At 42.6% G+C, this 144,179-nt stretch overlaps 1 protein-coding gene and 1 long non-coding RNA gene across 4 annotated transcripts; one reads left to right on the top strand and one right to left on the bottom strand.

Moving 5' to 3' along the window:
- Positions 1-22,756: 22,756 nt before the first annotated feature.
- BCL6 (BCL6 transcription repressor) lies at positions 22,757-47,222 on the bottom strand. 3 transcript variants are annotated; one of them, XM_019752096.3, is made up of 10 exons: positions 47,106-47,222; positions 36,542-36,580; positions 35,306-35,477; positions 33,043-33,264; positions 30,235-31,206; positions 29,499-29,683; positions 27,972-28,139; positions 26,802-26,932; positions 26,550-26,687; positions 22,757-23,968 (listed from the first exon to the last, which is right to left on the bottom strand). In XM_019752096.3, the coding sequence occupies exons 3-10, from the start codon at positions 35,464-35,466 to the stop codon at positions 23,825-23,827; spliced, it is 2,121 nt and encodes a 706-aa protein (XP_019607655.3). In that variant the 5' UTR covers positions 35,467-35,477; positions 36,542-36,580; positions 47,106-47,222; the 3' UTR covers positions 22,757-23,824. The 3 variants fall into 3 exon arrangements, with proteins under 3 accessions (XP_019607655.3, XP_019607653.3, XP_074185343.2); XM_019752094.3 differs by lacking the exon at positions 47,106-47,222 and adding an exon at positions 37,736-37,978; XM_074329242.2 differs by lacking the exon at positions 27,972-28,139.
- Positions 47,223-47,276: 54 nt separating this feature from the next.
- LOC141570993 (uncharacterized) lies at positions 47,277-91,286 on the top strand. The gene is made up of 3 exons (XR_012495413.2): positions 47,277-47,774; positions 76,074-76,241; positions 91,182-91,286. It is a non-coding gene; the product is annotated as an uncharacterized LOC141570993 (long non-coding RNA).
- Positions 91,287-144,179: the final 52,893 nt, after the last annotated feature.

Raw genomic sequence — 144,179 nt, forward strand, 5'->3', positions numbered from 1 at the left:
AAGGGCAGTTTCCAGTGTTGAGTTTCAGATTTGGCACTTGCCTCCAAGTGGTTTTGCCATGGGGTGAGGTCAGGGACAACACTATTGGATTTCCTCTGGGAATGGGGACCCTAGCTTTGTGCTAAACTCCTGAGAAAGGACAAAACTATGTCTTAGAGACTTTGACCAGGACTTTTAGAAGGGACCTTTTATTTTTAAAAATCTGATTTCTTCACCAAATCCTGCATCTCTTAACCTAACTCCTGACATTGAATTTAGAACATCTAAAGTTCAGAAATGAGAAATGAGTTGGCCAAGGCCTCAGGACTGGGTGCTTATGCCCCACTGGGGGAGCTTCCAGCAGTCAGCTACCAGCACAGCTCAGATGAGGGGACCCAGGAGTTCCCAGGAATGGAATGAATTGAAGAGCTTATGGCCCAGCCTAGAGGTATATGACAGGAGTGAATCTCTAAGAAATAGTGTTCCAGTGCACCCAGAACAAATGGTAAAGAAAAAAAAGAAAGATGGAAGGTGAGAATTATCAGGGTTTATCTGTCGTTTTTGCCCAAATGATGCAATTCCCTTACGTTTAGTATCAGGTTTAATTTAGAGTGGGAGCTCTCTAAGCATAGACCAATATAATTCAATTTACACAGCCCTGTTTTCTCTCAAGAAAAAAACAACAAAAAACCTGCTTGTGATGCAATCAATGAATACAGTTACTACTTCAATTTGCCGCAAATGTCACTAGGTTTCTCCAGAAGCCAAATTTAGAGCTCACAAAGATATAAATATGTACAGCTGTAGCCACATCACACGCTGGCAGTTTCATTATACAATGCTGCTATATTTTTAATCTAAGTAATATTTATTAAAATAAAGGAATGTGTATTTCTTTATAAAATAAAATACTATGCCCCTGCATTTTGCAAACAAAATTGACAAAGGGGAGGGGAATAAAAGAACCAGTCCCTCCTCCAATTTGGAATGTGGGTTAATAAATGCTTTTGTAAAATGTTCGTTACCTAAATGTTACTAATTGGAATAATACAGTGGGTGTCAATGTGGAGCCTAAAGTATAAAAGTAATGAAGTATTAGGGGGTGAGTAGATATCACTTAGGAGGTTTTGAAAACTATATGTACCCTTACCCCAGGGATGTCAACACCTGGTCTTCAGGGAGGTTATCCAGTATCGTCTCCACCCACCCTAGACCTGAGAAGAACCAGTCATTGTTACTGATGGGAATTTATTGTCCCACAGGCATCATGAGGCCAAAAAAGAAAGAGAAGAAAGAGAAAGAGGAGAAGGAGAAGCAGGAGGAGGAACAGGAGGATGAGGAAGAGGAGTAAGGTTGAATAAAACTGGGTTAGTGGTTCAGAATGTTTCTTAACTAAGAAAACAATCCCAGGGAAATGCAAACTCTGTCCTGTCTTCCCTTGTCTCCATAATTTAAAGAATGAAGGAAGGTGCTACAGTGCAAATCCTAGGTCCCTGGGAATCTTTGTCAAGAGCAGTTTGAAAGGCTTCTCATCCTCAGGCTGCAGTGCTGGAAGGCAGCCTGGTCCAAGCTCCAGGCTTTGGGTGGCGTATGACCACTGAGTCTGGGTATCTTCACATGGTCAGGATAGTTCACAGGTCTCAAACAGTGTGTGCTGTGAAACAACTTTCAGGGAACATTTTGTGCTGCTCTTTCATCAGTTGGCAGCAACCAGAACAACTGCAGGCAGGCAAGATTTTATTCCTGCTGGTATTCAAGGGTCCACAACATATGGGTTATGCTTCTGTATTAAGGGTGGCAACATCTACTGTCACTTTTTTTCAGGGCCTTATTATCTTAGGCAGAGATTTGGTGAAGGATTGTCACACTATTTGTAGGAAATACATAAGTAAAAAGAATGGGGTGGAAGCAGGGAGCACTCCCTGCAAGGAAAAAATAAAAAGGATGGGATTGAGTAAGTGAGTTAGTGGTTCAGGAAGGAAGAACATAAAATTCCCTGTTGAAAAGAAACAGTCAAGCTCGGAGGGTCTGGAGATGCTTGCACCAGATTGCAGCCTATGCAGACTTTTGTCTAAGAGGTAGAGGGTTCCATCAGAGTTCCTTAGCTATACCCAGAGAACCTGCCAGTTTCTGATGAGCCCAGGCTCAGCACAAATGCACAAGCATGACTTCTCTCAGAGACAATCCCAGGCAGAGCAAAAAGGAAGCATGGGAATGCTTATATCAGCTCTTCAAGCCTCCATTCTGAAATGACATGTGCCATTTCCCCTCACATTCCGTTAGCCAAAGCAAGTCACACAGCCAATGCTGCAATGGGGCAGGGAAATATATCTTGCTGGGGGCAGAGGACACTTTAGGGAGTGGCACCAAATATTTGGAAGAATAATAAAGTCCATCAGAGCACCCACCTGAACAATGGTCACCCTCCTTGCACAATGAAGCTACAAGGGTCCTATGGTGCAGGGTAGTCAGAAATTGAATTTTAATTCCTACTCTTTTGTAAACTTCTCTGTGACCTTAGTGAAAAAGACACCCACGGAGGAAGAGACCACATGTCCTAGATTCTACAGGAGATCTGTGTTTCAAGGCTACTGCCCTGATTTCTCTAAGAGTACATGTACTTAGCAGTCCATGGGAAACTGGGGTCAGTATATATGTTATGAACCTTAATCTAAACACTTGGGAATCCAGTTCTCAAGACCTAGAAAAATAGATTTACTAAATTCTCTTGCATAGTTGGGCAGAAAGACATATTTGCAAAAAAATAAAAATAAAAAAAGATAGCTAACAAAATAAAAGCGTGCACTTCAACACCGCAGCTTCTAACCACCACAAAGACTGTTCCAGAGGACACCATCCTTGAGGTTGACAGTGAAGATGCTACTCTGTCTAGTTCCAGAATTTGGAGGACAGGATTATAAGGACCAACCTTTCTGCTAACCACAGTTTTAAAAATTCTGCTTAAAATATTATTTATAAAAACATTAATGATATGACAAGAGGGTAAAGCACCATTAGGCCAAAATCTACATGAAGGTAGATGGGCAGAGTGCTGAAGCTGCTTTTACTCTGAAGGCAGTTGCCAAATGCAATGAAATAGAGCTGTCATATTTATCCTGCCATAGGACCCAGGACTACAGAAGACACAGCTCAGAATCTACCCAAGGCAGGAAGCATAATGTACAACCCTATGACAAGAGCTGCAACCATGAAGAGCCCTGCACTTTATGTGTGATGGTGAACAGGAAGTGCCAACTGCAGCCACCACGCTCAGAGAACTGCAAGGATGATTGCTTTGACAATGAGGAGGGAAGAGTATTGATTAGCTTCAGAACAAGATAAATATATATCTTTCAATGATATTGGAATAATTGCTAAATGAATAGGAACAGAGCATATATAACTTTCATATTAAGAGAAGAAGAAATAGTGTAATTATTAGACAACATATAATCCAAAAGAAAACAAGGAGAGAAAGATGACCAAAACACAGTGAGACAAATAGAAAACAAAAAAAATCAGATCATGGATATAAATCCAAACATATTAGCAAATTCATTAACTATAAACTATATGTCCAGTTAAAAGACAAAGATTGTCCCATTAAGTTAAAAAAAAAAAATCAAATTAAAACCTCAGTAGAATGTTGTCAGACACCCACCTAATTGGCAAGGATGAAAATGCCTGATCATGCCAAGGACTGAGTAAATGAAGCAACATGAACTCTCACGAGTTGGTGAAAATTTATATAAATACTTTGGGGAAAAATTTGTCATTGTCTTTCAAGGTTGAATATGCAAGAACCCTATGATCCTAGGTGTATATCCTAGAGAAACTCTTCCACATTTTCACCAGATTACATGAATGATAATGTTTGTAACATCACTGATTACAATGACCCAAATTACATTCCAGTCCTTTTCATTCCATTTCTATCACATTCTATTCCTCTTCATTCAATTCTTTAACTTTCCATTCCATTCCATTCTTTTTCATTTTTTTCCCCACAAATGTCTATTAGCATTATATATACACACACCCTGGAATACTACAGAGCAATAAAAATCATTTCTATGCACATTAACATGATAGAATCTTACAATGTTGAACAAAAGAAATACACACACACACACACACACACACACACACAAGTTAACAAATATAACAAATTAAAAACTTAAACTACATTGTTTTGGGAGATATAGATACAGATATATGACAAATGTAGTTTTTTTAAAAAAAAGAAAATCATGAATGGCAAGACAATAGTTTCTCTAGAATTAATAGGAGAGATCCAAGATGGCTAAGTGGATAAACACTGTGCCTGCATTCTTCCATGAGCACATTAAAATTACAACTAAATTAGAGAAAAATCAACCTGGAAAACCACCTAAAGTCTAGCCAAACAGAAGTTCTATAACTGAAAATATAAAGAAGCTGTCGCGACTGGTAGGAAGGGCAGAAACGCAGAATGGGCCCCACACCTGCGTGTGGCAGTTGAGAATGAGAAGGAATATTTTGGCCGCTTTCGTTCCCGACCAGAGTACTGGTGTTCAGAAGAGGAACCCCCACAACATTTGGCTTTCAAAAACAGTGGGGATTCTGACCATTTGGGTGGGCTGGAGGGCTGCGGGGAAACCCAGACATCCTCTTAAATGGCCCACGTATAGACTCACTCGCTCGCAGGCACTTACCTTGGGCTCCAGTGGAGGATGGTGACTCGGGGGAGCCTCAGAGACATACAGGGGGGCAGGCTGAGGAGTGTAGCTTAGGGGGGAAGACTGGAGGACAGTCGGCATTTTCCCGGAAAAGGATCCACCTTCTGTGTAGCCACCAGGTGGGCACCATCTTTCCTGTGTTGAGACCGCCCCTTCCAGGCAAATTTGAATCTGATTGGCTTAGAGAGCTCCACTGCTCTGCCCTGCTAACTCACTAGGACACCACCCCATCCAACTCATGCACTGCTGGAGGCAATTTCTCCTCAAGCAGCCAGTTCGGCCCAGCCATCCCCGCCTGCATTGCACTCTTTCTTAAAAAACTATTGGAGTCTGGCAGGCCCCAGACAGGCAGCGACTGACCTCGGTGTGCTCTGAGACTTTCGCGGAGTCACTATAGGCTCAGCACTGGCACCAAAAGAGAGTCTACATTAGCCTGGTGACCACAACTCTTCCCACTTTAGTGGCTCCCTGAGACCGTGCCTCACCCAACCCATATACCACACGAGGCTTTATCAGTGGCTGAACTTTAAGAGAGCTGGTAGGTGGCAGTAGGCCTGTGGGTGTCCTGGCTTCTTGCAGAGTTATGCCAGGCCCAGTGTTGGTGGCAGATGTCCTCAGTTCTCAGCATGGCCTCTCCCATGAACCTCCAGGTTTAGCACAGGCAGTGAACAACCACAGATTGCTTTGTAGCTCCTGCCAGGTAAGCCCCTGACAAGTCTCAGGCAGTGGCTGACCTGGGCCTGCACCAGAGTCCTCACCAGGACAGATAAAGAGCTTCCCAGACAAGAAAAAGCTAAAGGAGTTCATCACCACCAAAGCAGTATTACAAGGAATGTTAGAGGGTCTTCTTTAAGATGGAAAAAAAAAATCAAAATTATGAATAATAAAATGGCAATAACTGCATATTTATGAACTTCAATGTAAATGGATTAAATGCTCCAATCAAAAGATATAGGAGAGATGAATGCATAAGAAAACAAAACCCTTACACATGCTGCCTACAAGAGACTCACTTCAGATTGAAAGACACACACAGACAGAAAGTAAAGGGATGGAAAGAAATATTTCATGCAAATGGAAATGAAAAATATCTGGGGTAGCAATACTTATACCAGACAAAATAGACTTTAAAACAAAGGCTATAAGAAGAGACAATGAAGGACTCGGTAACTTAAGGCTACTTAGCTGAAGAAACCCACAATGTTACTTTGAGGGGACATGTGCATATATATGGAGGCAGCCTGGGTGTTTGTGATGGATGAATGGATAGAAAGTAGGTGGTACATAAATACAATGGAATATTGTTTGGTCATGGGAGAGAATATGTTCTTGCCATCTATGGCAGCATGGATGGGCCTGGAGGGTGTTGTGCTGAGTGGAGTATATCAGACAGAGAAAGACAGATGCAATGTGATTTTGCTTATATGTGGAATCTAAGAACAAAATTAACAAACAAAACAGAAACAAACTCATAGATACAGAAAGCATTTTGATGGTTGCCAGATGGGAGGCCAGATGGGGCGGGGGGGGCGGGGGGTGTGAGTGAAAGAAGGGGAAGAGGTTAATAAGCACAAATTGGTTGTTACAAAGTAGTTATGGTGATGTAGGGTATAGCATAAGTGATATAGTCAATAATATTGTAATAACTGTGTGTGGTGTCAGATGGGTACTAGATTTGTTGGGGTGATAGATGGGAGGGTGAAAAAGGTGAAGGGATTAAAAAGTACAAGTTGGTAGTTACAAAATAGTCATAGGATGTAAAGTAAAGCACAGGGAATATAGTCAATAATATGGTAATAACTATGTGTAGTGCCAGGTGGGTACCAGACTAGTCAGGGGGATCACTTTGTAAATGATATAAATGTCTAACCACTATGCTACCCACCTAAAATTAATATAAAATAATATTGAATGTCAATTGTAATTGATAAATTTAAAAAGGGAGACAAGGAGAAGGGGAATAAGAGGTTCAAATTTCCAGGTATAAAATAAATAAGTCATGGGGATGCAATATACAGCATAGGGAATATAGTCAATAAAATTATAATAACATAGTACAGTGTCAGATGGTTACTGGACTTCTCGTGGTGATCTCTTCTTTAGATATATAAATGTTGAATAACTATGGTATATCCCTGAAGCTAATATAGTGTTGTGTGTTAGCTATATTTTTAATAAAAATCTGAAAAATAAAGACAGTAGTTTCTCTGTGGGGAGGGAGAGAGATGCTTGTGATAAGGGATTATTACATATTATGGACGGGAGGGCTTCTGGGGGTTTGGTAAAGTGTTTTCCTAAGCTGGGTGCTTGTTATGCAAATTTTCAGTGTATAGTTATACTTACATGTTTTATGTATTCTTCTGTGTATATGTTATATTTTGCACTTTAAAACCAAATGGATATCTCCCCCGTCTGGGACAGACTCCCTTTCTCCCTTGCTCAAATGGCCCCAAAGTAGCAGCATCTAGCAATGGTACTTCTGAACATTTTCATTGAGATGGTCATGAAATTTAAAACTGAAAGAGACCTATAGAAATCATCATCTCTCTAACCTGAAAAAGGCATTAGTCAGATGAGCAGAGAGAGTCAAAGAAGGAAATCATGAGAGACAGTGCCTGGGAAATAGTATGCTTTTAGGAAATGTGCCAGGAACTTGAACACACCTCTTCTGTAGGACTTGCAATATTATCATTGCATTCCAATCCACAAGATTATCGTACTCATCTTTGTGTTTTCTCCAGTGACTAACAAAACCTCAAACACATAGTAGGTGCTCGGTAAAATCTTATTTAATGAATGAATAGTGGCGAGAGTTTACTGTGTATATCCTTTACAATTCATGTTAAATGTAAATTCCAATAACACAGGAACTATAGAATATGTCTCCACAAGTTCCATAGCATACGAATTTGCATAGTATACAAGTATAATAGAAGTTGTCACTTCCATTCAGTTCACAGCAACAAAGACTCATTTAGTATCCAGGACATACCATGGGGGACACATAAATATACAATCTGCCCACACAAGCAGGCAAACACCCCTCAAATGGTGGGATTGAAAGGGCACATTGACACTCATAGCTTCTTAGAATTAGGTTTACCATCGTAGTTTCTGAAGATTATTTTTCTTGGCACTATCTCTTACCACAGTGCCAGTTATCTGAAAGAGGGGGAAAACCCTGAATCCACCCAAACCACCCTTCAAGGATCATATCTAATTTTTAAATAGAATGTTTACTTCACTCAGACCTATCAAACACGTCAGCCATCATTTTAAGAAGTATCAGAGATCGTAATCTGTATGCTAGGGCTGCAGACCAATCCTGTGCTAAGGGTGATACTATGTGTAAACCCCTTCAGTAGATGAGCCTGAAAAGACATATTTTTGTTTTTAATCATGAGGTCACATTGATAGCTTCCAATAGTGTTTTAACACTACTTTGTTTCAAAACTATTTTTATGCCAACTGTAATTTCAGCCCTTTCTTCTTATAAAACAATGCTATAAATTGATTAAATGAATATAATTGTTGTCTCAATAAAAACGACATTCAAAATGACAATACTGCTATTAACTCTGACAGTAAAAAAACTAGATAATTAATAATTAGATTTATTGTTATTTTTTTTGTATGTCCCAGTCATTACATACACTCAAATCACTTTATCTCAAGTTATGAGCAATAAGTTATTCACGCACTGGTGACTTAATCACTTATAAGATATATTGTATACTTTAGTTTCATTGATTCACTCAGCATTCAATAAATATTTATTGAGTACTTGATATGTGTCTGGTTCTTTCTAGGTGTTGGACATAAAACAGTGCAAAACAGACAAAAATCCTTGCCGTCACAACGCTACATTCTCCTGGGGGCGATAAACAATAAAATAAATACTGTGGTAGATGCTAATAGAAAGTACATTTTAAAATATCAACAGGAAACTGACAGAGAATGTGTGGCTGGAGGGGGGTGCGGAAGGGTTGGAAAGAAAAGGCCTCAGATGAAAGTGACATTTGAGAAAAACATGAAAGAGAGGAAGAAGGGAGTTTATACAAACATGAGGAAAGGCATTCCAGTCAGGGCAGCAGCAAGTGCAAAGTCTCTGAGGCTGCTGGATCCAATTACCACACACGCGGTGGCTTAAAACAACAGAAATGTATTCTCTCACAGTTCTGGAGGCCAGAAGTCTGAAACTAGTAGCACGGGGCTAAACCGGGGTGTTGGCAGGGCCACACTCCCTCCAGAAGCCCTAGAGAAGATTCCATGTCTTGGTTTGTGGCCATATCCCTCTCATCTTCAAGGCCAGTGTCTTGGAATCTCTCTGCTCTGTCTCCACATCGACCTTCTCCTCTGTGTGTAGCGGAAGTTCCCTCTGCTTCCTTCTTAAATATGTGATTGCCTTTAGAACCCACTGGGTAATTCAGGAAAATCTCCCCATCTCAAGACTTTTAACTTAATCACATCTGCAAAGATCTCGTTTTGGTATATAAGGTGACATTCACAGGTTCCAGGCACTAGGATGTGACTATTTGTGGGGAGGGGGGCATTTTTCAGCCTACCACAGCCCTTCAGTGGGAGTGTAACTTATGTGTCCCAGGAACAGTGAGAAAGCCAGTGTGGCTGGTGCTGAGGAAGCCAGTTAGGAGAGGGGGAGGAGATGAAAAACTGCACACGAGGTGCGAGCCAGAGCTCACAGGGCCTGCTAGCTCATTTTGTATGCTGGTAAGAAGGTATGCAACAGCGGAGTAGCATTATGTAAGTTAAGTTTTAATTGAATCACTCCAGTGCCACATTACAAATAGACTGCAGGAAACACGTGAGGATGCAGGGGGGGAAAATAGGATGCTATTTCAGTATCAGAGAAGATTGTATTTTGGCCAGGGTGACAGCGTGATATGGTCAGACTCTGGTGATGTGGCCAAATTCTACATACTTTTTTAACAAGATGTACCAAAAGATTGAATGTGGGGAGAGAGAGACAGAGAGAGAGAGAGAGAGAGAGAGAGACAGAGACAGAGACAGAGACAGAGACAGAGAGAGAAAGAGAGGATGACCTCTAGGTGTTTGACCTGAGCACTTGAGTGGCCATTACCGAGGGAAGAAGAATGAGAAGCAGGTTGTGGGAAGATCAGGAGCACGGTTGGAAGACGTTAAAATTTGAGAAACCAAGCTGATACGTCAAATTGGTATTTAAATGTAGTTTAATTGTTTAATTTGTTGTGCTATAAAGGTGTCAGAATTTTTATCTGTAGCTTTTGCATGGCGATAGCTTTCAGTTGCTGGTTCTAATTTGGTAGCAGCATTTAGATACTGGAGGGTAGGGGAAGGTGCTTAGAAAATATAAGCAGCCCCATAGTGATGTCTGAGACTCTGTCACACTCCTTGTCTATAAGGCCTTAACACACGTTTATATGTTCAAGGTTTATCTACCTGAGTCCTTGGTGGATAAACCCCATCTGGTTTTCACTGTATATCATGAACAAAGACTTACAATATTGTTATTGAGAATCTTTCAGATGTAGCACCCAGAACTCTTGGTTTTAAATTTGGGGCAAACTACCACTGACTCAATATTACAGACCAAAGAAAATATAAAATGTGTGTTCTTAAAACACTCCTTGTTCGATGTATCCAACTCAGCCTCAAATTTACTAAAGCCTTTGTTTATCTTGTGTTAATATTACTTTTATATTTAGCTTTTATCCTTTGCAATACTAACAAGTTTTTCCTCTGAGCACACAATGTATTTGAATAAATATGTGTACCACACGTATTTAAAAGAACTTCCAGGAGGGGTGATGTGCAAATAAAACCTTGAAGAATCATGAAATGACAGCTAAACAAAGAAGTGGGGGTAAATGTATTCTAAGCAGGGGAAATCATCAGCAAAGACTTGGAGGATGAAATAATTGAGACTCATTCTTGAAACTCCGTATCATTTAACACAGGGGTGTCCAAACTTTTTCAACGTTTTTCACCAAGGGCCATATGTGGTAAAATACACAAACAGCCGGACCACTCACTCGAGGTGAAGTACGTATTGCCTCACCTGGTTTATTTAAGTAAACTAAACATATTTTTGGAATTTGCAGCCGGCCAATTAACAATGGATCGCGGGCTGCAGTTGGCCCGCGGGCCGCACTTTGGACACCCCTAATTTAACACATCTCCATCAGAGAAAAGTGTTAACAGTTAAGGCCTTAGAGATATGTGGGACCTGGATTGTGAAGGATTTTTAAATGTCACGCAAAGAGTTAAGATTTTCTCTTAGAAGGAATGTGGAATCACTGAATTTTTTTAAGCCTGAACTAAGTGATCAGATTTGCATATCAACAATGGGCCATTTTAGGAATGCTCTCTTTCCCTTTCCTCTTGAATTGGCTGGTGCTTAGCAATGGCTGGGCTGTTTCCAGGACACTCTAGCCTTGGGTTCTGATCCGTCTAGCATCTTGCAAATCCAGACCCCTCTGCAGGAGGTATGGGAAGAACCTTTGTAATCCAAAAGAACTCCACTGAGATCTCTGTCATACACTGCCAAGTAAGTACTGGATTAAGTATTATGAGAAAATAGAGAAATAGTTTACAATAGTTACAGTGGAAAGTAATTGATACTCAGAACTTAAATATTAAACGTTTCTAAATTGTCAATAAATGTTTTATATTGTCAATAAAGCTTCTATGGGACATTTTCACCAATGGAGTTTGATGAAATGGGTCCATTGATGCTTCTAAGTCTGCATTAGTACATCAGCATTTGTCAAATGAACACAGAGACCCATGGGATAGCTCTATCAAATTGCCTTACATCTCCTACCTGGTTTTTAAAAGATGGCTCAGGAGGATAGGAAAATCTTAACATGGATTTATGCTGGGAGGTGGGGGAGAAAATAATTTATACTAGAGAGTAAATTCTGTGATGATGAAGTAGACCCTACAGGTGCAAGAGATGTAAGAGTTACTTAATCTGTGTTGCTCCCTGCAAGGTAATTAAGCAAAATCCAAGGGGGTGAGGAAACCCTAAGATTTAGTCTCAAATGGTTTCAAGTCCATGGGGACCTATCAGTGGAAACTAGTCAGAGCACAACACCAAAGCCATGGGTAGCTGCAGTTTCCACACGGGAGAGTCTAGGTTGTTCTTTCAAGAGACTTTATATGATGCAAGAAATAGCAGAAGCTGCAATCCAGTGCTTGAGGCACCAGGAACTGGGCAAGGAAACAGCAGATTATTTCTTAAAAACTTGCTGGGAGGAAAATCCTAATAAACCTCAATTACAATAAAAGTTAATAGTGATAGAGTACTTACTTTGTATCACGAGAGATTCTAAGTACTCTACCTACATTAATTCATTTAAGCACACAGGAACTATGAGATCAATACTATAATTGTTAGCCCCATTTTACATATAAGGGAACTGAGGTACAAAAAGGTGAAATAATTTACTGGTGGTGACCTAGGTAACAAGTGACAGTTCCAGGATTTGGACCCAAACAGCCTGGGATCACCAACTACGTGAATTTGTCCACCAAGCTTTTTCTTAGACCCGGTTTTAAAAGTATAAACTCATTGTAAAGTTTGAAACCATACAAAACATATTAATGAACGAATGAAAGTTTCACTTTCTAGTCTACACTCTACCTCTCTCTGACCTTCATTTTTTTCTTTTGCTAAGTTTTTGGTAAAAATTTAGAATTTATTTGATTATAAAATGCACTTGATTAAAAATGGATCATAATGTTATATAGCATAGTCTCTACAATTATTTAAAATGTTATATAGCATAGGTATCTTTCCAGTTTGGTACATGATAATTAATGAGATACGGTCTTGTTTGTGAGCCTGTGTGAGCTCCTGAGCGCCCCCTGCTGAGGCCAGCACCAGCCCCCACAGAGCAACATCCCATGGAACCTGCGGCTGCTTACCGCACCTTGCGACTTCACCACAATACTGCCTCGGTGTGAAAATCACTGTCAAAAGCAGGAGGAAACTTGACTCAAAGTTGACAAATTGGTTAATTTGTAATGTGAGGCAATGCTTTGGCAACCACGATTCTCTCTAAATGTGACTCCAGTAAAAGAAAACTTTTGCAAATATTTCTGAGTTTTTGACTTGAGGGATTCCTGGAAGTCTAGGAAATATTCTCAGGCAATGTCAAGGGTCCACTCTGTTGACATAAAGCTCTTTATGGAGAGACAGAAGACCTAGGTTCTTGTGTCAAACTTGTAATAACCTGGATCAATCTCTTTCATTTCTCGAGCATCGATTCTCTATTTGCAAATTTCAAAAGTGCTGATGTCTATAGCCCTGTTCACTGCTGAGATGGTCGTGTTTAAAGGAACCGCAAAAAGCACAGTGGTCTCACTGACTCTAATACTAATAGCCATCCACTAGACTAACTGTTTCTACCCACCTCTATCCCTATTTTGGTTTATTTTTGTTTCCAGTGGCCCACAGCTTCTTCCAACTTTGTTGTACTTACAGATCCAAGGGAATGGAAACAGTGTCCACTGTGGGGTCTAGTTTTTAGTCCATTAGTAAACATTTATTTAAGACCCTCTTAATGCAGAGTGTCGGAGGAGGCTCTGAGGCTATTGGGATGATCAAAACATAGGCCCTGCCTTCCTGGACTCAGTCTGGGGAGCATAGTGTTGCCTTTGTTTAGAGCCTTGAAACAATCACACCTTCACGGAAGGACATCCTATCCGTGAACCCTCCGCTCTCTCTCTCACTGGAATAAACTCCTGCCCCCTTCTTCTCTGACCCACAAGCTTTTTAGAGGTAAAATTTTCTTAAATTTACAGACAAATGGAATTTTCCCAGTTTCCTTTTTATTATTGATTTTTAACTTGCATTGTCTTGAGAAAATGTGGGCAGTAGGATTCCAATCATTTGACATTTTCTGAGGCTACAGTTGTTCTTTCTTTATTATGCTTCTCTGTAGTTTTTAAACATTTATACCAAATCTATTTAGAGAGATAGTATAATACTATAATTGAAGCCTCAGACTCTAGAGCCAGATCAGAATTTTAATCTTAGCTGTGCCAGTTACAGGCTTCATAAAATTATACAGATGAAGAACAGATTAGTGGCGGCCAGGGGTTAGGAATGAAGGGAGGAGATGAGAATGACTATGAAGGGACAGCTTGAGGGAGCTTTATGGTGAGGGGACAGTTGTATCTCTTGATTGTAGTGGTGGCTCCATGAATCTACACACACACACACGCACATACACACAAACACACACACACACCCCCAAGTGCATGTGAAACTGGTGAAATCTGAGTAATCTGTGGATTATACCAACTGTGTCAATTTCCTGGCTTTGATATTGTGATATAGTTATGTAAGATGTTGCCAGTGGGGAAAATTGGGAGAAGGATACACGGGATCTCTCTGTACTATTTTTGTGACTTCCTATGAATCTGTAATTTAAAACTCAAAAGTTTTTTGAAAAGATCCTGGACCATTGTGAGTGTTCAATAAATGTTATTTAGTATTAATATTATCTTTGTCATGGCTATTTTCAAGTTTGTCTGCATTTAACATATATTAATTTTGAAATTAAATAGATGGCTCTAAATGTTATTTTTTCATTTTTCAATTACAGTTGATATTCAATATTATTGTATATTAGTTTCAGGTGTACAGCATAGTGGTTAGACATTTATATAATTCACAAAATTATCCCCCTGGTAAGTCTAGTACCCACCTGGCACTATACATAGTTATTACCATATTATTGACTATATTCCCTGTGCTGTACTTTACATCCCTGTGACTATTTTGTAACTACCAATTTGTTCTTCTTAAATCTCTTCATCTTTTTCACCCAGCTCCCCACTGTCAAAAGCAACTACTCCCTTCTGGCAACCATCAGTTTGTTCTCTGTAGCTACGAGTCTGTTTCTGTTTTGTTTGTTCATTTATTTTGTTCTTTAGATTCCATAGGTAAGTAAAATCAAATGATATTTGTCTTTCTCTGTCTAACTTATTTCACCTAGCATAATATCCTCTAGGTCCATCCGTATTGTCGTATGAATGCTATTTTTTTAAAAAAATATGCCTCAACAAAGTTACAAATTGTTAAACATATAGGAACTTAGAGCCCTCTGTGAACTGTTAAATAGGTTAGTTTTTGATAATGAGGGTCATTTTGCATGCCTCTTTTGAATTGTGACAATATCAGGAGGCATGTATGAGGAAACCCCAAATCCTAGGTCTGTGAATGATGGTCAAGTGGAAGCAGTAAACTCTGGAAACAATACCGTGTTTCCCCGAAAATAAAACCTAGCCGGACAATGAGCTCTAATGCGTCTTTTGGAGCAAAAATTAGTATAAGACCCAGTATTATATTATATTATATTATATTACATTACAGACATTATAAGACTAGTCTTATATACTATAATAAAATAAAACTGGGTCTCATATACTATAATGTAACGTAATGTAATATAATACCGGGTCTTATATTAATTTATATTAATTAATTATTAATTAATATTAATTAATATAACATATTAATTTTTGCTCCAAAAGACACATTAGAGCTGATTGTCTGGCTAGGTCTGATTTTGGGGGAAACAGGGTAGGTGATTAATTGCCTCAGCAATTAAAACTCTGTGGTCTTGATGAGTGATTTCTATTCCCAGGGCACTCCCAGTGAAAGCAATTGCCCTTCTGTCTCCTAGTTACTTAGGCTGGAAACACCAGTTTCACGGTTTCCAGAGGGGCTTTGGAAATCATCCTGTGTAGGCTTTTAATTTATAGTCAGAAGCTGAGGGCCAGGGAGAAGAAGCTTCTTGACCAAGGCCAGTGATCTTGAGTCAAGGACAGAGCTGTTTGTCCTGGATCTAACTGCAGTGAAGCCCGGGCCAGCTGGAATTGAATAATGCCACTCCCGCCCCACAAGTACCCAGGGTCATTGACCACAAACAGGAGAGGAAAGCTTAGCGGGCACCCCTCAGACTCTCAGCATTGAAGGGTGCCCAGGGTGTAGCCAGTCCATACCTGGTACCAGGTATCCAGAGCTCAGGGCGACACTGTGACATTAAAGGTGAGCTGCATGGCATGCCTTGGTGGCTTCCTCTCTATATTCAAAATGTGAATTTTGACCCAAGGAGAATTCCAGTTCTGAAATCCTAAACTGTCTTCATAGACTGCGTTGTACAGTTGAAGAGCCATGTGCTAGGGTGCATGAAAATGGGGGTACCTTTTTGTTCATTCATCCATCAACCCACAAAGGTACCCTGTGTGCTAGCTGAGCCCCTATTGTAGGTCAGAAGGTAAATGTTCCATTCTCAGCCCTGCCACTTACTGGCCATGTGCTCTTAGGCTCTCCTGTCTGAACCTCAGTTTTCTCATCTGCCAAGGGAGATTTTTACTTCCTTAACTGGCAAGATTGTGGTTAAGATTAAGTGAGCTCTTGGAAATGAAAGCCCCCAGTGATCTGTAACATTAGTTATACTTATTATCAGTGTTGTATCACAAGCCCTTGCCTCCCTCCAGGGTTCTATTAGGGATTGGCCTGTTTGGCCTGAGAATTGAGATATGACCCCGCTCTTCCCCAGGAGAAGTGCAAACCTGAAACTCGAAGGAATGACTTTCAGAGTGGAAATTTACACACCCAAGTAGGTCTTTGAAGGAGAGAGATTTTGGGGCCAGAGGACCTCACATCACATCCTATAAGGCCACCAGCCAATTCCGTTGGATGGCTTTGCTGAGATGAAGAAGAAGGTTATAGGAAGGGAACAGGCACAAATGCGTAAGAAGCCAACTAGAAAAAAATAGCACTGACCTGGTTTATACCTTCCTAGTTCCCTGGAACCAGAAAAAGCAGCTCCTGTAGCCGGCACTGCTTGGCCTACGCTGCCACCTTGTGGCTGTTTACTAGACTGCACTAGCAGAACTGGCTCTTATAAACTAGGAGGCGGAAGAGCTGTAAAACCAACTGGCACCTTAATCACACACTCTCTCATTCCATCATTCAACAAACCTGTGCAGCTGATCATGGTTTTCCGGGCTGAGGAAATTCATGGATGGCTGCTCTTGAAGAAGTTCCTGGGGTGGGGTGGTGGGGGGAGAGCAGGAGGGGGAAAGGACATGCTAAGATGAGGGGGTGGTATACACAAAGACATTGAAGTCTGGTATGTCTGGGAAACAATCCATTTCTCCACGTGACTGAAAGATGGGTAGCACCAGGTAGAAACAGCGGGAGAGGAGCAATAGTCCCACTATGAGGAAATGATGTGCGGGAAACCCCAAGCCAGGGTTGTGCTGGGAGCAAAAGAGAGGGACGCAACTGCCCCAGGAATGCAGCTCAATTCAGGGGTCCAGGGGCCATCGAATCCTACACGAAATGGCCCCAGACTTGTGTGATCATGCCCTTCTCTCTTGAGATTCATAGCAGACCTGTACTCCTGACCTCTTCCCATGTTCTAAACCAGTTTCTAAATAAGATGGACCTCAGAGATTCTCAAGCTTGAAACTGACCTGAGAGTCATTTAGTCCAACTCTCCCCCCCAAGTCAACATCGCTGCCGACTTATCATGTATCTTCAGCTTAATCACCTCAGGGATGAGCTCAGGCTCCCACCCAAAGCCCATTCTACCCTTAGACATCTGTTCGAAAATCCTTTATTCTATCCAGCTGAGCTCTGCCTTTCTATAATTCCTACCCATTGGTCCAAGTTTTGCTCCCCTTGGGTCACACCAAAGAAGTGATTAGATATATGAAGAAGGCAATCTGGAAATAGAAAATCATGGCAGTGTAAGGCAGTGATTTTAGTGAAAACGCTGGCTTAGGTATTTTGAGAGCTGTGCTTTTGTCCTTATTAGAATGTCTTTGCTTAATGTCACTTGGCTTTTTTTTTTTTTTTAATGTGTGATAAAGGGGTTGGATTAGATAAGTGATTCTCACCTCTGGCTGCACCTGAGTGTTACCTGGGAAACAGACAGTAGTAAATTTAAATGCTCCCTATGGCAGAGAACTGCTGGATTAAATCATCACTGGAGTAAGTACAAACACTCCATGACTTTTCAAAATATGAGTAACTATAATCATCTCCAGTTCTTGTTAAGAGGCTTTTATCAAAACTGTAATGGTCTGGTATATACATTATTTGGTGCTTTATGATCCACAGAAACCCACGTGAATCTAGACTTTTCTCCGTTTTGCGTAACCAAAGTGTTGCTCACTGAGCATAGTTACTTTGTCCCCTAGTGCTCTGCTGAGGTGAGACCCAACCATGATATGAAAGACACAGCTGGTTAGAGGGGAAAGGGGAAAATCACTGCAAGCCTTAGCCAACCGCCCTGGCCTCTTTCCATCTCGTTCTCCTCATCTGAGAACCAAGCAAAGCCCACCTGAGTGTGTTGTTGTGAAGGTGACTCAGACCAGAGGTGCAAAGCCCAGTGCCCAGCCTCCAAATCTTAATTCCCTTCACCTTTGGCAGCAGGGAGAAAGTACAAAATGGAGGTGAGGATGGTGCCACTTCTGAGAGCATATCACCAGCCACCTCTCACGGACAACTGTTGTCATGGGTTGAATTCTGTCCCCACAAATTCATATGTTGAAGTCCTAATCCCCACACCTCAGAATGTGACCTGATTTAGAAATCGGTCATTGCAGATATAATTAGTTAAGATGAGGTCCTGAGGGAGGCCCCTACTCCACTTTCATTGGTATCCATATACAAAGGGGGAAATTCAGACACAGAGATGTGCACACAGGGAGAACACCGTGTGAAGTTGAAGATGGGTATCAAGGTGATGCTTCTACAAGGTGCTGAGAGTTGCCAGCAGACCTTCAGAAGCTAGGAAGAAGACCGGAAATAAGATTCTCCCTCACAGCCCTCAGGAGAAACCAACCCGGCTGACACCTCGATCTGACTTCTAGCCTCTGGAGCTGTGAGATAATACATTTCTGTCGTCTGAGCCACTGTTCCTGGCTCTCTGTAACAGCAGCCTGAGAAAACTAAACCACCTCCAGAGATGGCTCCTACTGGTGACATCAAGTAGGGCTCTGTCCTGACAGAAGGAGGCACTGTAGTCCCATGGAAATGAGGGCAGCTGCTTGAAAGCCCTGAGAATGCTTCTGCATACCCCTCTCAAAGCCCCTGAAGCCTCAGGAATGTCATTTATGCTCTATATGTTATAACTCTTTGTGTTTCTTTCTGCTTTTACTTCCATATGTGTCCACTTTGTTTTCCCAGCTTGACTGCACACTCCTTGAAAGCTGGGGCAATGTTACAAGCCAAACTGGGAGTCAGGAGACCTGTCCGATAAAAATTCTCGGTGTGACCTTTTAAGCATGTTCCCTTTTCCCTCTAGCCTGGTTTCTTCACCTGTACAATAGGATCATAATCACTAAGGCCTCTCAAGTCATGATATTCTGTGATTCTGACTCTGAGCATGCCTGTTATTTAACCAACCTGCCTGCTTGATGTGCAAAAGGCAGGGGGACACCCAGGGAACGCATCTCTTAGATGTGCTGAGAAGCCAGTCACTGGGGCTGAATGAGTCAGACTCATTTAATAAGAGGCTAGACCCCAGAACTCAGGGGGTACTTTAGGGGGCTCTAAGCCCTTCCTAGATTTCAAGGCTTTGGTGCCTGTCTTTCCAGAAGACCACTTCCTTAGTAATCACTTAGGCTTTCTCCTCCTTTGTTGAAAGTATGTGGCCTCAGATACTGTTTCACTTGTGCCCACACAAAGCTGGGCTCCTGCATACCTTTGAGAAGCTGCCTGTCATTGCTTTGGGGCTTGGAGAAGCATTGTCTTTCCAAGGGGTTATCGTAGTTTGGGTAGACCACTTTTTGTGTCTTACCTCAGAAGGATCACAGCATGCCACAGCCTCCACTATTGCGGAACCTGGACCCTCTTTAAGAGTATCTAAGAGTCTTCCGAATGCAGATACCCCAGAGACCTGGGCACCTGTGTAAACTGTGCTGTTTTGTTCCAGGAAACAGACCAGACCAAGTATGGAGGGTGGTGTTGGAGTAGAGGCAGGGACCTTATTATGAAGTGGTTATAAGAAGGATGAAATCTTCTAGGAGTCTAAGACCAGAATCCCCCAATCAATGACGAGCTTCCTAGAACCTGATACTAGAAGTTCATTCTATTAGAGTGGTGCAAAAGTAATTATGGTTTAAAAGAATTGCAAAAGCCACAACTACTTTTGGACCAACCTAATAGTTCCAAGCCCCCTCCTCTGGGGCCCTCATTCCAGTGCCCTGCTCTTAACGTGACCCAGCTACTCTCCAAAGGTCAGTTTCTTTCTGCTTTTCTTCCCTATTCTAATTCTCTTAGTGTTTTCCAAAGATACCTCTGGTAGAACACAAAACAATTTCTAGAAGGCTTGTGAATGAACATTTTTATTTTGAATGCTACTTATGTTCACTTATATTTGAGGGAAATGTATCTAAAATGTACGTTGGTTTAAAGAAAAATAGTACATAAATATTCAAGGTATGATGTTTTGTGAAGCAAAATCATGAAAGAGGATCACAAATGACTGAAATCTGAGAAACACTGGGCTGCCTGGTTGTCTCCATATTTCACTACAAATTCCCAGGACACATAATCTTAGTGGCTCAATTCATTAGCATCCCCTATTTAGGCAGCACTTCCCATGCCTTACTTAATAGAATGCAGGCCTGCCTGTGGTTGGTTGCCCTTGGATCCAGTGTCCATCTTTAGACAAATCAGTGGTCAGGGAAGTAGGTCACATGATATGGAATATGGCTGCCCAAGTTCGAACTCCAGCAGGGGCTGAGGATAAAGCAGTTCCTTTTGGAACCCTGTCTGTTGGCAGGTGCAGTTTGATGTGTTCTTACGGGCTCCTGGTTCAATTGTAACTCCTGGGGCACTGCTATCCTGGAGTCTCTGAGGTGGACGTGTTGTCTCCAGTGCCATGTAACCGCTACTCTGAGGGGTGCTTGTGACAACTGGTCATTGACACAAAAGTGGTTTGAAAATCACTGCTTAATAAAATTACTACTATGAGTGACACAGATTGAAATGGGAATGCAGATTTCAAAGGGAATAGCTCATTTTTCCCAAGGGAAGAAAATGATTCAAGTTCTACCAAAGACCGGTTGTGTGAACTCAGATTAGTTGGCCACTTCTTAGCTGTGTAACCTTGGACAAGTCCCTGCCTCAGTTTCCTTATTTCTAAAATGGGAACATTTATATCTGTTCTTCCTTCCCCCGGGGTTAGGGGAAGGAGGAGGAGCCTGCTGCCACCCACTCTCTGCCCCAGGCAAGTTTCCTCCCGTCTCCTGCCTCGGTCCTTTCATGGACAGATGACAGATTGGAAGCAGGAGATCCTTATCATCCGCCATCCCTGCTAACTTCTAAGCGGCTCCGCTTGATTCTAACCACCCTCTCTTCTTTGGGTCTACCCTCCAACCACCACCCTGGTCCTGGGAAAACTTTCCTCTAAAAATCCCACATATAGACAAGAACCTCAGGTACCCCCTGCTTTATAAGTTATGTATTTGTGAAAAGTTGCATTCATGTCATGCTTTCGTAATAAAAATTCTATATTCCCTTTGCCCTAGCTTATCTGTTTAGAAATGTTTGCTTTTTACTTGTTATTGATCGCCAATTGGCTACAGTACTCAGTCTTTGATCTTCCCTTTTGTTTGAACTTGAACACCACCCACACTGTCTGCCTTGGCCCCCTAGTCTCTTTATTAAACAGTAATGATATATAAACAAACTCGGAGTCCCTCAGGGAGCAAAGGAACCCTGGGGCCAGCCTCCCTTGGGCCTGTGAATTATCATTCCTGAAGCCATCTGTTTTTTAAGTTCTTCTGCCAAGTTTCTATGGGAGCAGAGGGATCATTTTCTCCCTTTTCAAAGAGCAGGGTGAACTGAGGCCTCGAGCTGGCAAGTCCTTTAAAGTCATTTTCAAAGGAAACCTGAGCTGGAAAGCCATGCGGCCGGCAGAGGGTGGTGTGACTTTCTGAGGCTCTCTCTGGGGCTTTGGGTGGTCAGCTCCTGTAAGCTTCCCAGCACGTGCTCAGAGCCTACAGCAAAGGGACTATCAAGGGAAACCGCCTACCAGTGGCCTGGGGTCCAGGGAAGGCTCTGCTTCATGTCCCTGTCCCACCCCCACCCAGGAATGGGAAGGAGGGGGGAATATGGACTTTTTCCTCTGGGCCGGGAGCCAGGACCACACTGTCCTCACTGTTCTTAGGTCTCATCAATCAAACTTGATCCTTGGAGTTTTTTGAGGTAAAAAACTGAGTGCCAAAGTAAGCTAGATTGAACTTAGGTGTGAATCATGGAATCATAAGCGATCTAGTTAATCCAACCCCCTCACGGGCAGGTTGGGAAAGGGACCCAAAGGGTAAATGATTGTCCCCAGTCACACAGGAGGAGGTGGCTGACCTCCACCACAGAGTTCTTTGGACAAAGAACATTTCCGCAGGGAGGGAGATTTGCTTGGCTAGCAGCCATTTGTGAAGCTTCCGAATCCGTGGATGTCTGTCAACCACCCAGCAGATACTGAAAAGACAGCAAAGGCACCAAGGCAAGAAATGTATGACTGGGCCAGATGCCTTCATCCTGACCCCGGGAGTCCAGCAGAGAAAAATTGTTGATGAAGCCAGGAGGCAAATGATGAACCTTTTCATCACAGAATGGGCAAATTCTCCAAGGCCCAGAGGAAGAAAAAACTCACATGCATTTGTGTCAGACAGGATAGAACTGAAGTCATTAAAAGCTCAGCCTAGAGCTCTGAGTGAAAAAAAAAAAAAAAAACAGAAAGAGGGAACCAGCCAGAAATGGAGGTGAGAGGTCCATCCCAAATCCTCCACCGGAGCTCCTTATGACCAGAGTATGGAGTTTGCAGTCCATCCTGGTGCTGGGAGCCAAAGATGGGCCCCTGCCCAGCTACCAGGAGCAAGCCTCGGCCTTGGCCTTTCTGAGACTCCCCCAGCCAGCAGCTACTGCCCTCCATGAGCACTTCCCACTAGGTTAAGAGCAGAGGAAACCAGAGCCATTCAAGTCCCGATTCCAACACAAGGAAGGACCCCCAGAACAAGCTGACTTGACTTTTCAACATTTTATTCTTGTATTTGTACAGCTATATTTTACAACGCAGTAATGCAGTTTAGACACAGCCAAACCCTGTCTCCGGAGTAGTTATAACACAAGCATGACGCAGAATGTGATGGATGAGACAAACATTCCCAAAGAGAGCTTAGTTAGTGACAACTTCAAGTCCCTGTGTCTGCCTACACTTCAGAAAGGGATGGCACGCTCGTCCATCATTGAAAACTTCCATGAAAAAGGCACCGTAGGACACGTTGTATAGGTATATACAAACCGGAAACTAGAACAAAACTACACATTTTTCCTTCCGCAGCTTTTTTTGTTCTTTTTTTTTTAATACACACTTTGTAAATTGTAAACCTTCACTTGCAAAAAAATACAAATACACTGAGGCATTTTAGACAAAATATTTTCTTACTTATACAGATGCAATACTTAAAATATTCTCTTAAGTGCTCTTTCTCAATAAAGATTCTCAGATCCGTGTCTGCCTGCAGATACAAAATCGAGCCTTTAACACAGTTTTATATTTTTAATATATCTTTTTTAAGTTTATATATATTTATTTTATATATATATATATATATTTATATATTTACAACTCTGCCATATATTCCTTCACCTTTGGTTAAAAAAATTAAAGCCCTCTCTTTGATAACATACTGAAGTCTCTTCTTTTAAAAGAAAGCACATTTACATACAAAAGAAACATCTGTTCCCACAAGACATGTACATTCCTCATTTTGCAGACTAAGTCAAGTCAGAACTTTTGCATACTCCCCCACTTTGATATATAAAATGATTTTGCTTTTTGCTGACATGGTTCGCCTTACACATAGGAGAAGCAATATTATTTTCTTAATGTTTTACGGCAGTGGAGGAAGGGGAGCTGCCTTGGCTCCCAATCCCCACCCCCCTCCCCCCACCCCCCACGCCCAGCTATGATTTGCACTAGTGGATGAAAGAGGCACTACATCATGGGATGAACATTGTAAAGTGTTACAGTATCCTTTGGGTAGATTCTGAGAAGGGGCTCGAATAGACAGCATCAACACTCCATGCTTCAGCAGGCTTTGGGAAGCTCCGGGGGCAGGTCAGTGGCGGACACACGGTATTGCACCTTGGTGTTGGTGATGGCGCCGTGCTTCTGGCGCAAGTGAAGACGCAGCTGGCTTTTGTGACGGAAATGCAGGTTACACTTCTCGCACTGAAGGAAAACCAGAGGCAAACTGTTAAAGGTCATCAACCCAAGAAACGTGTCACTATTCTAAGACCCAGAGAAAGACATTCCCCCTGTGAGTGATTGGGCAGCTCTTCCTTCTGGATGGCCAGGCTAGGAGCCCATCCAAATCCCAGCTCCTACGAAGGGACCAGCATGCTTTGTACAAATGTCCCTCCCAGGCTCTCCATAGTGTTGCTCATGTTTTCCCCCGGCTTGAGCTGTATTTCCCGCCTTAACTCCACAAGTTCAAGTCTCATCCAAAAATGCAGTTCAGATGCAAACTCTGATTATCAAGGCTTCCTTGAATCTCTTCAGGAGGATGATAATCCCTCTTTCCTTTGAACCTCTGTAAGAGTTCTGGCCTTGTCTTATCAGTTGGGGAATGCTTTCAGGGTACTGACCACTGCTTAATAAATTTTAGCATCTTCCTAGTATCGAGTAGAATATGCCTCTGAGGCAATTATGCATTAAATCTAAACACATTTGGACAAATGGACTAGAACAATCTGAATTCATGAAAATTCTCGAGTCTAAGATACACTTTTAAAAATGCAGCTATAGTCCCTCTTAGAATGTACATCTTAGATAAGCTAACAAGGCATTTGCAAGTAGAGCTGTTTTCTCACTTTAATTCAATAAATGGATGGTAACAGTTTTAGTGGAAAAGTTACTAAAAAGTAAAATGGATGACTAAAGGTAATGGGGTACTCTATATGCAATCCTGAAACAGAAAAAGGGCAATTAGGTAAAAAACTAAGAATATTCCAATAAAGTATGGACTTTAGTTTATAATAACATGTCAGCGTGGGTTCATTCGCTGTGAAAGATGTTTAAAACAGGAAACTAGGTGCATATGGGATCTCTCTACCGCCTTTGCAACTTTAATATAAATTTAAGGCTATTCTCAAATAAAAGGTGTAATAAAATACGTTCATACAAAGAATATGTTTTAAAGTAAAAATGGAAATAAATTTACAAAAATTAAAACTAGAATGGGTGGTGACTAGAAAGAAGTCGGTCTCGGGAGACATGGGGCCCATCACACCCATGCCACCCACTGCTGTACGTCCCAAGTGCGTCATTTCTCTCTGGGCCTTGGCTTTCCCTTCGTAAGCAACTGAGCTGATATACTCTGCAGGTCACTCTTAACTCTGACATCTTGTGCATCTGGTCTTCTAGAGAATAATTATAATAGCACATATGTATTGCACCCTCACTATGTGCCAAGCACCACTCTGAACATTTTGCAAATTTGTTAGCTTAATACAACAACTCCATGAGGTAGGTCCTATTATCCGGCTCCTTTTACAGGTGAGTAAATTAAGGTACTGAGAGGATAACTAAGGTGCCCAAGAACAAACAGGAAGGAACAAGATATTCACTCAAGGACTGACAAACAAGCAAATGAAAATAACTACATTTTATAGGTGAACATTTATGATATGGGTTAATAACCACTCATTTATTCGTTTTTGTGCCCATCACTACCAGCATCATCCCTAAAAGTGGTTTCCACACTGTAAGCAAGGGGGACTCGCTTTTCAAATTAAATGGAAACTGGGAAGGTAAATGAGGCTCCAGTCCAGTTCTGCCCTGCGGTGCCACAGAACCTCAGTGACCGAAGGAGCACAATTTAAACACTGTTTATCTGTAGCATCGGGTCAGGGCTTGACCGCGGCCTCCAAAAGGGCCAGTATCAAAGTCAGAATAAGAACTCAGATAACTCAGTTGCCCGGCCAATATCTTCCCCTCTACAGCAGAGATCAGCAAGCTATTTCTTTAAAGAACCAGATAGTAAAATTTTAGCCTTTGTAAAATAGTTTATATTCTCTGACACAACTAAACTCTGTTATTATAACGTGAAAGCACCCACAGACAATACATAAAGAAGCATGGCTGGCTTCCAATAAAACTCTTAATTTAAATTTTATGTAATTTGTACATACCACAAAATATTATTCTTTGGGTTTTTTTTTTTAGGTATTTAAAAATATAAAAACCATTGTTAGCTCATGGAATGATGAAAAGTTAGCCCACAAGCCTTAGTTTACCAAGTCCCTGCTCTAGAACACTAGAATTCCACCCACTGATTATGGCCTCTTGCTGCTGGCCACCTGCTCCTTCTTGAAATGACCTCTTCTTTTTTTTCCCCTATATCACCACATGCTTCAGATTCTCCTCCTACTCCTATGACTGTTCCTTCTCAAACTCCTTAGCTCCTCTTAAGTAGACATCAAGCCCAGTATAGGAGTGTGTTGCAAGCACTCAATAAGTATTTGTGGAATGAATAAATGACTCCACAATCTATGTGTGCATAGTCCAGCCCTCCTTCCTAAGGCCCAGAGCACCTAGCCCAATATCCCCATTTTAAAGATGAGCAAACTGAGACCCAGGCCAAGGTCAAGCAGGGTGTCTTTGAAAATCAGACCCAAATCCAGGTCTTATGACAATTACTTTAGTGATCATCCCACTGTGTGCTTGAAATTGGAGCAAACAGTTCTGCTGCCCCACTCTCCCACCTCCCTGCCCCTCCCAGGTCAGCCAATAGCCACAAAGGTTTCCGTACATGGTAAGGTTTCTCTCCTGTGTGGATTCGCAGGTGGCTCTTCAGAGTCTGAAGGTGCCGGAAACGAGTGCCACAGATTTCACATGGATAGGGCTTCTCGCCAGTGTGGATGAGCACGTGGGCACGGAGGTGGGCCACCTGAATGGAAGAGCAAAGTGTGAGAGGCTCTGTCTGGGTGAACTGCAGACTCCCCGGCATCCACTCATCAGCATGCCAAGGTTGAGGGATCCTTTCCTCACGCCCCCTGCTCACCTGTACAAATCTGGCTCCACAGGTTTCGCATTTGTAGGGCTTCTCTCCAGAGTGAATTCGAGTGTGTGTTTTCAGGTTGGCTGGCCGGTTGAACTGGGCCCCACAGATGTTACAACGATAGGGTTTCTCACCTATTACAGAGAGAAAGTGGAAAAGTAAAGCCATATTTAATGGAGGTCACCATAGACCCTGGCCCTGGGATTTCAAAGCAAGCTGCCCTTCCTGGAGCCACTTCAACTTTCTTTCCCTTGGAAGATGTCAAAGAGAGCATCCAGGGCCCTGCCTCCTGGCCTGCCCCCCACCCCCCACATACACACATCAGCACTCTTTGATCACAGTCAAGAAGCATGGGGGAGTAGAAACAATGCCAAGCGTAGAACAGGGAGAGAGCAGGGTCTGCGGGACTTGGACAAGTCACCCTCCTTCTCTGGGCCTCAGTTTCCCTCTTTAGAACCTGAGGGGCAAATTTAGATGACCTGGGAAGGCTCTTCTAGCTCTTTGCTTAGATGAGACTGGTTGAATAGTCAACCCACTCACACGGGAGATATGATCAGGCCGCTCTGATTTCTCTTTTTTAGAACAAACATGCTTTTCCGCTTGTGGCAACTACAGCTGGATTCCATTTGCAACAGAGGTGGGGCCTGAGTTGGAGTAGATGCTCAGACAGAGGAAACCAATAGAAGGGCTGTGCCTTCCCTCATGGAAACTTTCTGGGATAAAGGACCCATTTAAAATACCAAGAGAGAGTCAACTTTGGACAACAATCAGGTTATTAGAAGCTACCTGGTAAAGGAATGTGAGTTGATAAGGAATAAGCCCTTAGAGGAAATCAAGAGGCTTTTAGTTTTTTTCTGGCTTTACAAAAACCAAATCTACCTTGCCTCTCTCAGCCTTAGTTTCTCCCCCTCTACAGTGGGATTAACACTTCTGACACCAGCATAGTTAGAGAAGCAGGACAGAGCATCTCAGGAAAGACAAAGGATACAGGGAGGGGACAAGTCACTAAGCAAGACATGACAGGGCTAGGCCCCTCATTCAGGCCAGGATGAAGCCTGCTCCCTGCCTCACCCCACCAGGTAGCAAGGCCCCACATTACTTTCCCTGGGATCCTCTCCCCTTTCTGATCCTGGTAACCCTGGCGAGTTCAGGTGAGGTGGGGCAGGGCCATACCCGTATGGACGGTCTTGTGGCTGGCGAGGTTGCCCTTGTAGCGGAAGGAGGCCTGGCAGCGGTCACACTTGTAGGGTTTGTCACTGTGGGTCTGCAGCGTGTGCCTCTTGAGTGAGGCCTCCTCAGAGAAGCGGCAGTCACACTCATTGCAGAAGAAGGCCCCATTCTCTGTCAGAGGGTGGGAGGGGACACCAGCATGAGCACGCGGAAGGGAGGTGGGGCTCCAAGGCCCCTCTCCTCTGTGGCTACCCCCAGCGCCCCTGCCCGCCCAACATTCACAGAAACCCAGGACACAGGGCCTATGGGGATTTTATTTTTCTTAGCATTTAGAGTCTCAGTCATGAAGGAGAAAGGAAACAGATTTGAATATTAAGGTGCAGAAGGGAAGCTCAAACCAGCAGGTACCCCTACGGCCTGCACACTCTTCCTTCTCTGGAGAGCACTGAGAACTGACGCTTCTTATCGGTTCACAGTTTTATTTGCATTCATACATAGGGGCCTTGGCAAGACCCTTCATGTCCCTGAGCCTCTGTCTGTGTCTCTATCTCCAAAATCAGGATAACAAACCCCTATCCTACCTACTTCACAGGACATGATCTAACACAAAGCATTATAGGAATGTAAGATATAAATCAAATTCAATGATACTTTGAAGTCACTGAAGGAGGATTAATGACAAACATGGTCACCCTTGCCCCGATCTGGATTTCATGTCTCCCAAACACTTCTGCAAGATTGGGAGACCAAAGATGATGGTGGGAGTAGAAACAGAGACCCAGAGAGAAGGAACCAGAGTGCAGAACAAAGGCAAATGGCCAGGGGGACAGGCAGGGACAGCCCCTACCCTCCCAACTACAGGTCAACAACCCTCTGCCAAACCTCTCTGTAAATAACTACATTTTTTGTTTATATATGTCATAGTGGCTCACCCTAATTCAGTATTACTGGGCTTTATTACTACAGCCAGAGCTACGGGAAGATGAAAACTTTTTCATCTCATAAACATCAGGGATGCCAATCACAGACTTTCCAGAAACTGCAATTTAATTATTCAGTTCAATAATCTAATTCAGCAAACATTCACTGAGGACCCCTCTGTTCTAGAGACTCACCAGGACCTATGGGAAATGCAGGAATGGATCAGTTCTGATGCTTCTTCTTACAGAATGGACAGCCTAGCAGGGTGAACTAACATTTGCACAGATCCCGCACCAGAATTTTGGGTCCAGAGGGGCTGAGAAAGCTCTGGAAGTTACAGCCAGCCCCACAAGCTACCTCTGCTGGAATGAAGCTGAAAATTCTATTTGGTTATTCTCTTTTACCCCAGATTAACTCTAATACACCATCCCCTGCTTTGTCAGCCAAAGCAGCCAACAATGGGGCAATTGGCTGGTGATTTTAAGTGCCAATGGATTTCCAATAGGGAGCTTCTCCCAATCAGTGATAACAACATAAGTGAAATGGAAGCACAAACCCCATGGAGCAGAGATGGAGGCCTGGCAAGGGGATGGAGGGGAAGGAACTCACCACAGCTGGAATCCGAGTACTCAGACTGGGTCTCTCCCATCTCCTCTGGGAACGTGGGGCCCGCGGTGTGGAGGCACATCTCCGCGTGCTGCGGGGACTGAGAGCCACAGGATGTGCACTTGGGGGGGTGCAGGTAGAGCGGCGAATGGCTCTCACTGCTGCTGCGAGGTGAGCCTGTCAGGGACCTGTGGGCGGGAGGAAAGCCTCAGCATCTGGAGCAGGGAGGAGCAGTCTGCCAGCCTCTATGCCACCCCCTCCTTCCTGTGCTCATGGAGCCCATTTGCCCCTATGGGGCCGGGGCTGCAGAGTTATCCTCAGGTCTACCCCCAACAGTACACACATAGAGATCACCGATGGGGTCAACTAGCCAAAACCCCACTCCCAGATCCAGTTTCTTTCATGCAGCATTGCACTCTACAGCCTTCCTCAGTCCACGGCAAGTATGAGGAGCCCCCTATCATACTAGGACAACGGGAGCTGCCTTTGGGATTCAGGGAATGCTTTTCTACCATAGACAGGAATTCTCTCTCTTGCTATGAAAAAATATACTGAAGCTTATTTAATATCCTTCCTTACTTAGGTCAATTCAATCATTAGGCACTTAACCCACACCTCTACTAAGCTCAGCATCTCAGGCAAAAAAAAGAACACAGTCCCTGCGTCCATCAAAAGAAATGACCTCAGGACACTGCCCAGGTAACCCCTGACCCCAGGTCTGGAATGCCTCTGAAATCACCTGTTGACGATGTTATTGAGCCGGCTGGCCTGTGGGATGGTAGAGTCCTCCCCGTTGGCGCTGAGCTTAGTTGGAGACTGGAGGTCAAGGTTCTCAGGCTCCATGGGTGGCTGGCAGGCTGGTGGGGCTGTGTAGGCTCGAGGGGAAAGGCGGCCCAGCTCGGCCTGCTCAGGCCCCTCTGGTTTGGCATTCTGGTTGAGGCTGTTGAGCACAATGAACTTGTATTTCTTCCAGTTGCAGGCTTTGGGGTCGGTGGGACTCTTGGCTGGAGGGGAGCCAGAGGTCTGGAGGATGCAGGCATTCTTGCTGCTACAGGACTCCGTGGGCGAGTTGGGCTGGCAGTCAGACTTCTGGGGGCTCTGTGGACTAACCAGACCCTTCCGGTTTAGAGGCGCATTGGGGGGCTCAAAATGCAGGGCAATCTCATCCTCCGAGGAAGGCCTCTCTTCTTCCTTGCTAGCCTTGTCACAGGTGAAGTATGGGGCATTCCGGGCCGAGGGGGCAGCAGGCTTGGGGCCCTCGGCCACACTGTAGTGCATGTCACTCCGTGTGTCCTCTGGTGCTGCCTCCTTGGGTGAGTAGATGTTGTTGTGGCACATACTGGGGGATATCTCCATGGCTGGCCGGCTGTACTCCCCAGGGATTGGCCTGGCACTGTCGCAGGAAAGAGCCCGCTCCTTAGGGAAGGGGTTGGCCACAGGCATCCGGGCATCCCGCAGCTCCTCATCGGAGAAGAGAAAGCTGCTGACGGGGAGGTGGCTGTACACGGGATAAGAGGCTGGTGGTGTGGAGAGGCCACTGTACAGGCCGGGGGCGAAGGCTCTGCTCTCACACCCGGGGGCGTTCCTCAGCGGCAGGTTGTTCTCTACCACCTCACGACCCCGATAGGCCATGATGTCTTGGGGCATGAGCATCCGACTGTTCAGGAACTCTTCACGGGGAGGCTTGATGGCAGGAACCATCTCTGCTTCACTGCAGGAAAAAAAAGAGAGAAGACACCGGCCGGCCTCCAAATTAGAACTATGAAACAGACAATCTTCTAGGGGACACTGATCTATGCAACCACAGTTGTGCTTGGGTCAGCTAGACATAGGAGATACGGTTCTGGAGCAGGGAAATACTTGTCGTTACAAGGCATTTATGTTAGAGGTCTAGCAATCTAGCCCACAGTTGGGAAACAAGGCCCAGAAAAGGAAGAGAGTTATCCGCACAGTCTGTGCCTGTTTAGACATGATCTTGTACATTTAAGTCATACATGTATATATAAAATATATATACATATATATGTGTGTGTATATATATAATGTATATATACACGCACATACATGTATATGTATATACAAATTCAAATATACATATATACACATACATATATATGTATACATACGTGTGTGTGTGTGTGTGTGTGTGTGTGAGTTTGAATCTGTAATTCTTTGGATTATTATAGAATGTAAAGCTTTCACAGCCCTTATCTCATTTCACTCACAAAATCCTGCATGGATGGGAAGTCAAGTATTATTGACTCCATTTTATACAAATGGAAACTGAGGCTCAGGGAGGGAAGAATTTATACAATGTTGGTGCCACATGTTCACAAACTGATGCCCTGTCACAGACAAACTGATGCCCTGTCAAAGAAAGGACTCGCCCTAAATGCTGACTGTAGTGGTGGGGAAGGGGACTTTGGAGAACAGGCAGCACTGCTAGTGCAGGAAGCCCTAACTCGGAAGCAGCCTGGCCCGGTTTCCAGCTGTGCCACCTAGCAGCTATGTGACTGGGAACAAGTTACTTAACCCCTCCGAGTATAGGGCCTGAGCCAGAGAAAGTACTCATAAATGATGCCAGTGATGATCTAGCCACCATTATCACCCACAGGAGACAAAGAGCTCTAGCTGCATATACTGGAAGGGACATTATGTGGGCGAAAAATAGGCCAACTCAACGTGATCACATTTAACAGAGCTAGGACCAATGAGTGACGGTTAATGGGGCCACTTTAACTTGCCATGAAAAGGAGCTATCTAACTGTCCAAGGTAGACATGGCTCCGGGAACACTGACTTACTGGCTCCTGGAGGTGTTCAAACAGAGAACGGAAAACCTTTTGTTTAAGAAGGGATGCAAGCACCCAGCGCGCAACTCAAGTGGTTTTAAAGAAGTCAAGCCCTGAGTTTCTGTTCCAGTTAGCAAAGCTCTTCACTTCTTTGGCTCTCAGATTCCTCACCTTTGAATGATGGTCATGTCTTACCAGTCCTTGAGTAGGGGGTTAGACCCAGTGAACTCAATTTAAGTCAATATATGTCCTCTCTAGTGGGAGCTGGGCGACATAAAAGATGAGTAAAGCAGCCCACAGTCTGGTAGAGGAACTAAGGCACATATGTAAATAGTTAAAATAGACGTCTAAAGGAGAACTAAAACATATATGCAAATAGATGAAATACAAGGAAGGTCTAAAGGACAGGCAGAAGGCTTTGGAACACAGAGGACGAGCTGAGGAAAGAGCTGTGTGATAATCATAACATCTGTAGAGGAGCTGGCATCAAGCTTGGCCTCGCAGAATGGGTTGGAGGAAAGGGCATATCAAGCGAATGGAAGAAAGCAAGAGGTGGGGATGCACAACACGTATCTGGATAGCAGTAAGGAGTCAAGTTGGCCTGCAGTGTAAGAGTTAAAAAGGGCAGAAGTGTGCAAAAATAGTGGAAATGTAGGTTGTGACCCATTATAGAGGGTTATTTTTTCTGTATGCATGCATTGTCGAGGGTTTCTGATTCCTTCCATTTCCAAGGCTTCCATCAGGGTGGCAGCTCACCTGGCCTTGATAAATTTCCGGCAAGTGTCCACAACATGCTCCATCTGCAGGTACATAGCTGTGGTCATCACGGCCATGATGTTGCCCTCCCGCAGATTGAGGCGAGATGTGTACATGAAGTCTAGGAGGATGCAGAACCCCTCCGGGTTGATCTCCGGATCCAGATTGATCACATTAAGGTTGCATTTCAACTGGTCTGTGAAGATGCTGTAGAATAAGCCACTGCAAAACGAACAAATGTCTCACTACAGTTGACATGTAGACTGTGTCATCATCAATTACAGTCAGCATCATGTACAGCCCCTCTTCTCTGGGCCTCGCTCCAGCACTTCCATGGCAATTAATAACAGCTGTCACTTACAAAGAGCTTACTAAATGCCAGTGAGTCATTAAGCACTTTACATACATTATCCTGTGTTCGTTACAACCTTGCAAGGTAGATTCTGTCATTCTCCCCTTTACAAATAGGGGAACTAACATCAGAGAGGTTAAGTGATTTTCTCAAAGTCCCAGAACCTTTTTTTTCCCTTTCAGTCTTAACTGTACAGATGACCAGAGTTAAATTTAGCACTCATTTGCAGTAACTATTTTAGTCTATATCTTTGGGATAAGCATTTCCCTTGTTGTTTCCTCCCATTATCCTTATTTTAAAAATCCTATTGTATTTTTTTTTTTAGAACCACATTGGGTATTGATGACAAATAAATAAAATGATGCCTACATCTACATTCTACTGATTTTCTCTAAAAGCCCATAGATGATCATAAGGTCAATATCCCTAGAAGACCCAAGTCCAACTCCATGGCATGCCTCCATGTTGTCTGGCAAAGGAAAGAGCAGTCAGTCAGAAGCTAGAATTCTGGGTTCGTTGTCATCTCAATTCTACTCTTTCTAAGCATGTTACCAGAAGTGAGCCCCACTTCACCCAGTAAGTAACCATGCAACACAGGGTAAGATACTTAACTTCTCTGGACCTTGGTTTCTTTATCTGCAAAGTATGAACAACAGTGTTGTGGGGGCGGAGCCCCAGAGAGTAGTTTCCAGGCTCTCGGCCTCACATAGACAGGTGCCTGGCTCAGGTAGTAAATGGCCAACTGTGATTGCATGGCCATCAGCTGTGGCTAGTTGGCCGTCAGCTGTAACCAGTGAGCCATTGGCCACTAATATAACTGCTGTGGCTACGAAGAGAGAAGGAGAAGAGAGAAAGAATGGGGGCTAGCAAGAAGATGGCGGCTGGGCTGGCAAGCGTGGATGGCGGTTTGTGGACAGTGTGGATCCAGCCTCCAGTGAGAGTATAGTGCCGCCAGAGAGAACATAGTGGTATGACTCCCCTACCTATGGCTCCGTGGGTGTTCCTTTTTGGCCTCACCATATCCTGCGTTCTTGTATGGGGAGCGGGAGCAGAGACCCTGCAGGCCTCCCTGCATGACAAATGGCGCAGCGAGCAGGGTCCCCTGCACGACAAGTGTCTACCTCACAGGGTTGTGGCAAGAATGAAAATGTAAAGGGTACAGAATGATGCCTGGTACATACTCAGCAATTGGTTAGCAGGAGCTATTACTTTTGGATCTCTATAAACCTTTGTTTTTTCCACTACTGAAAAACAGGTGCTGTTGTAGATGTTGAATACATTCTCTACTAGCAATAGAGATCCCTGCCTCTACATCGGCTCATCTATGAGTGTCTTCATTTTATCATCTATAAAATGGACATAATCATGCCATCCATAATGCAGGCCACTGTGAAGATCCAGGGAGATGATGTAATATGAAATTTCTCTGAACACTTAAAATCATTCATAAATATGAAGAAATAATAGCGGGCTCACTTTCATTAACTTTCATATATTCTGAAACACCCATGGTAATATAGCCACAGTATAAAATAAAATACAGTTACAGAACAAAAGAGCAAAAGATGTCAAACTAACTTGCTTAAAATATCTTAAAACTCTCTTTCACTTTTAAACTTTTCACTGGTGAACCGAAGTTATTCTCAATGTTTGTCCCAAAATATCCTTTCTTGACATAGTGTATGATTTCTTCTCCCTCTATTTCCACAGAACAGAAACTCTTTCTTCTCTAAAAGTGCATGCATTCATTCACTTTCTAGGATCCTACTCTGCCAGGACATATGCTGGAGGTCTGGAGACAAATGAGACGTGATCCCAAACGCAGCAAAAGGCCCACACGTTCCGCCTCGCTCACTGCCAGCGCCATCAGTCCCCTTGTATTTATCTATCTTTCCCTTCCAGACCCCTCACCTGCAGGCCATGAGGACTGTCTTATGGGCTCTAAACTGCTCACGGCTCACCACTATGACAACATCAGTCAAGATGTCACGGCTCCGGAGGCGATTAAGATTGAGAAGAACATCACTGGCATGGCGGGTGAATTGGATACAGCTGTCAGCCGGTGAGGCCATTTTGTCTTCACCTGAAAAAAGGAGTCAAAATCCTGTTAGTCCTCCAGAACCTGTTTCCTGCTTACCAGGAGTGCGAGAGCAGGTAGTTCAGCCTGTTACCACATGGAATGCAAACTGAGGTCCCTTGTGTTCGGTCTTTAAACGATTCATGGCCCATCTCTGGGCATTATTATTCATATCAATAAAATGGGGAGAATAAATTTTATCCAACAAGTTGAAATAGAAAGTCCTTTAGGGGAAAAGGGAGGGGAATGAATATTTGTTGAGTTTTTTCCCCACATACCAAATACTCTGCCAGCATTGAGGGGCAGTGAGTGTGTGACAAGGTAGAAAAACCAGGCTTTGAAGGTTAGCATGCTAGCTGTGACTTGGAGCAGACTGTTTAATGTTTCTGGGCTTTGGTTTCCCAAAATGGGAGTCGTACGTAATACCTATGTGGTTGTAACAGTTAAAGATGTCTCCCTGATCCATAGTATAGCTCCGAAATCATAGCTTTTCTCATCAGTACCTTGTTTCATTTTCCCAGTCACCATCTGTCTCTCCTATATTAGGCTTTAGAACTATCTCAGTGTACCTCGGGCACCTAGCATATTGTTGGTGCATACCGTGTTTCCCCAAAAATAAGACCTAGCCGGACCATCAGCTCTAATGCCTCTTTTGGAGCAGAGATTAATATAAGACCTGATATTGTATTATATTATATTATATATTATATTAGATCGGGTCTTATATGATATTAAAATAAGACTGGATCTTATATTAATGTTTGTTCCAAGAGACGCATTAGAGCCGATGGTCCGGCTAGGTTTTATTTTCAGGGAAACATGGTAGTAGGTGGCTACATTAATTTGAACTAAGAAATGAGCAAGAGAATGAATAATCGATCACACAACAGTGTTAAGATAGTCTAATGCAAGGGTAAAGGGTGAGGGGCTGGGAATGATGGAGAAAACATCGGCTATCCTTCATCTCATCTAATGAAAAGTGGCAAAGTTCACACAAACATTTGCATTGGCAAATTCAAAAGAAACATTTTGTCCACAAAATTTTAAAGCATATAATTCAATTTACTTACCCAATGCCTTGGTTCACAGTCCAAAATTTTGCTTAAAACCTGCAGGGAAGAGAAGAAAAGCAAACAGAAATTGATTTAATGAATTTAAGATTGTCCACTATAGTCTTATTTTAGGACACACGTGTTTAGTTTTACTTTGATAGCTGCAGCCTGCCAGCTGGTGTGGTTTTACCACAAGCTAGAAAACATTTTTCCAGCTCAGCTCTTAGGAAAACAACAGGCACCCAAAGCCATGCAATAATGCTTATACCCTGAGTACTGAGAATACTTTACATACATTAATTACATATACGTATACACATATATTTCCTTTCTCAAAGTGAAAAATGTATAGCATCCAAAAGCCCTTGAGTTTACAGGAAAGAAAAAATGTAAAGAAAAGAAAAAATTCAATATTAATGAGGATGATCCTTCAGGGGCCTAAAAACTCCAAACTTTTCAAAACCTGCTAAAATATTATCTTTCAAGTCTTTGAATGATTCCACAAGGCCAACAGGGTCAGTATCTTTATCCCAATTTCACTGGTGACAAAACTGAGACAGGGGTTCAAGTAGCTTGCTCAGGACAAACAGCCAGACAATACTTCCTGACTGTCTGAAACACAACTGAATACAGAAACTACAGAATACAACCTGAGATGGCATATCTATGCTTTTCTTAAGAATCTTTGACTTCTGTTTCAAAGTTTCCTCTTCCTTCCCTCCTGGGTCTAAGACCAGATATAGTGCCACTAACTTCCAAGTTTGTGCTTCCCTGTGCTGGTGAAAGATTTAATTGTGTGGTCTAGCTGAGAACTGGCCAGGGAACACTCATGAAACATGTACCCTCTCCAAATTGGTTTCTCTAAAACAAAATAATTTAAAGTACAGGTGTAAGACTCTCACTTATGGTTGTATGTGGGCTGCCAAACAAAACAATTATCTGAACTCTCTTCCCCGCCCCCTTTTAAAAAATCATAGTCCTTTAGAGCTATTTTCCAGGTAAAGGGGCCTGAGGCCAGGGAGGTCATGTTAGGCCACATAGATGGTGAGTGGCCCGGACCTAGGTCTTCTGGCTCAAATTCCTATCCCCTTTCCAAATCAGCCTACGTGCTGTAGAACATGCAAGAGAGCACCCTGATGTGGGTGAATCTCATTTTTAAGTTCCTTCCCCCACACAAAAATTTTGCCCCCATTCCAGGCTGCTGAGTCTTACCAAATGAGCACTCTAAAATGAGAGGTTTCCTTGAGTCTGTAACCAAACACTCTGACATTTCTCTGTGGTCCCAAGTGCCAGTCACTCAATCTCATCGGCTTCAAGGTTAGTTTGTGCATGTGAGTGAGTGGGGATAGGGGGAAGAAAATGGGGGAAGGGAGAGGACAGAAAAAGACGAAAGAACCTATTTACTCTTCTCCCCATCCTAACCCAAAATGGGCAAGAGAGATACGCTAAATTGGTGCTCACCAAAGTTCAATGATTGTCTCCTTTGAAAAAGACTGCTGAAGACATGTGAGGCTTATTTACAAACCCTCTCCTCTTCCCCCAAGAAAAAGATCCTTAAACACTTCTGGAATACCTAAGGCTGTCCTTTAGCCAGCTTCAACCACCAGCTTGCCTGTGGATTTCCAGTCACACACTTTTGGAACCACAGGAAGCCCAGATTTGCCATTTCACCTTGACAATTGGCAGTGACTCAGTCCAGATTTGGATTGAAACAAACAAAACAATTCCCTTGGGTCTACTGTCAGCCAGGCTCTGGGATGGGCATTTTTCACCCTAAACCTCTGCCTGGGTTGGCCAAAAGCAAAAGCGCATACGCTAAGGCCCATGTCCTTATTAAGTCCACTCCTTCCTAGGCTAGCCCTGTCTTAGGAGGCCCCACAACTAGTGAGTATGTGGGTTATGGTGGATGTGGGCAATGGACCTACTTCTAGATGCCATAGTTGTGGAGGCCCTGCTAGCATTTGGTTTTATTATTTTTTTTTTTATTTTTTTTTTACTGACCACTCAGCTCTTTCCAGTTCATTATTGCATCTGATCCTGATAGCCCTGATTTACTGGGAAGGACACTGCGGCTCCAGGGGATAACCCTTGCCCAACATCTCAAAACTAATCCCCAGCGAGCCCTGGACAAACCTGTCTGCTAGCTTCAGCCAACTCACCAATGGCACACACAAGACTCATTCCACAGAAACAACTAAGAGAGCAGAGCTGTCCAGGAGAAACTGACAAATGGAAGGGCACCTGACCCAACCCCGCCCCAGGCGCAGTAACCAAGTGAAAGTTAAACGTTGACTTCTCCACCATCCCCCTCACACACAATTTCTCTTCTTTGGTGCTTTCCCTGTGTATTTTCAATCAGGCACCTTGAGAAGAAAGCAGATCCTTTAAAGGATTCGGAGAAGAAAAACAGAGGGACCGCCACCGAGTGAGAGAGAGAGAGAGGGAGAGAGGGAGGGAGAGAGAGAGAGAGAGAGAGAGAGAGAGAGAGAGAGAGAGAGAGAGAGAGAGAGAGAGAGATATTGAGATTAGAGAAGGGTAAGAGGCGAGGTTCAGAGCGAGAGCAAGCCAGTACAAAGACCCCATCCTTTTCCTCCCTCCTCCACTCGGCGGGCACTAGGCGGCCCATTATCTCGCTCACACACACGGGCCAATTCCAGCCCTGCGCGCCGGAGCAAGCTGGCTCAGATTTGCCCACCCTCACGATTCCGTACCTGTCTGCCAGGGACCGCCCACCCGGGGGCGTTGTGCTCGCACCGCTGCCCATCTGCCTCCAAGCCCCGCAAGGCTCGGCGGAAGCCCTATGGTATGACCGTGGCAGCCCTTAATTTGGCAGCATTCAGATAAAACTTTTCGTGCACCTCGGTAGCTAACATTGTGTGTGCCTCTCTTTCTTTCTTTTTCCTTTCTTTCTTTCTTTTTTTTTTTTTTTCCTGTTACGCCGTCAAGGCAGTGGGCAGTGAGGGGAATGGCACAGCCCTCTCATTCCCGGAACGTAGTCGATCTCAGCTCGGCGGATTTCACAGAACACTCTCTGCCTATCGCCGGCTCCAACAAGAAGTAACTTTCCAGGAAGCTGCCGGCCTCCGACGGCCGCCAAGATCGCTGCCTGCGCCGCGCGGGCGGCCGGGGATTCACCGGAGGGCGGGGGTGTGGGGGGGCACCGGGGGAGGCTCGCTGGGAATAGGCGCACTTTCCCCTAAATCCCTCGGCCGCACCGTATCCAGGGACTCTTAGAGCTCACGTAGTCCAACCCTTCCCTTCAACAATTTTATAAAAGGGGAAAGTCAGACAATTTAGTAGCAGAACCGGTCTAGAACCCAGGATTTTGAGTCCAATCCGAGGCTCATTTCATGACTTCAAGTTGCCCGATTCCGGTTTGTTTGCCTGTGGCGTCATTTCTTTTTTCTTGGTCCCCAACCCCCCGTTTTTAAGAGGGTGGTTAGGCGAGGCATCAAGGTAAAAAAGATTAGAGTCCCTAGGGCTGAGGGTCTCCATCCAGCGCGCCCCAGCCGAGCTGGAGGAAAAACTAAACCCAAAGGCCCTTTCCGCCTACGTTGAAAAGTAGGGGAACCCAGATCGGCTGGGTTTCCGCCCTAAATCTTCAGAACAGGAGTTGCCAGTCCAAACCTGGACCGGTTTCGGGATTTCCGAATTCGATTTCTCCAAAACCTTAGACACAGGATTCAGCAGAGGCTGGGGCGCCGACCCCACCGCGCGCACGTTCGCGCTCCAAGGTTGCCTCGCTTTCTCGTGGCCTTCCTCGGAATTATAACCTCTGGGAGCCATCTCCCATTTGGTCTCAGTAGCGGGCTCAGAGAGGCGCTATCGGGGACCGGGGATGGGGGCGAGACCGGGACGGGTGCGAAAGACGTAGCGTCTAAAGTCTTAACCGGGTCCTAAAGCTGGCGGTAGCTACACAACGCGCCGCGCATCACAGAGGCGGCGGAGGCGGGGTCAAGGTCCGTTCAAAAAGACTGGGCCACTTCAGCCTCATACAGTCCACTTTGAGACTTTCTCATCCCTTCGCATAGTGGAATAAACATGAAATTTAATATGGGATGGGGTGAGAATCCAGGAAGGGAAGTAAAACTTAAATAAATGCACTTATTGGAAATGAGGAGTCCCGTGGTTCTGAGAGCTAAAATCTAACCATGTTTTACCGCTGCCTAACACTGGAGGGAGCCCTCTATCAAGGCTTGAAACCACAACCCCTAGTCGCCCCGCCCCTCCTTCCCATTGACCTAGTTTAGGCAGTCTCAGGATATGGAGACTCCTTCTGTCGTGCCCCCCCACCTCCGCCCAATCCCGGCCGGCCGTTGGATTATTGGTAATCTAATAACTCCAATACCTCGATGAGAAGTCCAAAAGAGAATGTGGAAGTGCAAAGTACTGTTTAGGGGAAGGGACCAGACATTTTAATAAGGCTGGAGCTGCCGCACTGAACCCCGTATAAGGGCTCCTACCAGAGCACTCCCTTTCTCCGCAGCATCTCAACTAAGGATCTGCTCGGATCCAGCCACAGGGGTCGGGTGGTTGGGGGGTGGAGTCAAACCGCTGAGTTGTTTTTCTTGGGGGGGTTGACACTTTTCGCTGGGGGACGGGAGGGTGGGGAGTCGACAATAGATGAAAGCGAATTTTTTTTTTTAACGCGGTGGCCTCGGCAGTCGTTTTGGGTGACCGAGGTGTTCGAGTACATTACGTCCTTACTTTCATTTATATCACGTTTCCTGCCAACAGCTCTTGCAAGCCTGCAAGCTTCTAGGAAATGCAATAAAATAGAAGGATGTGTTTTATCACCAAGATCCGAAGAGGAGCTGCTGAAGGGACGCTCTCCATGCGCCCAGCTCGCGACAGCCTTCCAGAAAGGGCGGGCAGACAATGCCAACAAACCACGTCCAGGAGCAAAGATATCTCGGCCATCCTGGCTGGACCCGGCTCTGCTTTTGTAAAAAGGCTGGCGGGGGAGGGGAGCGGCATGATCTCCCCAAGCAAACAATGCCTTTAAAAATCCGATCTGGACAGAAGTCAGCCAAGGTCTTTATTCCCGTTAATGAAGATGGAAGGCACTAACTGTCCTTGGAAAGCGATGAGTCAAACTTGACCGCTCTTCAAACACGTCCCCAGATTCGTTTCCAGCCCGAACAGAGGCGCATTTCTCCGACGCGGCCTCCAGCAGCTCCCGCAGTGGGAGAGGCTGAACTCGATTCCGGCGGACAAGGGTGGTGGAGACTACAGCGTCTCCCGAGGGTGTACGCGTTGGCGGTCGCTAGGGGCCGCCAGCAGGCGGACGCGCGTTTGCCATCTTAAGTTTTGAGTTCTGAGAAAGAAAACTTTACTATGAAGCTGTTGTGGCACATTCTATGAGGAGTATACTCTACCTGTCCATATGATCCACCCACATACCTGATTTCTCTCCAAACCACTAAGCAAAATTTGGAAGGAAGCGGAAGGCAGTGATTTTAGTATCCAAATGTGAGCCTGAGGTGCAGCAAGGTGCATCTCTGCATGTCAAGGGACAGGGCCTTAATCATCCCCTAAGAAAAGTGCACCCCCCAAGATCTGAGACCCCTACCCCTCAGAACAACAGTAGGCTTTTCATATCTGTTACTGAAAATCTTAGGTGATATTTTCTAAACAAATTCCTCCAAGACAGTTGGAGAACAGTTTCCAACTATAGTGACCTAAGAAGTTGAAATCATGGCTCTCTCTGTTATCCCTTTCTCTTTGATACATCAAACATCAAAGGAGCGAAGATAAACTTGCCTTTGACTTTCAATCATTGACTTGGAAACGAAAAGCTGAAAATCTGGTCCCGACTAGGTCACTAACTCACGATTAACAGCAGCCCCCCCCCCCCCCGCCCCACTCAGGCTTGTTTCCTCAACTGTGAAGGGCTGTATGTCCTAGAGCCCCCATGGCATCCCTCCACTACCGACTTCCCCTCGGGAGAGACCACAGCGACAGGGAGATACTGTGAATCAAAACGGGTTATTTTATGGTTCTCTTAGTGGAGGCCGATGTTCACCGCTAAGCAACGTGGACCAGACAAGCATACTGAGGCTTTCTAATTTTCATCCATCTTACCAAAACTTTGGAGGTCAGATGTTATCCTCATTGTAGGGTGCCCTCCTTGTCAGTCCTAGTACCTGGTCGGGATATTTGGGGTCCCGAAGGTGACGCGGTCGGCTCACCGCGTAAGGCGGGGAACTCGGTCAAGACCTACCACTAGGTGGCAGACTCAGTCCATCCTAAAATCACCGCGAGGCCACTACCTTCCACACCCCGCTACTACCCACAACCTGTTTTTTTTTTCTTTTTTCTTTTTCCGTCTGTTAGGGGGAGGGGGATGCCTCCATAGGCAAAGATGGAAAACATTTAATTGACTGGCTGTAATTCCGTTCTTCCCGATGCTCACGCCTCTAGCAACCACAACACATAATTTGGAGTTGAATTCATGTATCATGTTCGTTTTTTCCAGCCCGAAATGCTGAATGTATTAGGAAGGGAAAGGGTGCTCTTATCTTTACAAAAGTAGAATGGCACTGACGGTATTTAGCAGAGCTCCCTGTCAAACACTGGTCGTCCAGCAAAGAGAGTCGAGAATAAACTCCTGATCCCCATGGAGAAAAGGGGGTCGCACCCAGGCTTACTGAGCTCGGCAAAACCGGAGTGGGGGGAGAAAGGACGAGTACGGTCTTTCTGTGGGGCCGCTGATCTAGGACCAGAAGGGGAGGGTCGAGAGGAGCCACTCTTGGCCTCCAGTGGGGCGAGGAGAAACCGGCCAGCTTTGCCACAAGGCAGCAGCCTCACTCGCATCGCTGCGGCGGCATTCCCACTTGTTGCGCAGTGCAGGAAACCGGCACGCGCCACACTATTTTGACTCCCACAGGGCTACAAACCCAGCTACAGACCAGCCTACCATTGCCCCACGCCATCCCCAAACCTCCCTCCTCTCCCTTCCATGTACACCACCATCGCCGCCAGCAAAAACTACAAGACTTCCAGTCACTACGGTTTTTTTACACCAAAATATTCCTCTTCATCTCAATGTTAGACAGGCAAAATTCAGGTGCTCTGAGACACCAAGTCCAAAAGGGAAGGGGAACTACCTCCACCTGGAGAACTCGCCTACTTAAAGCCAACTAGGCAATCTCTCTCTCTCTCTCTCTCTCTCTCTCTCTCTCTCTCTCTCTCTCTCTCTCTCTCTCCCCTCTCCTACACTCTCTCACTTCTTTGCCTATTATGATATCATCTTTATTACTCCCCACTGGAAAGATCAACTGCAAAGTTCTTGAAAAAGTCAGTTTTATCTCCCCTTCCTAGAGAAAAAAATTCTTCATAAGGTCGTTTCACAATATTTTTCAAATATTTGATTTTGCACATAAAGTTTCACCCACCGAGGGGTGGCGCTGCCGCACCACCTCCTCTGAATCTCTTAACTTTTTCTCAACAAATGGGCTGTTGAGTGTGGCTACCCAGCAGAGGAGAGAGGGAAGGAAGGATTTTGACATCTAGTCATGGCTACCATTTACTCAACCAATAACTGGAACTCTTCAAGGTCCAGCAAACAACAGTTCGAGAATTTAGAGTCCCACCCCTGTCCACTAAACCCAGAATGAATTGGACAGTCTTTTCAAGAAAGCATGGGGTAAAAAAAACCTTTCAAAACTGAGCACAGAGAAAAAGGCCAATTGGAGAATTCCAGCTTCCTCTGGCTGCCTTCTCCTTCAAGTTGCACAGCTTTCACAAACAGCTTCTAGTCTTATTGTCACTATCAACAGACCCTTGAAAACCATCCAATGCTTGGGCCTGCAGTATTGGAAAGCCTTCCAAATAGTTGGATATCGGAAACTTCTATTTATAAGTGGGGGGAGGGGATTATTTCCAATCTACAGGTTTTTATTCTGGCCTGAAGACTCAACTGCAGTCATTTTAGCAAGGGAATGCCCATCTCCTGGTGCTCTTTCCATTTCCCCTCCCCCAGGGACAAATAGCTCTTCCTCTTTTTAAAAAAATGTATATATTTTAAGCGAGAATGTGATTTCACCTCTTTCCTTTGAGCTCATGTTTGCTACCTCCAGGAATAGCGTGTGGACTAGGGCCAGATGAACTTCAACTTGGGCTGCAGATTTACGAGGTTCTGTTCCAGTGCCAAAGACTCTTGGTAGTAAATAGTGAGCAAAATAGATACCTGTCTCCTGACGAATCTTGCCAGTCCCCCTCTTTTTAAAAGTTGTTTATTAAAACCACATACACCTTGCAAAGAAAAAGGGAAACTGGCAGTCTTTCTAGAGGAAGCCGGTGGCATCGCTTAGAGCCACAAACTGTATTTCTAAACAGCCCTTTCCCTGGTTCCCTCTCTCCTGCCCCACTTTTTTTTTCGGACAGTAAAAAAAATGCATCTACTGACACTTTACTTAAAAAAAAGAGAAAGTAATGCAATACAAGATTTTCTCCTGGAAACTATAAACTGATTGAACACCAAATAAATAAAAGATTAAATCAGTTTCCGGGGAGGGCGTGGGGGGCGGGGGCGGGAATGACCAGTTCTCTGAGACAGTCAGGGACACAGTAACAACTCTAGACTTTCAGCACCCTGTTTGGGATCATTCCCCCTGCTCAGTTGTCAGGCTTCCCCCACCAATCTTAACCACTGAGAGAAGGGAATACAACATTTTTAAAAGGGGTCTTTTTTATTCTTTTTTTTTTAGTCTGTTGTGTTGTGTTTTTGTTTTCCATGGGGAAGCTTTAAAACTCATAATTGCAACACTAGTTCCATTTTCGCCCGAGTTCCAACAACACTGCATCATACAGGCAACGCAATTCACAGTTCTCAAGACATTCACCACGGTCACTACATCCGGCAGTGGGGTGGCCCCTCGCTCCCGCTGCCCTCGAGCGCAGCCGATTTCAGAGGCTCCAACTCCCTAACCGCTCCCATCCCCGGCCGCCGCCGCCGCCGCCGCCTTCTCCCATTCCTGCTCCCTCGAGGAGAGCCACAGGTTGCAAATCCAACCAACCTCGCAATCCGTTTTTGCAAAATCACTCACAAAGATCTCCCTTTCGCGCCCGTGCCCCCTCCTCCCGCGCCGGATCGCCGGGCCAGTACCACAAAGTGCCCTTCTCTCCTCCCGGGTTTTGCACGTAGGAACGCGGGCTGGGACTGTTTGTTTTCCCCTAGCCCAGTGCAAGGACCTTGGGAATATGAAGACTGACGCTGGCCACTCTTCGGCCTGCAATTGTCATTTTACAAAGCTTGCACCATGGAAAAAATAAAATAAAATGTAGGAAAGAGGGGTAACAGCCATTGGGAGCTAACACAGAATCACGCAGCATCCAAAATACAAACACCGCGAACGCCAAGAAATCCCGCCACCTTCCCGCTCGGCTGGGCTGTCCTGTGAAGGTTCCGGGAGTCCCCGCACGCTGAACAGCACCGCAGGTGCAAACGCGCACCCCTTTGCCACCCACTCCCCAAATCACTGTCCCGCCATCACCTGCTACCCTTAGGATGGGGAGAGGGAATGTGCGGGGGTTCTCCACTCCCTCGACTGCAACCAAGAAAGAATAATTTTCAAAGTATTCAACATCCCCGCCCCCAGGCAAGCTAAATCTCCCACAAAACGCAGGGGAAAGGGACACCAAAACACTCTCATCTCGTTAGGAAGATCACGGCACTGAAAGGAAAGAGTAGAAACTATACTTCATCTGGGTTTATGAAAAAAAAAAAAAAAAAAAAGAAACAAAAACAACAACAACAACAATAACGAGGAGTTCGCTTGCATTTTTCCTCCCAAATCTCGGCTCGGAGGCAGGGAATCTAAAGGACCGAGGCCGGTGGAAGGCAGCCAGCGAGGCAAGCGAGCAGGCAGCCTCCCTCATCGCCTCCCGGAGTTACCAAGAAGGACGGGAGAGGGGAAGGAAGGAGAGGCGAGGGAAAGGTGGAGGGAGGAAGGAAAGGGGAGGCTGGAGCAAGGGAGCAAAAAAGGCAGTTTGCAAGCTAGAAAAGAGGGGAAAAACACAGCCGCACGAATCCAGCGAAATCACAAGCCGTACGCAAGCAGGCAGCAGAAAGAGCGAGAGCGAGAGCGCGAGCGCGCGTCCTCTACGCGGTTAAGGGCCAGACAGCCCCCAGACTTGCGCGAATCACCCCCCAAACACTGTCTCGTCCTTTCTGCTCCGGCCGCCCCCTAACTCCCCTTCTTCCTCTCCTCCACCTCTTTTTCAAAAACCAAAACAACACAAGGGAGGGTGGCAAAAGCCTCCCCAAACCGGCCGATTCACTCAAAGACAACAAGAATTAAATAATAAATACATAAAAATCTATATCCTAGAGTGGGAGAGACGTGGGGCTAATCTTCGGCATTTATTTTTAACACCTGACAGCTAGAATAAATAAATATATACATTTATATCAATAGATACACATAGGAAACTTGGAGCCAAAGCATTTGGCAAGAGCGGAAAAAAAGAATTAAAAGGTAAAATAATGATCATGAGCAGCGGCGGCGGCAGCGGCACCAGCGGCAACAGCAGCGGCGGCGGCAGCGGCAGCAGCGGCAGCAGCAACAGCAATAATCACCTGGTGTCCGGCCTTTCCTAGAAACTTCTTGCATCACCACTTCTAAGAACCCCAGTTCTAAGAATCAACAGAGCTCAATTCTCGGAATTTGAGCTGCGGACTTTACCACTGCTACATGGCAGGGGAGGACTCGGTGTCAGCTCTCGGGGACTTTTGCCTCCTCTGGTTCATAAAAAGCCCTCAAAGCCACAATATTTTTCAATTTTCCGGCATATCCCGAAGTTCTCACAAGCTGTGTGTCTTGGATTTGGAGGTTCTAGTCCGAGGCTCGAGGGGCCAGGCGGTGGCCCTCCCTCCCCAGGCTCTGGACGATGGTACGGCCTGCTCCGCCACCATCACGTGGGCTCCCCTTCTGTGACGTCGGCGTCTTAGCTGTAGCAAAGCTCGGCCTCTGGAATTCTGAGAACTAATTTGCTATTCGGTGACATAAGAGGGGGAGTGAGCTTTGCTTTCCCGGGGTCTGGGGCTAAATCCTCCTCTCCTTTCCATAAACTGGTCTCCTCGAGCTAAATTACACAAAAGGGAGCGAGAGGTTCGAGCCGTTGGAAAAAGTCTGTTATATATATAGTAGGTTTAGAGGCGAGTAAGAGAAAAAAACAATAAACACCACAGCTCTTTCCAGCTAGAATATTAAGCACCACGAGAAAAATACTTGCCAAGCAGTTTTCGGTGGGTTCATTTGCTTTATTTTTATTTGGGACAGTTTTGTTTTGTTTTTTTTCCTGTTGATGTGGTGGCTTGGGATTTTTGGTTGTTGTATTTTGATGATTTTTGGATTTTTTGCTTCTGATTTTTGCGTTTTGCAAGTTTGTGGTGTTACGTAAATCTTAGGATCCCGCATCCTTGGATTTTGGTGTGTGTATGTGTGTGTGTGTGTGTGTGTGAGTGTGTATGTTTCCCTATCTAATCTCTCAAGCGTTTTAAAGAAGATGTGCTATTTTTAATACTGATGCTATTGAAAGAAGCAAATTTTGGTCGTATGTAGCAATCCCAACCCCCACTATTTTTTTTGGGGGGGGTGCAATTTTCTTTTTCCCCTTGGACTTTTACTGAGAGGAGGCTCTCCTGCACTTGAGAGACGTGTTCAAAGGATTTGTTTTGGTTTGTTTTGTTTCTTTCCAGGACAGCAAGTGGTGGGGTTTACTCTTTCCGTTATTGTAGACTTAGGAAATTTCTTGCTGCAAGAAACGTGTGTGTATTTGGATATGTCTACGCGTGTGTTCTACAAAATTTTGTGATCTAAAATACTTGTTTGTGTTTTGCTTTTCCCTAAAGTCTTGACCCCCCACCCCACCCCGGCTTGTTTCAAGGTCGTCGTAAAAAAAATCTTTTCTGTCTGTGTTTTAAGCCATCAGCCGGAGGGAATTCTAAAGGCCTGCCGTGCCAGTGTCACAGATACTGCGTGTATTCAGAACAGACTGTGCTACAACCACAACGCGCTGCACGCAGCACAGTCCTCTTAGCTTTTGAGCTGAGTTGGGAGGAGGAGGAGAAAGGGGAAATCTTTCTTTCTTCCTTTCTTTTTAAAGGCAAATGCAGTGCAGAATCATTTCACTGTGGACTTTGGTTTGTTTATTCAGAACTGCCAGTTTCCCTATTTAAATGTTGGTTGGGGTTTTTTCCCCTCCTACTCATCCCTGAATGAGGGAGACTCTTGTTTCTTTTATGTCTCTCTCTTAAAAGAAGGGTGTGAGGGGAAAATAATATTTCAGATTCCTCAAGAATTAACCCAAAATGTTTGGACCAGAAGCAGCTTTCAAAGGTCAGGCTGTTCTGAGCCTTGGCTATGAGAGTCCTTCAGGCGACTCATTAAATTACAGATGAGTTCTTAAAGGTTCCACAAAATTTCTGCACATGTTAATTTCCATTAAAGCTATCTCCCAAAATAATCTCCTTCTCCAAACCCCGAATTTGGGTTTATAATGGAGAAATGAGCAGAGTTATGAAAGATAGCTGACTGTTTCCTGGAATATTTGGGATCTCTTTCCCAAAAGAACTCCATTAAGAAGTTCATATTTATTACTGAAAATGCTGTGGTTGATAAAGTTCCCCCCCCTTTAAAGGCTGTATTGGGGGGGTAGGGTTAGAACCAGGGATTTATTATTTTCCACAAGGACCGGAGCTTAGGAAATATGCATAAATATCTGTCCCTGTGAAATCTGAATATTTTAATACTTATTTACAAATGGAATACTGCAGCCTCTGCCAAAAAGCCTGTTTTGGAGGATTTTTGAAAAATATACATAGGCCTAATCCTGTCACTGTTGTTGAAATGAACATTTTACCTCCAAAGATGTTCGATATTGTCAAGTGCAGATTCATTCTGCCAGGGGCTATTTGCTTTTTTATTGTCTCCTTCTCCCTTATTTTCAGAGTTTTCAATGAATCAAAATGACTCCCTGGTTTTGTTGAAGTGATTTTTGTGTGTGTGTGTGTTTATATGTGTGATTTTTTTTCTATCTTTTATGAAAAATAAGAACTTTAGGGTTCCTCAGATGTATCTATATGGTTTGGAATGTGGATTGTACGGCTCTGCCCTATTATTGATCCTACAATGACATTTTATAAGTCTTGGTCACTTGTCAAAGTTGCCATCCTGCTTCGCTGGACCCTCCTCCCATCCTACCTTAAACACACACAGCTCGTCCCTCCTGCGTTCCCTTTGCCACTCCAATTTTAGCCCCATGGGGGCGCTGCAGAGCAAAGGGAAATCTGCTCCCTCTGGCAGTAGACCCAACCAGAGTGGGGGCTGGGAAGGAATTCACCCTTCTTGTTCCTCAGCCCTCCTTAATTCTCTGCAGGGAGTCCTTGGAGGGAGAATCCACCAGGCCTGGTTTACAGATCATTAACCCCCACCAACAAGGACCTCCGACCTCAATGCATTATTTCTGGGACCAAGTGCCCGAGTCCCACATTTGTACTATCCCCCCCGCCCCCCGCCCGAATCAAAGTATTTACGTTGAAAGAAATTGATCAAGACAAGAGAGCATAAAAGAAAAAAAGAAAAACATTGAAAATAGTCTAAAGATAGGGATTTGCTTTTAGGTAGGTAAGGAAAATTGTGCACCCACCTCTCCATCTCTTTTTAATTCCTAGGAAAGTGACTTTATCAAATTTTATGCAATTGAATTTCTTCTAGAAATGTCCTTCCTTCTCTCATTTTTGATCTCTCCCCATTAGTAGCCAATTGGCATCACTATGTGAGCTTCCCTCACTCCAGCCATGCTGTTATAGGATTAAAGAAAGGATTGACTTGACTATATTCAAATTCTTTTAAATCATCCTGAAGAAGCTCTAAAGAGAGATTCCGTGTTTGCAGTCTTATGTGTGATTTTTGTCGGCTTGGAGGGACTGTATCAGCCAGTCCCATGATTTAATGGTTACTGGCTAATAATACGCAGAATAGAGGACAGGCCAGTCCCTTTGCTGGGTTGACTGGACCATAGTAATAGGTTCCTAATTGCTGCTGCTGAGTAAATTTAAGCTTTGTTTCGAAATAAAATAGCCTGTTCCTAGTATTACATCTATTTAAGGAAAGAAACAGATTTTGCATCCAGTTCCACTCACGAAAACTTCCCCACAATTCAGTCATAGCTGAAAAGAAACCTATCCTTGAAATAAACGCTGTCTGGTCCTCCTTCTAAGGGGGCTCCAAACAGGAAATTGGTTTCACCTGTCAGGAACTTCTGCTACCTTAGCAGACCTTTAAACTATCACATCACAGAAGTATTGATTTTAGAACTGGAAGGAACCTTGCTGATCAATCATTTAACTACTCTAGGTTTCCTTCTTTCAAGAAGACAGGCTGGCCCTCGGTAGAGACACGCATGATCCCAGGAACACAATTGAAAATGTATTTTCGTGGTTCGATGGTCCGGTAGCATTGTAGAGAATCAGTATGACATAACTACCTGGGTTTGGAGGGGGTATCCTGTTTTCTGGCAGAACTGAGGAAAGCCAGGCCCCTTTGGGCTCTGTGCAAACTGTACATTGGATCTCAGAACAAACTCCAAATCAGGATGAGTATTGAGTTTTGATGGTCATTTGGGTTTGGTTATGCTTGTCACCTCTGCTGCCTTAATCGGCACTATTTTTGATGAGTATAGGAGATGTTATCTACATGATATGTAAAATTTTAACTATTGGTTTTATTTCAAATCCTTCTTTTAGAGTTATTGTAAACAAGCTCATTATATTATCCTTGGACAAAGAAAGGAGTTTCCTTAGTATATTTTAGAGAAATTGAGCAGAAAGTTTTGAGACATTAAAAAAGATGATTTCCAGCCAGTACCTTCTGAAAAACTGTCAGCGTTTAATTTTGATCCCTGTGCTGCCAGCTTTCAGCCTGTATTATTCTAAGACTTTTTTTCTTTAGAAACCTTTTCAGCCTTGCTCAAGAGTGTTCCCCCAAAACACTGATTTCCACACCTTTCTCACATATTTAAAATGAAAATGTCAGGAGCTTAAAATAGAGATATAATGGGGGAGCATGTAATCATTTGTTTATTGCATTCGATCACTGTTTTGAATAGCAGGGTTTTTACTTCTTATGAAACCTTAGCATGAGGGAAAGCAGCAGCTGGACTCTAAAGGGGATGAGGGGAGGAAAGCACTTGAATGTTTGTAAACTCAGGGTGGCAGGCCCACCCTCCTGCCTGGCTGCTCTACTTAGCTGTCTTTACTATCTAAGGCTAGAAGTGGAAAAACTTGATTTGCGTGTTGTGCCTGCATTTTTTTTTTTTTTCTTTCTTCTCCACACCGCCCTCTGTACACCTGACCATGCAGAAGCCTATCTGAAGCAGGCTGGATGGCAGGGAGTGCTGGAGAGCGGAAGAATGTGCAGGGGAAGGGAGGGCTTGGTACTTTTCCATTCACATCTCCACAGTGGCTTTTCTTGTTTATTTCAAACTCCACCCGCAGAAACCTTTCAGCTGCCTGAAATTCGAGTCATGAAACTGTTCCCTGAGGTCAGACTACAGATGCTTGGTGCATGTTTTCTACATGTCGGTGTCTATGTAACACATGTACATATACAGACACACAGAAATGTGTATCTCCACTGAGGCACAGTGTGAGGTAGGAAAAAACAACAACAACAACAAAAAACTGGACAGGTTGCCAAAAAACCTTGGTTTCTAATTACAGTTCTGCCTGGAAGTCCTTATGGGACCTGGAGCAAAACCACTTGTCAGGACTCAGTTTCTTCAACTGTGTGAAGGAATAACCCAGATGATTTGCATCATGTCTGTTTGTTCAAAATCCTATACCTTTTTTTATCTAAATACGTATTTATATAACTTTAAGTTGGGGAGGGGGAGAAGCAAAGGAGCTGTGTGTTTTTGTGTACCCGGGGTGGGGGAAGGGGTTAAATTTTAAACTTCTAAGTAAAGAAGGTAGTTTCAGAATCCTCACCTCTATCAATTTTTAACCAATTGTAGACCAAAGTCTGGGATTATGCTAAGTGGGTTCAAAAGCCAATTGAAGATTTTAAATGTTAAGAGTTGGAGGAGGCAGTTTCTAAGACCTTGTACCTTTGATCTCCAGCATTCAGAATCAGATATGACAGTTCCCAAGTGTCTTTTCTGTACTGGAATTCTTTTTCTTTCCTTTGTTTGTTTTTGGAAACTGTCCCAGTCAATGATAGAAAGGAGATGACACTTGTAAACTGGGCAGTCTTTAAGCCATTGGGCCCCATGCGGATGTGAAAAATATGTCATAACATTCAAAGAGAGAGGGGGGGGAGGGAGGGAGGGAGAGAGGGAGGGAGGGAGACAGAGAGAGAGAGAGAGAGAGAGAGAGAGAGAGAGAAAGGAAAAAAAAACCTAGAGAGAAATTCCTGGTAAGAAACTTAGAGGTAACCCAGCATCACTGAATTAAAAGCAATTATTTGAAGTCAGAGGAAATAACATGAGTTTGCCCTTGGGGGGGAAAAACAAGAAAAAAAAAAAAACGAAATCTTGATTTACCAGAACAAACTTAAAGGCAGTGAAAAGATACTTTCCATCAATATACTCTATAATTTTTTGATTTCTAGTCTTTAAAAAGAAAGGCCTAAAATTTCTCAGGCCTGATTGTCTAAACAAAATAAAGCCTCTAACAGAACTCAGCATCCTCAGGAAATAATAATGTAGCTCCTATGTACTAGCAGTGACCTCCCCCACACTACCATCCCTCTGCTGGCTTAGACCTTCTGGAATATTGATGCCCATGGACAAGGAGAGGTGGAGCCAATTACACTCTCTCAATGGAAAACTATTGAGAATTATAATATGCTGGAACTGGGAGGGTCCCTAACAATTATCCAATCCAATGCTACTGATTGTATAGATTTGGAAATTGAGGCCCAGACAGCATGCATTTGCCACCCAAACTGAATCACTGACAGAACCGGATCCAGAACTTTGATGCTGTGGTTCTAAAACCAGGCTATGTTTTCCCATGGCTTGTCATGGAAAGAGGGTATGGGGAGGGCAGCCCGCAAAAGAGCCATTTGCTGTGTCCTTTTATTCAGAGAAGGACTCATATTTGGACTTTTGATGTGATCTCCACTGAGGTTCTCCATTGATCTTTGCGGTGCACTGACAGGATGAAAAGTAGAAGACGGTCAGACACAGTTCTGTGTGTAGGTCCTAGTGCAGGACCCAGTATAGGAACACCCACAGGCTCCTAAGGAACTGTGATTTAATACTGTTAATAAATCTAAAATTATGTCATGAATGGTACAATTGTATTGTGATTGTGTGTGTGTTGCTGTTAACACTTTACATTTAAAACACTGTTTGGCCCAGAAGCAATGATGCTGCAGTAGCAGTGAGCACACCTACCTAATGCAGAGCATGATTTCCGATACCATTCTCCGGTAAAGGGAAGCAAGGTTTCTTGGAGAAATGGCAAATTCTAGATCTAGGACTGGGGCAGGAAATACACAAAATTGGAATGGAGTATCTTGGAGCACCCTAAAGTAAAGCATTGCTAGAAAACAAACAAACAAAAACCATATCGACGAGGGACATTTCAAAGAGACCCAGGAGCCACCTAAAGAGCTCCTGATGGCCACGCTGGAACATTTTGAGCAGCAAAATAAATAGAGTAATATTGGATTATAACACAAGGTATAAAATAAACACCCATGAATCCACACTGATATAAATTATTGAATATATTAATAAATGGGAGAAAAGAGACAAATCTCTCTTGCAGAAGAATTCAAAATAGTTAATGAAGATACACTACTCTAAAGGAAAGGCAGTATAACTCCCCACTCCTTACGCGTGAGCTGTGTGTAGTGACTTCCTTCCAAAGAGTACAGTGTGGGAAAGGAGTAAGGGAGTAATTTTACACAGAGAAACCTGGCACACACTACAACAACCAGGTCATCAAGATCAACGTCAACAATGACAAACCATGTTGATTGTACGTACCTTTCATTTGAGATGATGAAAATGGCTCTTCCCATACCCCAGTCTATTTATGAGATAATAAAGGGGCATCCTGCAGAATACTTGACCAACACTCCTCAACACCATCAAAGTCATCAAAAATAAGGAAAGTCTGAGAAATTGCCAGACCCCAGAGGAGCCTAAGGAGATATGAGCTTAATGTAATGTAGTAACCCAGATGGAATCATAGAACAGAAAAAGATGTAAGGTAAACCTAAGGAAATCTGAGTAAATGATGGACTTCAGTTAATAATATTGTGTCAATATTGTTTTGTTCATTGTTACAAAGGTACCACAGTAATGTAAAATGCTAATAATAGGGAAATTGAGTACACATTGTTCTCCGTATTAGCTTCTCAATTTTTCCATATATATTTTGGGGGTGGGATTGTAGTGGGGACATATCTTTATTTTGCTTTTTCATTAGCAGAAGTGTCCAAAAAGTGAGCCAGGCCTCTCTTGAAATCTGAGGTCTTAATTCTGACCCAACTATGCACCTAAAATGGAGTCAGGGAAATGAGGGAACCTGCGTGTATTCTTTTAGTTTACTAAAGTGAAAGCAATTTAGCTAATTTCTTTGTCTTTATTATCTGAATATGACCCCATAATCTAAACTGGAAACGTCAAAAGAGGGAAATGGTTTACAATGACCCTACAAATTGGTGGTAGAGCTGATTCCCATGAACTAGTCCACCCTGAATAATTTATTTTGCTGAGTATTCACCTGGGTAAACTGAGGACTGCTATTTCATTGATATATATTTCATTGGTATATTATTTTAGAAGTGCCTTATTAACTGCTAACCAATTGTCAGTTGTCAGTGGTGTCTAGTTCCAATGTTGCACTTGAGTTTTAAGTCTCTTTCTTCTTTCCCTTCACCTTTTCCCACTTCTATCAGCTTCTCTGCCAAATGCTGTTAAAACCTTTGAACAACACATATTTACTATGGAGGCTGACATTTAAATAATTCTAGGTGAAATGCAATGAGACTGAAATATATCATACTCCATTTAGGTTAGCATGACTCAACAATCTACTTTGTCACATGTTTCAAGAATCATAAATGTAGTCATGTCCTTTGACCTAGTAATTCTACTTCTAGGAATCTATCTTTAAGGTACAGTTCAACATATGGGGAAAAAGAATCTTTGAATGAATCCAAGCATTTATATCTAACAACAGCAATTTTGAACAACCCACATGTCCCATCATGATTGGGTTGGTGGAAAGGGTGTTCAATGGAGAATGGTTAAGTAGATCATAATACAACTGAATTTTAAGAGTTAGAACTGAAAAATACTATAGTAACAGGTAAAGTGAAAAGAAGTAGGATATATATACAGAGAGAGAGAGAGAGAGAGAGAGAGAGAGAGAGAGAGTATATACATTTTAAGAAAGGAAAAAACTGTATTAAAATTGTAATACTCAATATATACTGATAACAAAAGATGGATATAAGTCACATTTGACAATTACAGAGGTGCTCAAAGTGGTTACCATCAGCGTCCAGACACTTCTGATTACAGCGAACTACTGCTTGAGCAACGCTGACCAAAGTGCTCACTTGTGCCGTTTCAATTTCTTCACACAGTCCTATGCGTCTCAAACTTACCATGAATATGTGCAATTGTTAGGCACGTTGGAAGTTCTGTTACATACTCACACCTCCACTGTTGTTGTACTTCCACAATGTTCTCTAATTTCAAATACCACTTCAAAATGCTCTTGGCGCTCCTTGGACACTCCTGCTTCCACCATTTTCTTTGATTGTCCTACCTGTTACAAATGAATGCTAGCATTCATTTGATTAATGCCATCTTTTGAGCAAACGTCATACTACACATTGCTACCATAATTCAATTCAGCTTCGAAAAGTAATAGATAGATCATATCTCTTAAAATGTGTATACATTTTCTTGGCACCCCCAGCATAAATACATATAATATATGTATACAGTATTCATAACTGTTTAACAATACTCTTCATAGAAAATAGACTGGATATATAGAATAGTACACAATTAACAAAAATATGTATAATGGCTATCTTAGGGTAGCAGGATTATGAATGATTTTTTTTAATCTTCCAAAATGTGTAGTTTATATATTAGTTTGCTAGCTATCATCTATCTAGCTCACAAGCACACCCCCAAGACACTGAAAAGCCCTATGTGAAGTCTTTTAAGCACAAACAATTAGTCCTCTAATTTCTAGTTTTGAATGTTTGACCTAATGTTGAAGCTGCCACATCTTTAGGGCTTATAGCAAAAGTGAGAACTGCCTACTCACTTTTAGAGTAGACCTTTCACTCTGGGAGACACTTTTCTCCACACCGACAAAACACCACCCTTTCTGAGCACATTGACCATAAGGAAATTAAACAGATCCTGTGCATCTTTGATCTATCTTCACCCCGTTGATCTTTAGCGTGCTTATCGTGTTTGTTGGTGTTTCACAGCATTTGCAAATGTCAAAGGGTTTCCTGGTAACTTTGCTGTCTCTGTGAGGCCACCCAGGAGCTATCCTGCTAGATGGACCTTCTTTGGGGTGCTTTTGGGATTACAGGAGATTTGTTTTTTTATTCTTGTAACATGTTTGAATAGTGAATGCTAAGGAAAACAGGTTAAAAATAAACTATATCATTTTTTTTTTCCTTCAGAGAATCACAGACTGCTAGGAGCTTTGGGAGGACTCATTATTTGAATTACTGATTCTCAAAAAAGGGCATGAGGGTAGACATCAAAATCTAGACGGTGAGGGTGAGGACCATGGTTCTGATAAGTTCTCTTCCCTTAAGCCACTGATGCAATTCTTTCTGCTCAGTTCACTCTATTCACTCATTATTTCATTCAAACAACACACAGTTCATTGGCAATCTTTTTTGGGGTAGACACTGTGCTAAATGCTGGGGAAACAAATATGAATACAATAAGGACACTGATCCAGGGGGTCACACAGTCAACTAAGGAAACAAAGGCCCAGAAAGGTGCTGAAACTTGCTTTAGGTGATGCAAAAATCCTGAGCTAGGACTAGGCCCCAAATGTCCTAATTCTGAGCCCCCCAAATCTCTATGGCTTCTTCTCACATGCTGTGACCTACATCCTACTCTAACGTCAGTATGAGGCATTGATTTCCTCCCTGAGCAGGTTCAGCCTCTGAGTTTTCATCCAGTATTGATTAGAACAGGATATAACCCAGCCACATCAATGTACCATCCAGTAATACCCAATACCCAATGCAAGAAGATCCATAAGAGCCTGGAGAAGAAACAGAGCCCCGGCTTTCTCTACCATCTCTAAGTTGGTTCAGCCTGCAGGCCAGAACTTTGCCTGGACCCTGATTTTATATCTTCTGTATCTGACACATCCTACCATGATCAAACAGATCACCCAGCATCACATTATTCCAAAGCACACAGCCTCAAGTAACATCCACAGCCTGGACTCCAGAATTCAACACTATCCCTGATAGGAATTGACATTTAACAGATTCTGATGCCTACTCAGCTAAGCCCAAGTCCACCCCAACCCTCTGGGCATACCAGACCTTTGGGTAAGACACTGACAGGTGATATCTCCAGGTGCCAGCCCTGTATCTAGACCAGTTTCCACAGCACCCTAGTCCCCAAGGCCCTAACTGCCTCAGGGTTGGACCTACATGCCAGGAGATATAACCATTTCCTTTCTATGGCCTGGCAAGGATGAGTTCAATAGAATGGCACATGCATGATACCACCACACACACAATATTTCAGCAATCTTACAGTAAGTTGGAAGTTCAGAAACTTTCAATGTCTACACATCAAGTTGCCATTAACAACCTTGGCCTTTGGAAGCCCTGGCACTAAAATACCAGCAAAATGCTCAAAAGAAAATGGGATAGGAAAAGATTAATAACAACAATAATGGCCATAACTTGCGAAGGTACTTGTATATTGAGAAGACTTGATGATGTTGGTCGTGAATTAATAAATCAAGCACTTTAAGCCCTCAGACTGCTTTCCAGTCTTGTCTCCTGCCACAGTTTCCTACACTAGGCTCTTAGCATACTCCAAGAACCCCTGTGCTTGGCTCTACTCTACACCCATGCTTTGTTGCTGCCTTTCTTTGACAGGCTAGAAGCTCCTCAAGACAGGAGAGTTGATTTTTGTTTTCTTAGACTTGTGTCCAGCACAACCATGAGCTGTTGATTAAATTAAAGTAGGTAGAACTGAAAGAGACTTTGATGTAAAATCTGGTGATCTAGGTTCCAGTTTAAATTCCACAACTGACTAACTTCTCAGTTAGGGGTCTCAGTTTCTGGTTCTCCAAATGGTAATTTTTGTTAAGGGAATATATTCACAGGATTCTCATGAGAATCAAGTACAATTGAAGGGAAAGTACTTTGAAAATTGTAATGCACTGCTCAATGTGGTGGTTGAATGTTGAATGAATGGACAACCTAATGAGCAAACTCTCACAGTCCAGTCATCAGGTTGTTCCAGAACAGATTACAGATTCGGAGACTCAGGTTATATCTGGGGAACAATGTATTTGAAATGCCCTGTCTTGACTTTGTAATCATCCTTAAATATGGTTATTTCACTTCCCAAAATATTTTAACCATTTAAGTACTGGAAGACATAAATTACTGCTAAGGATTCATACTGATCCAAAGAAAATGAAAAAGATCATCGGAAAGTCTTTTTGTTCTTGAAATGCAGAATTGGAAATGAACCATTTCCCAGTAGTGGGAACTGAAATCCAGTATTAGATCCTCCTTTTTGGTATCTTCTTCCTCTTTCTCCTCTTTCTACCTTAACCCCTCCCCACCCTTCTCCTGCACCCAAATGAAAAAAAAATAAATCACTTGTTTTGAGCTAACTTCAGTCTTAGAAAAAGGTATAAACAAAGTCCCAATTTATCAGGGCTGTTTTCTAGGATCATAAGGTAGATTTCTATAAATTTTGTAAGCAATTGAGTTAATGGGTAAGTTACTAAAACAAGGAAATGGAATAACTTTCTAGCAAAGGTCTGAATGACAGGGAGCCCTGGGCCAGCTCCATCTTGCTAAGAAAATCCCCGGATCTATCTCTCCTGTCTCCGCCACAAATGCCAAGTGGATCTCCCAAATATTGAGATCCATATGAAAAGGGATTGGGAGCAAGCTGGCTTTCATAGGGAGAAGGAAAGAAAATATGAGCATTGGTGCATGAGAGGAGTAAGGATTTCACTCTAGTAAAGGAACCAGGAAATAATTAAGCAGATGAAGCAACAGACCTTTGTTAAAGATAAAGAAATCTACTCAAGAGCCCATATTCCTACTTCCTGCAGTCTACAACAATAGATACCTAAGTGGAACAAAATACCCAGTGGACTCAGCAGGAATGGGTGCACAACAGTCTCCAAAGGGCTCAGGGACAGCGGGTGGTGATGGCAAGAGAGAACTCCTAGAACTGGGAGCCTGTCTGCTCATACTTGCAGTTTTGCCAGCACCAAGCCCATGATCCACAACTCATTTATTTTGGTATTCCTAGAGGTGGGAAGATTAGAATAGTGTATGTATATGGCATGAAAAAAAACAAAACAAAACAAAACAAAACAAAACAAAACAAAAAAACAACCTCCACCAACGTGGGTGAGCTGGGTGATGTCCAAGCCATGTAGGGGCAGCTATCTCCCCCGTGTGATTCCTGTTTTAACACTTTCCACCCTGCCTTTTCCAACACCTCTCACCCAACCATATCTGTGGAAGCCACATTCCTGCACAAAGCTAAATGTGTCTGGGGTAGCAAAGCAAAAGAATGTTATACCAAGATACTCTCCTTCTCAACTCCAAAACCTGGGAAGATTCAGTAAGACAAGGGAGGAGTGCTATAAGAGTCTAGGGATTAGGAACTGAAAAGTTTGGAGAAACAATATATTCAACTATATTTCCTCATTTTATCACCCATTTGGTTGGATTTTTCAGCATGGAATAATTATATATTGATATTTTCAGTCTTACCAATATATAGCCACAAAAGTTGTGAGTTGAGCACCTACTATGTGCGAAGCTCTGGACTAGATGTTCCATATATATAGAATAATTGTAGACGTGTTCTTAGAGGAGCTTATAGTCTAGTTGAGAAGACAAATATTACACAAGTAAATCCACAGGTGAGTATTTATCATGAATTATGATGACTGAAATATAGGAAATGGGTAAGGTGCTGTAAGATGGGGGAAAGACATAATTTACCTAGTATATTGATTGTCTCTTTTGTAAAGTAAACTTTAAGCTAAGATCTGAAAAAGATGGGTTAGCCCTATCAAGAGTGAGAGGGAAAGTATGCGGGGGAGAGGGAATATAGGTCAAACAACCCTGAAGGAAGTAAAACCATGGCATGTTCAGGGACCTACCTGACGGAGGCCAATGTAGCACAAGCAGAGAGTAATAGAAGATGACTTTGGGGGGAGAATCAGGAGCTAGAACATGCAGGCTTTTGTAGACCATGGCCAGAAATTCAGAGTTTATGCTAAGTGTATTGAGAAGTCATTTAAGGTTTTTAGGCAGGGTGATGACACGATCTGATTTGTATTTTAAAAGCACCCTAGCCATTGTATGGAAGATGAATTAGAAAGGGTCAAGAGTAGATTCCTGAGGAGGCTGTTTTCAGAGTACTGGTGAGAGATGAAGGTAACTTGGAGTAGGGAGGTGGAAGTAGTGATGGTGACGTGTGGGAAGATCTGAGACATACTATGAAGGTAGAATTGATAAGATGGACAGAAAGATTGGATTGAGCAAGGGTGGCTGGTGAAGCTGAGCTGGGTATTAAGAATAAATCCCAAGTTTCTAGTTTGGGCAACTAGTGGATATATTTGCATTTATTGAGTTAGAAAGAAACACTGTGGAAGAGAAACTTGCAGGGGGGCAATTGCTGGCGATCAAGAACTCAGTTTTGTACTCGGTGTGTTTGAGATATCCCAAGTAGATGTAGGCAGTTGGCGAGTCAACACCTGAACTCAAAAGAGATGTCTGATTTGAAGACATAAATTTGAAATTTATCAAACTATAGGTAGTATTTGAAGCTAGGAGAAAGGATTGGTTTTCATGTCAGATCTGATGTTAACAATTAGAATTAAAAAGCCAGTAAAGGTGTAATGGTCCTTAGAAATACTCCAATACAGACTAATTTCTCAATTGATAGCAAAAGTGGGAGCTAAAGAAGTGAAGCCATTGTTAGAAGTGGAGTTTGCGGGAGACTCGCTTCCCTTCTGGACCAGCACTTTTTTTGTTTTACATTGTTTTGTCAACATTTAACGTTAAAATAGTTGAGACTGAGAAATCTTCCATATGGAATATAATTCTATAGATGTAGCTCATGGTGTCACCTCCCTTCTTTCATATTCTCACCTGCTGTGTGTAAACCACCACACCCTCGTGACAAACCTGCTCCCCTCTTCCTTTAATCAACATGGAACCTTCTCGCCTGGTTCCCTATTTAATGAATAAGAAGGTGCAGTCACACCTCAAATAAACTTACCTGGGATATTTGACATCGAGGCGGTCCAAGTCTTAGAGTGTGACTGAGCTACTGCAGGGACACTCCCAGGCAGCTCCATCCTACTCAGCTCAGCATCCCTGGCCCTCAGGAGTTATTCAGTAACTGGACTATTTCTCCTCTTGAATGTGATTGCCTCATGTTCTTCTCCTTGATATCTTCATCCAGCCCTGACACCTATGCTAAGTAAATTAGCCATCTAATACATGTTTTGAATGAGAGGGACCCAATAAACTGAAAACTTTCACTGGATTTTATGTACCTTTAGTTATCTAGTTATCTGTCTATCTTTCCCAAGTAAATACATTTACTGAGCACATACTATATATTTGGTATGTCACTAAAGGTTGCAATTGTGTTCAGTCTTTAAAATAACAGTTGTCAAATAGAGGTTGTTATTAGCTATTATTGTCCAGTGTATATGTTTGCATACATTCCATCCAATTCAACAAGTATTTGAAGTGCATCAACCATGTATACAGAGGTAAAAGAGGAAGCCTCTGTCACTCAGGCCTCTAAGGCCACTGCAGGAGAGATCAACAAATATACAAGCAATGGCCAGGGCTATCACTGAGCTACAACTGATATACTTTAGTTGCATAAGAGAACATGATTGCTTCAAACTAAGAGATCTGCGAAAGTTTCTTGGAGGGGTGGAGTTTGAACATAATAATAAAATAATGTAAAATAATGGATATATCCTTGAAATAGACATCAACATTAAAAGCATAGCTTTGAGATAATACGAGCTAACATATAGACCATACTTAGTATGTACTGTTCTAAATACTTTATGATGTGAACTTATTTAATCCTTACAACCACCTTATAAAATGGATGGTATTGCCATCCTCACTTTACAGACAGGAAGCTGAAGCACAAAAAAGTTAAGTAACGTATCTAAGGTCAAACAACTAACAAACAAGCAGAGTTGGGATTTGAACCCTAGCGATTTAAGTCTTTGCTGTTAGCCATTTGTGCTCTACTGCACTATGAATGAAGGGTAGCACTTCAACAGGTAGGTTTCGGAGAGGGGCATGGGGAAGCAAGGTATTTAAGACAGAGACGAGAGCTAAAACAATGGCACAGAGATTAGATATACATCTAATAATGCTTTATTTTGTCTAGAAAGCTGTCTCGTTTGCAAAGAACTTTCCCAACCATTTGTTAATGTGCTTCTCACAGTGGCCCTGTGGAGTATTCCATGATTGTTATTCCAACGAGAAAGACTAGGAAATTGGGACCCAGAATGGGAAGGCACCAGCTGGGCTAGTTAGCTGTATGTGCAGTTCAAAACCTGGTTGTTTAACTTCTTTACTCTGAGGAAGGCCCTGTGCTAGCCTTTTTATATATGTGTTCTAATTTCACTCCCGCAATACCCTGAGAGGTAGGTGGTGTTGCATTTCAAAAGAGGAAACAATTCAATTCTGCCACTGCGTGACTTTTTTTTTTTTTTTTTGAGAACACTCAAAAACCTTATGAGGCATGTTGGTTTTCAGTTTCATGCTCTTTGGTCCCACTCTTTGGACCCACTCTTTGGTCCCTGGGAACCCCTGAGGATGGAGCATTACCTGTTCATTACCGCACGCAGCTTCTCTGAGAATGGAAAATCCCAATTAATTTCTTTGCCAAAATCCTCCAGTGATTACTACACTTGGCCAACATTTCCTGTGTGGTGGAAGTCAACATTTAAATATGAAACCTAGCTTCAGTTTTTAAAAGTTAATTGTGTTTATTAGGACTTCATTGGCTTTGTGAATCTATGAGGGAAAAGCTGGGACACTTAAGACTGGCCAGCAATTCGACGCAATTGCTGAAATATTTGATGCAATCTGGGACTAGCTGGCAACCCCATCTCCAGCTCAGTGAGTATCTGCTGTGTAGGGCATAGTTCTAGGCCCTCTAGGGGGAATATAAACATCAGTGGCTAGAGAACGAGAATGGCTCTACCATGGATCCAGTGACAAGTATGTCCAATGTCAAAGAAAGGCAAACAGGCAAGAGCTGGGAAAAATTCATAGCCAACCCCATGGCTTCAGGCAGCCAGGGCTGTATTCCCAAGCAACGGCTTTGTTTGTGCATGTTCAGTCCGGGAAGTAGGTACGGACGACTGTGTTCAGTCCTGTTGCCTTCCGGATTTGATTAAAGCTCTTAAGAGAGTCATGACCTCAGCCTGGAATGGCAACATTCAAAAGAGACAACAGAAAAGAGAGATAAGATGACTAAAAGCTTTTAGTGCAAGAGGAGGGAGAATGGATAGAGTGAAAATTGGGAAGTTTCCACTTTCAAGGCCAACGTTATAATGAAGGGCCTCGGTGTTTAATGCTGTTGTCAAGCTTTTCAGTAGGGTCTCCCCTGCAAGCTGGATGATTCCTCTCTGTGCCTCTTGCTTTGGTTTGCTACCTCACAGGTATTCTTTTGCGATCTAATGCAGTAAAACACAGTGACTGGCTCGTTAACATGAAGTGTAGAAAGTAGACTGTTTGATATACTGTCCAGCTATCACAGTCATCTGGTGAAAAAATAGGATTAGATAGTTAGACTCATGTAACAGAACCTTAGAAATCATCTGGCCCAACACCTGCATGTGGTAGGTGAGAAGAGAGATGGTAGTCAGTGCTTTGCCGAAGTGTGCCTGGGGAGTTAGAGGCTGAGGGAACTCTGAGGGTGTGGGAAGGAATGAGATACTGAGAAATGCTATAATCCTGCTACTCTGTTGAGCCCCTTACGACCTAGTCTTATTTTAATTTTATTTTTTTATTAAATGTATTGGGGGGTACCATTGATTAATAACATTACATAAATCCCAGGTGTACAACTTTATAATATGACGTCTATATACTCTATTGTGGGCTTACCATCCTGAAGTCCAGTCTCCTTCTGTCACCCTGTATTTGACCCCCTTTATCCTTTTCATCTTATTTCATACAAGACGACAGGCAGGTCTCTTCATTTTTTACGTCAAGAGCCAGAGGCTCTGAATGGAAATAGTCTCTCTGAGATCAAAGAACTAAGAAGTAGATGGGGAGGGAGGGTGTCAAACCCTGGTTGAGTTCAACCCAAAGCCCATGCTCTTGACCTAATACCTTCTCACCAAGTTTTCTGTTTCCTTGCAAAGACCCAGTTTTCAGGGTTTCCAAGCACCTACAGAAAATGGTGGTGGCTAGGGAGGGGGTTGTTTTTATTTTTTAAAAGTCTATCTGTGAATCACTGTGTAACCCTCTTTCATGTAGCTCAATTTTGCAGTCTCCAATGGTTCAGTGCACTGGATGACCCACACCTCTTTTGCCCTTAGCACTTGGCAACTGGTGCTCCACGACATAGGGAAACGGTCCTCCTTGGCCTCCAAATCCAAGTAGTTCTTACCTACAAAATAAATTGTCTACATATGTTTCTTATGGTTATCTGAGGCCAAGGCAAAGAGATATGCCTCTCTTTTCTTTCCACCAGCACCCAGGAGGTGCTCAGAAAACTTTCTGCTGCATAAAATTTTAAAGAGTGTGTTTTGTCAGTCTCCTATACACTGTTACAGGAGGCTTTTTAATTTGACTTCATGTTTGACACAGGCTTTTTAATTTAGTTTAATTTTATTTTATTTGGCCTTTCTCCGGCCTATAGGCCCAGTATCCATTCATCTGTACATCTATCACATATCCAAATGAATTTATATCCATCACTACCAAACACCACACTCAGTACCCTACATGTTATACATACTCATAGAGATATCTGCATACTTTCAGTGAATACTGATGAAGCCCCATTACGTGGCAGGTACCAGGTGAGTTGCTACAGAAGTGTCACCACAATCCAGAAGACGGGGATTGCTAATTAACGAAAAAGTCATGTCATTTCTTATACTACTGCTTTTATTTTACTTTTTTCTGATGGTTAAAAAGACCAACTATATTATTCTTATGGTCTTACAAAATATTCAGCTCAAAATCCTGGTTTCTCGTAAGTTGTTATTGTGTGTTGCCATGAGAAACCCTTCGTAGAACAAGGCAGTGGCCTAAAGAAGGGTTTGGATTCACAGGTGGCACATGGACCTTCCTTTTCACTTTTGGAATTATGTTTAATAGTTCAGAGTCTATTATCTGCCTGGGCCTCTGGTGTTAAAGTCATGTACTATTCACTTGCCCAAATTCAAGTGACTGGGCAGCACTGTCGGCTGCTGAATTAGTTGCTTTAAGGTCACTGGAAAGGCAGCTTGTGGAAAGAGCACAGACTCTTAAAACAAAGCTGGCTTCTTCTGACTTTGACACCAAGGACCTGTGTGACTCTGGGCAAGTTACTTAACCTCTCTGAGTCTTTGTTTTCTTATCTCTAAAGAAAAGGGTAATACTATCCAGTTCACAAATGTATGTAAGGATGAAAGGGGAGAAGTAATCCCCAGGACCTTGTGCATGGGGAATAAACAACACCTCATTTGAACACTTAGCCACGTCCTCAGGACGGTACGTCTTCCAACACCTCCTTTATCCCTCCCATATTCAAAAGCCCAGATGAAAGATTACTGGATTAGTCACTAGTTTGGAACCCCTTCTCCTCCTTTCCTTGCCACTGAGGTAGATAACCTATATGTGAGTCTGAGTTATTATCTCAGCGACACTCACAGGCCCTTCATTAATCCCCACTGCAATTGCCCAGCTTTCACAATGCGAGGCACTTTCCCGTCCATTATTCATTTGATCTTTACAACAGCCCTATGAGAACAACAAGCCAGTTTTGTTATCCTTCTCTGACAGATGAGCAAGCAGAGGGTTCGGGAGGTTAAGTAGTTAGTGCAGGGTCACTCTTCCAGATTCAGGTCTTTGACTCTGAATTCCAGCCTCGAGCTTCCTATTATGCCAAGCAGCCACGGGATTTTTTGCTATGTACTAAAAGACAGACAATAGGTATTCTGGAAGAAATAAAACAGAACGTAAAGGCTAATAGAGAACAAGTCAGTTATTCTGGGCCTGCCCACCCCCGCTGGATGCCACTTGGCCTTTGCCCAGTGGCCCTCTCTCCCACGCACTGTATTCTCAGGTTCTGGTCACTCAGCTCCGCGGGTTCAGATCATAGCTCAAACCTGGGCTTCTGGGCCACCCCACTCATTTCTTCAACTACCATTTACTGAATGCCAGGCACTGTGCTTTACTGCCCTTTGGAGTTTTCTTCTAGCAGAGAGAATATACTGGAAAGTAAATATGTGCAGTCGTTTTTATGATAATAAATGTTGAACAGGGGAAAAGGCAGAGAAAGGGGAGAGGATATGTGTGAGGGGGAAAGATGCAAGGTGAGATATGGTGCTAGGGAAGGCATCACTGAGCAGGTTACATTATAGACTGAGAAGAGGTGAAGGAGAGAGCTGTTTGGCTTTCCTGGGGTCAGAGAACCAGGCAGAGGGAACTGCAAGCATCAAGGCCCTAAACCAAAGTGTACCTGGCATGTTTGAGGAACAGCGAGAAGGCTGGTGTAGGTAGAACAGAGTGGAGGACGGAAGAGCAGTGGGAGAGGAGGACAGAGAGGAAAGGGGAGTACGTTGTATACACACCCTTGGGCATTGGAAGAACTTTCTACTACTCTGGATGAGATGGAAAGCCACTGAGACTTTGGACAGAATCTAAAATTTATTTTCATTCAATTCCTCTGGTTGCTCTGTTGAGATGGGCAAAATGGGAGCAGAGGGACTATTCAGGAAGCTGTTGTGATAATCCTGGAGAGAGATGATGGTGGCTTGGACTCAGAAATGGTGAGGAGTGTTTGAATTCTGTATATATTTTTGAGGCAGAGCCTGGTAGTTTGGATGTGGGTTGTGGAGAAAAACAGAAGTCAAGAATTGCTCTAAGTTCTTAGGTCTGAGCAACTGTAACAAATGGGATTGTTATTTGCCAGAAAAGGAAATGCTACAGGTGGAGCAGATTTGAAGATGTTGGGAGCACATCAGGAATTGAATTTGGATGAGTTCAGTTTGAGACACCGATAGACAGTCAAACGGTGATGACTGAGCAGGCAGCTGGTTTTCTGAGTCTGGAGTTCCAGAGAGAACTCTAAGCTGGAGATAGAAATTTAGAAGTTGTCAGTGTTAAGATTTTATTGAAACTGTGAAACAGATCTCCAGGGAAGTGAGCATGGAATGAGAAGTGGTCCAAGGGCCGAGCCTTGGGATTCTCCCTGTCAGAGGTGGGGAGAAGAGGAGGCCCAGCCACATGAATGCGGGGTAGCCGGGGAGATAGGAGGAAACCTTGCTTATCCTTTCTGTGAAATGCTAGCAAAAGTTGTCTATCTCCTTCAACTCTAGGTTTATATTTCCTTGATAGAGGCAGACTAGAGGCATCTTTAGAGTGAGAATGAAGTCACTTCTCCACTCCCTACAGGGCTTAGCATCTAGGAGCCCTTCAGTTACTACTCAGCTGGTTGTCTCACAGATGTATCACAAAGTGAGTGAGTATAAAAGACTCAAGAAATCATGCGGCTTTGTGATTTCCTAACTGTATTTTTTGGAGTGAGACAAGGAGTTATTTTCTTTCATCTTTGGAAATACTATGAAGCTGTGACCCTCCTTTCTGAGAAGACCTAATAAAAGCAGCAGTGTCCTGTCAGGCCAAGGTCTTACCCCTTGCTTCTAAGAAATATTTGTGATTTTCATCACACCCCAGACATTGCAGAAGGCTCCAGTGCTTTATCTAGTCAAGAACATTCACAGGGCAGAGGGGCCGAGGAGAAACACACTGTATTCTGAGAACTTTGGCCTCATTTCAGACTGATTTGAGAAGAGAAGATACCATCTGCCACATTCTTTCCTCTGAAGACCCACTGAAGGCCCAGAATCTGACACAGGATTGTAGAGGTCCTCTAGTCCAACAACCTCCTAGGAAGATGAGGAGCTGGGGCCTAGAAGGGCCCCAGTATATTGTTCAAAATCACATACCAAGTGCTCGATCCACGACTAAAAACCAGATTTCCGCTTGGAATTTTCTGCTCAGGTTCAGATTCAACTAAACTCAATTAGTATTTACTGTAATATATATGCCAGGAAACATGCCAGGTACATTTACATGTTACCGCTCTTAATCCTTAGCACAACCTCTAAGACAGATACTATTATCCTCCTTTAACATATGAGAACATTATGTCCAGCCAGGAAAGTGAAATGTCCAGGGTCATATGGCTGGCATGTTGGAAGAGGAAGACTGGAGCCCATAGCTATTTGACTCTGAGTCCAGTGCTCATTCTAGCACACCTACTGCTTTTCTCAGCAGGACTCATTTCACAGGGTTATTTATTCCCACAGTACGAGGCACTGCCCTAAGACCCTGCTCTCCTACCAATAGGTGAGGCGTCTCCAGCGTGGTGTGCTAGAGAGTGACAATTTTGAGCTCAGAGTGTAGACTCTGGGTTTGAAACATGACTTTACCACTTACTAGCTATGTAACTTTGGGCCATGTAACTTCCCTAAGCCTAAGATTCCCTCATCTATATTATAGGAACAATAATATACTTACCCCCAGGGAGTTAGGATTAAGTAATAAAATATGTATAAATCACTTAGCACAATGTCTGACATGTATAGCAGATGTTCAATAAATGTTAAATGTAATAGTTAATGGCTGACTTTTTAAAAACCCTGAAACTGTTTTGGAACATACTGTCCAATGCTTCAAATTTCTTTTTTTGAAATATGTCCAGGTGAGAAATTCAATACCAAAATCCAGACCTGACATGTTTTTAGGAGTTTCAGTAACATGCTTTCTGTGTCAATCAGGATTCTACTAGAAAGAGAACCACCATAAGTGACATGGAATAATTGGAATTAGATCTCACACAACTAATATAAGACCAAAAGTATGTAGTGATAAAGTCCTAAAAACCCCTTCGAAATATCAATGAAAAAAAGTGTGAATGGTAAATATAAATGTATACATATAGGAAATACACTGGAAAGAAACTCACCACAGTGTTCACAGTGGATATTTCTGAATGATGGGATATGAGAGGTTGAATTTTCACTCTCATTTACAGGCTTTCTAATTTTGTACACTAAACAAGTATTCAAATTAGAAATTATTTAATTGTTCACATTTATTGTTCATTTATTTCTTACTTTACCTAACGCCCTTTTTTCTCTAAAAATTTAAGATAATATATTGGAAGTGGTTAGAATTTTAAAGCTAATTATGAGGAAGAGACAACGTGGAAGAAAGAGAATGTATATAGGAGAACCGCATAGATAATCATTTGATTTAAGTTTAGTAAATTTAACCCTCTGGATTCTGAGAGTCATGAACAGAAGATATTATCTTACCCAAGTGAGAGTTTAAAGAAAGGAATACCAGTCTGGTGGTGCTGTAGACTAGGTACTCAACCAGCGCTGCAGGGCGCCCAGGCTGGAGTCTAGGCCCATCTCACACGCCCAGCGTCTCCCTTTTCTTTTCTCCAAAGAGAACCCTCGCATGAGGACTTTCCTGTTGTGTCTGTGTGTTTTATTTGCCAGAGCCTAAGGTCACTGGTGGAGGGAAGGACGGGGATGGTGGGCTAAGGGATAAGCTGGCTGATCACAGTGAGACCTCTAACTCCCATGGGGAAAGAGGGGTTGCTCCTCTTACCCACTGGCACCTGGCAATCCTGGTGAGAGAGAGGCAAACCAAAGACAAGAAGCTTGGGGATTTTGGGGGCATTTTTGGTTAAGCATGTTCAGATTGGAATCTGATATTCTAGATAGCATCAAAGAGTGTCTGGCTTAGAAGTCTCAAAAGCCATGTAGTCCAATTCCCCATTTGATAAATGGGGACACTGAAACCCACAGTCAAATGTCTTGTCTAAGACCACACAGAGCCTGGAGAGAAGCAGGGATTTCACACTCCTGGCTGAGTGCACTGGCCACCACACCTGATCTCTCCAAGTTTCCCCCCCTGGATGACTTCATGAAGCTGATAATGATCAAGAGAGGAGGAGAGAGGAGAGAATGGGTGCTTTAATCTTATCCCCATTTGGTAGGAACAGGAAAATTTCTCCCACAGGCAGGCACACTAAATTGGTTAGGTTTTTTTTCCCAAGACCCTGGTCTGCCTACAGCAGCAGACCTAGCTTCTGATGAATCGTCGTCATCTCTTCTCTTCCCACTAGTCCTGATGTGATCCAGGTGGTGAGCAAACAGTCTAGACTGCTGGACAAAGCTCTTGGGTGGTGCCAGTCAGCGTGAGGTGTGCTCTATGTTTCATTCCTCTCACTGATAACAGATAGCTGCCTATCTAAAGTTGCTTCCTGGATCTCAACAGAAACCTCATACCTGGTTGTTGCTCCCAGAAAACCTTCCTACCAATAAACTTGCACATAGCCACTCAGCTAAGACAAGCAATGACCCAAGAAAAACCAAAAAAGGGTGTGGTTTGGATATCAGGATTTTATTACTGGCATTAGTCAGGTAACCACGGGCCAGTGAATTTTCAAAGCAATTTAAATATTCTTAAGTTCTTTTTAAAAATAATGCTTTAATACTTTCCTTTGATACCCAGACACTGTGCAGAGAAAGAAGAATGAGAACATGACCATTTCAAAGCTCCGTTTTTGTCTTAATCACCTTAGTAACTCCATGAACCTAACTCTAAAGTCTAAAGACAATCTTAAAAGAGTATCTATCGTGTAGGAAGAGACAGAAAGATATAGACAGACACAGACTAAGCCTAAAGTCAGACAAGTGACTACGTTTTGATGCTTCTGTCCATTCAGTGTATAACTCTGGGAAAAGCATTTCACTTTCTGGCCCTAGTTTACTCCATGAAAAACTGGGATAATATTCATACTTGAACTTTCAAACTCTGCTGTATTTTTCAGAGGATCAACACAGTGGATAGAAAAACATTTGAATATTATTAATTTTAGTGTTAGTATTAGTCCTCAGTAGCATTAGCCCTCTCCACAAAATGAAATTGGTCTCCAGGTATCAAACGCTAGTATTTCTGAATGGATAGGAAAAGAAGATAGAAGGAACAAAAAAAAAAATAAATAAATAAAAGTAAATATTTTCCTGGAAAGCTCTGTTGTTTAATCCTCTTCTTGGAGTGAAACATCCCAGCTACACTGACTGTATGGAACAGAACATGGGCTTCTGTTTGACGTCACCATTCACCCAATGGTCAGTATCATTTCTCTTTTTTCACCAACAGATTCAAAACTCTTATGTTTGGGCTTCTCTGGTGACCACGTTAAACATTTAAATCCCCTGCTTGAACATGTACCATAACCTAAACAATCCAAAGGAAGACAGAAGGGAAGGAAGAGGAAAAAGGGCAGAAAGAGAGAGATACCATTGTTTTCATGGAAGGAGAGTGCTTAATGAAACTTACATGTTAGTGTAGAGCCAAATAGTTTTCTCCAAACAGAGAAGGTCATAGTAACTCCAGACAGGAACAGACAGGAGCAGAAACATGAGCCCTGCTCTCCAACTAGTAGTGTTACCACCCACCTGTTATTCCTAAAAGAGACATTGGAGTGAGCCAGGCCTTGACACCTTGCCCTACGTTAGCAAGCATGGACCTGGCCTTTCAGGTACAATCCTTCCAGGGATGGGCCTCTCTCCCCAGTTTTGGGTTCTACCTGAAGCCAGGATATGTCCTGTAAAGATTCCCAACCCTTCTTGATCCATAGACCAAGTTGCCATGCCTACCAGTATTGGACAGTGTTACTCCTTAATCCAGCCAGCAAATCAAGACAAAGCCAAGGTGAGTAGTGGGAATCAGAAAACTGAAGGGAGGAGGGCCGGAGGGCCATAGGGCCTTCTAAAGAGCCCAAAGAGAGAGTTAGGGCAGGAATCCTCTTTCGTAACACCTTCCCATGCCATTCTTTAACTCCTGAGTCACTGTCCAAGCCCCACAGTTTGAACCAAGACTCAACCACCTTACCAGATCTGGGCGAATGCTGCAAACGCTGCCTCTTGCACAATTATGGCAATTTGACACGGTGTTGTTCCTGTTGCATGTCAGTTCTTCCCGTGCACCTCTTTTCAAGTGGTCAAGTCTCAGCTGGATCAGGAAAGATAAGCCAGGTATAAGAGAAAGCCAGCTGTCATTAGCCAGTGTTGAGCTTTGAGCAGTGCATGTGTAGTCACACTATTTGGTTGATTAATGCAGGTTCGGTTGGGAAATACTACATTTTAAGGAAGTGCAAAATTTCACTTGTGAGTTGAAGTAGGCATCGTGCCAAGTGGAGAAAGACTGGATAAAATTTTAGAACAATCCTTTGAGCCATGGGCACAGAGCTGGGCACAAACCAAGCTGAGTCCAGGGATTCTCAGAAGATTCAGAGAGAAGTAGGCAGACAGCTAATTGTCAAGAACCAACAACAAATACCAAGAACTTAATCTTGCCCCCTCTTGTTTGCCACGTCCAGGTCTGGGCATGTCAGTTACCTCTACTGAATGTTTTTTTTCATAATTCTGCCATCCATGTTTAATTGAAATGCATTACCCAGAGATCTGTGGCTTAGAATCCTGGAATATTGGTATCTTTTGTATTAAAAGGGTCAGTTAACTCATGTGTAGATTTGGCTCCCTTTTCTTTTTGAACTCATTTTTTGAAAAAAATACAAAAATGAAACCCATCACCCACATTTTCAGAGTTGGCCTGGTAAGAATAGATAGAATGAGAGATCATAAAATTGTTGGGCTCAGAAGGCCTTTAAAGATTACTCTGTATCTGAATCTCCAACGCAACACACCGAAGAAAGTTTCTATCAAACTCCTTCTTAGATATCTCCAAGGCTGGGGACTCTCTGCCCATTCCATGATTGGTCAGATTTAAAAGTTGGATGATTTAAACTTGGACTCATTTATTGGTTCAAATATAGGAAGGTTTTCATCACAGCAAAATAACACTTACCAAAGATACTTGGGGCTACGTGTGGTTGATGACCTCAATGGATGCAAATAGGGTTCATGGCCACAGATTATACCCTAAATCCTAACACATATGTCAGTCCATGGTCAGCAGAGTGGACAAATTGTATGCTGCACATAGTACACATCTATTGCCAGGACTAGAGAAATATTTACAAATGACAATCAATCTTAGGTACTGATGATGGCATGCGTGTGGAAATCTTTCCTTGGTCACAGGGAAAGGAACTTGATCTGATTTACTTTGATTTTAGCTTTTAAGAGAACATGTGAAAATCAGGTCAATATTGCACCTTTTCAGACACAAAATGGACAGTTAAACTCTCTGACCACTTTAGTAATTTCTACAGGTTTTCTTTTTCTTGATACTATGCCTAAATCAGAAAATTATAGATTTTTGTACCCAATACAATTTTAGAACTGAAAGATTCCTAGGAAATCTTATCTGATTTCCTCATCTTATAATTAGGAAACTGAGGCCCACAGAGAGGAAGCAACTGACCCAAGGTCACAGAGCCCTTTTGAGATGGAGTCACGACTAAATCACAGGTCTCCTTACGCCTAATAGAGTGTTCTACTCTTCATTGTCAATGATCATATGATAAGTATGTACAGAGAGTGGTGGTCTTTCTAGTGTGCGTTGGAACAGGAGCTACAGAAAATTTTATGGAATAGAGAAATAAGCCAGCCTCTCCCCACTCCGCAGGGAGCAGCCTCATGGACTGAGGATTGCTAACATGCCTTTTAAAATATCGGTACACAACAAATAAACACATGACAAACACCATCTGTTTGTATCTACATGCAAATATATCAAAATGATACCCACCAGAAGAACTGAAAATTATTGAGCATCTACTATGTTCCAGGCACTTCACATACCCTATTAGCTCTAATCCTCCAATAACTCTAAAGGTTAGTGTTATTATGATTGTTTTCCAGGTGAGTAAACTGAGGCTCAGAAGATACATGTCCTGTGTGGCAGAGTCCAGATTTGGAACCCAGTCTTCCTGGCTCCAAAGCCTGCTGTTTTCACCATAGCCATCACTTTCTCTAAATGATCTCCAACCGACTCCTGTGTCCCACCTACCAACAAGCCCCAAACATTTTATGTGACTGGTGCTGGTGTGGAACAAAGTCGAGATTTTTTTTTTCTTGACTATTCAACTTAGTTATCTTGTCAGTCAATTTGAGAAGTATCTCCCCCATTTATTGGTGTATTCTTCATATTTAATGCATCTTGCAGAAAACAAGGCAAAGTAAGACCCTAGCATCTGGTGGTAAGTTGCATGTTTGATATGTAAACATAAATAAATAAATAGAAATAATAACATTTTGAAAATATTTATTTATTACTCATAATTTTTAAAACAGTTTGTACTAAAACAGGTTTATGTTAAAAACTATCAGCAACATTTAAAATCACCTTTTTTTGCAGTAGAACTGGGTTCAGAATCTGGTTATAAATTCTTTGCATAAATATAATTTTTTCTTTTAATGGATGTATTTTAAAGATGTATATTTTGATGTTTTAAACAGAAAAGAAATACATGAATTAAATCAGTATTTGCCTTAATAAAGAAATATTTGCTTTCTAGGTTCGAATAACATATATATATATACATCCAAAATAGATCATGGATTTTGTTAGGTGCAATGGTCTGGTAAAGTGAAAGAAAATGTGACTATGTAATTTTAGCAGAATCATTTTGTTGCTGCTGTTAAAGTCCTGGGTGGAAGTCCATGAACATGGAACGTCATGATCTACTTGGAGTTCTGCTGCAGAGAATAATTATATGGCAGATTAGAGAAGTCAGTCCTGGAACTGATGGGAGAACTGTCATCTTATGAATGAAGCTGTTATAAGATGCAAGATATATGGTTTATACTCCTATTTCATACATAAGTGAAATATAAGCATCCTCTCTTCTAAAATTCACCGAGGATTTTTCAGTTCAAATATGCAATTAGAGTCAATGATTGAAGAACACTAAAAATAACCAACTTTAGTGAGCGCTTCCTGTAAGCCAGGCATTGTTCTATGCATTTACAGGTATTAACTCTTTGGTCTTCACAAACTTAGTGAAAGAGGAATTGTTATTCTCTTTACTTTTATATATGCTCAAGTTTTCAGCGCCGCTACACCAGAGAGCCTTTGTTCAGTGTGAGGCAGTGAAACCAAGAGCTTAGAGTCTCCCACTGCAATGCTGCACTACCTCTCTGGACCCCTGGCCAGTGAACAGGCCCTCCACTCCTCAGACGATAACCCAAGCAGCAAGGGTGAAGTCTACTGTGGTAAGTGTTGGAGCAGAATCTCTGTGGTTTGTACCACCTCAATGCCACCATCTTCCTTGCCAGACAGAGCTTCCTATTTTGATGGGTGAATCACCCAGTTACTCCTCATGATCTTCCCCTGAATTTCCTCTTTAAGGGTAGGCTTTTTCATGTCCAGCCTCAGGCTTCCCTCACTGGTCACCTCTGAATGTTTTGTTGGCCATTCCCTGAGCTTGAATTATTTTCCTTCTGACAATATCTGCTCTTTCTTAGACTCAAAAAACACAAGTCAATTCTTCTCTCCCCAAAATGTAAGCTCCCAAAGATCAGGACTCATGTCTGATTTATTTTTTATTCCTATACCATCTGTCCAGCACATAGCAGTCTTTTAACACATGTTGCGGGAATAAATGAATGACGAGTAACTGTTGAAAGTATGAATGAATTTCTAGACTCAGCAGTCCCCCAGACATCTGTTCTAGTATTGATTCCTTCAGTCATTTACTCAGGAAATATTCACTGAGTGGCCATTACCTGAAAGGGAATGTGAAGTTCTATGCATGGGATGGAAATATTCATGCTTGAAAACTCACACTTTCTTCATTGATGCATTTGTTCATTCACTCGATTAGTAAGCATTATTGAGTACTTCCTATGCTAAGAACATGTAGTAAGTGGAGTAATGGATGTTAAAAACCATGGACTAGGACTGGCAATCTCTGGTTTTCAACTTGACTTCACCACTTAATAGCTGTGTACTTGGGCACATTTTCTTACCCTCTCTGGGACACTGTTTCCTCATTTGCGAAATGAGAAAAATACCAGTATCAATATCCTTAGCTATGAGGATTAAAAGAGATCATATATGTTAAGTAGTCAATAAATTTTAGCGATTAGCTGATATCATTCTCTTGGTAAGAGAGACAAAGAGGAATTAGACATAGTCATTCCTCTTAAGGAACCAATAAACTCATGAGAATATAAATTATTCAAATACGAGGTGCAAATAAAAATGCTGGGGTACTCAGATTAAGTAGAAATGATTTGTAACAGGGAAAAATCAGAAAAGGTTTCCTTCTGTGGAGAAGTTTGCATTTAAGCAAGATTGGACATGTAGACATGTAGGGTAAAAGCATTCCAAGAGGTGGAAATAGCAGCATAGATAAATGGAGGTATTAAAGAACAAGTCCATATTTTGGACTGTGGTGTTACTAAGCAATTAATTTGACAGGACTGCAAAAGACATAAAGATAGAGAGAGACAATCCTAGAGAATAGTGTTGGAAATATCTTGGAGAGGACCTTGAAAACCAGTCAAGGAGTTTGTGTTCCATTCTATGTAGACCAATTTTGTGTTTCTGGATTTACGTGCATCATTTACTGGTTTTATTTTTATTTCAGTTTGTGGATGGGTATATGAGGTCAGACAATTAAGTTCATGAATTCATCCTAGAAAAAGTGCTACATACCTCATTGCTGAATATCACTACAGTCACCTTCAAAGTACTCCCCTTGGGAAGCTATGCACCGACGCCAGAGCCTAGTCAACCCTTCAAGGCAATTTTGGAACTCTTTTTCTGGAATGGCCATCAGGGCTGTCATTGTATTATCCTTGATGTCCTGAGTGTCATCAAAATGTCTTCCTTTCAATATTTCCTTTACCTTCAGGTAAAGAAAGAAGTCACTGGGGGCTAGATCAGGTGAGTAGGGAGGGTGTTCCAGTACAGTTATTTGTTTACTGGCTAAAAATTCCCTCACAGACAGTGCCATGTGAGCTGGTGCATTGTTGTGATGCAAGAGTCATGAATTGTTGGCAAAAAGTTCAGGTCATCTAACTTTTTCATGTAGCCTTTCAGCACTTCCAAATAGTAAACATGGTTAACTGTTTGTGTAGTTGGCACAAATTCCTAATGAATAATCCCTCTGATATCAAAAAATATTAGCAACAATGGTGCAACAATTTCATGAACTTAATTGTCAGACCTCATTAATATCTGTATTCAAAACTTTTAGATTTTAAGTTATTTATTCCTTTATATTTGGAAAATTTGATCACCTCCCAATATGCTTTAATATCCATGTCACCTAAATGGTTCAGTAGCCCTGTGAAGTAGGCCGTTTAGGGAGATGAGGAAACTCACATGGGCATGCTATAACCTGCTTGTGGCAAGAGCTGCTACTTGGATGGATTGGGATGCGAATGTCCAAGCTTCTAATTCCAAGATTTTCTGTTTTCTGAGGTGGGAGGATGCAACGATACTGCAGGAGGAAAGCTAAGGCCATACTGCCTGAGGGGCGGAGAAAGGAACTTTTGATAACAGGGTCCTCTAGACAGGGGTTGTTTTTGCCCCCGCTGTGATTTGCAGCAGCAGTAAGTCCTCTACAAAATAAAATCAGCTATAGATATTTCCCTGATTTCCTGGCTTGGCCTGGTGGGTACCTCTCCTCTGCCCTCCAGGTTTCTTAAAGGGCTTCAAAAGAAATTATTGTTGACGAAACTCGGGGATTATTTATAATGGAAATCCCGTCTCTCATTCCTCCTGTTCTCCATGGAAGAGTTGGGCTCTTAATCTGAACCTTGGGGAATCAGAGGCCCAGTTTGCTTTATTTAGCTTTCAGGACACTGGATTTTTTTTTTTTTTTTAACCAAAGAGCTCAAAGTTCCACTGAAGATAAATGTATCTTATGTCCCAATGTCCTGACCAATTTAAGTAATTCACCTTTTCTTGTCCAAATCCTATGCTCATATTTTCTGAAGTTGTCCATTCTTCCTATTCCTTGCCTTAAGCAGTTTGTATAAAAGGGCAATTTGCTGAGAACCAGTTTTTAAATATACCCCAGAGGCAATTTACTTAAGTGGCACACACACACACACACACACACACACACACACACACACACTCACTAATTTAAGTGCATTTATCTGACAGTTTATCCAGAAGTTTGTGAGGTCCACGGAGGAGGTTCCATGATTATGTGTGATTGTGTGTTCTGCATTCTCTAGACGTGAACACTTGTCCTTGTACATAGTAGGTGCTCAGTTATTTGTTGGTTAATGAATTAGTTGGTAAGTGTACATATGTCTCTGTATGTGAAGAAGTGCAGAGCTACAAATTGCAGTCAATTACAGTGGATTTCTTTAACTTAAATTTTCTTATGCTTTTCTGCCTATTTCCCATCCCTTCTCACACACATACACACACACATTCATTAGTTAGCTTTTAACATTTGCCTATGTTCTATTGTCCTGGGTACCTTGATTGCAAGCCACTCAGGCTTTTGAAAAGTTTTATTTGACAGAGGTGGTATAAAGTAATACCAAATACACCATGTATATTTCTAAAAACTTGCCTTTTTCACTAACAGTTGTATGACCTCAGTCAAGTTACTTAGATGCTTAGTGCTTTAGTTTCCTGATCTATTATTTGGAGACAATTATCTTGATAATTAAACAACATGATGGAGAATAAAGTGTATTTAGCTCAGTCTCTGGCACATAGCATGTGCTCCATAAATCTTTGTTAAGATGACAACCGTGATTTTTTTTTCTGTCTAGGTGAAAGGATTGGCATCATGATATATATGCATTTATAAACTATAAGACAACTTCTTTTTTTGGTAAGAGGTCAGATTTTAAAAATCAAATAAAATATTATAATTATTCACGTCCATATTAGCTACAGATTACCCATTTAATCAAAGTATTTAAGAAGGTGTATAATAAAATAGTGTAAACAATATCATCATTAACATTTGGATTCAGCAAAGCATGAGTCATTTACTGTATTGAAACCAAAGTGATATCGCTCTTTACAGAATACCTGGTGCTTTGTCAAACATTATCTATTCTAAACCTTAATTTTCACAACTCTCGTTATGGAGGAGTTATTACTTCTCCTGTCTGAGGAGGAGTGAAGTGACATGCCCTAGTCTCATTGCTTAGTATGTGGTTATTCAGAAATGTTCAAAAATCCTGGACCCCAGTGCCGTCTCCCCCATTAGAAGAGGTAGAAATCAATTACCTCTTGGTATTCACTTAAACCACTGGGTTCCCTTTTTCAAGATTAGGGCTGTGCTGAAGTGGCAATAATCAGCCGCTCTGGCACTAGGTCTGATATAAATCCTGGTCCTACCACTTTCTAGCTGTGTGACTTGGGGTAAGTAAGACGGTGAGCTGAGTTTCAGTCGGTTAGTCTGTAAGGTTGAAATAATGACACTTCACCAATTTTTGTGAAAATTAAATGAGACGGTGGGTATATCTATGTGGTTCCTAAGTGCCAACTGGTTTGCAGTATCGGGGACTTTACATTTTGTGTCTAAACAACCCTCCCTCCTCCCCCCAGCCCCCCACTGCCTCCGTTATATTGAAACCCTGAGGAAATAAAGGTCATTATTCATCTTGATTCCATTCTGCATTCTCTGTGTAGCAGCAAACAAGAAAAAAAATGTTTTAAGTCAGGGAAGTGTTAAATCCACTAGCAACTCTTCGTCATCATGTGCACTGCAAGGGAACAGGTGGGATCAAACGATTTCCAACAGGGCTGTCACTGTAATGATCAGACTAAGTCCGGCTGATTGTAAGGCTGTCTCAGTGATGGAGCAAAGAGCGAATAGGGAAGAGGAGAAGAAGCAAGGCAGAGACAAGAGGAGGGGCAGGAGGGAAGGCAAAGAACGAGGAGGAGGCAAAGGAGGAGTAGCGACAGAAGGAGGAAAGATGAAAGAGGGAAGAGAAATGACTCGTGGATGACAATTCGCAGTTTACAATTAACCTGAACAAAACAATATCCCATCTTGATCCTCATGACCACCTGTGATCACTTACACTTTGCAGAAGAGGAAACTAAAGCCCAGGGAACTGAAGTGACTGCCAAAGGCCATGTGAATTGATTTTCTCCCAGGGGTCTTTCTTTTGCCAAATTCCTTTCTACAGTGGTTAGAGGTTTTTTGGGGTATGTATATGTGGTCTTCCCCACTATTCTGTGTGAGTTCCTTAAGGATAAGACCTGGATTACATTCAAGCCTATTCGTCCCATAAAATCTGAGGTTCAACACCTTGCACATAATAGGTGCTCACTAGATATGTTCTTGGATGAATGAACAAATCCCCCAGAATAGCACCTAAAATCAGATGCCATAAAACTAGATTTCCCCTTCCCGCGTTTCGCTGTATTGGTGATAAACAGGACTCTGGTGAGACTGTTTGCCTAGACAAGCTTAACCATCTTTCTAGGAATCAGCTTAAGGACCGAGGTAATGGCATTTAGTCATTTATTAAGCAGTTTGCATGGAATCCTCTATGCTTTGAGAAATTCTCCTCCTGGTTATTTCATACCAGGAGGTGGTAAAGCAGGAATTATTTGTGACTCATATTTTGCAGAAGAGGAGACTGAGGTCTGGGGAAGTTGAGTGGCTCACATGAATCCACCCAGTGTGGAGTGGTTGAGCCCCGGTTTGAAATCTTCCATCAAGGCTTTGGGCACTGTTTCTGGATCTCTTTCTCAGTGTATATATCTCTGATACCCTTTGACAGCTCAGCCAGCTAAATGGGAATACTGCCTGTCCATGCCCAAGCCATCTGACAATGTTAACACTCATAGAATCAATGTAATATGATGGCCTTACACTGTAAAGAAAGATCTTCACATCAGTAGAGTCATTGCCATAGAGGACAGAGTTACATAGCACCTCTGTCTGTAAAATTGTTTGTTTCCCAGATAAGGAAAACACTGGTCATGTGTACATGCTCTACAACTTGGTAGAAATGGGTGACAGGAGAGGACTTCTGGGTCTTCAAGTGTCCTAAACTGTTCTCACTTGAATGCTCAGCCTGCTTTGCCATAATACCCTGAAATTTGCCATTTTTGGTAGTGATCTCAGAGGTGCTTTTAATACATTTTTGTGGTCATTATTTTTATATCTGAGGAAAAAAAATAAATTTTCTTAATTTGAATTGTTCTTTCAGAGAGAGTACACATTACCCAATAAAATGAAGCAGTGAACATATGAAAAAAGTAGCCCTTTCTGAATATTCATTTAATAAATATTTATTGAATACCCAATATATTCCACCCACACTTCTAAGCACCACAGATGCAAGAATGAATGAATACAAAAGATAAAATCTCTGAACCCAGAGAGCTTATATTCTATTGGGAAGAAACATACACAAAACATGGATAGAAAATAGAACAGGGGGTGCTAAATGCTATACAGAAGACTATATTTAAGGAAGGAGGACAAAAAGCAATGGGGACAGAGGGTTACTATTTGGTATGGGTAAGATTTGAACCAACGTCTGAAGACAGGAGGGCATGGTGTTGCCATCTGGGGGAAGAGAGTTCCAGATGGAGGAACATTACTTGAATAGGTCTTGTGCTTGGGTGTCCTGGGAAGAGCAAGGAGGCCAGTGTGGCTGGTGCAGAGTTCATGGGAAATGGTAGGAGACGAGGTCTGCAGGCAGCAGGGGAGCCTGCTGAGCCTTGCAGGGTCTGGATGGGACTGTGGCTCTGACTCTGAATGAGACAGGAAGTCATTGGAGCATTTATCTGAGCAGAGGTGTCACATGATCTGACTTAGGTTTCCAATGGATCTCCCTTGCTGCTAGGTGGGGAGTAGACTTGGTGGGTGGGCAGAGAAGGGAAGTGTGTGTGGTAAGGAGAAGGGAGATGGATTAAAAGGTTATTCCAAGAGTTTAAGCCTAAAATATTTGTGGTTTAGACCATGATAGTCTATACTGTTCGCTGCAAAGAAAGAGAACTGTCTGGGACAAATTTAGGGATAACTTCTTAAAGGCTTGACTTAAGGGAGAGTTCAGGAAAACGTAAACGCATTTTAAAGTTAGGTGACTGTTTCTACCTCTCTCGAGTAATGTAAATAAATACTATCTTTTATAAGTATATAGACAATTATTCTTTCCAACTGTTAAAAATAAAGTAACATTCCATATCACTTAATCTTGGTTAATATATCACTTGAATCATTAAATAGGTTGTGTGCTGAATAATTTAGCCAATTGTTAAGTGATAAAAGAAGCAAAAGAAAATAATTCTCAAGGCTCTATAGAAGTTAATGGTAGAGTATATTTTAATCAGAAAGTTGAAGTTCTCTCAGAAACACGAATATTGTTATCTTAACATATGAAAGAGGCCCAGGTTGCTAGACATGGAAGAGATCCCACTTTGTAGATGTCCAAACTGAGGCTCAGAAGGGAGATAAACCGTCCACATTACACAAATTTTCTAAGTTTGGACCAGAACCTGATCCTCAGTCCAGCACGCTGCCTCCCCCACCAAGAGCTCTCCTTATAAATATGCTTTGTTGCTAATAGGTTAGAGGGGTTCAAGTATATCGTCTATAGCCACTCCTACTAAGGACCCTTCTCTGAGCACCTAGTAAGAACTGGCTTCCATCCATGCCGTCCTGACAGCACCATCTTGTTTCTTTGTCTCCTCTCTCTCTGTCTCACACTCTAGCCTCACACAGCCCCATGGGAATTCTAGTCCTTCTGCTCTGAGTGCCTTTTCTATGGGAATCTGCTTGTCTGGCTGGTATCTTCTCACTCTACATATATAGAGAAGCTAAACAGATAATACCTGGATGTTCTGACGGGTCAGGGGAACTCCCAAACTTGAATGTTTTTATTTCTTTACAAAAAGAAGTTACATTTTTAAGCCTTGGAATTTCAATATGTGACTTTGTTCCCATCGCTTTATATGTACTCATGCATGAGTTTTCTGAGGAAGAAACACAGTGTGACTCTGAATGTCAAAAAATGCATAGGATTATTTTTATTATGTTTATGGTAACACAACTTTGGGGGAAAAAATTTGGAAACAAGGATCAGCTAGCTTGGAAAGGTATAGAAAACTAGACCCAGCTCTAGGACTCAGTAACTTTGTCACCTTTGTCAAGGCCATTTCTCCCCAGGACCTGTATTTTCTGACCTATAAAATAAAGGGAAGAAGAGATTGGGGCTTTGCTTCTACCGTGTTCCCCCGAAAATAAGAACTAACTGGAAAATAAACCCTGGCATGATTTTTCAGGATAACATTCCCTGAACATAAACCCTAATGCAGCTTTTGGAGCAAAAATTAATATAAGACCCGGTCTTATTTTCAGGGAAGCATGGTAGGAGCTGGGGGATCTCAAAGGCTTGTTCCTAAGACTTCACCACGCCCATGCCAGACATTTCCTTTACGTCTCCAGGCCATTTATGCAGTCCCTTCCTCACTCCGTGATCCCAACATCCTCCTTCATACTCTTAAATTCTGCGACTCCCGTTCAGACTACAAGTATTTACTGAGAGCTGCTCTTGTGCTCATTGCTATACCTGGTACTGTGAAGCAATAAAAAGAAATGCAAGACATCATTTATTCTCTTAAGGAAAAGTAATGCGAAGAGAGGTCAGTCTGTTTGCATTAGTGAAAAGTTTGCATTATAGAGTTTTTTAAAGGAATGAAGTTTTAGTGTCTTTATGCACCTTCAGTGATTCACAATAAGTCCAGAGAGCACTGCTTAGGAAAGCACTTAGAGGAATGCATTAATTAATCCACCGAAACGCTTTGAAATGAACAAATCAAGGGCTTCTTTGTAAATAGGGGGATCAGAGACTCAGAAAACAATTGATTCTCTTAAATATTTGAAGCATTTTTGTCATAGCTTTACAATATTAATTTGTTCTATTACAGAAGAAAAAAATAACAGTCTAGAGATTTTCTGAGGGATCACATTTTTAGAACGAATGAAATCTAAAATCTGGATGAAAAGTACAATCCCCCTCTGCCTGAAAATCTTCGTTGCTCATTTCTACTTGTCAAAATTCTAACCATCTTTGAAGGTTGAGTTCAGATATTGCCTCATCCATCATCTTCATCATCCCTGCCTTTAAATCTGTGTGGTTGACCATCTGCACTGCCTTAGAGCACTCATGACCTCTACCTTGCCTCATTGCAACTTAAGTACATTTCGTCTTTTGTCTGGGTTGGGATCCCTGGAGCAGGGACCATGTCTAATTCACTCATTCACACTGTGCCTTTTTAAGTAGCAGCATTTTGCATAATGTCACAATGGTGGTCTGACTGCCATTTTGTGATGGATGACTATCATTTGAGATACAATTTCAGTTGTTCTAAGAAAATATAATAATAATGGCTGAAACAAGTTAGCAATTTCTTTCTCGTTTACATTTAAACACACACACACACACACACACACACACACACACACACACAAAGAAACACACAAGGAAACTAGGATTATAGTAAGGTAGCTCTAACAGATTTGGAAGCCAGGCTCCTCTTATCTTGTTGCTCTGCTATCTCTAAAATGATGTTCTATCTACGTGGATGAAATGGATTCTCTACCATGTCTGTACTTCAGACCATTGGAAGGAGAAAAAGGGAAAGTGGAGGTCCCCACTTCCACTTAAGGCACTTAACTGGGTAGCTGTGTGCATTGCTTCCGCTCACATCCTATTAAGAGCTTCATCTATGTTCCCCCTGGTCGGTGGTGTGCTGGAGCTCACGCCTACGGCATGTGAGAGCCTACTGTGTGCATTTCCTCTCAACTCCACGTTCAGTGAGTCATGCTGGGAACTGGAAATCAGCCATGGGGGAATTAATACCATAGAAATTGGCAAATGTTACAAATTAGGGCCTTTTTTTTCCTTCCACAAGAGTTTATTTTTACACATTTACTTGTAATCTGCTGTAGCTAGCTGCAAGAGAAGCTGAAAACATGTAGGGTTTTGTTTGTTTGTTGTTGGGGTTTCTTTTTCTTTCTGGACAGCCAGGTATCCAGCTAACAATTCTGTGTATGAGAGCAAGGAGTGGTATTTCTATAGAAGAAGCTAAGACTGGATATTTGCAAACTAGAAGACTCTATAAACATGACAATCTGGAAGCAAAAAACAAAAAAAACAAAAATTATAAAACCTGCTTTTAAATGTGAAAGAATAGATCTATCCATAAGTATGTGTATGTGAGGGCTTATTACTGCCATCTTCCCAGCTGTGAAAGGCCATGCTAGAGAGAATTAAGCTTCTTTGTGTGGGCTGAAGATATAGACCTCTGCGTAGAAGTTACAAGAGCCAAATTCTGCTCCATTTTGACTATTAACACTGTCTACAAATGCAGCACTGTTTCCTATCCCTGCAAGCGTTCAGGCAAGAGTTGAATGATCACTTAGAGGTTTTCCACAGGGGAGATTTCATTATGACCTGATGTTACCCTAGCCATCTCCAAACCTCTGTTTATCCTCAGTCTCAAAGATACTTTTCCTGACATCTCAGATTCTTAGAGCTTCCAGTACTTTCCTTTATTCCACTTACCACAGTTGTAATTATTAGTATAATAGCTTGGTCTCCTCAACTAGATTATAAAAGCAGCAACTGTGTGATTTTACTCATCATTGCGTCCCTTGCAAAGTATATGGCCACAGCAGGCACTCATTAAATTTGTGCCGAATGGAGGATGGGTGCTATGAGACATCATGTGTGAAAGTGCCTTATAAACTGCTCACGATAATTATCCTTTAAAAATAAGATATTGAAATATAAAACAGAACAGAAAGCAGATGAAGGAAGTGGCTGTAAATACTACCAGACATCCAGGGGGAACTGAATTTGATTTTAAGCTTCTTGGAAACTAAGTACAGAAAGAGAACACGTTGGGTTACTGAATTTTCTTTTTCTTATGGGACAACACTTGTGAAGTCATCCGAAGAAGCCAAGTTTTTCTAGTGATTTATTAAAATGAGATGGTTGTTTCCTCCCAGTTAATGTTTAAGCGTGATCAAATCTCTCCTAACTTAAAAAAAAGACAAAGAAAGGCAAGAAAGAAACCCTCCCTCTACGGACGCTCAGTAGCTGTCTCACCTACCTAAATTCTCTGCTACACAGTCTGTACTATCTCCACTTCCTCACCTGCATTCCTGATGCCGCTCAGTGCAGCCTTGCTTCTGCTCACACCCTTCTACTGGAGCTGCTGTCATGAAGGCAAGAGTAACTTTGTCCTGGTTGTATCTCTGCTTCAGTGTTTATTGCATAGACATTTCTTGATTATTTGAAAGTCTTGCCCTTGCTGGCTCATGTCCCTTGGCTCTGCGACATTGAACTGTGCTGGGTCTCTTCCTAGCTTCCTGGACACTCTTTTTCAGTCTCTTTCAAGGACTGCTTGGGCTCTGTTCCTCTATTAAATATTGGCATTCCTTTAAAATTATTTTCTTTGATCCTTTACTTTTCTTGCTCTATGTACTCTCTCTCAGAAATTTTACCCACGCTAATGGCTTTAATGGATTGCTGGATACTGACTCCCAGTTTTAGGTTTTTAGACTGGATTATTCACCCAAGTTTCAAACCCGCAGATTTAACTTCCTTGTATGACACCTCACATGCACCTCAAAGTCAGCAGGCCCCACACTGAGCCAATAATTTGTCTTCCTCTTAACCTTTTATTCCCATGTGTTCCCCGTCATAGTGAAGAGCTCTGCTTTCCACCTAGTTTCTCAAGATAGAAATCACGTCGTCATCTTCAATGCCTGTCTCTCTCCGACTCCTTATACCGCAACAGCCAACCACCGAGTCCTATCAACTCTACTTCCTAAATATCTCTCAAATGAGTCCACCGATCCCTGTCACCAAGGTCCCTACCTTTGTGTAGGCCTCTGGATTACGGCCACAGCTCTTAACCAGCTATGCTGTGGGCTTGCTCTTCTTCTAATCGATTTTCCACAAAGCAGCCAAAGTGGTGTTTCTGAAGCTACACTCTGAACTTCGACTCGTCCTGCGTAAAACTTATCCATGGCTCTCCGTGGTCTTCAGGATAAAGGCCTAACTCCATAATGAAGCGTAAGGGGCCCTGCCTGATCTGACTCCTGTTTACTCTCCAGCCTTATCTCCTTCTTATTCCCAAACCCCACTCCTAACCCCACACTCCTGCCAGCTGAACTGCATCTGTTTCCTGTGGCACCTGGCTCTCTGTTGCCTCAGGGTCATTGCATATGCTATCCTCCTCCTCTACTCATCCCTCCACTCTCCTCCTGGATTATTGCAATCATCTTTCACTCTCATCTTACAATAACCTCCTTCATTCATTTATTGAATAAATATTTACTAAGCAAACTACTGTGTGCCAGGCACCATATAGGCACTTACAGTACAACAGCCAGCAAGGCAGACATGCTCTCTGACTCCATGGTTCCAGGCTACCAGGTTGTCCTTGACTTTCTAAAACCATGTCACAACTCCCATGGAACACTGTCCTTACTCCACTTGGCACTGTCACCAGTGTATTTTAATAGCTTTTAAACCAGGGTACAAATAAGGCCAACAAACTTTTCCCATAAAGGGACAGATTACAAATAATAAATATTGTTGTCTTTGTAGGACATACGGTCTCTGTCAGCACTACTCAACTCTGCAGTTGTAAAAAACAATGCAGCCATTGACGGTACATAAATGAAGAGTCATGGCTGTGTTCCAATAATACTTTATTCACAATAACAGATGGTGAGCTATATTGGGCTCATTGGACATAGCTTGCTGACCCTTGGTCTAAACAGCTAAACTAGTATGTTCTTATTTACCTTTACATTCATAGTGCGAACACAGTGCTTGGCACAGAGGGCTTCTTGATAAAAGTTTGTTGGATGAATAAGTGAATGGTAAATGAAAAAATTAGGATGGACCTGTGTACTCTTTTTCCTCTGTGGCCATATCTCCTTGGTCATTACATGTTCCACATTCACTGTATGTCGTCAATGACCCCCCGCCCCTTCAACCTCAACCCCACCCCAATCCAGTGGGATGGATTTGTTTGCTCTGTTGATTGAAACATTTGCATTGAGCAAATACCATATCAGAAGTCTTGGTTCCTCTGGTGGTAGTGGTCAAGTTTTCAATCCTTTTTCACGACTCTCCAGTCATCCCCCACAGCATAGTCTTTTGTTTTCTTTCCAGGGATGATAGTTCACTGTTGGCTTCTCCAGATGCATTTCATATAAATCATGATTCACTTTACTCATTTTATGTGTGTATAGATGTACTCAATCTTTTGTTCCATAAATATTTATTTAAACCTACCTTAAAAACTTTTTGGAGAAGGTAGGATATTAGGGGGAAAAACCCTCAATTAAATCAATGCACAAAGCACTTAATACATGCAGGGCATAGGAGAAGTTTCAGCATGCAGTGGAGACAGAGATAACTCAGATAAAGTACTGTTACTAAGAGGCTTATAATACAGAAAGAAGATAAGAAGGTGAATAAACAATTCCAATATAATGTAGAAAGTGCTAAGCCCTTTGAGGAAGGAATCAGCAAAGTGCTCTGGGACTTTCATAGAAAGTAAAATTTATCTTCAGACAAAGAGATCAAAGAAGATTCTGAAAGAGAAGTATTGGACCTGGACATGGAAAAGTAGGTATTTGGAATTCTGATATGGCACTAAAGGGCCTTCAAGACAGAGGAAAATATAGACATACCCACAAGTTACTAGAAAGCAAGTTTTAATGAACCTACGTCTAGGGAATGGCTGATAAAAGTGCAGCCAAATCCCTTCCAGAAGGTGCCAAGTCCATTCTGGTCTGGAATGCATTGATAATTGGGACATTATGCTCAGAGACTGCAAATTGACATTCTGTCGTTATCCCTCTTGGAATAGAAACCTTGATCCTTTAAAGTAATTAGCATCAATTTGGAGCATGTGTGCAAAAATAAAACACAAGTGTCCAAAAACAGATACATTAAGTTCAATGGTTATGAAGCAAATGTTCTTATTAGCTCCGCCTATGTAAACAACATCAGAAGCAATTAGCATTTAAAAATAGAAGAGACCAGGAGAGTTCACAGTTCCCAGTGGAAAATTATTATTTATATAAATGATGACTTGCACTCACCCTTCCTGATCTCAGTCATGTTATTTCAATGGCTAAAGGATAAGTTTTCTTTCTTGGGGATTAGGAGGGAAGACCATGATTCTGTGCACGTTGTCCTGGTTGAAATTAGGGCGTGTGTGTCCTCTAGCAAACAAACAGGTAGGGCTGTCCTACCTCTTCACTGTGCCTCATCCCATCCTCTGCATGGGTGAAAAGAGGGTTTGCTATGGCAGCAAACCTGCCCCCAGAAGCCCACTTATAGGAAGAAGTGTTGGCCTTTGCCAACAGGACACCTGCCTGTTGGAGAAAGCCGCAGTGGCCCCACCCAGAAGAAGGGGGGCAGTTCTTAGGAACTCACCAGTACACACTTTGAAGTGCCTCTTGATGTGCTCTGTAGACCATGGTGCGTCTTCTACAAGGATGGTGCCTACTTCTGGCATCAGGTGTCGGAATGGGGAGACAAACCAGCCAGGGAGCACCTGAGGAACTGAGGTGGGGATGAGGGAACGTTTGGTGTAATAAAGAACACCGGCAGCTGGCTCAGGAGGACTCTGAGTCCCAGCTGTGTCACTAACTTGCTATGTGAACTTGCCAAGCAACCTGATGCTTCTGGGTCTCATCTTCCCAAGCTTAAATTTAGGGGCTGAACTGGGTCATCTTCTTGCTTCATTTTGTACTTTTTTTTTTTTAATCCTTTTAAAGATGTAACTCAAGTCTTTTCTCTGCCCCTTTCCATCTACTTGCCTGCAAAGATGTGGTGAATGGCAGATAAAGGGGTGGGGTGGAAGACACAAATATTTTTCTATTCCTCATTTATAAAATGTATGAAAATATACTCCACACTTCTTTCCCCAAAATAGGTGACTTTAGAAACCTGGGACTGACATGGGAGACACAGAAGGTCCAGATGACAAGGTCATGGCCGAACCCACCAGATCTCTATCAGTCTGGGAAACAAACACAGTTGATGGCACCTTGGAATAATTAAGAGCTAAAAGAGAAGGGATTTGCTCAAAGTGGCAGGTGAAAGACAACTATGACTCAACCTCATGGTTCTAAATCCTCTTTCCATCATGTTTTTCTTCCTCAGGCTTTAGTACATCTAACCTGGAATCAGGGTGTACGGATTGATGACCATATGTTGACTTTAAAGAAGAGTATCAGTAGTTTTGTGGAGGTGGAAAGTGGATTAAATCTTTGACTAGTACTTTTCGTTAAAGCTTCGTTCATTTTTTCATACCGTCCTCCCCAAGTTATTTGTTTTTTGTTTTGTTTTTTCTTGCATCAATACCAATCCCCCTGAGCGCCTTGCATATACAGTAGTTCCCCTTAGCTGCAGTTTTGCTTTCTACAGTTTCAGTTACCTGTGGTTAAGTTCAGTTAAAAAATATTAAATGGAGAATTCCAGAAATACGCAATTCATAAGTTTTTAATCACTTGTCATTCTGAGTAGCGTGATGAAATCTCCTGCTGTCCTGCTCAGTCCTGTCCAGGGTGGGAATCATCCCTTTGTCCAGAATCTCCATGCTGCATACACCACCTGCCCATTTGTCACTTAGTAGCCCTCCCAGTTATCAGATTGACTGCTGTGGTATCACAGGGCTTGTGTTCAAGTAACACATATTTTACGTACTAATGGCCCCAAAGCACTAGTGATGTTGGCAGTTTGAATATGCCGAAGAGGGGCTGTAAAGTACTTCTTTTCAGTGAAAAGGTGAAAGGTCTCAACTTAATAAAGGAAGAAAAGAAAATTGTAAGCTGAGGTCTAAGATCTATGGTAAGAAGAAATATATCTGTGAAATTGCTTAATTTAATTTATAAATTAAACTTAGTCATATGCATATATATATATATATATATATATATATATATATATATATATGAAAAAACAGTAATTCTGTGGTTTCAGGTATCCAGTGGGGGCCTTGGATACCTGTAGAGAAGGGGATACAACTGTATGTAAATGTTTTCTTTGTTTTTTTTTCGCAAAAATTAAGGGCTCCAATGTCTCTTTGTATATCTTCCCATACACCGGTCCATCTACCGTGTTTCCCCGAAAATAAGACCTAGCCAATCAGCTCTAATGCATCTTTTGGAGCAAAATTAATATAAGACCCGGTCTTATTTTACTATAGTATAAGACCGGGTCTTATATAATATGATATAATATAAGACCAGGTCTTGTAAATCAGCTCTAACGCGTCTTTTGGAGCAAAAATTAATACAAGACCCAGTATTATTCTATTATATTCTATTATATTCTATTATCTTATATTATATTATATTATAACCATTCTTATAGTAAAATAAGACTATGTCTTATATTAATTTTGGTCCAAAAAATGCATTAGAGCTGATTGTCCGGTTAGGTCTTATTTTCGGGGAAACGGTATATTCCAACACCTCATCCATGCTTTCATTAGCAATTACCTCAAGCTTTTCTAATTTCCCTGTGTACAGGTCCATCTCTGTTGTTAAGTCATAAGCTCTTTGAGAACTGGAAACATCTTTGTATCCCCCTTTCAAAGCCCTGAAATGCTGTTGAATTATGTTAATTGAATAAATTAACAAAAGAAAGAGACACTTCATCTGTATCCAGATTGTGCCCTTGAAGACTCAGAGTGATGACAAGCTTAGCAGTAGCCTCCATTTTAACTTTTATGAGGAATCAGGAAAGGTCATAGAATGGGCTGATCTGTCTTGGCTGCCTCAGATCTCCTGCCTTACATCTTTATGGCTGTAAACTCATAGCCCTCATTCATGACCACTCATGGGTGGCCAGCCTGCCCAGAGGGACCTTGCCCGGACTAAGGAAATGGGGGAAAAGAGCAAGAAGCCAACTTCTAACCTTTAGTTTGCCAATCTCAGCATGAGGGCATCCCAGAGCCAACTCCCCACTGGCTTGGCCAGTAGCCTAGGTATGTTTTCTGTGCACCAGCATTGGTCAACCGGGTCCTTGTGAGGGGATCCTGGTGAGGGTCAGGCGCCGGGGTGGTACCTGAAACAATTTTGGGTGGAATGGGAGACTGTGTGGCCTTTTTGCTAAGAGGTTTGGAGGAGGAGAAGGAGGGGGAAATAATACAAAGAGCCATCTGACTTCTGTCCAACAGGGCAGGCAGGAGAGCAAAGGGGAGGTTTCTCCCATGTTGGTGAAAGACGAGGTGGCATGGGGACTGGGGGTGAGAGGAAGTCCTTATGGACTAGAGAGAGGAAAAGTCTGGAATGAGGGTGTAGGAATGAGAGATAGATGTTAAGAAAGATGGAGAACAAATAAACATAGGAAGCAAGGGAAGGAGGAAAGAAAGGAGAAAGGGAAGGAAGGAAGGAAGAAAGGAAGGAAGGAAGGAAAGAAGGAAGGAAGGAAAGACGGAAGGAAGGAAGGAAGGAAGGAAGGAAGGAAGGAAGGAAGGAAAGAAGGAAGGAAGGAAAGACGGAAGGAAGGAAGGAAGGAAGGAAGGAAGGAAGGAAAGAAGAAATGAGTTAAAATGAGAAAAAGGAAAAAGGCACAGACATCCAGAGAAAAAATCAGAACTAGAGTGAGCATGAGAGAAAAATTTGGAGACAGAAAAGAGAAATAAGGGAAGCAACTAAGGGGTGTGGGCGCACTCATAAGACGTGAACAACATGAAGCCTGCCTAACTTCCTCAGCCCAGGAAACTTTCTTTTGTGAACCTGGCACAGGGAAGATCTGTACACTGAGGAAAATGTGCTGAGTCCTGCCCAGGGCCTGTCGGAGGATAGAAACAGATCAATTAACCTGGGTGGGGTTCTCCTGTGCCAGGTCCGGCACTGCCAGTTCTCGGCGCCCGGACAGGCCAGGCCAGGCCAAGGACTCTCACATGGTCATTAAGTTATTAAAGGGCCATCAACTGCAGGGCAGAATTAGCCTTTTACTCTGAGAAAAACCCTCTTCCTGTGCCAACGTCACCTCCACTAGCCCAGCCCCCACTTTCTGGCAGGCCCAGCTCTGGACTCAGTTAAATGGCGCCCTTCAGCCTGAGGAAACTGGCCATTGGGAATCTGAACAGGCTTCAAGGACCCTCCAGGGGCCAGCACAGTATGGTATATCCAATTGATGGAACGATCCTGGGACATATTTGTGGGTTGAGCAGGAGGTATCTAGAGCAGAATGTTCCCAGAGATCTTGGATCACTGGCTGTTCTTTATAGGGAGAAAGATTTCAGGGTCTGGATTCATTAATTCATAAACTCATTTTTTTTCCCAACAAGTTTTGAGCGTCTACAATGAGTGGGACACTGTGCTAGAGACTGAGGATACGGAGATAAGCAAACACATTTGCTGCCCTCAGGGGTAGAGTGGTGGTGACTCTGCTTCCTCTACCCAACACAACAGAAGGTGTGCACAGAGTGTGTCAGGAGCTCCAAGGGCAATGCGACTGATTCTGTTTCTAGGACAAGCAAGGTTTCTTGGAAGGGCACATTTGAACACAGCCTTCACAGTTCAGTAGGGTCCATCAGGCTGAGAAAGCAGAGGGATCCTAGACCAAGAGAAGCACAGGGAAAAGCCCAAAGGTATGGGAATGCAGTAGCTCATCTGGAAGATGAATGGTGGGGGCAGGCAGTCTGGCAGAGATGAGGGCTGGATGGAGGTTGGTCCAGATAAGGACAGGCACAAATGAGGGCCTAGAGACATCCAACATTTTTGTCAGAAGGGAGCTTAGAGATGATGGAAATCACCTTTGTTGTGATTTTTATTTTGTACGTGAGCATACGTGTGTAAGGTAGACTTTATTGAAGAGTGCCTGGAGTTGGACCTCATAGCATCTCAAAGAATTTTGAACTACATAAGTTATTCCTCTTCTCTTAAAAGACCTGTTGGATGTTTTCACTGACTGCTTTACCTCGTGTGGTGACCCCCACCTTATGCCTTTCTTCTCAGTGGTTTTCCTCTGTCTTCCTTCCCATCGTAAGTCCTCAGCCTTCCCTCCAGACAGCCCCAGACTCAGTCAATTCGCTGTTAGGTCTCCTGCAGGTAATGGTAGGTCATCAGAGACAAAAAGCGCCTCCTGTTTACCCAGATCCTCAGTCCTGAGAAGGCAGAGATTAGTTTGTTTGTATTTTAAAAGTTCTAAAAGCACAAAAAGTAAAAAAATTAATCTTATGCAGTGCTTTTAAAATATTACATAACTACGTTAACGTTTCCTCATTCAGTCTGTTAGCGTTTATCAGTCAGGATATTTTCCTAAGTTAAATCAAAAATATCTCTCCCTACGTGTACGTGTATAGATGTACGTGTACGTGCACATGCATATTTATAGAAAAGAAATTATGCCTTACATATTGATCTGTTTTTATTTAAAAATATGTTGTAAAAAAATTCAAATTCCGTATCTCATATGCAGTGTAGACTATAGGCTAGATATAAGTTTTCAACTATTTTCCTATTGATAGACATTTGTGATGATTTAACCTGTATACTTTTACAAATGACGCTGCTGCAGACATCCTTGCACATGGACTGTTATGGACTCTTCCTGTTATCTCTAGAGGATGGATTCCTAGAGGTTAGGCTAAGTAAAAAATATGCACATTTTAAATTTCACTGGAAATTGCATCGTTCCTTTTAAAAAGGTTAGTTTACACTCCAACAGACAATTGCATGGCAGTGCCTCTTCCACACTTGCCCTCCTGCACTGGGAGTGCCACATCATTTGTCAGACGAAGAAAGGGCATAGAGGGAATTAGCAATTGTCTAATAATACACACCTCAGTGTTGGCAATGCTGGTAGCAGGATTTCAGATCTGTTGTCACTCTATAATGAGATAATGCATGTAAACTATTAAGGACAGTGCCTAGCACAATGTAAGTGAAGCGTTTAACAACTGGTTCAGTGTGGAAGATGAATTGGAGAGGAGGGAGAAGAGGCCAGGAGGCTCCCGATAGCTCCTCCCAGGCTGGGCGTAGCGCCTCTTCTCCTGTTCTCCTAGGACTCTGTGCCACAGCTTCACAACATATGTTTAATTAGTTGGTTCATTTTCCACCATAATACTGTCCCTGCAGGACAAAAAAGTGAGAAGGTATGTTCTCTGACATCAGAACTGATGACCTATAGGCTAGGAGGCTGTAGTCACCCTCCCAAAAGCAGTTTGAAGGGTTGAACTTCCGAGTTTGAGATTCTCTCTCCCTAGTAGTTGTTTAATGCCTGAAACTCACCAAAGAGAAAGGTATAATCATTACATCATAAAGTACTGTGTGATGTTTTTTTCTTTCGTGTGAGTCTCCTCTGCTTAATTGGGATACAAACTCTTTAAAGAAGCGATCGTATCTTAAACTTCTTTTATCATCTCTTCCACCATGACAACTAGTGTGTTGAACAGCACAGAGGAGGCATTCAACATATAGAAAGTGGGAAAAAGTAATGGGCCTGGTTTTCGGCGTGATTTAAGGAAACCAGTCCCTTTGCTTTCCAGTTGTGCTTCATAAATGTGGATTGTTTAAATTATGTGACTATTTATCTAAAAGTCAGTATCACATTTGCAAAGTGATGAACCCACTGTCAGAACAACCCTCAAAACGGTGCTCACTTCTCTGCTGCCCATGTTCACCAGGGCTCACCCCACATTCTTCAGGTGCAAGTTGTAGATCTGGGTGGGCCAGAGAGGAACCTCTGGGGAAATGGGATTGTAGAAGGTAACAGCCACTGGAAGAATCTGGCCCCAAAGCTAAGGACTACTCAATCAATATGCATGACTTTCAGAATTCCTATTTTAATCGATGAAACGGAAATGAAATTCCAATGTAGCTTTTAGTTTAAAAAGAAAAAATTCAAGTGGTATATGATATTCATGCATACATTTCCTCTGAAATTCTTTTTAAGAATTGAAGAAAATAACCATGTAACGTACTGGAAAGAACACTAGCCTAGGCATCCAGAGATTTAATTTCATGCCCTAAATTTATCACCTGGTACGAGCTATGTGATCAAAAGAAGTCGCTTTCCCCATCTTACCTCATTTCACTCACATATGGAATGAGAGGGTTGATGTTATGTAAGCTCTCCTTCGGCCTCAATAATAAATGAGTCCATAATTCCCTGATTAGTGTTGAGGACCCATCCATCCATCCATGCATCCTTTCCACAAATATTTATTCAGTTCCTATTTGTGCTATGTCCACGTAATTTGAGCCCTTCTGCTTTGGGCTCATAGGTTGATGGCATCCTCACCCTTCAAAGCCCTCACACTCAACATATTGTGTACATTCTGACCCCTCCTCCTCCTTCATCCACTTCACATTCAACCAGTGCCCAATGTTTATTCTTTCTCTGTGTTTATCTCTGGTCCATCTTATCCCTTCCATGCTCATCCCACCATTCTTTCTCCAGCCTCAGCAGTTCTCAGTTGAGCTGTTGCCAAAACTTCCTAAATGGTCTCCCAACATCAATAATGTTCCTTTCCAAACCATTATGCAAGCGATGCCCAGAGTTATCTCCAATCTTTCATTTTAATCAACATTTTTTTGAAAGTTTGTTGAATGTAGACACTGTGCCTAGACCCTTAAGGAGCTCACAGTCCAGAGAGGAAGGCAGACAAAATTGAAGGATACATACAATACTCTGTGGGATTGCGATGGCGGAGAATACTCAGTGTTACATTTCTTCCTTTCCTCTCACACATGCTTGCTCCTTAGTCGTTCCCTCTAACATACACCTCATAGCACTTTCTTCATGCTTCTAACATCTCACTCATGACATCCTTTTAGCAACCATTTTCTACTTTTCTCTCTCCTTGCCCAGACTGTGAGCTTCCTGATGGCAGAGATATGATCAACTTCAGCCATCCTTCTAACAGAAACGCTGGGTGGCTCTCATTTGCCCTCATGGGGAAGTCCAAACCTTTACAGTGGGCATTTAAAGCCCTTAAGAGTTTGGGTCTATTTTTCCAATTAACTCTGCTAAGCAGCGCATATTCAGTCCCATCCCAATCTCAAACCTTCTTCCTCTCACCCCCACTTAACCTCTGGGATCCTGTTATGTAGGTACACAAATGCTTGAACACACTCAGTACACACACATTTGCTGCTTTGGGTAAGCCATGCCGTCTTCTGAGAATACCCTACACAATTTTCCCCCTACTCCCCTGCCTGCGGGGATTTGCCAGGAGGGTCTTATCCTTTCTTCGAGGTCTAGTTTAAATCATATTTTTTCCAAGAACTTTGCAGAGAAGCAGATCCACCTATTCAGAATTAATTTCCGCCTGCTCCCAAATCCTTCTTAGAGCAAATGTATGGCCTATCTTCTGCAGAGATTTTGTGACCTTTTTGTCTACTTCCCATAGTATGAGCTCTTAGGAGGAAGTGCCTATGTCACCGGGGTTTTTGGATCCTCCGTAACACAGAGCCTCGTGCCTGGCACTTAGACTCACCCTGCACTGAGCAGTTACCACGTGCCACGTACTACACAGGCTTTCGACGTCCTCACAGCAGACCAGGAAACTGGGCTGAGGGAGAGGCTAATTAACCTGCCCCATGCAGCAACAGGTATGTGATACAATTTAGATTTGAACACAGGTACCTCTTAACCAGGTTACCCTGTTTCCCTACAAGGGGCCACAATACATGCTGAGTGGTTTTGTCGCCATTTGGAGAAGAGATGGAAGGTAGACTTAACAAATATTTCCTGATTACCTAGGGAGATTTCAAAAAGTTTTTTTGAGTGAGTTGGCATCTGATCTAGCTCTTGAAGATTGAAAAAGAATTTGACAAGGAAAAAGAGGTAAGATTGTTCTCATAAGAGAATAAAATTTGTGCTAAGTCCCGGATGAAGTGAATAAAGGGTGTTTTGGGGAAGAAAATGGGAGCTATTTATTGACTCACATCCCCAGCCAAGCTGTAAGTAACCAAGGGAAGGAACCATCTTGGTCTTGCTCGGAGCTGTATGTCTATTGCCCACGCAGAGTCTAATACAGAGCACACATTAAATAAACTTTTTTTTTTTTAAATAAACATTTTGTGTCGATTAATCTACTCAATAAATACTATCTAAGCCTTCTTTGTGTTCACATAGTTTTAAACTCACTCTTGGCCTAGAAGCCTGCACATCTTGGTTGCCTTTGTGAAGGCTTTAACAGCCCAAACCAAAACTTTCAGACCCTGAAAACGAAACCTCCAGTCCCTAGAAAGTTTCACTGACCAACCCAGTTTCACTGACTGGCTGAGTAAAAAACAAACATTAAACCAACAGAACAAGCTATGAAAAATCAAATAAGAAAAAAGAAATCTTTCAGTTCCAAGAAACTTATGTATTTTCAGTAATGTGCCTCCTGCAAGGAAACCTGAGGGCTGGGGTGGTGTCAGTTTCGTTTCCAGTAGAGACCTTTGACCGTCTGTCTCCTAAGAAGGGAGGAAAAGCCCCTCTGCCAAGTAGCTGTGCAGGGAGCCTGGGTCTGAGGACACCAAGGGAAATGAGGCAGAATCAAGGAGGTTCTTCTGACGTCTATTAGGTTGTTTCACGCCTCCTCATTTTGTGTTGGAATAAGCTATAAGCAGGTCTGTGTCAGTGAGCACATTTAGATCACAACATTTGTTGAATCAGTGAGTCAGAAAATGGCTCAAAGCAGAGCTACTGAGGGGGGAATTTAGCATGATGAAGTCAAAAAGGCATTCAGTTTGGGGCAGGAGAACCAGCTGGTTCCTTCTCCACCATGTATTAGCTGGTGCAGGCACATCTGAGCAGGCACATCTTTTCTCTGGGCCTCAGTTTCCCTTTTCAGTTCTGACATATTTGGCAGGTCCTCATTATGGTAGGAGAGGAAAAATGCATGCAAAACACCTATAGTTGTTTTAGAAGAAGACATTCATGGAAAGCTCTCTATGTGCATGGGGATCTGGGAATTGGAGGTTTTTTCTCTTTATTTTAACCCCCACCTTCCCCACCTTGGCACAGTTAACCTTTTGGGCGGGATAATTTTCTGTCATAGAGGATTGTTTTGTGCACTGTATGATGTTTCCCACCATCTCTGATCTGTACCCACTAGATGCCAGTAGCATTCACTACCCTCTCCCCAGTTGTGACAATCCAAAATGTCTCTAAATATTGCCAATTGTTCCCTGGGGGGTGAAACTGCCCCCTTGTTGAGAATTTTAGTCCTTGAGTTGTATTCCCAACAGAAACTGACAGATTCTTTAGAATAATACAGCTACGGAGGGACTTGGGAGGGTGTGGAAACCAGGCAGAGGTGCCCTCCAAGCCTAAGAACCTGGGGATGGGGCATCCCGGGCAGCTCAGGGAAGTTAGAAGTGTTTGGGGTCTGGAGGCAGGAAACTGGCATCAGTGTCCCTGCATTATCACTGGCTGGCTGTGTGACCCTCATCATACTGCTTAACCTCTCTGAGCCTCAGTGTCCCCATGAATCCTAAGGAAGTAATACTTCCCCTCCATAAATCTTCCTCCTATCCTTCCACCTCCACACACACCACCAAAAGGTAACCACTAAAAGTAACACATGTGAAAGCACTGTGAGCTAAAAAGCACAAGACAAATACATGTTATCTCTGTAAAGCATTATTCTTTTTTCCGAGAGAGCACAGAACAGGAACTTTATTCCTAGATAGTTTTTCTGTCAAGAGCAGTAATGGTGACATTGAAGGTACCACCTCAGCAGTAATGAAAACAAATAATGGAGAACACTCTCAGAGAACACAGCCACAGTGCCAGCTCTCAGACTTGATTTCTATTGGGTCGTGAGTTAGCAGGTTTCCAGTAAAAATGAAAGGCCTCCTCAAAGAGGGCATCGCGGTATTAGGCAAAGGCAAGAATGTGCCACCTGGCTGTTCACCTACTGGTAGTAACTTGGCCCTATGCGGACTCTTCAACAAGGCCATCAATCTGGAAGGTGCCTAGGTGACTCATGTCTTCCCCAACTGAGAACTTCAGAACCAAGAGAGGTTTCTCAGAGTGGGAGTCAAGGAGCTCTGGTTACATTCAGGCCTGGAGTGGGCGGCCCTCCCAAAGACTCTGTCCAAGCCCAATAAGGCTCTGTCCAGGGTTTGAACTGCACTCTCCAGTTATGGGAAAGTTCACCCCTAGAGTAACATCCTAGTAAGCAGACTAGGTACCAGGTCAACAGGCTGGTGACTGTCTAGGAAGCCTAATTAACTCAGAAAAAATCTAAACTTCCAGATCAGAGACCACCAGGGTCCATGGGACACATTCAAATTAGAAGGAATCATATAAATCACACCTGTGAATCCTTTGGTATGTGGACAGTTTTTTCATCCTTTAAGGGTGGTGTAGAATTGTGGCTAAAGCCTTCACTTCTGAGCTCTGAGTGTGTATCCTGGCTCTGCTCCTTGCTAGCTGTGTGACCGTGGGCACTCAGTGGGTGCGAGGTAAATGTTAGCTATACTATTTGGTGTGCTACTTGATGCTGACAGCGACCTCTGAGGCCAGTGGTGAAATCATCTTCACGTTGATTTAGATGTGGAATCTAAAGTTCAGATAAGTGTATCCTCACATAGCACCCTCACACCCCTTCGCCCTTCTCTGCTTCTAAGTCACTCTTTCTTCTATCTCTGCTGTTTAAATGCCATCGATGCCTCAAGTCTCTTCAAATGTTAGTTCCTCTATAAATTCTGCTTTCAGAACGGAATTCCTCTCAGCTTTTTCCAAGCTCTGCAGCATTTTATTGGTATCTCCATTTCACTGTGTCCCTCGCCTAGGCCATAGTAGGCAAGAAAAAGGACCAAGATAAGGACATAACACACTACAGGCTGTGATAAAGCCCAGAGAGAGAGGTACAGGTGAAGAACTCAGAAGGATCAAAGGAAGGAGAGTTTCCTGCCTGAAGCACTCATCCCTCTTTCTCCTCTCTCACAGTCATAATATGTCACGGTGCCTTTTAACGTCCTCAGACATTCTGGTTCCAGTCAAAGCTAACTGCATACACGCTGCCTCCCTTCTGAGACGGAGTATTTTTAGGGGGCGGGACACTTCGGATTCACCTTCACAACCCCCATAGCACATGGCCAAAGGTTGCAAGAGCTTAAAAATGCGTATGGCACTGAACTGAGAAAAGCTTGCTGACTGACAGTGGGCGACGGTGTTGAATGACGGCGGAGATGATAATGATAACAGGGGGGTTAATTGAACCGAAACCCAGCCATCACGAAGGGTGATATACGCACGACGTTTCACTATGACTGAGTGAACAACAAGAGATTCACGAATCAGACCTAGAAACGTAGCCCACTCATTGGCAAACTGAAAAGAAACTGGTAAATGGAAAAGGTATATGGGGGGGGGGGGGAGACTATCTTATCAGCTTGAGCCTGATCTATAGATTAATGTAGCCGTGGTATAGGAAATACTGTTCCCCTGATTGTTTAAAAAAAAAAAAAAAGTGTGACTTTTTAAACCATTTACGAAATCTATTACATTGTTCATTAAGGAAGATACAGAAGCTATGTGAAGGTATAGATATGAGAAACCATCTCATCCTAGCAAGTTGAGTACTATTAACTTTAGTTCCCTTGTTCTACCTGTCTGAGTTTGTGTCCTTGAGATCATACTGATTCTGTATATTTCATAATATATTTTATTTATTTTTAAATAAATAACAGATGCATAAGGTACAAAGTTCCAAAAGCACAGAAGGGCAGGCAGTGAAAAATCAGTTTCTCTCCCTCTTTTGCCGCCCATCACCAGCTTTCGCCCAAGTCTTTCATATGATCTTGGAGCGGCGTCCTGTGCCTACCACCGTACATTGTTTGAGTGTGGTAATAGCCCTTAATCCTTCCAGGTTCTCAGGAACCAAAAATTGTCTCTAAGAATGAAACATGTCCCTGATGTAACATCTCTGTGCTCATAAAAGATACAATTATACTACCTCTATCCCAGTTACATAACCGGAATTCACAGTGCAACTCTTCTCTAAAGAGAATTCTCAACTGACAAAGGTAGTTGGAGGCACCCACTCAACCAAGATGCAATCCCTTAACAAGCCTCTGTCCCAAAGATGTCCCTGAGATGTTCCCAGCACCGCACAGTGGTTCAGAAAGCTCAGAACTTGAAATCAGAGTGTGCGTGAGTCTGGGTTGCAGTGACTAAGACATTCACCCCAGGCCCATAACCCTAAGGGCAGGCCCCTCCTTCTCCCAAGATCAGACCTGGCAAGGACTTCCTCACCTTGTTTTGCCCTAGGGTGCTGGGCTGGGAGGCTGGAAGAGTGGGTGGGGGAACTCCAGTACTAATAAAACAGTTTAAAGAAAGTAATTTCCATAAAATCTAGCTCAAAATAGAGAAAGCCATTCTATACTTACCCAGACTTGGTCCTCTTCAGACTCACCTCCCTTCCCCCTGCGCCCCCCGCACCCCCATACACACATACATACACATACACAAGTGGAGGACTGGAATCCAGGATTTTCCTTGAGATCTAGTGCCGTGTGCTGCCCATGGGCTTACAGTCACAAATCCTCCCACTGTGAGCATGCGCTGCTTACTGCCTCATTGTGGATCTTGTCTTCTACAGGCAGTTTCAAGAGTTTTTCGGGAATCTGCTACAGTTTGGAAGTTTATTTGCCAGTGAAGTGAATTTCCCTCTCGGTTCTCCTTCCTCTCCTCCCAGTACCCATCTGATAAAGTTACAGAAGGCATCTGGGATTCACAACACCCCCCACCAGCCCCTCACTGAATAACACATCGTCTGGCAACAGGAGGCGTTTGATTACATTTGGATGGCACGTCTGCATCAACTCCAGTTGTCCCTGAATTGAAACTGATGGGCCTCACGTGCTGTAGCCAACAGTTTGTCTTCACCCACTCCCCTCTCTGAAGTGAACCTTTGTCTGGGAAAACAAGAAACCTACGTGCCATCCTGGGTGAGAGACTAACAGGAGCTGTGTCCCAGCATTGCATTGCATCCCAGGCCTGGCAGGCAGAGCAACATCAAGCCATGCTTCAAGCATCTCTGGAGAGACCCTCTGAACTAGAGGACACAAATGTTCTCTCTGGAGTACTGTAGCCTCTGTGTTCATTTCAGTTCATGGGCATGGAGTTCTCACTGTGTTCAGCGTAAGGCCCCAAACTGCTGTCTCCTTTAGCAGGCCTCCATAATCTCCCTCTACCTGTTCTGACTTATTTGGTCTGTTAGTCAGTGCTGCAGGCAGAATAATGGCTCCCCAAAGATGTTCAGATCCTAATCCCCAGAACCTGTGAATAGAGTATTATATCACAGGAAGGGGAAATTAAGATGGCAAATGTAATTAAGCTTGTTAATCAGCTGACCTTAAAACAAATAGGGTGATTATCTATCTAGGGTATTGTGGTGGTCCCAGCGCAGTCACAAGGGTCCTTACATAGGGGAAGGAGAGGCAGATGAGTCAGAATCAGAGTGGTAACTTTGTGAGAAAGACTAGACCTGTTATTGATGGCTTTGAAGATGGAGGAAAAGAACATGTACCAAGGAATGTAGGCAGTCTCTACAATCTGGAAGAAGAAAAAAACAAATTCAAAACAAAACAGATTCTCCCCTTGAGCTTCCTTGATTTTAATCCAGTGGGACTAAACTTCTCACCTCCAGAACTATCATAGTTGTGTTGTTACAGCAGCAATAAGAAAACAAAACAGACACCGTGGACTTGCCATGTTCTAGCCATGGTACCAGTGCTGAGGGAACATTCCCACAGCATGTGGTTTGTACCTTATATCCATCATCAGAGTCCAACAGGGAAATGCAAGCCACTGTCAGTGTCTAACACAGGGACTCCAATGCTAGTCAATGGTTACACAGGTGAATGAAGTTGAGAAGCCAATCTAGGCATTATCAATAGCAGAGGTCGCTACTACTGGGCTGGGCTAGAGGCACAAAGAGAGGAGGTCTTGTATCGGTGTCCAAAGGCCACTTAGTGAAAGCTGGACCATGGCAGGCCTGTCTAGTAGGAACTGGGGCTGTGAGGGGACAGAGACCTGCTATAGAAGCTGCCTGAGGCAAAAAAGGAAAGAGAGAGATACCCTTGTTTCTCCCTTTCTGCTACCCGCCAATCTTCTCCCAGTGCCTCCCATCGGCTGTTCCCAACTGGAAGCCAGCTGGGTGGGAGCCTGAGGCAGGGGACAGCTCTTTTGCAGTACAGAGCAGAGCTGGGGGAAAGCAATGAAGGGATGAATGGATTTGAGGAAGTGTAGGCCTGAGAATGGCAAACACCTCCTTTCTGCATTGATCACAATGACTGTTGAAATGTTATTTATTTATTTAGCCAAATTCTTTACCCTACATAATTCTAAGAGCCTACATGATCTGGCCCTGCCTCAACTTCTCCATCCTCCGCAGCAAATCCTCCCCCTCATTCATAGCATCCCCACAACACTGGCCTGTGCTCTGTTCTCCACATGCCAGGCAAGTCCCATCTTGGGACCTTGCACTTGATTTTACAGCCTCTACTGGACTCTCCACCCCTTGTCTCTCCCCTAACTGATCATTTTTCATAATTCCAGTCTCAGCTCAGCTAACTTCTTCCCCCACCTAAAACAGGCCCTTTCACCAAAAGTCTCCATCACACCCCCCTGTTTTATTGTCTTCAGAGCACCTATTATTACATGAAATTATCTGGGTTGTGTGTTTACTTATTTATCATAACCTTCCCAAACCGTAAGTTCCTTGAGGGTAGGGATCCTGTCTTGTTACTCACTATATCCTTGTATCAGCGTTGGCTAGATGTCTACCAAAATCTGTTTTTCCTTCCTGGAAACAAAGTGAGGCTCATTTCATATTTCTTTGTGGTTAGGTGTGACAGAGTTCTAGCTAATGGAGCATGAATGGAAATATATGGCACTGCTTCCAGGCCAGGCCAGGAAAACCTCCCATGCATACCCCTGCGTGTGTTTCCCCTTTTGCCAGATGATGACAAAGCCCGAGGGGATGGTAGAGGCACAGATGAAAGGAACCTGGGCTCTTGAATGACTAAGTGAAGGAGTGTTGCCCCAGCAACATACATACTATCTAAGACTGTTAGGTGAATGAAAAATAAATGTGTTTTGTATTAAGTCATATTAGCCTACCCTAACTAAAACAATTCCCAATACTTGGTCCACAATTGGCCTTCAATAGTTATTGAATGATTGAATGTTAAATTCTCAATAATCATGTGTTTAGTGACGGAATATCTTTTTCTTACCCGCATTTCCCACCAAACCAGACTCCATGGAGTGGAAAGTGTTATTCATCTCTGTGCTCTGGATGCCTCCCATTGTACCTAAACCTTCCTAGATTAAATGGGTATGTGTTACACTGAGTGTCCAGGCAGCATGAGGGCGACAGTGGTTGACAAAACACAGACTAGAAGCGTGAGTCTAAAGGAGTTCTACGTTGCTGTAACCACCACTATTTGTGCAGCAATTTAGACTTTATGTGGGGCTCTTCACTTGATCCTTATAACAACTCTGAAAGGAAATTACTGTTATGCTTCCCGGTTTACAGATGATGACTCTGAGCTTGCAGAGGTCAATTATTTTGCTCAAGGTCTTACTGTTTCAAACAATACAGTAGGAATTAAATGATTGTTCAACAGTATTTATGGAGTGCCTATAACGTGGAAGGCCCTGACTGAAGCCTCTGTGCCTACTAGGGGCTCAGGAAACACGGGAACCTACAGTTCTGAAGAAGCTGGAATTGCCTCCCGGAAGATAAAAGGGAGGCCTCAGTTCTAGCCGAAGGCTGAGGACAAAGAGGATTGACTGTGTCATGAAGCTTATGTGTTCAGCTGTGACCTTGCTGCTGCTGTTAGAGTCGCTCAGTGCAAGTTTCTGGGTGGTCTGCCAGCTTGCCTGGAGGCAGCAACATCACAGCCACCCTCAGCAGCTCTCCTACTTGCCCAGGCTAACAGCCCTGGCCTTCTCAGTCTGCCCTTTTCCATACATTCTTTCCTCCTTCCCATGCCAAGATCTCACTAGATGATTTAGAGTGGGTTCCAGGCCATTTAGCTCAGTCAGAGATTTGGGTGAAAGTTCCCTCCCACCCATCTCAGGCCTCAGATAACCCATCAGGGTGTGACAGCCTGCGCAAAGGAGGGGGAAGAACCACCATGGAGATTTCCAGACACAGGACTGGAGCAGAAGTTTCTGCAGCTGCCGTATTTATCCACTCTATTCTGGCTGTACAAAGCGGGTCAGCAATGGGTTGGTTGGAAAACTTAGGACAAAAAGCTGAAGAGGACTGATGTAACTGGTCTAAATAGAAACAGGAAAGGTCCCCTGGAGGGTCACCTGCAGGCTGGGTTATTTGCCAAGGCAGAGAGGACAAGCACTTGTGTCTGAAGGGGCAGGTGAATGGAGAGAAAGAGGGAGGTTAGGTCTTTGGCAGGGCTTAGCCTTTCCCAGCCTGACAACACACCTCTCCGTGCTCGGGTGCCTCTCTCTGTAAATAAATCCCGGCTGCTCTTACAGTGCAGGATGTCCCACATACCGTACATCTGAGGTGGGGTGAAATACAAATATGCCTTTTCATAATAGCTTTACACCTGGGGCAGCAGAGGACCGGTTTATTACCTTGGTAAACAAAAGTTAGAATTCAAGCAAAGTACAAACTTTGCCCAAGGCACTTCTGACAGTGCACCTTGTGTTTGTGAAATGAACTCGATATATGTATATGATGTGAAGCAATGGAAGGCTGGGCTTTTTCTTTTCTTTTCTCTCTCTCTCTTGTCTGATTTCCAAGGTTTAAAAGGTTGGGGTTGGAGGGTGGCAGGGAGAGGGAATTTGCTTTGGCTCTGGTTTTTTTGAGCATTTTGAAATCATGTTGTTTGGTGTGAAAAAAATATGTGAGCTAATTTATATTGTTTTCCAGAGAGTGCACTTCTTGCGGCTCTCAGGGTGACAATTAGAGTTTGTGTGTGGGAGACAGGGTAAACCAGTTTTGGAAACACATAAAGGAACAAGAATTTGCATTGAACTTAAATATTTAAAAAAAATAAGAAATATTTATCCAGTGCCTATTTTGTGCCAAGAGCAGAGCCACGAATTTCACAAGCATTATTTCATTTAATCTTCACAACCACATAGAGAAGGAATTATTGATCGAAATGTCCATTTTACAAGTAAGGAAACTACAGTTGCTGAAGAGATTCAAGCCCCAGTTTTCAAATTTCACATTCAGGGTTTTCTATACTGTCCTCCAACTTCTATGGCATCACAGACCATATCCTGTCACCTCACCTTGCTTGCCTTCCCTGTGTGCCCTATTATCCTGCCTCATTTTCTGCCTGCACTTGGGGACAGGACAGATCTCCATGCTTTGATGCATTTCTGCTTAGAGTATTTCCCTACTCTTTAGAGGCCACCTGGCCATCGGGGCCAGCCTCACCAACCAGCACTTCCATGCATTCAAGTGCAAAGGATTCAAAACATGTGGATTAGATTCCCCCTGAAAGCACACAGAAGCTCAAAAGCAAAGCAGCAGCGGTGAAACGAGAACACACCTCATGTTCATTTGGCTCCACAGAATGCCTCGGCCTTCTCCCATCCCCAGCCTGAGTAAATCAGATAAGCGTTAGCAAAAGCACCTGAATGTTAGGGGGTTCTTTTCCAAACCAAGCCTTTGAACCTGAAGAACTTTGCCCATCTCTGTTTGCATGTTCTCTCCTCAAACGTTCAGCTAGAATTTGCCTGATTCGAAGCTCTAGTCAGTGAAACTTGGACTCTTTCATCTACAGATTAATTCCCAAGCTTCCTAAAATGAGAGTGAACTCATTAGGCTTACTTTTGAAAGAAGTCTATATTAGTGTATCATCTTGTGCTGGTCTTCATAGATGAAGATGAAGGATTCCTTGCAGGAACATATTGAACTGAGGCTAGAGAGGGGTGGTGTCGTTAAAGCATTGCCAACTCAGCAGTGGCAGGGTACCAGAGCTGTGGCTGCTCGTGCCTAGCAGGATTTCGAGAGAAACCACAGTCCCCCTCCTCCAACATCCCTACCAAGCCCCAACCCCTAATATTAATGCATCTTTCTTTGTAGCTCCTTAAGGAATGCCTTTGGCTTTATTTACTGCAATTTTTTTTTAAATTATTGCAACACAAATACTTATTGTAAGGAAACAAATTTTGGTTGCAAATGGATTAAACATAGTCCCTTGAAGCCCTTGAGCAAAAAGGAATGGGGATCTCTGGGCTCTGAGACAAAGCTTAGTCAAGAATTCTTGCTTTGGAGACTGCTCAGAAAACCCAGGCGAGCCAAACAGAGGAATGTTAGCCCTCAAATGAACTTTAAAGAGAATCTAACCCAACGCCTTTCTCTTATAGAGGAGGAAACCGAGGCTCAGAGCGGAATAAGCAAGGCCAAGGCTTACACAGTCAGCCAGTGACAGGCCTCCCAACTCCCTGGGCTCATGGCTGTCACCATTCTATCTTTCATACTGAGAGAAAGATTAAATAAAGACAGAAGCCTGGTCCCAAATCCTGGCCTGGATCCACTTATCCTGGCTTTTCCTCACTGCTTGTCAAGACATGTTCATAGATTGAGTTCATGGAAAGATGTTTACCCTGAGAAAGAAGAGATAGAGAAACCTGGAATATCTCTGACACATTGCTTAGAAACCTTATTCAAGAGATTTAGTGTGCCCTAACATGATTATGCTTATAGACCAGAGAAGTAATGCTTAAAAAGAAATCTATATTCCTTTCCTACTTCCAGTTTAATTCTCTTTTTGGTTTTCTTCCTGGTGATTCTAAGTTTGCATGGGTCCCTGTTATTGGGAAGTGTAGTCATCCCATGACTGTGGTCTAATTTGAAGTAACCGATAGAAGGTTAGACTATTAGGAGTAGAAGGAAGTTTACTCTGGACCACATTCTTTGGTTCATACATGAGTATAATGGAGCTGAGAGAGGGTAAGTGACTTATCCCAGTTACCCAGCACATCAATGGACTCAACCATCAATTCTCCCAACCATGTAGAAGAAGGGTCCTTCCATCTGACAATTACAAAGTAACTCTCTTTGCAATACTTTTATGAATAATTAATGGCCGTGCCCAACTCCAGGGAGGTGAATACTTATTGCAGCCTAAGTCTGACTAATCCATAGACATCTCTGTGAGGCATGGATTGTGAGTTATCCTTCGTATATTATATTTCATGGAAAGACCAGTACACAGACAACAAGGGAAATTGCCAAGATTGCATGATGAATCAGCAAAGGTTGTGAGGCAACATGTCATTGGACGAGGAATCAGAAGACATAAATTCCCATCTTTACACTATCTCTAACCATGTGTGAGTTCTTGGGGAACTCACTAACTTCCCTTTTTGAGTCTCAGTTTCCCCATCCATGTTAGGGCTTTGTGGGTGACCTTGAAGAACCTTTCAGCTCTCTGGCTCATAGCTCTAGAAAGCAAGGCTCAGAGCTAGTTCATACCTAAAACATCATTGTATGAAGCCAGAAATTGAGCTTTATGCAAAAAAATAATAAGTTCAGTTTTATTTTTTTCCATGACTTTTTTTCCCCTCAAGTTGCTTGTGCCTGTTATAACTTGTCTGTCTGCAAAGGCAAGCGTGTAACACAACAAATAAACTAATAACAGACAAGTAGCAATAGGAAAACTCAGAAATATATTTTTATCATTTTTACTTTTGAAGTATATAAGGAAAATAAGATAACATATATTGAACACTTATCACAGGTTATCTACACCATCTTATTTAAAATCTTTAAACAATCAGTGTTGTCATGCCCTTTATTCAAAAGAAGGCACTGAGGGGCAGAGATGAAATAATTTGCTTAGTAAACACAGCTGTTAAGCAGTAAAGCCCAGTTTTGAAGCCAGCCTTCCTGACTCCAAAGCCCAGGTTTTCCACAGTTCCAAGTTGCATACATAAAATACAGCCCTATTGTTTATTAGCAAAATTGTTTTTCCTTAAGAAAGGGAAATAAAATGTATCGGCATTTTATTGGACTCCATGAAGAATAGCACCCTGACTTCCCTGGGCTTCAACATTTGAACCTCTTTGAAAAGAGGCAAAGAGTGTGAGGCAATAGTCTGACTTTCCCTAACAATTTTGGAGAGAAGGTAGACTGATGTCTAGAAATATTCCAATAGAAACATTTATTAAAATACCCATGGCACTAAAGGCCAGGTGGCTGTTTCTTTGTTTAGGATTCATGTTACTTTAAACACGCATCAGGCTGTTGTCCTTTCCTCTTCATATTTATTCAGTCCTGTAATCCTCCTGGAGACACATGGCAAGATTAGAGTGGACTCGAAGAAAGTGTTTTTGATTCAAAGTCTCCCTTAAGAGGAGAGTCCGGGTAGTGTCTCCCCAAAGTGGCCCATACACCGTCTCCTAACCTATTGAGTAACTGGTCCCAGATCCCACAAGTTCATTCATCCAACTTTTATTGAGTGTCAGATGCTTCCAGCACAGTGCAAAGGTAGTGATACCAAGACAAATACAACTTAGCCTTGACCTGACCTTGGACATCTAACTCAGGCCAGGCCTAGACCACAGGAAAAACCATGGGAGGCTGCATTGTCCTGTGCCTGCTTCCAGGATCTAGAGATAAAAGTCAAGCGACGCGGCAACGGGCCCTGCATTTTCTGTTTTGGCTTCCAACAGAATGGAAATTGCTGTGCCTTTTTTGTGCCCCAGTCATTGCCAGAAAACCAGAGAATGTTAAAGTTTGAAATGACTCTGGAGATTTGGCTACCACTTCACTTCAAATCCCTGGAGTTGAGGTTACTGAGGTTAGGGTGTAGAAAGGTTTTCCAAGGTCACCCATAAGGCATGGGGCAAGGCTGGGACTAAAACCCAAGTTCAGTGTTCCTTTCACTGCGGCTGTCTAATTGCCTTGGTAATGGGAAAGACATTAGCCTAGAAGGAAAAGAAATCAGTCTTTGTTTAATGAAGAATTGCACCCAATGGATAGACATCCCTGCACTTCCTCAAACTACAGAGGCTCGTGATGACGCTGGACTGATTCTGTGGCCTAGTAACAAAAACACCTTATGCTGCAACCACAGTACATCCTGAACTCACCCGACCTTTACATGCTCTGCACGTTATATTCCCTGGGTCTAGAGTAGCCTCCCCTTCACTCCTCGTGGCAAATGCTTATTCTATTAGACCCAATTCCATTCTTTCTTCTGTAGAAATGTAGGTAGTGGAAACTACATTTTCCAGACCCCACGTCCCTGTGTAGCGGCATTGGCCACAAGAGACATTTTGCACAATATTTGGAATATGGAAGTGAAGCTACTATGTTTTAATATTTAGAGGTTGGTGCGGGACACCATGTGTTACGCATGTTTTCCCTGATCTGCTGGCTCACCTGTTTAGGGGGACAGCAGCTGAGCCCTCAGCTCCTCCAGTTCCCACCTGATCTCCTTTTGCAGCTCCTCTGAATCCTGGACCAGCATGGAGAGCTCCAGGGGGAATGCCAGATTGTCCTGTAGGTCACTAACATCTCATCGGAGGCAGTGAGAGGCAGAAACGGGCTCCAGTGTGTCCTTGCAGGTTGTAGTCCATCACTGCTTTCCCTGTGTCACGCCTGTTTTCTTTCCCAACTGCCTGCCCTACTGACTCCAAGTCTAAACTGAGGCAATAGCTTCACATCGACTGATTAGCCAATCCCTGCAATTGTGAGGAACGAGCCCTGATAATGACTCTCGGACACTCTAGCCTATGTAGTGGTTCTGCTTCTCTGGTAGGACCCTAACTGATCAGGAGTCCTCTGTAAATCCCCAGGATTAATCATTTCTGGCTGTGTACTTCTATGAGAGCATGGAGCACATGCTGTGCTGTACTTTAATGATTGACACGCATGCTTACTTCGGGCCAGGTACTATCCCGAGCACTCATTTAATCCTTGCAACAACCTAATGAAGTAAGTGATGTTATTGTCATTTCCATGTAATAGATGCAGCAGCTGGGGACCGGAAAAGTTAAATGATTTGCCATGTTTTAACAAATAGGTAGGGAAAGGCCCAGGATGCAAACCAGGCATCCTGGTCCGTGGCGCTCTGAGCCTCCTTGCACTGGGTTTTTCCAGGAGCAGGTCTCGTCCATTACCAAGTCCTGGCCCTAAAATGAAGGAACGAATGAGTGATCCATCTACTTCACCTGAGGAGAAAATGAGTTTTCTACAAAGTGGATGGAGGGCTGATAACAATGGAAGCTTTGGGACTTAGGGTCCTACGGCCCCTTGAATACCATCTTTCCCAGAGTGGAAGGTGAGATTACAAACATCCAGAGTCAAGGTCTTGATAGTGGAAAAGAGACCTGCTTACACACAAAGTCTGCATCACCCGACAGCCGTCAGCACGCTCACCACAGGGAAAATCAGTACTGACAATGCAGTGACCACAAGACGAGCCTGCTTTGCTCCCCAACACAAGCAGACACCCAACCCTGGGTGGAGCCCTCTCTGCCCGTGAGTTTCCCTGAGTGGAGGGCTGAGGGCTGGAGGGCAGAATTCCCACACAGTTTCCAGGCATACAATTAGTGTTTAATGCTTCACTTTTTTATACTGTGGTTCCCAAAAAATAAGGCCAGGTTTTATATTAATTTTTGCTCCAAAAGACGTATTAGGACTTGTGTTCAGGGAATGTCATCCTGAAAAATCGTGCTAGGGCTTATTTTCCGGTTAGGTCTTATTTTCGGGGAAACATGGTATGTACATAACAATGCAATGTGACCCCAAAACTATCCTTTTGTATGTCACAAACATAAACTTGGACTCATGTTGAATTTTTAATGTGGTTGTCAATTTCTAGATATCAAACTAGAATAAAAAATCAAGTTTGGATTTCAAACCAGAGTATTTGGGGCAGGAGAGTCTGTTGTTCAGTATGAAATCGGGTGTTCCTTATTCTCCTATCCATAAGGGATATAGGAACATTTCTGGCCTCTATCTTACGTGTGACGCACAAACAATTTAAAAAAGAAGAAGAAAGGAAGAAAACTAAGAAAATGGAAAATAAATTAAAATGTGTAGGAAAAAAATGGGAGGAAACAAAAATCAATTGTAAAAACAGTTGGTTTAAATTTCTTTATTGCTCTTCTAGGGCACAGAAGGGAGGCAGGGAAAGGTGCAGAAACTTTGCAACTTGAAGTGTTCCACTCTTCACATGTTCCACAGAAGCTAAACCATGAGAAGGGTTTGTAATATTTGAATTCAGGGCCAGACTTGGGGGAGGATCTCTGAATTGATCTAGTCCAACCTTTCATTTCAAAGATGAGGAAACTGAGGCTTTGAGAGATACCTCCTCCAATTCTCCAGTGATGCTAGGCAACTTGAGAAAAGGCCCTGAGCAAACGTGTCCTGACTAGAAGCAGGAAAGTCAGCTGAGACCCAGTGCCCCATCCCAGCATAGCACCTACCGTCCTTGTACAGGGCTTCACCTGCTACCCGAAGCCCCACAGTACCTCATGCTCCTCTGTGGGATGCTAAAGCGAAAGATTCGGAGTGTGCCAACCTGTGGCCTCGCTGGTAATAAAATTCTGTTGCCCAGCCTGTGGCATGTTCTTGCCTTCCTGGAATTTTAGTCCAAGCTCATAAACCCTTTTCATTCTTCCCACCTCTTCTGAGACCTGCCACATCCCCAAGTCCCCTGACAGAAACTTCACAAAAGCTCCATTTTTGTTTCAAATCCTAAGGGGAAAAGGAGACCAGAGGTTGGGGACAGAGTCACAAAGGAGATTTATGTCTCTCTCCCTTATAAACCTTTCCAGCAAAGAACGTTTCCCCTAGAATAAAACACTACCTGAGCAGAGGGCCCATGGAGACATTCTAGTTCAGCACACTCATTCATTGGGTGAAACTGAGGCAGAGAGTGGAGGGCCTAAGGGCCCACATAGAGGGAGGTGAGCTGGGGCTGGCGGAGGGATCCTGGTCCCTGGGCTCTGCTCCTCCTGCCAGGTGCATCTGGCCCAATGTATGCATGTGTATGTGTGTGCACGCATGCATTTCGTGCCAGGAACCTCCAGGATTGCATTGAGAAGTTTTCCTATGTGTCATGAAGGGATGGGGAGTGAAGGAGAAGTGGGTATGTTTACAGGGAGTCAAAAAGATTTGCGTATCTTCACCTAAATCAACAATGAAAAGAGTCCACCTCACAGTTTTGCCTACTATCTTCTACTTTTCAGTTAGCAATTATTAGCTGAGAAGTAGTATATGCTTATTACAGAAAAATTGGAAATTAAAACAAACATAAAAGAACTGAAACTACCCAAATTCCATCACCTAGAAACAATCTTTGTCAATGTTTTAGTTTACATTCTTCAAAGTCTTTTTTTTAATGTAATTATATGGCATGTTCTATTTGGTAATCTAATAACTATATGTTCTAATACAACTTTTGGTAATACTAAATACTTTTCCATGGGATGTTTTTAATGGCTGCCTACTTATGCCATCCTATCGGTATACACGTTCAACATATTTCTTACTGTTGGACATTTTGTTAACTTCTCTTGTTTTCCATCACAAATCTTAGTGGGAGAATGTCTCTGGATCTCTGGTTATTCCCATAAAAAATTCTTAAAACAGAATGGGTGGAACTAAGACAACGACATTTAAAAAAATTGATGTAAGTCATGTTTCAGAAAACTTGGGTTTATTTATCCTCTCAGCCACAGTGTAGTATATGAGCATTTGTTTCTCTGTGACCTTTTCTTTATAATTTTCTGGAATTCCATGGAACTTTAGAAGTTATTTTAATTACTGGAATGTAGGCATTCTCTATTTTCCATTTGGTGTTTACAAAAATTATAAAACTAAGCAACATTACAAAATAAGAGACTGACCTGGTTCTATTTTACATTGTTTGAATTTTGGTCTTAATAAACATGAGTTTTCTCAGAATTATAAGTATATACAGGCAACTTAGCATTCTTTTATATAAAATACTTCTATAAAATGTCCTAATGTGCATGCTTGACCTTTGTGCATACAAATGTGCATACAAAATACCTTTAAAGCGTTGTAATGATCCAAAGTGTAGCTAGCCTGTGGTTTGGTGAGCCAAATCTCTATTTTTGAGTATTTGAGTTGTTTTCAATTTGATTGCAGTGAACAGGTAGAGAGTATGAAGACTTTCCTAGTTCCAGCTGCATGTTAGTGTATCACATTGAACTGTACTCACTGGGAACAAAAACAGCCTCTGTTATTGCTACTGGATGCCAAACATTTTTATTTTTATATTAATTGACACTTTATTTTTTCTCAAATCCTCAATTCTCCATTTTCCAGTTTATTGTGATCATCCAAATAGAAATGAAAAAACTGAAGGATTGAGAATACAGTTATACATTTACATGTACGTTAAAAACATTTTTAATACACAACTAATATATATCATATATAGGAAGTTATGGAATAACAATAAAAAAGAAGACAATTAAAGTAACTTGTAATATCATGCAGAGATAGTGCTGTTGATATAACAATGCTAATATCTTTCCAATCTTTTCACTATGGAAATATATACATATTATTCATACTGCTTTGTAACCCACTATGCTATATTGTGAACATATTACCAACCATGCCAATATGCCAATAAGTATCTACTTTTAAATAGCTTCCTAGTATGTGCCAGGCACAGTGAGATGCAATTAAAGGAAAACATGACCTGGTACCCAGTGAGCTTACAGGCCAAACTGGGGAGAGTGGAAAAGAACACAGGCTCCCTAAGCCCAGGTCTAGCATCCTTTCTCTTAATTTATTCTTATTATTAGATGAAGTTTGACTTGATTCCCGAACATTTGTTTTTGTTTGTTTGTTTGTTTTGTTTTACAATCTCAGCTATTTTTAATCATAGTTTTCTTAAACTTGTCTTCAGGTCAAAGTGTTCTGCTTTGATCCATAAACACTCAAGAGTCTTCGTTATTCTGCCTCATATTCAGCGAGCCCCTGTATGGCAGGACAGAGCACAGTTCCCAGAAGCTGTGAATGTAAATCTTTCCCATAGCAGGTGCTGTCAGTGGTACTACAAGTAAAAATGGATCCTGGCTTTGGGGAATACAGGGCTTCCTTATACTACAACATCCCCTAGCAGGAGAGGAACTCTCCCACTTTCACAGAGGACTTTCTGCTCTTTCATACCTACTGAGAGCCATGCAGAGTGAGGTGGGTGGAGCGCTCCAGAAGGGGAAGCTGAGGCTCAGGAAAAGGAAGTGATATGACTGAGACTCAACCTCATAGAGACAGAGCAGGATGAAGCCCAGGCCTCATCATGGCAGTGCAGTGCCCTTTCTGCTCTTCCCTACCTCCACTGAAGGCATGGCTGACTTGGTAGAAGAAACTGAATGGCTCAAAGACAGAACATTACTGTCTGCTATTCACACACACACACACACACACACACACACACACACCCTGAAACACACAAGTGAGCATACTCATAAAAACAGGCAATCTCAGGCATACTGTAAGTGCTCCCATCCTGAAAGGATCTGCCTTGTCTTGTCCTTGCGCTATTGCTGGAACCTGATTTATACTTAACTAAACTATTATTTGGACCAGACCAGCCACAGCAAGAGACCATCACCATACAAGCCAGGATTCCTTCCACTGGTATTTTCCAGCCCTGCGTAATACACACCCCAGGGGCATGCTCTCCCCCTCAAGGTGGGGTCAAGAGACTCGCTATGACCCAGAAGATGAGTCACCTGTTAAATATTCTCATATAACAGGTGGGGAAACAGAATCCACAAAATGAAGACTGTCAGCCATGGTCACCAGGGGACTTCTGCCTCTTAAATAGACCCTGATGCAGAGTAGCTCCCCAGAGAGCAGGAGATTGTGAGCAGAGAAAGAAAAACACAGATTCAGAGCAGATTGTAAGCTCCCTAAAAGAGCTGCAGGCAAATGTTTTGGGTATGTTTGCTGACAACCTCCCTGGGGGAGCCCCAGCCTCTGTTAAGCAGGTGGGTATAATGTGTGTTTTGAGGTCATGCCTGCTTCCTTTGAGGTGTTGTCTCCTGTGATCTTCCCTCTGGTCTAGGCCAGATGCTGTTTTCTCTTGACCAGGCATAGAGTCCTACTTTGGGAGGTCTCCCTGTCATTCAACAGTGCAGTTTCTTTGAAGAAAAATGTGAACAGAGTAGGGTGGAGAGGAAGTTGGCAAATAAGGACAAACATCCACACTGGCATAGTCTACTGCCTGTTCTTGGAAAGGGTGGTAGAGCATTTTGCACTGGCCCTGGCCTGTTTCTCTCAGTATGTATAAAGCAGAGTCAAACATCGTACTCTTCACTTTATAGGTGTAATCGTGGGAGACCAATTAGAAGACCATTGCAGAAACCCAGATGGGATCCAATGGGGAATTAGAAGTGGCATTTGGGTCAGGAAGTAGACACAGACTGAAGAAAGACTTCAGAGGAAGAATCAACCAGTCTTAGAGATTGCATAGTGAGGAAAGGAAAGTGAGACAAAGGAACTTTGGGTGACTTCTGGGTTATTAACCTAAGCATCTAGGTAGGTGACCATGACATAACAGAGCGGACACAGAAGAAGAAGCTTGGGGTAAATATGCTGAGCTTAATTGTCTATATGCTGAGGGTACATGTCTGGAGATCATTCTCATGAATATGACAAGAAGGCAAAATTCTCAAAAGAGAGATCCTCTGACTCCACCCTAAAAATTCAGAGATATTATTGCTACAACCACCACTGGCCACTGCTGCCCTAATAAGGAGGGATCTGGGAATGGATATTGGGAAAAAGTGGTCTGTGTTTATGGAATTCATTGTGAATAAAGGAAGGATCCTGAGTAGGAGCAAAGAGGCTTCCCTGATTCCTTTACAGTCTACTATTTTTATGCATTGTTTAGTAGATAGTATCAGTGACACATTAGAATTATCGTAATGGAATGACTTGAGCTAGAAAGCCTGAATTTGGCATTATAAAATATTAGGTTTGTGATCTGGGGCAAAACACTTAGCTCTCCTGATCTTCCTTCCCTCCTATAAAATAGTTGTCTTGTGAAAATGCTGTGCAAATTATAACAGATTGTTCATTGGTAAATTATCAGTTTATATGTCATACCAATAAGCAACTAATTTTGTAACTGAAATTAAATGCTTACCAATTTGAGAAGCTAAAGCTTTGAAGAGGAAGTACTAACAGCTTGGAAAAACCCAGTGAATTTTTAGACCAAATTATAGGAAACCCTCAGAGCTCCAGCATCCTGTAGCAATGTCTTTAGGGAAAGGAAGACGCAAGAATGGAAGTCAGGGGAAGTCCCAACAGCCTCTTCAACTGTGTCCACCCCAACCATCGCCAGCAATGGTGATGTTTGCATGTGATATAAATATGTACCCTATCATGGGTGCTGTGTTTTCTGCCATGGCAAAGCTGTATGCCATTCTGTACATCCTTGGGTCTCATATAAAGTTTAGTTTGCCACCTTCGTGGGTACCAGCTGCTTAGTTAGTATCACTCAACAAGTAATCATTTCAGCATCAACTCTTGAGGCTATAAAAGGGGTTTGGACATGGACTTTAATTTAATGAAAAACAAGCTCTTAAAACCACCCAAAGCCTAATCTCTATATGATTCCCTTTACATGTCTTTATCCTCCCCCGTGTCCCTTCCCCTTCCCCCGTAACCACTAATCTGTTGTCTCGTCTATGAGTTCATTTTTTTTTGTTCTATTTATTTTTTTTGGTTGCTTTTCGTTTTATATCCCACATATGAGTGATACCATACAGTTCTTGTCCTTTTCCATATGACTTATTTAACTGAGCACAGTACTTTCAAGATCCATCCATATTGTCACAAATAAAAAGAAAAAGAACAAGCTCCTTTAACTTTCCAGGCACTGTGCATAACAGTGGAGATAGAATGCTGCACCAAACAGGCAAGGCCTCTGCCCTCATGAAGCTTTTACTCTACCAAAATTCAGAGCTGGAAGAAATTTTAGAGACTGGCTGGTAGATATAATGGGGGAAAAAATCATGGAATGACAAATTGAAGTTAGAATTCAGAGTGACAATTCAGAATCAGTCACTCACAACCTATACAACCTTGGACAAGTTTATGTCACTGCAAAATGAGAGTGATGATAAAAATAAGTACTACCTTCCTTACAGAATTCTGTGAAGAAAAAATGTGCATTTTAATTGGCAAAGTACCGGATAAATAAAAGTTATTATCAGGGAGCTGTGTTATTTCAAAAAAGAAAAAGAAGGATGGAATATAGTGAGCGTGGATACGTATCTCTTGAAAAAACACTAAATGCGTATTAAATTCTTTCCTGATTTTTCTACCCGCTCTTGTCTCTATCCATGTTGGTATCCAGTCAACTGACAATGAATCAGTCAAGATGTGCAATATAAACTGAAATTGCTTTGAAAAACGAGGGTATGTATTTTCTGTTGGTACATATATTACTGAAAAAAAAAAAAAAAAACTCCAAGAAAAATAAAACACATGTGCATTGGAGGTTGTTGCTTTCATTCTTTTTTTCATTAACAGAATACCTGAATAGGTCTCCTGCTTTTTAAAAGTTCTACAGTTCAGTCTTCAGTTGAGCCTAGAATTTTGACGTGAAAAGCCTGCAATGACCAAAGAGTAAAAGGTGTGTGGAGATATTAGAGTTTACAGAACAAACATTAACATTTGTGTTTACTAAAATCTGAAGTCAAATGGTAATAAATTCCTCATATGGATAAGGAAGAGTGGTTGTTTCATACAAAAAACAAACAAACAAACACCAAAAACAAATACACACATAAATATGTTTATAATAATTTTCTTCCATGTACCTGAGAAAATAAAATGCACATCTTTCCAATAAATAGCTATGCCTTGTTTAGAATATCATAAACGAGAACATGAATTTCAGTAATTTTAGAGCCACATTAGTAAAGCATATTTTTCAATCTTATGTTCTGGTCTAGGATTTGAGAAAATAAAATCTACAGTTTTTGTTTTGTTTTGTTTTTTAAAGGGCAAGTGGCATTTCCTGAGTACCTACTATGTGCCAGACACTATATGGTACATTTTTTTTTCATATGATACATTTTCTACATAAACTATCTCATTATCTCATTAATCATCACCACCATGCTCTCTCCCATCCAGGGTCTTTGGACAAAGGAATCCATATGCTCAGAACATTTTTTGGATTCCTTCTTCCCCCTCAACATTTGCCCTGTCTCAATCTACTCTTCACCTGGATAACTCTTCCCCTTCAAGTTTCAGCCCAGGCCCAAATTTGCCGAAGTTTTCCTGGTCCATGTTTCCTCAGTATCCAATACTTCCTCTATCATACATTATCAGAGTATAGCATTAGACTGCAGCCTGTTTTCTTCATTGAAGGTGAGCTTAATGAGGACAGAGGCCATGTCTCTGCACTGTAATGAGTGCGTCATGTAGGGAGTCACGCAGGGTCTCTGGTTCTGCTCCCGACATAAGAACGCAGGACATGGTGAGGCCAAAGAGGAACACCCACGTAACCATAAGTAGGGGAGTCATACCACTATACTCTCACTGGTGGCTGGGTTGGAGACGCAGGAAGCAGGAGCCACAGAATCCGCAATCCACACTCCGCCACGCTCCGCTGTGCTAACTGCAATTCGCTCCTGCTCACTCAGCCACCATCTTCTTGCTAGCCCCCATTTTCTGCTATCGTAGCCATGGCAGTTATATTGGTGGCCAATGGCTCACTGGTTACAGCTGACGGCCAACTAGCCACAGCCGATGGCCATCCAATCACAGTTGATGGCCATTTACTACCCGAGTGAGCACCTTTCCACGTGAGGCCGAGAGCATGGAAACTGCACTCCTGGTTCTGTCCGCACAGAGTGCACAAGGCAGTTCTTAGCCCCTATGAGTAGAATACCCCCCAAATGTTGGTTGAAGGAAAAAATGAACGAGTTATTGAGTGAACTCAGTAATATTAGTCCCCAATTTTCAGATAAGAAAAATGAGGCTCCGAGAGGCTTAGCAATTTTCACACTATAGCAATGTTTGATCTAGTAGGTCCAGAATTTGAAACAAGTTGTCTGACTTCTTCTCTCAGTTATGATCAGTAGGGGTGGGAAAATCCTGAAGTCCTGCTGCTCATCTTCTCCATCCTTACTTTGTCAGTCTATAGTAAGAAAGTATTACTGAAAAAAAGAGGCCTCAGAGCACCTAAGGCCAACTGATGGTGCAGGGGCTTATGGGATTGGTAGGCTGGCTTCCCCACCACTGAGAGTGGGCAGCAGGGGGCAACTAAACTGGGCCCTCTAACCTTTCTCCAACCAAAGGCACTGTGCCTTTATGTACTTTATATATTGGGGATCTAGATCAGGTTTGTTTGGGGGGTGGGAAGAGAGGAGGTCCCGCTGCTTAGGAAAAGGGGGTGACTTCTGAATTCCCTCCAGCTGCAATTTTATATGTTCCTCCACGACTCTAGACCAAACTCTCACTCCCATCCACAGACTGTGTAAGGAAGCATAGAAAGGGGCAGTTGAAGGAAGAAGAGCCAACAGGGTGACCGATAGCAGTGATGCTGCACATTTCATGTTTATTCCAGAAGACTCTTCTGACGATTTATGTGAAGAGAGGAATATTTTTACCCAGCCCTTGGATCGCCTCCAGGTCTGGGGTGGAAAGTGGCAGCTGTTTAACAGCCCACTGTGACACTGCACAGCAGTTGGGGCAGAAGGTAAAGAAGGCTGCATGGCACTGACACTGCCGAGGTGGAACTGAGGTCAGGAGAATACCAAGCCTCCAAGATGTCTTCAGCCTCTTGCCCCTACTGGGTGTCCTCTACTACTGATGGCCATCTTGGAGAACATGGGCTGGTTTTGTAAAAATGGTTTCTTAAAGCCGTGGCGCAGCACAGATACTGGTGCGCAGGGACAGGGAGAGAAAATGTCAGTGCAGAGAACACCACCCTCACTGTGCTTTGGGATGGTGTGTCTGGTGGCAATATGGAGGGTGGTTCTAGAGGAGATCGTTGGGTGGGGACCAGGTAGCAGATGACAGTGCTTGTCTAGGCGATAGATCATACACATTTGCCTCAGTCAGGAGGTGACAAGGATGGAGTTTGTTCTCAGGGGACCAGGTACTTCCTAGAGAAACACCTTCTTGCTCAGACCTCCCTTTTGTTGACACAGCTGGCCTCTCCATTGTCCTTCTGGTTGTTTTCTGGGCTTGGCAGTTCCTTCGGTTGAGGGAAAGACAGCACTTTTTCTCATGCCATATTTACATTTGGGCATGAAATAAGACTGAATGAACATCATTTCAGGAACCTCAGGCTGTGGATTAGGAGTCACAACTTCCACGTGCGCTTAATATTCATGTCAAGAAGCAGGACCTTAAGAGAATTTGGATTTATTTTAAAAAGTAGCATGATGTCTCTCTCTTCCCACACTTAGGGGATTATGTGGAAGTGATGATGGGATTCCAGTGCAGACGAACCTTAGAGATAGAATTTGGGTCAAGAAAATTGTGTTGGCTCCACCTTTAAAATACACATCCAGAAACGAATCACTTTCACCCTCTGCAACTATCCCATCCTGATTGTTGAAATCGCCTCCTATTTGGTTTTCTGGCTTCTACCCTTCTGCTCCTTCATATATTCTGAATTCAGAAGTCAAAATTACCCTTCCAAAGTGTGCGCTAGGTCATTTCATTCCTCTGCTGAAATCCCTGCCTTGGTGTCCTGTTTCTCTCAGTGGGAAATCCCAAGTCCTCAAAATAGTCTTCAAGGTCCTGCAAGACCTGACTCCACACAGCATCTCTGACCTTGTCTCCTATGCCCATCCCGGCCCCAGCCCTGTCACGCTGCTCCAGCCCGGCTGGTCTTCTGATTGTCCCTAGAATATAGTCCTGGTTAGGCCTCTGCTCTTGCCTGGTGTGCTCTTCATGCACATATCTGGTTGGTTAACTTACTGCTCTCCTTCAAGCCTGTTCAAATCTCACCTTCTCAGTCTGGCTCACCTTGATCATTGATACCTCCGCCTATACCACCTTAAACCTGGGGCTTCTGTTCCCCCTTCTGCTGCTCTGCTTTCCCCCCATAAGACTTAACACCTTCCAACACAACAGACACTTTTCATATTTCCGGTATTGATTCGTACTTGTCTCCGCCTGCTAGGATGTTAGCTCTACAAGTGCAGAGATCTTCTGCTGCTATTCACTGAGGTATGTATGTATGCCTGCCTCATGGTGAACCTGGCTGGATAGAAGAGAATGTAATGAAAGAGAACGCAACTTATTGTTCTTTTTTTAAACATTTTATTCTGAAGTGATTTCAAACTTACAGAAGAGTTGCAAAACTAGTACAAAGGGCTCACACATACACATCACGGAGATACTCATGTGTTAACATTTTACCACCATGTTTCCTTTGAGAATGTTTAACGATAATAGTAGCATTAATAGTGATAATGGTACCAAAATTCATATGGTGATATTCTAAGCCCCAAATGATGTTTTATTTATTTATATTTTGGGCTTGTTTGTTTTGTTTTGAAACCCTAACCTCCTAGGTGGGACCTTTGGGAGGTCATGAGGGAGAAGTTCTCATGAATGGGATTAGTGACCTTATAAAAGAGGCTCCAGAAAGATCTCTTGCCCTTCTACCATGTACAGACATCACGAGAAGTCTCTAGCTATGAACCAGGAGTTGGGCCTTCACCAGAATGCGACCATGCTGGTGCCTTGACTCTTGGACTTCCCAGCTACCTGAACTGAAAAATAAATGTCTGTTTTATAAGCTACCCAAACTGTGGTATTTTGTTATAGCAGCCCAAACAGACTACACGCATGTGTACAACCCTCTAGATTTGCAGAAGGTTTTTTCTTTCATGCATTAGCCTAATGGTTACTCGCCACATTTCCCAGATAGGGCAGGCGAAGATTATTGTACCATGAACAGATGAGAAGAGCGAGGCTCAAGTCATGCCCAAGGTCACACCATTGGAAAGAGCAAGGGCAGAGCTGGGCGTGAAGCTGAGGATTTCTAACACACTGCTGAGCACTCTCTCTTCTCCCCCGTGCTGCCCATTTGCAACCCATTCCCCTTTCTTCTGCTCTAACCGTGGTGGCTTCCTGGGTCAAGTATGACTCTCTGACAAAGTGAAGATGGCAGCTGCCTCATCCAGGCTGGGATGCCCCCTGAACAGCTGTGAACACTACAAAGTGTGTGAGTCACCCACATTCTTATCCTTCCCACTACACGTGTTCCCTTCACTCAGGCCCTCTGCCCTGTGCCCACAGTGCCAATGTGGGAGATGGGCTGCCAGCCTGGGGCTGACCACAGGGTCCTCAGGTGCCCTCCAGCCTGGTGACTGAGATGCCAGCTGGCAGCCAGCACAGCTGCAGGGCCTCCAGCCTGGCCCAGGAAGCCAGAGGACAGGAACATGGTACAGGCAGAGGAAAGACTTCCCGAGTCTGGTCCAGGCTCCGTTGCTGCCTGAATGGGACAAGTTACTGCTTCTCTCCAGGTCTCAGCTTCTTTTGCTGTAAAATGGGAAAAGTAAATCGTTCTGAGCTTGATCAGGATTTCCTGATCCATATTTGTCTCAGTCCACGATTCCTTTATATTCAAGGAAGACGTTTCAGGCCCTGATCCCCAAACTGGATAACTATCAGTCACAAGACACATCAGTAGAGATAAGGGAAGGTCAAGAAATGTCCAAAGGGAAGGAATCTAATGTAGAAGCTATTGTTAGGATTAGGTAAATTAAATGAGTGAATATAGGTAAAGCATGTGGTCAGTGGTCAAAAAATATTTGCAATAAGAGTGGTGAGGAGAGCAGCTGTCCTGAGTCTCCCTCTACGCCTGCTACTCTGCCCCAGACCAGGCCCCCGATTTCTCATTTCTGAAATTCTGCAATAGCCTCCAGTGTGGTCTCTGGTCACCAATGGCTCCCCTCTGCAACCCAATATGCTCACTGCTGGTAGAGGAATTTCCCCAAAACACAGTTGTGCCATGGGACCGGTCCCTCTCTTGCTCAGTGGTTCCTGCAGACTCCTGAGATAGATTCGAATGACTCACCCTGGCAGTCAAGCCCCTCAACAAACAAAGCTCCACCCCAACTTTCTCATTGCATTCCTATTACTCCCCACATGGGTCCATGGGTGCAGTGCTTTGGTAAACCAACTTTTCACTGCCCTTCAGACAGGCATTGGCTGTCCACGCTGTGAGAGCGATAAGATAGTATAATAGTTAAGAGATCAGGTTTTTAAGGCCAGAAAACCAAGTTTGAGTGGCTGTGTTGCCTTGCGTAAGTTGCATAACCTCTCTGAGCTTCAGTTTTCTCATCTATAAATGATGATTTAATAACGACACCTTCTGTAGAGATGTTTGTGACAACAAAAGAAGTATGGAAAACAATTAATGTACAGTGAATACTTAATAAATGTTTCTCATTATTTAATCTTTAAACTGATTATGTCCTCCCTGCCCCACACCCATGCTCCTTGTCAGTTAACATCTCTTTGCCTGCCTGATGAAATCCTCCCCGGTCCTCTCCTTCACTCACCTTCTGAAATACTTCCTTCTTTCCCTGTCACAAGGTCGTAACTCAATTGGGCTTATTTTCCTCTCCACTGTGGAGTCCTTAAGGGCAGGGAAGAACCCATCTGTCAGGTTCAGTGGTCTCTGTATCTCAGGATCTAGGACAGTGTCCAGCATCTAGAAGGTCTCAATCAGAATGCATTGGGTGAAAGAATGAAGGAATGAAATCGTGGAAGGCTCAATAATGAATGAGGAAATGAATAAGTGAAGTTTGGGGAAGCGAGCATTTTGATGACTTGGGTATATGATGGAACTTTCCAAAACGAGGGACACAAGCTGGCTGAGCATAGGCTCTGAGTTAGGAATGCTCACCTGTGATCACTGTCCCAGGGATAAGGTCACCCAAGAGTCCAAGTTGGAGTGGCAGGAACCTGTTGTGCTGGAACAGGTGCAGGTGGATGAACAAGCCCTGGACAGGGCAGGGGTCACATAGGAAGTGGAGGGGGAACCGTCAGAGAGGGGCTCTAGTCCAGCTATCTCTAACTTACCGAGATACCTGGGAGGAGTCATCTTTTCTGACTCTGAAGGGAATATTTGGGCTAGATCCGGGGTTCTTAGAGCTCATCCCCAGAACAGCAACCCCGTGGCCCCATGGGAGCTTGTTAGAAGTACACAATGTCAGCCCCACCCCCAAATACTAAATCAGCAATTCTGGGGAGGGGCCCAGGCATATGTGTTTTCTCTAGCCCTCCAGGAGATCTGAGGCCCGCTCAAGTTTGAGAAACAGTGGGCTAGATCATTGGGGCTTTCAAAGTTGTTCGGTGTTTTTGTTTGTAATTACAGTGGACTCTTCTATTTCTCACCCAGTGAAATCTCAGACAGATGCTCATATGTAAAGTGGATAAGAGCAGAGCATCTTTGGTTGATGGAGGGGCCAAACCATTCATCTGACTCTCCCTCCTGGTGCACGCTCTGCCAGGGAGAGCCCTTAGTCTGTCAGGCCTCCGGGCAACCCAAGAGCTTAGAATTTGGGGCTTGCCAATCCCAGTGATGCTGCTGGGCTGCGCCTCCAGATAGAGCAGCTCTTGTCTCCCTGCTCAGAGCTCCCAGCAGACACTGCTGTGTATTAAGGATGCCTGGATGGAGTGGGCCTCAGGCTCAGGGAGGGTGGCACAGAGGCCCGGGGGAGCCCTGGGCCAGGAAAGTGGCTGAGGCTCAGTAGTGCTGACCACGTAGGCGTCTGTCCTAAGGCTGCCCAGCCAGCTGCTGAGCCACAGTTGAGCACATGAGGCAGGAGTTGCCTTATGTTTTGGGGAGACAGCCGTCACACTTCATTTTCACACTGGCTGCTTTAGGAGACAACATGGCACCACTCAGATTTTTATATCTTCCCTTTTATGAAGCTCAGCAGATCACGAGAACAGTCAAGAAGCCTGCAGAAATCCTCATCTGGACCCACAGACTCACTCTCTCTGCCTTTCCCTCCTGTTGTGTAGACTGATGATGAGTCACTTGAATTTCTTTTTCATTTCATTTTCTGAGATGAAGATGATGGCGAGGGGCAGTCTGCGGGTGGAGGGGAGGTGCTGGGGAAACCCATGGTTAGAGAACTTCACAGAAAAGGCCACAGTGGTGGAGAAGTAGAAGGGAGAATGCTTTCGGGACTGGTGTGAAGGGTAGATGATGGCTGGGATGTTCTTTGAGACAGAGAACCAGAGAGAAGTCAGAGATTACTTCCCTTATCTGAGGTGGCATCAAAGGATGTACCCTTTGCCCAACAGCACAGACCACAACAACAGCAGAAGTTGGGCAGTGGGAGTGTAGAGAGAAGAAAAGTAAGTGCCGGGGCTCCCCAGTTGACGTGGAAGTGGCCATCTTTCTGATTCCATACCAGGATGTGTGTGCCCAGGCAGCTGGGCAGAAGGAAACTGCTGTTGTCTGGGGTGCTGCCCCAGTTACATAATAGTGTCATTCTCAGGAGAGGAAGTACCATGGGCAGGCATGACGTCCTCACAACATAGGGAGACCTCATCTCTTAGTCCAGATACTATGGAATGAGACGCATGTCCCTTCACATCTCTGGGAATAGAGGATACTGTAATAATAACATCAACTCAATTCAGAAAAAGCACACCAAGCAGGCATTAACACCTCTCATTTGTCTAATGTTCCCTGTTACAAAGTGCTTCATATCCATGATCTCATCTGATCCTCCAATCAAGCCTGGGTACAAACTGTCATCCTTGTGAGGATACTGAGACTCAGAGAGGTTTAACTGTTCTCTCAAAATCACACAGCAACTCAGTGGTGGCACAGGTTTCTGGATTCCCTGTTCATTGCTTTCTCCTAGATCCTGCTGGTTCCCCATCTGTGAAATGCAAAGACCTTTCGAGGGAGATTATTCCTGAAATTGTGCCATTATTGTTTTTTGGGGCTCTAATTGCTTGCAAGCTTAACAAACTCTGTTACATCTCCCTCACTCTTGGAACTCAGCCCTCTCCCTCTGTACTTCCTTGGGACAAGCTGGTAGGAGACGTGGCTATGACTTTTGCCCTATTCATCCCTGAGCCCAGACAGAATTCCTCAGGATTCCACGGGGCTCACTCCATTTTCTAGTTCTCAATTAGAGTCAGTGGGAAACATTGCTTTTCTGTGGATTCCAAAGAGCTTGACTCCGTGACTTCAAGGATTCCAGTACTGAGACTGTGTGACTTTATAACCTAGAAAGGAAAAACTCTAAGGCATTCTCAGGGGTGGTGGCATCATTGCATGTGGTTGGAAATCACTGAGTTAAGATCCAATTGAGAAGTGTGTAGGCTCAGGTGTTGGGCATCCCTGGAGATGGGGGCCTCTTTCCACCTGCTCGTGTGGTGGCAGGGCCCTCCCCTGTCTCTGAATTCCCTGTTCACCACATTTCTCAAGTAGGGGTGGTAACAGCTGCCTATGAAATGCTTTGTGACCAGGCAGCAGGCATTGTACTGTAGCCAAGTATTATGGAACAGATGAGCTTTGCCTGAACCCATCTCTTAAAGCATCCAAGTGTGGAATGTTTAGAAAAACACAAAATGCCATTGCTGGAAGGGGTATTTTAGCAGTTATGTAGCCAAACCATCTATTGTCTAAATCTATGCTCTATCTATCACTTTCAAGGAAGAATGGTCCAGCCGCTGCTTGAATGCTTCCAATGACAGTAAGCTCACTATTCCAGAAGGTAGCCATTTCTCTGTTGTACATCTCTATCAGGAAGCTAGGCCTTCTAATGAATAGGAAGTCAGTTGCTTTTAATCTTCACCCTTTTCCTCTAGAGACTCTCCAAAGTAAATCTAGTGTCCACCCCCATTTCCACTCTTTTTTATATGGGATGTAATTGAAGGTGGCTTCAATGGCCTTTCCTTCAGGGAACCTGTGGTTGCTACTGACCAGGCATAGATGCCATGGTCAGGAAAGGTGGAAAAGGGGGCATTGAGGTGTTGGGTTCTGCCTTTGTCTCTTCTAGTCTTTAAGGCCTAAGAACAAGACCCTCTCTATGCATTCTCATGTCTTTGCCTCCAAGAGGTGCGTGGCAGCCAGTCTGTTTTATTATGCAACTTATCAATTAGAGTGCTGTTTATTATACCTCCACACAAGGGCACAAATACTGATAAGAAAATAAAAAAGGAATGAAGGATTAATTGACTGAGCAAAGGATGAAATGTTTCTATGATGGTTTCAGCACTGAGGCGGAAAAGAAAGATGCTTGCTCTGTCGTGTGCACCTGTGGCCCTTGGAAGGGATATTTATCACAGATGGACTGGGCTTCTGTTTAGTTATCCAGGGATTAGAAGCCACTAGTTCCTCCCTGCCATGCGCAACCCTCAAGACGGCAGGCTTATACAAAGCAGCATTTCAAAAACACCAAAAAAAGAGGTTGTTTATTCTGTGTCCATGGTAAAGAGTTTCTGATAGCTCAAAGGTCTGATAGTCTAGGATTCATCTTGTGTTTGAAGAGCAAAGTGGGGAAAGATTAAGGGAGTTGAGTCCCAAAGCCTGAGTTTGGATATGGACTCGGCCACTTTTTGGTTACATAATTATTGGACAAGTCATTTTAGTCTCCGATGAGTCTCAGTTTCTGAATCAGTAAAATGGAAAAAGAAAAATTCCTAAACTGTGGTGTGTAAGTGTGCGTCACGTGTGTTGTGTGTGTGTCATATATGTGTTGTGCATGTGTTATTTTCAGGATTAAATGAGCTAAAGCTTCTCCTTTGAACTGCATTAATTATTGTCAACTTTAGACTGGTCTGTCCAGAAGTCTTCTCCAGTCAGCCAAGATCTCAAGTGCTAGTTTGTAAACTGACAGCATTTAATTGCACGGTTTGTTTTTTCTTTTGTTTTTGAAACTTAGAGTATATAAATACAAGTTTGAGTCTTTATCAACCAATCAATATATACTAAAGGGTATAACTGAAGTACTTTTATAAATATTGGGAAATGGAACTCTTGTCTTCCATTTTAGTTTAAACTCTTTGTAATATATTATAGACTCACACCCATCTAGCTTTGTAATTTGCACCTCAGGCCACAAGAAAAATATCAAGTTAAATTCTAAAACAAATCATACCCAAACCTACGACCTGTGTTTTTGTTTTTGTTTCTCCATCCATCCATCCATCCCTTAATTAATTCATTCAATGACCATATTTACTATGTCTCTGTTATTTACTCTGAGGGATCTAATGTAGTCTCTTATCTAAAGAGCTCACAGTATATTTGGGATATGAGAAATGTGCACATATAACAGCAATATATGGCAGGATGAAGAAAGTACTACATGACATTTACAAACAAGCTGCTGTGGAAACTCAAGGAGAGAGCAACTAATCCCATCTCCCTACTAGTAGAAAGAGAGGGAGGGTTCAGTGAAGGCTTCACTGGTTCAAACAAGTCAAAATAATAAAAATAAACCCCACATATAGTGATAGAGTGTAGGAATTTGGGGTTCTCATGGCTAGGGTTCCTGGCCTCCCCACTTCCTAGCTGCGTGGCTTTGGGCAGTTCTCTATCCCTCAGCTTTCATATAATAGTACCTATCTGCTGAAATCGTTGTAAAGGTTACATGAGACAATGAAGTGCCTGGCAGGTAGTAAGAGGTCAATAAATGTTAGTTGATATCACTATTATTTCACACAGGAGGCAGAAGCTGAGGGGAGCCTCATGAATGAGTAAAATTTCAAAAGATAACAATAGAAAGCAAGGATGTTTCCAGCACAGGGAGCAGTCTGAGCAAAGGTTCAGGGGAAGAAAGTTTTCAGAGGAAGAGGCCCAGCCTTATGTGTTTGTACAGTGCAGTGTGTGGGCGATCACGAGAACGGGCAGGGTTGGTGATCGTTGGAGGTACGCCTAAAGAGGTGGGTCAGGGATCTTGGAAGCCTAAGGAATCAGATCTTGGTAAAGAAGAGGTTTCCAAAGAGCAGTGCAGGCTCCCGGGAGGGTGTGCAAATCATCCTGGACTCTTCATTTATATTTACTTTTAGTTACATAAAAGAAGTTAAACATTCTTATTATTTCCTATGTATATATACACATATGTCCCTGGAAATTTCTATGTATTTCCTATCCCTTGTTGGATCTCTACGTCAAATGATTTCAGGTCATATCTCCAACTAGGGTTATTCTGAGTATCCAGATCCCTTTCCCGTTTAGCTAGTTTCTTGGATTTATGAATTCTTTGCTTAGATTTAACTAAATGAAACCTCACGGAGTGGACAAGTAGCTTTAAAAGATTGCTACAAAGAACCTGTGGTTTGAGAGCAATGCTTATAACAAACACAAGCAAACAACAAGAAAATGGCAGACCTGACTTTTCTCCTATTCCTGCCTTTCCACTGGCCACATCTCAGGGATTAAAGCCAATTATGACCTAATCAGATATAGCAAGCAGTAGGTCAAAATGAAATTCAGAAAGAATGCTTGAAAGATGGGTTTACCTTCACTGCTATCAATGATGATTTTTGCCCAGAGTGTTGACGTTGTCTTGAGATGGCAGAAAAGGTAGGATGATGTTATGATTCGTATACATTTTGAAGGATTTTTGATTTCATATTTATCTCTTCGTTTATAATTTCTACTTTTGATTTATTTTCATAATGTTCATAATATATTGACATAGTTTGGCACACACATATTATAAATCTATTTGGGTGCACAGGCGATCTCCTTTACGGGTGGGGCTACGTACTCAGAGAAATTTGGAAGCTGCTGATGGGAGCCATGGGAAAGTTACTGGAGGCGCTTGAGCAGGGGAAGATACGATCAGAGCTGTGTTTGGGGTGATAAACTTCCTCACATTTCCTCAAGGCAAAAAAGTGCTGCACAAAGGATACAGTGTGGAAGAGAGTGATTAAAAAGCTTGGCTCTTCCTCTTCCCAAAATGTTGCTCTTTCTTCCTACTAAGGTAAACCACAGACCTCAAACCACCAGCAGAAGCTATGTAGGACACGTCCCTGAGCCATGCTTTGTCGGGCTGCCTGCCCAGGAAGAAGACTCCCTAGAACATCCTGATTTCCTCTCCTCCATAGTTTTTCTTTACCAGAAACCAATCCTAAGGCAGGCCTCAGCTTTGACTCACAATTGAGGTGACTGAGCATGTCATGTGACAGGGTGTTCCAGGCTTTCCTACCTGAAGAATTCCAGAATGGTCAAAAACATGGGCTCTGGAGTTAGACAACTCATGTGTAGCTCTAGCGGGTATTCTAGGACTCACCTTAGCTAGTTTCTCACTTAATGCCATGGTTTCCTTATCTGGAAAGTAGAGATAACCATTGAAACTGCGTGGTAGTGGTGAGGAGTCAATTAGATAATGAGTGTAAAAGGCAGAGTACCATTCCTGGCATAGAATAAATTCCCAAAGAATGTGAGTGCTTTTTGTTACATAGGAATGAATTGGAGCATGGTCAGCAAGGCCCCAGGAAAGAATCAGGAAAGGAGGCTTCCAGGAATACAGATTATTTAATCCCCTTAAAGCAATATCCAAACAAAAGTATAGGTCTCTATGGAAGCCAGCAAGCTTAAGGACACCAGCTGGGGGAGGCGGGAGCTGAGATGGTTGCCTCTGAGTCACCCTCTCTCCTTGACTCATCTGTCACCTCTGTCATCTCTGGCTATTGCCACAGTTTCTCATGAGAAATTATGAAATAAATGGCCTGTGCAGTAATGCCTGGGTGAATAGGTGAACACTGGGCATGCGGCCAACTCTCCATGCACTTTAAACATCCTTAGGTTTAGTGGACTCTACATGGTTTTAATTTCCTTAAAGAAAGAAAATGTTGATAATCATGACCAGGAGGACTTACAAATGCAAAAAGTTACATTCTGAGGATAACCAGGCCGGGATTTACCCAAAGAAAAAAGATGTAGTGGGTGGCAGGAGTAAACTCAGTTCATTTATAGCCACAGCTTTTTGTTTCCAGATGTAATCAATAGCCTGGAACATGAGGACGGGTTAATTGTGGTAACAATTAAGGTATCACAACAATAGCTTTGCTCATTTTATACTGGGCTAGAGAGTTTCCCAAATGCTTTCATATACGACATCAGCGATGATGGTGCTGATGAGGACGTTGCTGCTGCTGCTGCTGCTGCTAAACTCTTTTACTTGACTCTTTATCATCTCCTTTCTCTTTCAATCTCCCAGCCGTTCCTGCAGAAGTATTATGATCCCCATTTTACATGTGACAAAACTGAGACCCAGAGACTTTGAGGAACTTGAAGACAATCACACAGCTGGAAAGCAGTAGAGTCAGGTGAAAACCCAGGTCTTCAGACTAAAAGCAGAGTCTTCTCTCCACTTTGCCACTGTTGTCTCCAATTTTGTTCAAATGATCTTCATAAAATACCCCAGGTCCCTTTGGTCAAAGGGAAGTTTCCTTCTCTGTCAGACAGGCAGATCTGGACATTGCATTACCATCCCTTTGTCAGTTTCTCTGTGCTGGCGTGTGTTTCACCATGTGGTAATGTTCCTCTTCTGAGTGTGTCTCCCAGGACATTGCAATCTCCTGAACAGTGGGATGCGACCTCACTCATCTGAGTGTACCCAGCGCCTAGCTCACTGGTATGTGGTAGATGCTTATTGACTGAATAATAAAGAAATGAATCTCTTCAAACTGCCTTTTCTACTTCTATCTGTCCTTCTAGCCTCAGCTTAGGACCCAAGATGTTATCCATCTTTTCTGAACCTCTATAAAATCATAGACTGTCAGCCATATTCTTAAAGCATATATATCTTATCTTTTCACCCTACCGGGTTCTTGAGGGTAAAGGTTACAGCTGAGTGTCTAATGGGTCTCTTATGGGATCTAGGCCAGTTCTAAGCAGGGTGGGTATATGGTGAGTGCCTCTGCCCGTGTTCACATGGTTGCCTGCACTTTGGCAAGAGCTGGTGGGACAGGTTGGTGGCAGAGCCTACGGTATCTTGGCAAAGATTGAATTGGTAAGAGACACAGAGAGCAGATGGCCAGGAGCCCAGTCTTTACCTGACTTATCAGTATGTCCCTTTCACAATCACTGAAACTATGTCTCATGGACACTTTTGCAGATGGGGAATTCCTTGAAGCTAGACAATAGATCTCCAAATCGATCAAGATTTGGGGCGAAAGTTATCACTGCAACTTGTTTGTATAAAGAAGCGTGAACCAGAGGTTCATTGCCAGGAAGGTGAGCAATTTTAAGGGACTCTGTGAACCAGTTGGATGTGAACAGGAACAAACCAGGAAACTGGGACGCTGAGCTAGTCAGAGATTTGGCAAACTAGTAAGTAGTTCACTTAAATGAGGGATTTAAATGTAATTATAAATAAATAAATTTAAAAAGGTAACAACTAACAACTGTCACCAAGTTCCCATCTCTTTTGGCCCCACAAGTCTACTGTTGGGGATTTATTCTAAGAACATAGTCCAACGGTAGGAAAAGGGACAGCAGAAAGTGGCCAAAGAGATACTACTGATTATAGAAATGAATTCGTGATAGTGCAAATGTCCCACAGTGATTTGGGAATCCTAATATAAAGGACAATATATTCACTAACATACTATTTTGAAGGCCTTCAGATAGGTCATTATAAAGGCTACATTGGAATTGTTCATTGTGTGATGCTTATGAAAAAGATTAGAATGCAAAATTATATTTGTTCTCCATGTCCAACTCTGAAAAATATGCGTTTTTGGAAAAGACAGGAAAGAATGAAAATACATGATTTATAAAGATAGCAAGCTTGTGGGTGGCTTTTTATTTCCATAATCATGGTATTATGTTTTTGTAGACTATAAAAAATTTTATGTTAATCAGATACTTAAAAGAAAAACACCTTAACAAAAGGTTTGTTGCCCTCAGCAGTTGTTTCAGAAATGCTAAACATTAAACATGCTCCTCTTCAAACCTTCTTCAAACATGCTTATCTTCAAACATAAGTCCAGCTAGATTTTTTCCACTGGTAAGAAGTTTGAAATTCCATACTTGAAAGTCAGAAAACCTTTGGACAAATAGTTATAGATATGGATATGAATGGATATGGATATGGATATAATTCCCCTGGACAAAGAGTCCTCATGTATCAGATGACACATGCAAAATTATGCCTATATATAAAGATTGGAAAGATTATGAATGTGTAGATTTAAATGCTCTTCAAAATGCATGAGCGCTTAAAAATCAATGGAGACCATGTTTAAGGCATATGTGTGGGAAAAAGTTTTGATCCGATTTTCAAATGTTTCCCACACATCCAGACACTACCTATCTTTCCCAGGTCTCCTTGTCACTTAGTCCTGGGAGTTAGCTTGTCAAACGTGTTAGCAATTGGAAAACCCAGACATCTTTGAGCTCACAGAAGATTAGCAGTCTGTATTCTCAATAAGTATCAAAGTCGATAATAAGAAGGAAATCATCACAACAAAACTGAAAACACTCCTTCCCCATCTGTAAAGACCTGGATTTCTGTCTTTCAAGAGACCTATTTCTCTAGCTCTCAGAAAAAAATTCCAGGTCTTTTCTGGGGCCTCAACACCAAAGATTATCCCATTCATCCACTTGCCTCAGACAATAGCAACTGGAATTGTTAATAAAATTATTAAAGCAATATACTTACATTAAAAATGAACCAATATGTTTTACATATCACTTTTAAGTATTGTTGTGGATCACATTTATAAAGAATCACCATCACAGAAAATGATTATACATCTCTATTACCTATATCACAATTTTCAGAGGCCTTTAAAATCTAAGGCCCACAGTATTTCTTAAGTTTTTCTAATTTTCTTTTAGTGCTGGAATATTATAATAACAACTGAATATAGCAGTATATTGCTCAATATATTTAAATTTCTCTTTTAATAGAGACCATACCTTGATCTATAATAGCCAGAAAATAGATTCCATAGTTATTTTGAGGATTATTTATATATGAATCCTCTCTTTCATAGTTTCCTTCTGATTGTATTATACTTTATTAGAATATCACTTATGTTGCATATTTGACATAGGAGTCTTCATTCAGAAAAAAACATCTTCTATAAACAAACAAAGTTTTAAAAGGGAAAAAGTCAAATTTTGGGATAATCTTGTGTTGAGCCCAGATCTGTTTGGTTGTAATAGTTTGCTAATAGTACTAACAGCAAGCAATACTTCATACAAAACAACAGGGGATGTGGTACATTTAAAATTAATTTTATTTCCCCCTAAATACCATAATTCAATGCTTCTTTGAGGATCTTCTACTGTTTTGCTTATTTCTTCTAGTGTACTTGATGTCTTATTTCTAACTAATCAAATTGTTTTAAGAGAATTGCCCCTCATATGTTCAAGAATGCTTGTCAGGTCAAATATAAAATATATGTTGCTTTATCTTTGGACAAATCCCCCTCGCCCCAAAAAGGAATGAAATCTTTGAATTGTTCCAAAGGATGTAATTTTAATTAGCACAAGTGTGTCTTATTTTCCAGTAACAAATTTAAAATGAACCATACATAGCACAAAGAAGTCTTCGGGATTTTTGAGTCAAATTCCAGTTTGTATACTTTTTTCCCTTATCGCCCAATGTTAGTGTCATTATAGGCTTGCCTTTGGCAAATTTTTTAAAACCACTTTATTTAGATATAATTGACAGACAAAACATTATACATATTTAATGTATACTACTTAATGAACTTGGAGATAAGTATCCAGCTTAGAACCATCACTACAATCCATGCCATAAACATACACATCCTCTTCAAAAGTTGCCTCCCACACTCTTCTATTTACTATTGTTATTAGTGTTGTTATTCTGTCTGTGATAAGAACACTTAACCTAAGATCTACCCTCTCTGCCAAATTTTAGGTATATAATACAGTATTGTTAGCTGTAGGCACTATGTTGTATAGATCTCTAGGACTTATTCACCTTGTATAAATAAAACTTTGTGGCCTTTGACTAATACCTTCCCATTGCTCCCTTTCCCCAGGCCCTGCAAACATCCTTCTACTCTCTGCTTTTGTGACTTTGGCTATTCTGCATTCCTCATATAAGTGATATCATGTCAAAATGGATTAAAGTCTTAAACATAAGATCTGAAACTGTAAAACTCCTAGAAGAAAATATAGAAAAACATTTTTAGTATGTGTGCTGCTGAAGTGAGCACAGAGAAACATTTTTGACCTTGGCCTTGGCAATGATTTCTTGGATATGAAACCAAAACCACAGTTAACAAAAGCAAAATAGACAAGTGGGATTATACCGAACTTCTGCACAGCAAAGGAAACAACCAACAAAATAAAAAGGCAACCCACAAAATGGGAGAAAGAGTTGCAAACAAGGTATCTGATAAAGGGTTAATATTCAAAATATACAGGAACTCTTACAACTAAATAGCAAACAAAAAATCCAATTTAAAAATAGGCAAAGAAACCGAATAGATTTTTCTCCAAAGAAGACATATAAATAGCAATCTTTTAACTAAATGCCAAAAACTGAAAATTACTTTTTCAGGTTTTTTTTTTTTTTTTTTTTTTTTTTTTTTAAACCAAAACCTGTACTTTTTATAAGAGATGTAAAACAAAAGAAATGAATTTCAACTCCCTTTTTTTCCTATCGGGTACAGTTCAATGGCATGTATTGCAATTGTTAGTTATTCAATATGACTTCTGTCCTTGGAGCAATCTAGTTGTACTAGACAAATTTGCTTTTTAAAATTTCACATACTATTTCTTTTCTCACTTTACTACCCATTTTATTAATAGTCTCATTTTGAAATTGCCATCTCAGATAATGAAAATTTATTTTGTTACTTTTTATCTATCTTCCATGTTTGAGACATTTCAATACCTCATTCCAAATAACTTCTACTAGATCCAGAAATTTTCCTGAAAAGATTGACCTATTTGTGCCATAAAAAGCATCATGATGTTTGACTAAGTATTGGCTAAATGACATTATTCTAAAAACTTCACACTAGCTTTCAAGCATTTGCTTTTCCTTTGTTATATCTTATCAACTGCTGTTTTTCCCCCAGTCTTTCTATCTTTCTCCTTCTTCTCCTTTTTTTAATTCACTTAATCATACATAGATTTTTCTGTGTAAAAGTCAATTTGCTCACTTTCATTATTTCTATTTTAAAGAATTAGGCAGACCACCTCTTTATTACTTTTTCTCTTCAAAATTTCTTTTCTTAGGTCTTCCAGTGCTTTTTCTATTTCTGTTATTATCTAGACTTGTTCTTGTTTTCAATGATCTAAAAATGTGTTCTCTAATAAAATAGCCACTAGTCATATGTGGATATTTAAATCAATTAAAATGTAATAAAAATTAAAGTAAAAGTTCCTCAGTTGCACTAGCCACATTCACATGCTTAGTATCTACATGTGTCCAGTGACTACCATTTAGCAGCACAGATGTAGAGCATTTCTGTCACTGCAGAAAGTTTTATTGGCCAGCACTGATCTAAAAGGTTATGAAACAAATTGTTAATTATATTTAATGTGTATGAAATTTGAATACATTTTCATTAACATATCAATGAAAGTAAATGTAAAAACTTTAACAATTTAAATTACTTTCCACATACATGTTCAAAAATATTTTAAACGAAATTATTTGTTGTTTGCCATATATTTTGAATCTTTCTAAAAGTACTCAAAATACTTTAAAAATCAAAGATTATTACTTAAAATTAAAAAGGAAACTACAAATAACTTATATTTAATAGATAGCAACATTTTAAACAAAAATTATTTAAATAATGCAAATTTTTAAAATTTGTAATTCTTGTTTGTCTTAAGAAACGTAAACTATTTACAATGCCAGCTTTTAATGTCTACTTAGTTGAAAATGTTATGACTCTGTGTTACACTTGTCATACAGATTATGTCTGAATGTACATATGTACAAATTTAAGAGTAAAATGAATTATTGAATTTTGTAAATGTATTCATCAGCTGCCATGTATGAGTTGGAAATCCATGCTAATTCAGTATTACATGGAGAGTTATGAATTGGAACATAAAGAGAAGCAAGAAAATGGACACTCAACACTACCTTCTTATAAAAGATTTATTACATTTATGTTATCTCAGAGGAAGGAGTTGACAAGTTAGTTGTTTAATTTCTCTCTTGTTTCCATCTTAGGAAAACCTCTTTATTTTAGTTTTTAAATTTTTACTAACTTTATTGGGGTGACATTGGCTAGTAAAATTAGATTTCAAGTATACATTTCTATAATGCGTCATCTATATATTGCATTGTTTGTTCACCAAAGTCAATTCTCCTTTGGTCACCATATATTTGACCCCCTTTTCCCTCTTCTACCTCCCCCCACACTCCTGACCCTCTGGTAACCACCATACTGTTGTCGGTGTCTATGAGCTATTGTTTCTTTGTCTGTTCGTTTGTTGCTTTCAGTTTTATGTCCCACATATGAGTGAAATCATATGCTTCTCGACTTTTTCTCTCTGACTTATTTCACTTAGCATGATGATCTCAAGATCTATCAATGTTGTCGCAAATGGCAATAGTTCATCTTTTCTTTTGGCTGAGTAATATTCCATTGTATATATGTACCACATCTTCTTTATCCAATCATCTTTCAAAGGACACTTTGGTTGTTTCCATGTCTTGGCCACCATGAATAACGCTGCAGTGAACTTAGGGGTACATGTATCTTTGCAGACCAATGTATTCAGATTTTTTTTGGTGGATACCCAGAAGAGGAATTGCTGGGTTGTATGGTAATTTCTGTTACTTATGTATTTTAAACATTCAAATCCTCCTTGTTCTCTGAAGCAGTGTCCATATGCAAAGCTGGTAGTGGCCACCCCTAAACTTTCACAGCATCCAGACGTAGTTGCATTTTGTTTCATGGTCTATGCCAGCTCTGAGTACTGGATCCTGAATGATAAAAGCATCCATGCTCTCTTTTTTAGATTTGTTTTCATGTTTGTGATATGGAATAGTGTCTGTCCTGAAAGGCAAAGCCAGGGGCCCTCTTGCTTGAGTCTTAGCGCAGCACTGTCGAGAGTCACACGGATGTGCTAAGTAATAGGAATAAGAAACACCGGGTGGATAGGTCTATAGCATGCACAGTTGATGGAGCAGTTTCATGGGCTACAAATCAAAACCCAATGAGAAAGGCATTATTATCCTTCAAGCCATTTTACAAAGGGCAAACAAAGGCTTTAGAAGAGGAAAGTACCTTGTTCAAGATAACAGAGCTGATAAGAGGCAGAGCCAAGGTTCCAAACCAGGGCGACCTGAAGCCAAAGCCCTTTGCCTAACCACTCTACGTCCTACCTCATTGCATGGTTAAGCTGTGGACTGGAGAGCTTCTAGCTCTCTAGACTCAGTCATCTGAATGGGAGCTCTTTCTGGGAAGAGGTTGGTGTTAAAAGCTGCCTTATTTCATGGCTGAAGAGAGTAAGACTGAAGGTTGATGAGATGAAATCTGAAAGTGTAAATCCCCAGCAGGAAGGTGATTGGGAATGAGAGCTGCTCCCACCACCACATAGGTTTACTCACATCTCTACTCTGCTACTCAGCTCCAGAAATCTCCATTGGTAACCTGGTACCTTCACGACAGGCCACACTCCTCGGCATCTTGATAAGAACAACCCCAATCTTGCCCAAACAACTTATTCAGTAATATTGCCACCTTCTCCACCTACCCCCAGCGTCACCCCAATTTTAGCCTCCATATTATCAGAAAACAATGTGGTCATTCATCCCTCCCACTTTGAATATGCTGTTCCTCTGCCTAGAATGCACTGTTTCCTCTTACCTGTCTGGAGAAACCTTAGTCATCCTTCAGGTTATAATTAAAATGTCACTTCCTGGGTCATTTGTTCCTAGATTCTCACAGAAGTTTGGTCACACCCTTCTCTGAGGCCTTTAGAACTTTATTCAGACCTAAGTTAGAGCCCCATCATCACAACAGACTATGATATTTACTAATATGTCCAGTTTTCCCACTAGACAGTGAGCTCCCACAGATCAGAGGCCATTTCATATTAATCTCTGCATCCCCTCCACCCCCATTCCCATGTTCTGAGCACAATACCTAAAACGTAGCAGGCTCTTAATAAGTGTTAAGTGTTGAATGAATGAACATAATAAGAGTCAAAGGAAGGTGACCTTGCGGGCTGGTTTTCCTGGGAGGAGACTGCCTTCAACACCCACAGCCCCCTTTGAGCAATGTCCCATTCATGGCATTGAGCCAATATCTGGGGCCATTGCACCAGCAGGAGCTTAGGGTGGGGCTAGTGTGAAAACAAACAAGGAAGACAAAAACAAGGGGTGTGTTGAAACCTTGAAAATGTTCCCGTTCCTTGGTGTTCGACCTTGCCATGCCTTCTAAGTCGGGTGGGTTCTTAGTCCCGACCCCTGAGAGGAGCCACTGCAGATATGGGGCTTTGGGATCAGGGCTGAGGAGGAGGGGAGACAAGATGTATAACTGGCTTCCTTGTCTAGCTTTTCTTTTTGTGTATGTGTTTGTCTTTCCAGACAGAACAACCCTGACCTTCCCCTGCCTTAATTACCTAATTATTTTGACACCTTGGGCTGTTGCATCACCACAATACATTGTTTTGTCAGGGATACTGTGTTGGGGTGTATCTAGGCTTAGAGAGATGCAACTGACAGGAAACAAGTTCTGACAGCCAGGGAAATGTTGAGTAGAGGAAGAGTTTTAGGGGAGGGCGGGGAAGGGTGATGAAAGGAAGAAAGAGGAAATGTTTGGTATGGTGGGAAGGAATACATTGGGAAAGGTGGCAGCAAGGTTAGTAAAACTGGATTTCTGTCTCTGGAAGATTTCCTAGATTGGTCTTCAGGGAGTCTGTGCCTGAGCAGGCCAACCCGTACGCTACAGGTCCCTGAAAGGAACAAAACTGGAGAGTTCAGGTTGTCATTCTAGAAACTATATCTGACTGAGATATTTCTTCTTCACTCAGTTTCCTCTCCTTAGAAACAAGGCCAGATTTGAAACTTTTCTTGCAAGGCCCCAAATGCTCCTTCCTTAAATACTCTTGAGGGGAAAAAAAAGGGAGAAATAATCAAAACAGTCATAAAGCCCTTCACAAATAGCACTATTCAAGCATTTAATATTGGGGATTCTGAAAACAAACATGGTCAAACAGAGTATTTGTCAAAATTATGGCACACAACACCAGCAAAGTACAGCCCCAGAAAACTTTAACTGTACCCTCTAGTATTGTAGATGATGGAACCAAAGGAGCAGATGTTGTAGAAAAGCTGAAAGCTTGACAATCTTGAAACTTGTGGGCAAAGAAGTATTCTGCAGTGGTCTCAGCCTGGGGTGGGGTTCAGGAGACCTGGATTTTAGACAAACTCAGCACTTAGTACTTACATAGGTGGACCTCAATTTCTCAGCTGTAGAGTGAAAGAATGACTCTTTGTTGGGTTCATGTTCCTCGAGCTGCGGGTTGGGGTTATGCAGCAGGATACTGGAGGCCACAGTTAAGTATGAGGCATCTTCCTGGAACATCAATTTTACCCGATAGCAAACACTTTAGAACATTATTTTTCACTCAAAAATTCATTCACTTGTTCACCAAATATTTATTGAGTATTTGCTACAAAGCCAGGTACTGTTTTAATATAAAAGTAAACATGGATATATTATGGAGCAGTGGACATAATTTCCATGATTGAAGGTAAACAAGGGTCCCTAAAATTATGTTTCACATACAGGGACACTTCTGGTTGTGTTCATTGACTCTCACCTCGAGCCAGGTTACACATATTTGCTCCCCTTTGCCCGTGGGCACACTCCAATGGATAGGTATGCCAGTGGTCCTAAGCCCCTTTCCAACAGATACAGCCTATACTGTCTCAATCACCTGAAATTAAGCAATTGTTTGTTGACAGCAAGCTGTATAGCCATATCCATAGGCCAAAAGGAAGGAGGGAAACTGATTTTTAATAAGCACCACTATCTGCCTAGAGGTAATAGTGTATTAGCCTTTTCAAAGCAATTTTCTGTGATCTTCACATTCATACAACTGCAAAGTTAGTGTCATTGCCGCCATTTGAAAACTCAGGAGAGGAAGCAGAGATACAAAGAGGGTTCGTGATTTGTCCAATGTGTCACGGCTAATAAATGGAAGGAACGAGATTTCATCCTGCCTTGGTCTGGCTCCAAGCCAATTCTCTTCTCACTCTGTGACC

The sequence above is a fragment of the Rhinolophus sinicus genome, chromosome 17 (assembly GCF_057876585.1).
Source record: "Rhinolophus sinicus isolate RSI-liver-muscle chromosome 17, RSI-T2T, whole genome shotgun sequence".
Taxonomy (NCBI): domain Eukaryota; kingdom Metazoa; phylum Chordata; class Mammalia; order Chiroptera; family Rhinolophidae; genus Rhinolophus; species Rhinolophus sinicus.

What these genes read in the sequence shown, in the direction of transcription:
- BCL6 (XM_019752096.3), bottom strand. Translation starts at nt 35,466, where the DNA reads ATGGCCTCACCGGCTGACAGCTGTATCCAATTCACCCGCCATGCCAGT. An exon ending in CGGAAATTTATCAAGGCCAG is followed by an intron (nt 31,207 to 33,042) that starts GTGAGCTGCCAC and finishes TTTTTCCTGCAG; the next exon opens with TGAAGCAGAGATGGTTCCTG. An exon ending in CTCAATAACATCGTCAACAG is followed by an intron (nt 29,684 to 30,234) that starts GTGATTTCAGAG and finishes TCCCGCCCACAG; the next exon opens with GTCCCTGACAGGCTCACCTC.